Source organism: Thunnus albacares, chromosome 17 (genome assembly GCF_914725855.1).
Source record: "Thunnus albacares chromosome 17, fThuAlb1.1, whole genome shotgun sequence".
In the NCBI taxonomy this organism is placed as follows: Eukaryota; Metazoa; Chordata; class Actinopteri; order Scombriformes; family Scombridae; genus Thunnus; species Thunnus albacares.
The window spans coordinates 28,757,647-28,900,357 of NC_058122.1; the positions used below are offsets into that span (position 1 = coordinate 28,757,647).

The 142,711-nt window shown below is 38.6% G+C and overlaps 5 protein-coding genes and 2 long non-coding RNA genes across 20 annotated transcripts; 5 read left to right on the top strand and 2 right to left on the bottom strand.

Annotated features, from left to right (window-relative positions):
* Nucleotides 1-3,505: 3,505 nt before the first annotated feature.
* si:ch73-366l1.5 (FILIA-N KH-like domain-containing protein) lies at nucleotides 3,506-35,743 on the bottom strand. 5 transcript variants are annotated; one of them, XR_006398358.1, is made up of 5 exons: nucleotides 35,337-35,740; nucleotides 18,242-18,827; nucleotides 13,481-13,580; nucleotides 10,745-10,829; nucleotides 6,635-7,355 (listed from the first exon to the last, which is right to left on the bottom strand). XR_006398358.1 is itself a non-coding variant. In XM_044330323.1 (5 exons), exons 1-4 carry the CDS (start codon nucleotides 35,610-35,612, stop codon nucleotides 8,156-8,158), a joined length of 1,002 nt encoding a protein of 333 aa, XP_044186258.1. In that variant the 5' UTR covers nucleotides 35,613-35,740; the 3' UTR covers nucleotides 6,635-7,355; nucleotides 8,142-8,155. The 5 variants fall into 5 exon arrangements, 4 of the variants coding, with proteins under 4 accessions (XP_044186257.1, XP_044186256.1, XP_044186258.1 ...); XM_044330323.1 differs by lacking the exon at nucleotides 10,745-10,829 and adding an exon at nucleotides 8,142-8,195; XM_044330322.1 differs by lacking the exons at nucleotides 6,635-7,355; nucleotides 10,745-10,829 and adding an exon at nucleotides 3,506-4,138 and having other exon boundaries at nucleotides 18,251-18,827; nucleotides 35,337-35,743.
* A 1,851-nt stretch (nucleotides 35,744-37,594) lies between these two features.
* Nucleotides 37,595-49,224, bottom strand: jmjd6 (jumonji domain containing 6, arginine demethylase and lysine hydroxylase). The gene is made up of 6 exons (XM_044330320.1): nucleotides 48,812-49,224; nucleotides 46,601-46,989; nucleotides 43,911-44,197; nucleotides 42,421-42,556; nucleotides 40,841-40,976; nucleotides 37,595-39,455 (listed from the first exon to the last, which is right to left on the bottom strand). Exons 1-6 carry the CDS (start codon nucleotides 48,938-48,940, stop codon nucleotides 39,324-39,326), a joined length of 1,209 nt encoding a protein of 402 aa, XP_044186255.1. The 5' UTR covers nucleotides 48,941-49,224; the 3' UTR covers nucleotides 37,595-39,323.
* Nucleotides 48,260-53,556, top strand: mettl23 (methyltransferase like 23). 2 transcript variants are annotated; one of them, XM_044330326.1, is made up of 5 exons: nucleotides 48,260-48,282; nucleotides 50,665-50,769; nucleotides 50,851-51,088; nucleotides 51,762-51,846; nucleotides 53,216-53,556. In XM_044330326.1, the coding sequence occupies exons 2-5, from the start codon at nucleotides 50,686-50,688 to the stop codon at nucleotides 53,382-53,384; spliced, it is 576 nt and encodes a 191-aa protein (XP_044186261.1). In that variant the 5' UTR covers nucleotides 48,260-48,282; nucleotides 50,665-50,685; the 3' UTR covers nucleotides 53,385-53,556. The 2 variants fall into 2 exon arrangements, with proteins under 2 accessions (XP_044186261.1, XP_044186260.1); XM_044330325.1 differs by lacking the exon at nucleotides 48,260-48,282 and adding an exon at nucleotides 49,387-49,670.
* Nucleotides 53,557-54,879: 1,323 nt separating this feature from the next.
* On the top strand, nucleotides 54,880-72,729 carry LOC122967287 (NACHT, LRR and PYD domains-containing protein 14-like). 9 transcript variants are annotated; one of them, XM_044331843.1, is made up of 14 exons: nucleotides 54,882-55,276; nucleotides 58,351-58,465; nucleotides 59,005-59,144; nucleotides 59,286-59,318; nucleotides 59,433-59,712; nucleotides 60,370-60,447; nucleotides 61,268-63,107; nucleotides 65,965-66,141; nucleotides 66,988-67,161; nucleotides 68,441-68,614; nucleotides 70,239-70,412; nucleotides 71,111-71,284; nucleotides 71,959-72,132; nucleotides 72,612-72,729. In XM_044331843.1, the coding sequence occupies exons 5-14, from the start codon at nucleotides 59,442-59,444 to the stop codon at nucleotides 72,655-72,657; spliced, it is 3,282 nt and encodes a 1,093-aa protein (XP_044187778.1). In that variant the 5' UTR covers nucleotides 54,882-55,276; nucleotides 58,351-58,465; nucleotides 59,005-59,144; nucleotides 59,286-59,318; nucleotides 59,433-59,441; the 3' UTR covers nucleotides 72,658-72,729. The 9 variants fall into 9 exon arrangements, with proteins under 9 accessions (XP_044187783.1, XP_044187778.1, XP_044187780.1 ...); XM_044331840.1 differs by lacking the exon at nucleotides 59,286-59,318 and having other exon boundaries at nucleotides 54,883-55,276; XM_044331842.1 differs by having other exon boundaries at nucleotides 54,883-55,276; nucleotides 58,356-58,465; nucleotides 59,005-59,712.
* Nucleotides 72,730-75,780: 3,051 nt separating this feature from the next.
* LOC122967289 lies at nucleotides 75,781-78,997 on the top strand. The gene is made up of 4 exons (XR_006398577.1): nucleotides 75,781-76,068; nucleotides 77,290-78,245; nucleotides 78,580-78,583; nucleotides 78,845-78,997. It is a non-coding gene; the product is annotated as an uncharacterized LOC122967289 (long non-coding RNA).
* A 31,700-nt stretch (nucleotides 78,998-110,697) lies between these two features.
* LOC122967305 lies at nucleotides 110,698-113,620 on the top strand. Its single transcript, XR_006398583.1, has 3 exons — nucleotides 110,698-110,750; nucleotides 112,542-112,615; nucleotides 113,219-113,620. It is a non-coding gene; the product is annotated as an uncharacterized LOC122967305 (long non-coding RNA).
* A 2,717-nt stretch (nucleotides 113,621-116,337) lies between these two features.
* On the top strand, nucleotides 116,338-132,270 carry casc3 (casc3 exon junction complex subunit). Its single transcript, XM_044332000.1, has 12 exons — nucleotides 116,338-116,552; nucleotides 120,466-120,490; nucleotides 120,587-120,642; nucleotides 121,121-121,360; nucleotides 121,658-121,806; nucleotides 122,857-123,030; nucleotides 124,343-125,343; nucleotides 127,432-127,605; nucleotides 129,261-129,359; nucleotides 129,445-129,611; nucleotides 130,740-130,943; nucleotides 131,135-132,270. Exons 1-12 carry the CDS (start codon nucleotides 116,367-116,369, stop codon nucleotides 131,384-131,386), a joined length of 2,727 nt encoding a protein of 908 aa, XP_044187935.1. The 5' UTR covers nucleotides 116,338-116,366; the 3' UTR covers nucleotides 131,387-132,270.
* Nucleotides 132,271-142,711: the final 10,441 nt, after the last annotated feature.

The window sequence follows — 142,711 nt, forward strand, 5'->3', positions numbered from 1 at the left end:
GAACTTAGGTCAAGTGAGGAATAAATACAAGTAATTTCTGATCAATATTTTACACATCTTTATCATTATTATTATTAAAACAGACAACTGTCAAAAATAAAAGATTTATCTGCTGATTCCTGTATTATTAAACCCAAAATATCTGACCGCCTTTTAGGTTAACAATTATTAAATATATAAAACATTCAGTATTTCTCCACCAGACACACGATGGAACAATTAACTGAATAAAACATGAAAAATCCAAATGATTTAAAGATTTCAGAGACGTTATGCTTTGATTTGACCACAAGATGGCGCCAAAATGGCAAAAAAACTACAGAAAGGTGATAACAGATGAAATAGATGGCAGCAATTATCATGCAAGATGAATTTTAATTGTAATGACTTTGATCTAGGACTAATGATTCAAAGGGTTTAAATTTGACCCAGTTTGGGTCGATACAGCACTGACACAATACTGGTTTAATGTTGTTTTGAGACAGTTTTAGTTACTTTTACCCAAACTAAAGCTTGTTATAATCTACTCTTTTTACTGACATGTCACACTTTTATTATTATTATATTTGATTGTTAATAACTTGTGCATCTTTTGAATGTCATATGCAAATAATTTTGTACAAGAAATAAGACTTGACAGATTTTAGTTAGTTTGTTGTGTGTAACTGATTCCCAATGTTGTGTTGGTGCAACTGTATTTTGACCCAAAACGGGTAGAAATTTATTATTTACTTTCCCAATTAATCAATTCTTCATGTGGCTCATAAAACTGAGTCCATGTTACTTCTCAAAATACCTTGTTTTGTCTAAAACTCAAGGATAATCTTTTTATTATCATAAAACAGTGTGAAAACCTGAATATATTCACATTATATTCCACATTACATTCATCAATATATTCATCGCTTGCTCTAATGATGATTCAATTAACAGAATCATGGTCAATTAATGTTATGACATCAACTAATTGACTAATTGCAAAACTCATGACATTCCCATCAGCCTCTGCTGTGTTTCGTGCTAATTAGCAAATGTTAGCATGCTAAACTAAGACGCTGCTGAATATGGTAAATATTACCTTCTAACATGAGCATTTTAGCAGCAATAATACTTACTGTGTAATTTACAGATTTATTATATTTGGTGGAAGAAAACACAAACTCTCATTTTCTTCTTTCTTTTAAAGCTGCAGTTAAAATGTAAATGAACAGCATCACAACCTGTTTTGTTTTTGTAAATATATTTATTGTCATTAAAAAAAAAAGTAATTACACAACTTATTTGAAATAAAACTTATAATAAATAAACAAAATTTCAGTTTGCCTACATAAAAATCACACCAAAGCAGTCATTAAACAGCAGCTACCAGAGAACATGTGATCCAAAATAAAATAAACTGTTAGAAAACACTATGTTACCCAGAATGCAGTGCTATACAACACAGCTCTATACAAACCGTTATCCTTCAAGAGGTTTTCCTAAAATGATTCTCAAAAACAGAAAATATGTCAGAGTACATTTAGAGAATAACATTTAGAATATATATATATATATATATATATATATATATATATATATATATATATATATATATATATATATATATATATATATTTAAAAAGATCCTAATATTTCAAGAACAAAGTTGTAATATTTTGGTGGAAAAAAAATCATAAAACTTCGAAAAATGTTGCTTTATTTCAAGGATAAAGTCGGAACACTTTTAGAGTATAAGTTCTAAAATTTCAACTAAAAAGTAACTAATAATTTGAGTCGTAATATTTCTAAAATAAATTTGTAACATTTCAAGAAAAAAGTAATATTTCGAGAACAAAGTCATAATATTGCAAGTTTAGTCATAATATTTTGAGAAAAGCCCTGCAATATTTAGAAAATAAAGCTGTTCTATTTATAGAGAGTTGTATTATTTTGAGAATGAAGTTGAAATATTTTAGGGAAAAAAGTGGTAATATTTTGAAAACAAAATCATAAAAGTGCAACTTTTCCATAAACAAGTTTAAATGTTTTGTGAGCAAAGTCGTAATATATTTTGAAGATCAAGTTTTTATATTTTTTAAAAAGTTGTAATACTGCGAGTGTAAAGTTGGAATATTTTGAGAGTAAAATTTCATAATATTGAGGAAAAAAAGGAAAATTTTACCTTAATTCTAAAATTTTACATCAATTTTACATTTACTTTAAATCTCATTGGCCCTGATACTGTCTGATATTGTAAAAACCATTAAGTCCACATGTGTGAAAAGAGTTGATGTTATTTCTTATTTCAGCTCATATAAACTTTGCATCATGTTGTGTTTACTGCGTCTGTAAAAGCAAACTTCACTTCATCACTTACAGGACGAATCAGCTGTAAAACAGAATCCATGTTGTTCCGGTGATTTTTAAATATGAAGTAGAATCAGAGAAAGAAGATCTGAACAGTTCGAGATAATGATGTTGAGTCATTTTTCTTTACGGTGTGAAAATGTAACATCAGAGTGAAGATTGTACATGAAATCTGGAGACAACTGAGCTCTTTTTTTGTTTTGTTTTTGTTGATCTGAGAGAAGAAAGAAATCCAGAGAACCAGAAGGCACAAAGATAAATCTAATCAAACCATCTCACATCAGTTTGTAATCAACATTATATTAGTAGAATCTTGATAAAAACATTGATGTTCATAATTTAGCAATTTTTTTGACTGAAATGCTGTCATGTTGATTTACAACTCTGACACATCATCAGCTTTTAAGTTGATATGTTAGCAAACAGTTGCTTATTTCCAAATCCAGCAGTTACGGAGCAACATTATCATTCATGTGGAGTCATGTTTCTGTCCACCTGGTGAATGTAAGTCCAATATTCACTCTCTTTTATTTCTGTTTTTACTCTCTACCAACTCCTGAGGGAAATATCTGGCTCTTTAGCTGCTAAATGCTCCACTATGTTCACCAGCTAGTCTACAGCTAACTGTGTCTGTTTGTCGTTTGGTGCTGAGCAGGAAGTGTACAGCGGCTTTTTACAGCTTTTTCTCTGAATATAGCTGCCTAATGTGGCCCAAAACGACGCTATGAGAGCGCTGAGAGTGAACCAAAACAGTAAAATTGCAGCCGGACAGATAAACAATGAGCTGAAACTTGAGAAAAATTAAAGCAAATAAACTCAAGGAATTTCCAAAAAGTTCCTTAATAAGTCCACCAAAAGTAAAAGTGGGAAAAATATAACTGAAGTGTTGCTAAAAGACTCCAAACTGACTCACAAAGTTTGGTGAAAAGTTTGTAGGTGGTGGTGGGTATCGCTGTTTTAGGATTCATCTGCAGAGTTTTATGAAAATAAAAACTTTGGTCCAAAAGTTCAACAGTTTGGGACACGACTCAGGCTGCAGCTAACGATTATTCTCATTGTCAATTTTCGTTTGCAATGTTTTTTTCTACCTTGCTGACGAGCTGATGTCGGCTCATCGCACATGCCCATAAACAGCCGTCCATTGTGTTGCCTCGGTTACTAAGGTGGTTACTAAGGTGTTTCCATGTTGTCAACTCTCATATTTCAGATCTGATTCAGCTCCAGGAAGCTTCCTGACGCTGAATATGTGAAGAATATGTGTTCTTTAACTGTATTTTCATGTATAAGCTCAGTATGTGTGGAGATACATCTTTTGTGATGCTGAACCAAAGATAAAGATCTTTAAGGTCCTTAAAATCATCACTCGACTTCTTGACTGATCATCTGTGAATGCTCAGTTCAGGGTCAAACTTTAGACAACTTTTCACTTGTGTATAAAAATGAGTCAATAACATAACTGTCAGTGAAGGTAGACGAGCACAGACTAGACAGGAAGTGATGTCAGGATATTGGCCCTCTGGAGTCGGTTAGAAAAAGCAGCGAGCTGTGATCTAAAGTCACTCCACCAGGACAGAAAATAAAACCATTTAAACTAGAACAAGTTGCAGCTTTAAAGAATACATTTTACATTCAAGTTTTGCGAGTCTGTGTTGCCGTGGTAACTGTCTCAGAGGTGTCTCAAAGGGAGTAGAGCTTCAGCTGCTCCTCCATGTCGCCCTCTGTCACCTCCCCGAGCGCCTCCTGGTTCTCCCTCAGCAGCAGGAAGATGGCCGCTAGCTGCTCCTGTTGCACCCTGGGAAGTCAACACACACACACACACACACACACACACACTTCCATGACCTCCTCTGCTGCTGACATGTAGAAACGCAGCGTGTGACATGATACGTGGATGTGCTCCGAACACGGCGGCAGAAATAACCTCAGACAGCTGCGTTCTGTTACGTCACATGACTCTGACAGAACATCAGCTTCCTAATCATCATTATTTGCAGAAACTCAAGACATTGATGTAAGTTGAACCTTTTGTGAGGAGCTCAGAGAAACACTGGAACATTTATTTTAGCCTTTTGCTGCACACAAAACAACTGAGGAGTAAACTGTCATGTTTTATTGCTGATCATATCCACCTTCACTTACAGAACTACAGTGGATTCCCTGAATATGACAAGAATATCTGGTCTCAGTTTTATTTAATTCATTTGTTTGTTATTTTATTGTTATTTTAAGCAAAAGCCAAACTTTTCAGGGCTGACTGTTCATTTTATTACCGCCTTCAGTCCCCCTGGAGTCTCTGTAGACACCCGTTATAAACACAAGGTGATGTTTACCAATCACCTACCAATCTCAAACAACAGGTCCTGGATCAGGTGACACAGTAATCAGTGTCTTCTTCTTCTTTCTGTTGCAGACACTTGAAATCAACCTTTTTCACATTTTAGACATGTTATTATCCGTACTTAACCCTTTCATGCATAGCGGGCACTACAGCAGACAGCTATTCAAAAGCCGTTTTCTTATATATGCATGGGGTTTTAATGATATAGTTGCACATCAGCCAACACAGTGGATTCTAGTGTGTCATCCCATATACTGCCATCCATTGGCCAGCCTTTGTAAGTACAACAAATTTCTCAAAACCAAGATGGCCGCCTGCCAGCTGGAAATGCTCAGCAGCTCAGGAACATCTTGCCAATCCTTCTATAGTAATAGACCCTTGCAGGTAAATAACATTTTGTAACGTCAAGTAACAACTAGGGAGTGATACAATTGTTAAAATTTCCAAGTATTGATTTTATGTTGGGAGAAAATGACAATTAATCATCTGTCCACTAAGTTGGACAAACTCCTTGAAAAAATGCGTGTTCATGCCTAAAGAGGAATAAAAACACTGACTGAGGTTATCATAATTCATGCATGACAGGGTTAATAACATGAATCATAACAGCGATGTTCCTGCTGGCGATGCAACAATACAACTTCTTCAGTCCTGTTACCGATATCTGAGCTTCGGGTATCAGCTGATACCAATTATTGATTAGATACCAGTGTTTAATTAATAAACTATATGCCTGACTGTGTGGAAGAGGCTGGGGTCATTCTTTTATGTGTGAGGCTCAATCAGGCTTGACTAAAACATTGCTTTTCTAACTTTGGAAAGCAAAATGTAACAAATAAATACATAGATATAAATGTACTGAATTGTTATTTATTAAGTCAGAATGATATCTGATCTCAGCATCGATGTATCTCTAGTTCCTGCTGTGAAAAGTCAGAATATCTGTTGTGAGAAAGGTCAACAGTCTGTGAAAGGAATTTAAACAGTGTGTATTACTTTTAGCCTGATTTTAGTATTATTATCTGTCTTTTACATTTTATCTGTTACCTGGTTTTGTTTACAACCTTTTATGCTGATTTTTTTGGCTGGATCTACTTTGTAAAAGAGTGGATAAAACATCTCAGGTCACTTACTTCAACCCCATCGCCAGACAGACAGAGCCTTGATATTATTGCGAGTGGTTTTTTTTTTTTGCAAAATGCATTAAATTCTGTTTTTGTCCTGCAGAAGTTTCATGTTAAAAGCTGTGTTTGTGTGTGCTGCAGATCAGAAAACAGGGATGCTTCTTACTGAAATATATTATAATATATATATTATAGATATATATTTATAAAACAATAATAGAGTTCTCTGCAGTTAAAGTCATTTTTGAGAATTCACCCTGCAGACTAAAAATGTTGCATGATGACCCTGTTCATGCAATAACATCATTTATTCCAATTTATACTCTCTTAAACTTGAAATATATATTAAATATTCACTTTCTCCTGCTTGTATCTGGTTTCTCAGAACTTATAAATATATTTATAGTTGAAGAAATTCACCTTAAAAGGACCAGTGTGTGGGATTTAGTGGCATCTAGTGGCGAGGATGTAGATTGCAGCCAACTGAATACCCCCCCCCCCCCCAAATCATCTTCTCCTAAACCACTTTTTTAACTTATTAATTACTGTATTTGTTCATTTTTCTTCCATTTCTATTTAATCTGGTTAATTATTCATTCCTCATCCATCTTGAGTCTTAAAGTTTCAAACTATGTGTTGCTGTTTTTCTACATGGTCACTTGACGGCACTGTTGCCTTGTTTGAGAATTACTCTTGAATTGTGCAATAAAGTTTTGAAGGAAAAAGATGATTAGATGCTGAGCTGTATTACAGGCATTACATTTACTTGAAGAAGAAGAAAAAACAAAAACAATATGAAGACAAAAAAACGAGGATGAAACAAATCCCAGATTTAACAAACGTCACTTTTAATAATCCAGAATTTATAAAAGCCTCCAAAACTCTCAACTCTGGAACAAATAAAATTAAACATACGTACGGTTTCACACATTTATTGCATGTCAAACATTTAAACCAAACTCAGAAGAACTCAAACCCCAAAACAGGACTGAAAACCGAAGCCTGTCATCACTGGAAGACGAGTGGATTCACTTCTGTGGGTTTTAAATTAGCTTTAGCAGACACAAAGGCTGATAGTTTGATGTTAGGTTGCTGTTTTAAGTGTTTGAGACTTGCAGGCTACATTTAACACAACGCTGAACTTCATTTGGGTTTAGATCACAGTTTAATAAATGTCACACAATCCTTCTTTTCTGTTAACGAAGCTCACTTCCTTTTCTACACCTGAAGTTTCTCCCTTTGCTTCAAAACACTTCAAAAAAACAGACTGTAAAAAACACAGATTCCTGAAGGCACTTTGGTGTAAAGACGTTTGCTATATTCACAAGCAGCTGTGGCCTGAAAGCTCTGTCACCCCCTCCCACAAACTAAAAATATATGAAATGATGTAAAAATTAAATTTCCTTCATGAACCAAACTGAGCCGATCTTTATCACAGGTGGATTAACTCCTCAGTGTTCGTCGTCTTTAAACGTCAGCTGTAAGAAAATCAAAGAGGATAAAAGAAGCTGAGGGGTGTGAAGTGTGACGTGGATCATTCAGGTGCTCTGAAAGAAAAAGAGAAGAAGAGAAAAAAACAGTCAGCTTTCTTAGAAACAGAGAATGAACAGTTGTTTTTATTTGATTTAAGTACAACAACACAACTGTAACTGTACTGCAGAGCAGAGTGAGTGATGTTAGTCTTTGCAGGGTTTTAATTAACATTTTTAAAACCACAAAAAATCTAATTTTAAAGGACAGATTCACTGTAATCATTCCTCCTGTTCATACTGACCATTAGAAGATCCCTTCATAATGACCTTACAATGGAAATCCACAGTCCTCCTTCTGTGCAAAAATGTATTTTGTAATGTATTGTAAATGTATAGATATCTTTCAACGTTACAGTCTTTTTAGTGTCAAAGTCCCTCTTTTTGTTACTATACTTCCACCTGCAGCTCAACAGGGAAACACTGTCCGAGGAAACACAAAGAGGGAATTTGATGCTAAAAAGACTGTAAATGTGTCAGATATCCACTTGATATGACTAACTCAGACTGATGAAGCTGAATAGAAGCTTCACACAGACTTTTAAATGACTGTGTGGACACACTGTGGATTTTGTCCTCCATCACTTCCATTGAAAGCACATTTGAAGGATCTTTTAATCTCCAGTATGAACAGTAGGAATGATTACAGCGAGGAAAACCTCTTTCACTGGAAAAGTCGTGAACTCGTCCTTTAACACCTGACAGCTGATCATCACTGACTGTTTAACTTAACAAACCTCCTGAAAACAAACTTGCTGGTGTTTTCCTTTAAGAAAGGATCAGGTCTTGAGTGACAGCACTCACCGTAGGCTGTGATGTTAGCGGGCAGCATGCAGGGTTAGCAGGTGAGCAGCACAGCTGGACAGAAGGTGACAGATGTGATGAAAGACTGGAATCAATAAAAAAACACCGACAGAAGCGAACGCTCGGCCCTCAGTGACAGAAAACCTCCACCAGAACAAAGCAGCAGCAGACGGAGGCTGAACTATGTGGAAGTGTGGCTTTATTTTTTACATCTCTCTCACTTTTATACCAATTTCCTGGAAATTTTCTGAGTAATTCTACAATTACAAAACAGTGCAATTTGGTACAAATTATAGGAAAAACAGAAAAAAAAGAGTTGGTTTAGTTGGAAGATGGTACAATTTTCTTACTAGAGATTATTTGTTTGTTTATAAAGCAAAATCAATAATATATAAATCTGAAAAAAAAAATTAGACTCCTAATTTTTTAACTGACAGAAAATACGTAGTTTTCAGTGTGTACTTCAAACCTCGAATCTATTTTAGACTCACAATTTAAGCACAAAAAAAACCCCGAAACACTTTACAATATAATGTAATCCAGCTTCATCAGACACTTTTCAGCATTATAACTTTATAAATAATGTTTAGACTTTTCTCTCTGTTAAGTACGTTTACTACGTAGCAAAGACAAAACTGCTGCATACTTTTATATAAGCAGGTATAATTACAAACTAAATGAACTAAATTGATAATAGTAAACATGAACTTTATCAGAAGCTTCAAAAATTTTATTTCTTGTAGGACTTTTGTATTTTGTATTTTTGTAATTCTACATCACCACCCACATAAAGAATGTATTTTCTTATTATTGACTAATTTTCTTATTATTGACTGATTCATTTCCTTCCTTATTTTGACCAGTGAGTGTTTTGATTCGCTGGCAGCAGCGCTGAGAAGGAGAAAGTCTTCTTTGTGTTTCCTATAAAAAGCCTGCTGGAAGGTCCCTATAGGATCTTTTGTATTTCCTGTATGGACATCTTCTCCTCTCTAAGCACACATGACCCACATTAGGCGGCGTCTCCGGGCCTCTTTTGTCTCTTCTTGAATGTATACTGGTTTCTAACTGGGAGGCTTCAGCTCTGGGATTGAGCTAACAGGACGGAGGACACGGCGGTTCGGTGACGGAGGTGAATAATAAGAGGACGAGCACCATCTGTACGACACAGATGCACCATGTGACCCCGGACTGAACAACCAAACAGGGATCCAGTTAAAACCATGAATGGATCCATGTGGGATGATTTAAGGAGGAGGTGGTGGTGGGGTGGGGGTGGGGGGGTCAGTGCGGGCGTTATCAGCAGGGACAGACTGATTATTATTTATTTATCAACATTTATCAACAGATATTAAACTTACAATGATGTATGAAGGTTTACCAGCCAATGATCCTCATAAAAATACAAATATTTCTTATTTTTTTGTTTTATAACACTGGATGGACGTCTGTGTTGATCTGAACATCAACAACATTGTTCAGTAATAATGACAGACTGGTTCTCCTCCTGTCATTTAAATCCCCTTCCAGAGCTCCATCCTTGTATTTTTAAGTGGATCTCTGAGTTTTTTTCCTTCTTCTACAAAAAGGTTTTTACTAATCTGACAGATGGAAACATGCTAACAGCAACACGTCGGCCTGTCTGAACCAATATGACGACAGAAACATCAGATAGCTGCTGCTGTTCTCTTTCAGACACATTTTACACCTGATTTGTTCACATTTAGTCACAACAGTCTCCGTTAAAAGTCCTGCGAATCAGCTGTTAGCAGCTCCTCCTCCAGACACTGATCACTGTGATACTTCAACATGTTCAGGTCCTGCAGCCTCTTCTCTCTCTGGTTTTTCTAAGTGGATTTATGGAGGTTTATTCTTGATGGACATCAGAGATAATGATATCCTCAGGAAGGAGGAGGATGCCTTTTGACTCTTCTTCACTTAACGCAGTATCTTTGCTACACTTTCAACTCTCCGGCGCCCCCCTCGGGGAGGCTTTTAACCTGCTGAATGTCCATCTACAGCAGAGCAGCGGGGTTAAAAGTTCACTCAGAGTACCTCCCTCTGTGATGTTTATTCTGACTGAATGTGGTTTACGTGTCTTATTTCAGGGAGGAGGATCTCTTTATGCAGTTTCTGTTATCAGATTAGAGGCTTGTAGTTTCTAAGCCAAACGGTTGAACTATTTAAAAACTCTGAGCTGTGAGTTGTCTTTCTGCCAACATCTGAGCTACTGATAAAGAACTTCATCACAGTTTAATAGAAGATTATCTGTAAAGTTTCGGCTCACTGAGCCTTGACCTCCAGACTCTTCTTCACCTGACAGGTGTTACAAAACTAAAATCAAATATCTGCTATATGCTTCAATTCCAAGTGTTTCATTTCCTCCAAAACAAATTTGACAATGAAAATGACTTGAATAAAATTATTCACAGACGGTTGTGAGGAATATATATCAACAGTTATGTGAAAATTTAACACGTATATTAACATTGTAAATAAATAATAAGTCTATCCGTACTGACAGGTGAGGAGTCGGGTTGATTCAGGAAGAGGACTGAAGGACTGGGGGGGGAGGGGGGGGTTATTCAATATAAACAGCACCTTACCATCTCCCTCCTAACACACTGTGTGTGTGTGTGAGAGTGTGCTGAGGTTGATTATAGAGAAGTAAAATCGGATGTAAGCTCTATCCTGAAAAGATAAAGGTGGAGGCGATGAGAGACGAAACACGCAGACAGATCCATGACTTCCACAAACATTTGTCAGAACACAACGTTCACATCTCTGGAATCAGGAGACGGAAGGATGAATTAAAGTTTTCAGGGTAGATGTAGAGTCCTGAGACTCAGCTGAAGCTAGTTAGCAGCAAGATGTCGCCCTTCTTCTGACAGAAAGTAACTACATACATTTACTCAGGTAAAATTTTGAGGTACTTGTACTTTACTTGAGTATTTCCATGTGATGCTACTTTCTACATTTCAGAGGGAAATATTGTACTTTCTACTCCACTACATTTATTTGACAGCTTTAGTTACTTTTCAGATGAAGATTTGACACAATGGATAATATAACAAGCTTTTAAAATACAACACATTGTTAAAGATGAAACCAGTGGTTTCCAACCTTTTTGTCTTTTGACGTCTTACAAAAAGCAGTGTGTAGTCGGGGTCACATTTCACATAACTGATCCAATATTTCAGCAAAAATCAAAGATTAGAGAAAAAGTCCAAAAACTGAAAACAGATTTGTGTATCAGAACTTTGTTTTTTCTTCTTTCCTCTCCCATTAATCATCTCACGACCCCTCAGATTTATCTGCTGACCCTTTGGAGGGGCCCGACCCCTAGGTTGGGAACCACTGGACTAAACTAGCTAACTGTATATAAAGTAGTGTAAACTAGCTCCACCTCCAGCAGCTACAACAGTAACATGCTGCTCTAACACTGATGCTTCACTATTAATAATCTAATGATGTCATATATAATAATATATCAGTCAGAGGGACCAAACCACTACTTTTACTGCAATACTTTAACTACATCAAGCTCATAATACTTATGTACTTTTACTGCAATACTTTAACTACATCAAGCTCATAATACTTATGTACTTTTACTGCAATACTTTAACTACATCAAGCTCATAATACTTATGTACTTTTACTGCAATACTTTAACTACATCAAGCTCATAATACTTATGTACTTTTACTGCAATACTTTAACTACATCAAGCTCATAATACTTATGTACTTTTACTGCAATACTTTAACTACTGGAGTACTTTTACATGACTGTATTGGTACTTCTACTACAGTAAAGGATCTGAGTTCTTCTTCCATCATTATCCACAGAAAAATTCCACAAACTTTGCCTTGAAACCAAACTTCAGCAGTTAGAAGTGGATCATACTGTATAAACTCGACTGAAAGGAAAGAATCAGACTGTCGGGTCGAGCATCATTCACATGAGGACAGAGTTTATAGAAACAAAGAGGGGAGATGGAATGAAGAACTGGACGGGGTTCAGCTTGGTACTCTGCTGGAGAAATATTTAATCATCTGTGGTGTTATTTGGCCCTGAGTCACTTTCCCTCCTCTGCTTCTCCTTAAAATCTCAACATAAAAACAATAAAGCAGTGTTGCCAGGCCACGGAAACATTTTCACAGTTTTGCTGCGTCCAATCAGGAGGCTGCAGACGTCCACTCCCCACGCTCACAAAAAAACAAAAAAAAGGGACCAAAACTGTAAAAATGTGTTTTTTTTGTATTTTTCCTCAAGTCTCTCCACTAAAAAAAAGACAACTTTGTCCACCTTGAGAGCTCACTGAGAGACAGAGAGCATACATAACAGTCATTACATAAGAACCCTCTATTCTCTAGTAGTGCAGCCCTCAGGATGTGTTGACGAGAGACGTGAATGGAGCTGACGGAGCTCTCTACGTAAATACACAGATGTAAAAACCTGATTTTTGATTAAAAAAAAAAATGGCATTTTACTCATTAAATCAAGGCTCAGAAAGGAAGCGTTTCCTCCAGTCTGTAATCACACTCCTCAATATTAGTGAACATGGAAACTCGGGGCTCTCCTGGATAACGTCACCATCATATATGTTTAAGTTCTGACAACCAGTTTCAATGATCTCAACTGAAGATCCCTTCATGATGCACTCACAATGGAAGTGATGGAGGACAAAATCCACAGTCCTCCTTCTGTGCAAAAAATGTATTTCAAAGTTTATCTGAAGCTAATATGAAGCTTCAGCGTCCAAATGAGTCAAATCAAGTAGATATATTTCAACGTTACAGTCTTTTTAGTGCCAAAGTTCCTCTTTTTGTTACTATACTTCCACCTGCAGCTCAACAGGGAAACACTGTCCGAGGAAACACAAAGAGGGAATTTGATGCTAAAAAGACTGTAAATGTGTCAGATATCCACTTGATATGACTAACTCAGACTGATGAAGCTGAATAGAAGCTTCACACAGACTTTTAAATGACTGTGTGGACACACTGTGTATTTTGGCCTCCATCACTTCCATTGAAAGCACATTTGAAGGATCTTTTAATATCCAGTATGAACAGGAGGAACGATTACAGACACCTGACTGCTGGTTTAACACACTGGAAACACTGGGAACTCGTCCTTTTATCAGAAACATCTCTTCAGTTGCTTATCATTGCTAAAGAGCATCAATGAGATAGTTTGGCTTTTCATTTCATGCAGGAGTGAAACAAATCAACAGCACAAAAAGGCAGACAGCAAGAACTGTGGAGTGTTTGTTGTTAGCGTGCAAAGAGCATGTAATAAAAAGGTCATGCCACAGTATCCTGAGTTCAACTGACCTCTGCTCCTCCTCGATCTCCTCCTTGGTCATCAGCGTCTCAAACTTGCTCTGTTTCATTCCAGCGGTGAACTTCACTTTATCTTCAGCTGCAGCCTCATCTGACACACAGGAGATACACACACACAGAGAGACGACACGTTAGCGACGGTCCACACGGCTCAATCATTCACAACATACACGCTAACATCACCGTCATGGTCCTGCAGTCCATCATTTGTTCCCAGTTCAGTTAAAGTATAATAATAAGCTGAAATTCAATCCAATTCTTGCTTATTTTTATTCAATTCCACACCAAATCACAACGTAAGACAAATTAAAAATCAGAAAACTTATCACCATTACTTAACTTTGCAAAAAAATGTACTTTGTTGTGTTGGAAAGATGAGACTTCTCCAACTTTTAATTTATTTCTTGATCAAATATAATATAGTTTTCTTCCCCTGGAGAAGTCACCATTGGAAAAAAATATTGTGGACAAACTTATATATGTATATGATTTTTGGTCAATTTTTATCTCATATTTGGAAAACACACAATACAAAAAGGGTGAATGTTTTGGTATTTATTATTATCATCATCATCATCATCATCATCAATAATAATAATAATAATAATAATAATAATAATAATAATAAATAAATAAATAAATTTCAAAAAATAAAATTATGATTAACAACAACAACAATAATAATAATAATTTTATTTGTATGGCACATTTCATACAAGAAATGCAGCTAAAAGTGCTTTACAACAAAAATGACATGACGAGGACATAAAAGAACATAAAAGCATGTAAAAGAACATGAATGTAATCAAACATTGATGTACTATAGGATGGATTAATTGGCTCCTTGTTTATAACTTAAGTGCTGTTTTTGTTTGTTTGTTTGTTTGTTTGTGGCCTGCGTTGGTGTGTGAATGATGAAATATGTGGGCTGCATTGCTCACAGTATCTACAGTTTAATTAAATGGAAAATAATAAATATATATATATATATATATATATATATATATATATATATATATATATATATTGCATATAAGTAATAGCATAATCCCGAATGTCAGATTAGTTTAAGTGTTAATTTTTATACAAAATAAGGAAATCTCCCACACAGTTAAAGTCAGAATTTGCATTACTAACAGCATTTTATATTAACATGGTGTAAACTAGCAAAATCTGTATTTTAGTCTCACAGATTTTTTTTTGTAGAATATTATTTACTTTGATGTTTCCTAAGTGTTACTATACTCGGTGTATGTTAAACTCTGTATAATCCCGTCTGTAGTTGACAGTGACAGTTCAACATGTATATAGATGCTGTGTGTATGTATGTTGTCCATAGATAAACTCAACGTAATCTCAGACTGTGGAACAACATCTCCTCCCCGTCAGATCTGCTCCTCCAACAACACTCCTCAGTTCAGCTCAAAACTTAACTCTTCTTCTCTGGTGTTTGAATCCTCCTGAGCTGTGAGCCTTGTTGTTTCCTGTATGTGTGGTTTTAGCTACGTGCTCTGGTCTGTGCAGCACTTCAGTCAACGTGGGTTGTTTTTAAATGTGCTTTATAAATAAATTTGTCTTGATAGATATGTAAAACTTTTTACCTTGTACGAAATAGCCTTATGTTTATGTCTGCTTGTCTCTGTTAGCCTGCTGTGCTGGTTTTAGCTGTATGTCTTCTGTACTTGGCCAATAAAGCTAAAATTTCTCTCACTGTTGCACAAACACGACAAACACCGACCAGCCAGTGAAGTTTAAAACATCCACACACACCAGTCTCACCAGTTTGCTAAAAGTGTTTCCATACTTGGTGTATGCTAACACTAATTCAGTCAAACTTGACCTGGTTTATGCTAAAGTGTTAGCATGCTGCGTAGCTTGATGTCTGCTAAAGGAAGTGTTACAGAAGGTAAAACTCATTATTTTCCATCAATAAACTTGATGAAAACTAAAAGCAAAATGAGTTAAACATGCTAAATGTGCTAACATACGATATACAATTGATTGATGTATTTATTGTTCAATAGGTGCACAATATGACCAAGGATGTGATCTAAAAAGGGTGAAAGAGCATTTTTCATTTTATCTAAAGTTTAAAGCATTATTTACTTCCACTTAACTGGATTAGTGGATTAACATTTAATCTTAATTTGGTGTATGCTAAACATGCTATAAGTATTAGCATATCCTTTAATGCTGGAGACCAGTTTAATAAGAACACATGTATGATTTTAGACTTTATCATCACTTAATATGTAACTTGGCCAAATGGCTGATATGACAAATAAGTGGTGTATTGATTAGACAATGAACACTTTACGTGTGCACACACACACACACACACACACACACACACACACACACACACCTGTTGCTACACCTGCTGTGTCACAGGTTGGACGGACATAAAGCAGATTGTCAGTCAGGCTGTTGTTCAGGGCAGCCAAGTGCTTTACTGACTGTTCCAGATTAAGTACTGTATCATCCCTCTAAAGCAGATGGCTGCTCCACCTCTATACACGCCAACCGATCCACTGATACAGCACACACACACACACACACACACACACACACACACACACACACACACACACACACACACACACACACACACACACACACACACACTAGTGTCCTGTCACTGGTGGACGCACAGAAAACAGCTTGCAAACAACTGGTGCAGACTGCTCATCATGTTGAGGTGTAACTCAGTTTATTCATAGCGATGCATGTCATGCTGACATGTTTAACATACAGTTTATGTTTCAGTGTATGTTTCAGATATAAATAAGATGCTGCCTGTCAGACGGCATCCCAGCAGACGGAGAACAGTTTGCCTGAGCTCTAGTTAATCTTATGGATGGAGGATTTTCTGCTCATCAGATTTATTATTACACTGTAAATGTATTGATTAGATTTTTTTTTCATTTTATTCATTTATTTGACCTTTATTTAATCCAGGAAACCTCACTGAGATTAAAAAAAAAAAATCTCTTTTGCCAGCGTGTCCTGGCCAAGACAGGCAGCAACAGATAGATCTGTCACAACCTCTCTTTACTCAATATAACATAATAAAAGAGAAAATAAAAAATATAACCTTTAAACTAGATCAGGACTGAGAAACAGCAGCAATATGAAGCATTAAAAACCTCCTAGAAAGCATCTTGACACCAGCAGATAGATGATGATGCACAGAGCTTTAAAGAGAAACCAGTGGCTGTAATTTTAACTCATCCATGTTCTGTCATGTAATTCAATAAAAACGTGTGTGTGTGTGTGTGTGTGTGTGTGTGTGTGTGTGTGTGTGTGTGTGTGTGTGTGTGTGTGTGTGTGTGTAGACTGTATACAGTATGCAGCCTAACAGCTCTGCTCTATTATCTTTCTCTGGAAATGACTTATCTGTCGTGCACAGCTGCCACAAGAAGCTGTTTTTTTCTATTCAGAGATTAGATTGAGTGTAAAACAAAGGAAACCCTCCTCGAACATAAATCCATCTGGATAAAACCACACAAGACGACAGAAACAGACAGACTGCAGCTCGTATGAACTGAGCTCGTCCTCAGAACAGTAAGCACCACTGACTGACAAACAAACCAAACAAACAAACAAACAAACAAAAACTGTGTTTAATGTGAATGTGGACTCTCAGATGTCAGCTTGAAACATGCAGTAAATCATGATGAAGACGTCTACTAATCACATATGTTACAGTTTATATTCAAATTGTGCAATAAACACATACAAACAGCTGTGTCTATATCTACATGTATATACTGTACATAAAACACTGTATGTACCTAAAGGAACTTATTATCTGTATATTTTGCATGACTGTTACTGTGTAGTTTACAGTGACAGTTTGACCTGAATACATGTTGTATGTATGTTGTTGTCAATATATCAACTAGGGCTGTGTGATACGACGATAGAAAAACGTATATCGTTTCATTTTATGTTTTTATGTCATGGTGTCGCAAATCACACTCTTTACGGCGTTATCTTTCGTCATTTGACGACGCTTCGCGTTCTGTGAGGCAAAGGACGAAGGCAAGACGACATAAACAAACATGGAGGAGTCCAACGAGGAGCTCGTACCTAAGAAAGGAGGCTACTTCTGTCGTATGGACGTGGTTTGGGTATGAAAAGTCTGACATGGACCAGAAAACTGTATTTTGCAAATTATGCCGCAGATCGGTCCCCTCATCAAACTCAAACACCTCTAACCTCTTTTACCATGTCAAAGAGTACGGGGAGAGTCTACAGATGAAAGTACAGCAGAGCGTTGAAAGAAAGCCCCAGACTGAGACATTGCAAGAAGCTTTTGCCCGCGGCACATCGTATAGCAAAGATTCACGGTCAGCAGGAGGATTCGTGTCAAATATAATAAGAAACAGGTCTTTCCATGTGCTCATTTTATATAAAATATTTTTCATTGAATTTACAGAAAATGTGCTGTATCGTGATATGTTAGTCATATCGCCCTAATATCAATCATTTATTGCTAATTAATGATAATATTGTCTGAATTCCTCTTAAATTATTTAGAATCATTTTAATCAATTCAATTTTATTAATTTTTTTCCACCATGTGTCTGTATAAAGCAGCTTTATGTTTATATGTCAACTTATCTGCTGGTTTTTATTTATTGATATTTATTTTATTTTATTTTATTTATCGAGAGCCAGTCCAGTTCCTCGTGTGTCTGAACGGACTCGGCCGATAAAGTTGATCAGACAGTGAAGTATAAAACTCACCGGTCTCACCATTGTTCAGGACGGTCTCTGGTTCGGGTTCTGGTCCAGGCTCGGGTGATGCCTCAGAAACAGGTTCAGGGGTCGGCAGGTCGTCTTCTGTGGATCCCGGGATCAGCTCAGGTATGGACTCCTGCGCAGGTTCTGAAACTTGTTCTGGTTCAGCCACAGGTACCGGTTCAGACTCAGTCACGGGTTCTGGCTCAGGCACTGCAACAGCTTCTGGTACTGATACTGGTTCTGGGACAGGTTCTGGTACTGATACTGGCTCTGGGACAGATTCTGGTTCCGCTACTGGCTCTGGGACAGGTTCTGGTACTGGCTCTGGGACAGGTTCTGGTACTGATACTGGCTCTGGGACAGGTTCTGGTTCCGATACTGGCTCTGGGACAGGCTCTGGTGCTGCAGCTACTTCTTGTACTTTAACTGGTTCTGGAATAAGTTCTTGTGGGACAGGTTCTGGTTCTGAAACAGGTTCTAGTGCTGCAGGTGGTTCTGGTACAGTCTGTGGTACGGTTACTGGCTCTGGGACTGGTTCAGGTGCTGACACTGGTTCTGGGACTGGTTCTGGTGCTGGTTCTGGGACAGCCTAGGAAGACAAAAGGTTTAAAAACAATTAACTTTCAGAGTAAAAAGCAGAAACTTAAACAAACTGTTTTGATCAGCTGGTTGTTAAAACATTGATGCGGCTGCAGAGTTTAAAACCAGCTGGTCCAGAGATAGAAACCGTCCTTTGAAACTAACAGAAACTGTTTCAGGTTTTATCTTTTAGTTGAAATGATGAAACGGGATCCAAGGAGGCTGGTTTGAGAGACAGATCGTGTTTCTGTCCACCTGGTGAATGTGAGTCCAATATTCACTCTCTTTTATTTCTGTTTTTACTCTCTACCAACTCCTGAGGAAAATATCTGGCTCTTTAGCTGCTAAATGCTCCACTATGTTCACCAGCTAGTCTGCAGCTAACTGTGTCTGTTTGCTGTTTGGTGCTGAGCAGGTAGTGTTCAGCGGCTTTTTACAGCTGCCTGCTGCGGCCCAAAACAACGCTATGAGAGCGCTGAGAGTGAACCAAAACAGTAGTTTCAAATGTGCTGATAAACTTCTTTATAACCTTAATGTCATGATTATATATCTATATATATACTTTTTTTATTATCAATTGATCTGTTGATTATTTTCTTGATAAATTGATAAATCGATCCAGAAAATGTCAGAAAATGGTGAAAAATGTCAATCAATGTTTCCTAAAACCCAACATGACGTCTTCAAATGTCTTGTTTTGTCCATAAAGATATTCAGTTTACTGTCGTAGAAACTAAAGAAACCAGAAAATATTCACATTTAAGAAGCTGGACAAAGAAAATGTTGACTTTTTTTTTTTTTTTTAAAGAACTCAAAACAATTAAATGCTTAAAATAGTTGGTGATTAATTAAATAGTTGGCAACTAATTGATTAATTGTTGCAGCTCTAGTCTAAACCCCAACATATTCAGTTTCCTGTCATGTATATCAATCATGTTTGTATGTTTGAGATGAAACATTTCCACTAAAACAATTAATCAAACAACTGATTGATCAAATCAGTTTCCTATGAATTTTCTGTTTATAAATTAATTGACTAATTAGTGCAGCTCTTATTTGAATCCACCCCGAGAATTGATTATCAAAATAATTGGAGATTAAATTAATAGTTGGCAACTAATCACTGTAGCTGTAATAAGAAGGATAATATCTGTACGTAGCTGCTGTACTGAGTGCTGACCTCTGACCTCTGACCGGCTGTCTGACCGCTGTCACTTGCAGCTCCTCGTTGAGGAGCAGCCGCCGCCTGCTGCTGACACTCAGACAAATAAAACCCTCTTCAGAGCACCAACCTGTCCTCCCTGACACCTGACAGCTCGCACACACACACATATATACGTATATATATATATATATCCATCTTTTCAATGACCGACCTCTCTGCTGGCTTGTACAGACGCACCTGTCTGTGTCTTTTGTGAAGTGCTGAGGCTGCAGTGATCGACATCTGAGCAGCAGATCTGGTTTCTCCCAACAACCTCTGTGCTTTTACAACAGCCGAACACGGGACGATCCACTGATTCAGGCAGCGCTTATAACTGATTTATTCACCAATGAGGTGTTAAAGGACAGGTTCCCAGTGTTTCCAGTGTGTTAAACCAGCAGTCAGGTGTCTGTAATCATTCCTCCTGTTCATACTTGATATTGAAAGATGCTTCAAATGTGCTTTCAATGCATTTAAAAGTCTGTGTGAAGCTTCTATTCAGCTTCAGCAGTCTGAGTTAGTCATATCAAGTGGATATCTGACACATTTACATTTGTGTCTTTTTAGCATCAAATTCCCTCTTTGTGTTTCCGCGGATAGTGTTTCCCTGTTGAGCTGCAGGTGGAAGTATAGTAACAAAAAGAGGGACTTTGGCACTAAAAAGACTGTAACATTGAAAGATATCTACTTGATTTGACTCATTTGGACGCTGAAGCTTCATATTAGCTTCAGATAAACTTTGAAATACATTTTTGCACAGAAGGAGGACTGTGGATTTTGTCCTCCATCACTTCCATTGTAAGGTCATTATGAAGGGATCTTCTAATGGTCAGTATGAACAGGAGGAATGATTACAGCAAGAAAAACAGCTTTAATGTTCATTTAGACAGCTGACTGTTGTTTTAAGACACACCCATCCTATAAGTTAGCCTCTAGCTCCCAGTAGCTTACAGCTAGCTTCTAGCTCTTGAACCGTAAATCAGCTAAAGGTAATTACAGGATGGATTGGTGATTAGCTTGTTAGCTGACAAGACACAACATGTAAATTAGGCTGCGGTTGTTTGAAGCTAGGAACTAGCAGTTTACTCACACTTCTAGTGTTTGTGCTGAGCCCAGCTAAATATATTCTCAGGAAACAAGTATATTTTACTGAGTCCCGGCATGGTCAAAGAGAGAGAGAGAGAAAAAAAAATAAAATAAAATATATATACATATATATATATACACATATATATATATATGTATATATATATATATATATATATACACATATATACACATATATATATATGTATATATATATATATATACACATATATATATATATATATATATATATATATATATATATATATATATATATACACACACACACACACACACATATATATATATATACATATACATTATATATATATATATATATATATATATATATATATATATATATATATATATATATATATATATATATATATACATACACACACACATATATATATATATATATATGTGTGTGTGTTGAGGCTACGTTTTACTATATCGAGCACTATTGCATGCACATGAGATACAGTTCGTTACTACATTTTGATTCATTCGTGGGCACCACATACAGCTGGTACATAGCGCGATAAGTGTTGTGCATTTCCTTCCACACAGTGGTAGGAAATGCTGGTTAAGAGGTACCGTAGTTGCTTGTTGATAGCCTACTTCAACATAGACTTATTTATGGTGAAGAAATTGATGCCAAGTTAAAGTTGATTTTATAGTTTATTCCATAATTGTCAGTGTACAGTTTGTGCACTTTTACCTCACTGCATCCGGACATAAGAATATGTGGGTACGCAAAACATGCCTCGCATAATAAGGCCTGTGATGTTACAGAATGTACCATGATGTAACCCCATAAAGCCAATTAGCTGTTAATAAGGCTCTACTATAGCGAACATATGGTGATCGATATCCTAATAAACTAACCAGTGTTTTATCAATTGAGATGCAATGATCGTGACTGAATCGTCGATACGTTCGTCTCTCTTTATGTACATTTATCTCGTGCACACGAACTAACCAAAAACGTGGGAACTAATTGTATCTCGTGTGCACGCAACAGCATTTTGAGCTCTCGATGTAGTAAAACGTGGGCTTGATATATTTTCTTTTTCTCTCTATGAGCACTCCCCAAAATATCACTTTGTTGAGCTGAAACATCTTATCTAAGACTTATCTAACAGCAGAAAAGTGAAGAAAGAATAGAAGTGTTTTCAGAGAAGAGGCCGATACAGAAATGAACGTCCTGTCTGATCCGATCAGTCAAAACCAGCCTCGACCCGACAGACGCTGCGACTCATGAGTCACCGTGTTGACAACTGGTGGCATCATGGAAGGTCAGACAGTGAAATGCTCCAGGCCTGAATGTATTAAGCTACTCCTGCTGGCCCATCTGCTGCCTGCCTGGCCTCTAAAATCCCACAGCAGCCCTCCGCCACACCCTCAAACTGGAATGGCATCCATTTATCCGGAAACACTGGTCCCTTCCTCTGCCTCTGAATTCCTGAGCTATGAAACACCAAAATAATCTCCACGCCAAAGACCTGACTTGGTGAAACAAAGTGTTCAGGGTCGCAACACTAAACACGTGGGTCGTTAAATCATTTTATGAGTCAGCAGGATGATAAACCGTATTCTTAGCTGAAACCAAGGCCCAGCTTTTACTGCTGGCCTAAACTGGTCAAATATGTCAGTTGGATGATTAAGTCCTACATGATATCATCATGTGCAACGTTATTCTCTCAGGCACTTTTACATCCACACAAACACTTTATTTCTGCTTTGAGGAGTGAGTCAACCGAGCAGCAACCTGAGAGGATCAACTACAGAACATTTTAAATAAGGACACGTCAGAGTCTCAACAACCACTAACATCAAAAAGTTCAGTGAACATTATTAAAATCCAGTTGTCCAGTAAGAGGAAGGTATGGAAGCAAGTTATGCCAGAGAAAGTTAGGAATGACTAAAAATGTAAATACTTATGGTAAATCAAGTAAAACAAGATTATAAAATACTAAATCAGGATTATGAGTTATTAAAGCAAGATTGATATATAAAGTCAAGATCATGATATACTAAATCAAGATTATAAAATACTACATCAAGATTATTAAAAAGAGATTAAAAAGTCAAGATCATGATATATTTGAAACAAGATGTACTACACTACAAGAAATACTAAATTGATGTTATAAAATATTTAATCCAGATTACAAGACACTAAAGTCAAGATCATGATACTAAATCAGAAAACAACTGTATTTCCCAAGATGTCAAACTGAATCGAACAAAAACTAAGTGAATCACTGTCATTTTAAAAGGACAGTGAGTTTTTGTCTCTCTGGAGTCATTCAAGCCTCCACAACCCCTGAAAGCATTTCCTGACAAAGACATCCCGATCTGTAACATAACACTGAGCGCTTCACTCGTAAAAAGCCGTTTTAGCTCTTTAACAGGGCACAGAGGAAGGGCATTAGATCACTCGGCATGTGTCGGAGTTTAGTGAGCGACCTGAGCAAACAGAAGAGAGGAAGAGCTCCAGCTGGACTGCAGATTGTGTTTTTAAGAAGTGATGGTGAAGAGGCCACGTGAGCTCAGAGCATTTCTCCCACATTACCTCAGAACATCAAGGTTTATTCTACAGAAACTGTAAGAAGTTTTTAGGACTTTTAGTTTTTGATCAGATTATCATTATCATCTAATTTAAAGCTGCAATGATTAGTTGATTAATCGATTAGTTGCCAACTATTAAATTAACAAACTTTTTTGATAATGGTAAATGGACTGTACTTGTATAGCACCTTTCTAGGCTTCCAACCACTTTCATACACTGAATGGGTACAGGGGCTACCATTACAAGGCCCCAACCTGCTCATCAGAGCCATCAGGAGCAATTGGGGGTTAATTATCTTGCCCATCAGCATGTGGACTGGGGGAGCCGGGAATCGAACCGCCAATCTTCCGATTAGTGGACGACCCGCTCTACCTCCTGAGCCACAGCTGCCCCATAAACAATTCATTGTTTTGAGTAATTGAGTAATTGAGTAATTTGGCTGGACCAGCCACAAACCAGCTCCATAACTCTGAATGAGTGATGAAGTTACCCCATTGGTCGGCCCTGTGTTGCAGTTTCCCTATTGGCCGTTGCTCTTTCAAACTGAATCAGCGTGAACAGTTTCGATTACATCCTCATGGGCCCTGAAATAAGTTTTAAAAACACACATTTACCATCAGAAACGTCTCACACAGAGACTCTGACACCAACCTGCACATACAAAGAGGCGCGACTGATCCGTTCTACCAACCAGCATGGCAGCTAGCAGCTACTTAGCATTGCTAGCATCGTTAGCGTAGCCGTGCCCTGCTGTGTGTAGTCCACAGACTGTATAAAAATGTGTTTATGGTGTTTGTGTGCTCTGAAAGACGTCACAGTGCGAAAGTTTTTACGCTCGTCTGAGGTGTAAGAGTTGGTGTATCGATCAAAGCAAAATACAAAATCGTTTGTTTTCCACCGTTTGACTGCCACCCTTTTAATGACGTCATCTCGCTGTGTCTTCTACTGCAGCGGTTTAACGGCGCTGACTGGAGGATTAGTTTATCTGCTGATATTCACACAACAGCAGTGGATGGAAACAAACATTCACTTCATTTTCTTTTGATCATTTTCTGGAAATTCTGTTAAAATCTGAGCTACATAAAAAAAAACAAAAACAACAACTTCTCATTTATTGTTGGTGGTGAAATTACAACTGGCTACTTTAAGCAGCTGTTGCTAGCGAGCTCATTAACATAACCTCTGTAGCCAAGTATCCATCCAAACGTACAGCCAAAGTTAACTGAATTTTCAGAAACTGCTGTTGTGTGAAACTATCGTCCAGGACCACCTCCCACATGCTGGATGCTCCAGTCCTCCACGGGGATTTTTCTGCTTTAAAATCTAACTTTAGAAAAAAAAAAAAACGAGTTAGCTAATATATTCTAACTCTCTGCCTTAAAGCAGGAAGTGACCTAGTTAGCTGGAGATGCTAATATTAGCAGCCTACACTAGAACAAATAGACACACAGTTCAAACAATTCCTTTCACTTTTTCTCTTGTGCTTTTGGAAAGACATTTAAACATCTTTTATCTCTTACTATAGCTCCATGTAAACCACTTTAACATATATAGATAGTGGGTCTCCATATTTCAGAAGAGAACAGAGCAGATAATTAATCCATATGTTTTGTTTTTAAGTTGTAATCTTGGGGTTATGTTGAAGTTCTTCATGTCTATAAACATCACTTCATTCAGGGTTTTTCCCACGAATGAGACACTAAAGATATTTTGCTGAGGAATAATACCAGTGGTTTACTGGTCACTTTCCCATGCTGCAGTATACAGGGATCTCATCTGGACTGGAATAGACTGCTGTTGTGCCCTGTTTCTCCGTCCAAACACTGACTCATTGTTCCCTCTGCTCTCTGCCTTATCTGCACTCCAGCTCTCTGACGCCGCCTCCATTTATGAAAGAGACAAGCAGACACTTCCACTGTTGTCTGTTCTGTGCAGGAGAGACGTCTGACGTGCAGAGCAGCAGCCACAAGGTGGAAAGTGTCGACTTCAAAGTCAGTCAGACTCAGTGAGGCCTCACAGCACAAATACTGTTTATAATTAAACACCAGAGATTTGTTAAGAAACAATATTTCCAATTTCACTGTCTGATTCCTGAAATCAACAAGCAGTCAAAACTACGTCAGTGAAGTTCAAGCAAGACTTTGTACATCGCAGCAGATTCAAGACTGAGTCAGAAATAATAAGAAATCGTCCATTTCATTTGAGGAAAAACTAAATGTTCTTGCACACTGTTGTGAGTGATGTAGTCTGATATCTTTCCACACATTTGTGCATTAAATTACGCAAATAAAATGAAGATGCTAAGTTGTTACATGACAAAGACACACTGTGGAAACCAATGAGTACTTGCTCCTGCAAATGACAGAGCAGTGATGGATTACTGAAGAATTTAGCACCTCTGTGAGGAACTGACAGCAGTGGAAGAAGCACTCAGATCCAGCAATGTAAAAATACTCCATTACAAGTAAAAGTCCTGCATGAAAAATACCACTGAAGGCATGCAAGTTTTTTTTAAATCGCACATTTCAAAAACAAGGCAAGTGCTTTACATAAAACATAAAAAAAGAAATATTATAAAAGGACATTTAAGTACAATTAAAATACCCAAAGATCTAGTGATACTAAGACTGGAACTGTGCAACTGTTTGTGTTTAAGTGGATGTCACTGAAGACCTTAACAAGAGCAGTCTCAGTACTGTGGTGAGGAAATCCTGACTGGAAGACATCAAAATAGTTGTTTAGTGCCAAGAAGTAGAAAAACAGCTTTTTCAGTGATTTTACTTCGCCTTTAACTGTTTGGACTTTTTCTCTAATCTTTGAATTTTTGCTGAAATATTGGATCATTTGAACATTTATTGAAATGAAAGCATGTGAGAAGTTTAGAGGGAAAAATCACTATTTGGTGGAGCTGTTAACAACTCATAGACATGTGAAATGTGACCCCGACTACACACTGCTTTTTGTAAGACGTCAAAAGCCAAAAAGGTTGGAAACCACTGGTTTCATCTTTAACAATGTGTTGTATTTTAAAAGCTTGTTATATTATCCATTGTGTCAAATCTTCATCTGAAAAGTAACTAAAGCTGTCAAATAAATGTAGTGGAGTAGAAAGTACAATATTTCCCTCTGAAATGTAGAAAGTAGCATCACATGGAAATACTCAAGTAAAGTACAAGTACCTCAAATTGTACTTAAGTACAGTACTTGGATAAATGTACTTAGTTACTTTCTACCACTGGGAACTGACAGCTCTTCTTGCCTGCTTGCTCGTCCCTCAAATACGTGAAGTAAAACCGAAAGCTTGAACCTCCAACAACGCCTCTGTCCTTTACTGGTTTAACTCTTCTTTTGTAAATATCAGTGGATATCACAAAATATCAGACCTGTATCCACAAATATCTTTATCAGCATTGTCGCAACACGAGCCAACACCAGCCCATCGCTTAAAGAGCAACCTCACAGCAGCTGATCGTCGGGTGCAAGAGACTGAACTGGTTTTATCAATGTTGCGGAGCGAGCAACAAAAGAGTTAAGAGTTTTTGGAGACTGTTGACTGCTACAGGTCTGAGATGTTTGGTATCGATCTTTTACACAGGTGTAATCAATAATTAATTCAATCTAGATTAATCAGTCACTGGGCTTCTCCTGCTATGACAAGTCAAAATGTCTGCTGTGAAAAAGGTCCATTGTTACACTTTTTTTTTGCTGAATTTTCCCAGTGAAATGTTCTGGTAACTGTTGAATTCTTCCAGGAAGCTGCTGAGTGAAGAGTGGTTCGATGCGGTTTCTTGGTCAGCCATGTTTTTTACTTAAAGTATTAATTTACCAAGAATTCATGGCAATTTAGTCCAACTTAAGATAGTCAAGAACTAGACGTCTATCTGAAGATCTAAGTGGTCAAAGTCTTTCTGCGATCAGCCAGAATTTCACAATTGAAATTACAAAGTTAACGTGTTTCTGTAGAAATTATGTATTTCTGTATAATGTGAATTTTACACAAACAGTCCAGACAAAAAACAGATTTTCTGGGGAAAGTTAAAGTTCGCAGCTTGATGCAAATCAAAGCAGTTTGGCAATCACAAAATATCAGAGACTTCTTTTTGCCTTTCAGGTCGTCTGTTAAACACTTTGTTACTCGCTGGTTGTTAATAAACAGCTGTGAAGCCTTTAAGAGGAAAAAGTGAGTTTGAATGCTCTTCCTCTCAGTATCCTGACTCACTGCAGCACTGCAGCACGGCCAAAAAAGACCAAAAAATGCCAGGATTTCAGGGTGTGGTGGTGGTGATGAGGGTGCCAACTTCTCTGAAATCACCACAGAGGAGGAATTAACTGTGATGCTGTGATATGAAGCTGTTGTTTTCTGCTGGGTTTGATGTCCGGCCAAAGTCTGAGCTCTGGGAAGCAGAGGTGTAGGAGGGTGGAGGAGCCGAGCCGGGCCGGGGGGGAAATACCAGGAGAGGTATGTCAGACGGCAGTCGGTCCAATGAGAAAACAGCTCAGCCGAGTCGATGACAAACTACCGTTCAGTCGGATTCAGTCCAACTGAGTCTGTTTGTATCTGAGCTGGAAGATATGTGAAGGCACTAAAACTAATGTGGGAAGAATGACGCGTAACACATTCTGGTGACTCTATAAATAACTGAAATTATGACAAAACATTTGGGAATCAAAACAAATGTTTGGGGGTAGCATAAAAAAAATAGAGAGAAAGTGAAGAAACTGTGGGGCACTGTAACATTTATTTATTTATTAGTGTATTTTTTAATTTAATGAAATTTTGTGACATGACAAATAAATGTTGGAGGCGCTAAAATATGAAATGGAAATGATGACAGATGAGGGACTATTTAAAGTTTAAAATCTTGACAAATACATTTTGGGGACACTATAAAAATATTTGGGAATTATGATGAATGAATGTAGGGGGAAGTATATAAAACTGGACATTTTACTTTGACTGATACATTCTGTACCAAACAGGAAATGTTGTAGAGCTGCAACAATAAGTAAATTAATCAATCGACAGAAAAATATTCTGCAACTTTTTCGATAATCGGTTAATCGTTTCGGGTTGTTTTTAAGAGGAAAAAAAGTCCAAACTCTCTGATTGCAGCTTCCTAAATGTGAATATTTTCTGTTTTATTTTATGTCTCTATGACAGTAAACTGAAAATCTTTGCGTTGTCATATTATTTGAGGATGTCATCTCGGGCTTTGGGAAACACATATTCTGACATTTTATATAACAAACGACTAGAAACAGTCATAAACCAAGCGACAACCTCCGGGGCTGTAAAATGAAGCCAAAAACTGCAGTTCCTTGAATGGCCATTTGAGGCTCCACAACGAGTCAATCCCCATAGACCCCCATGTTAAAATGCCCAACTTTACAGCAGAAATAAACATGTTTACAGCCTGGTACAAAAAACGGTTTTGGTCTCTGTAGCTAATTTCCCCTTTCATGACAACTGTACGGGGGTGAATTTTTTTATAACTCACCCGTTTAAGTTTTATTAAGCCGTAAAGTTCTGCATAATGAAGGACATGGCTGCTTTGAGTGACAGGTCCGCCAGCCGCTAGGTGGCTTGTTTCAGCCATTCAGCCCGCCTCTTTGCCCATTTTTGATTGGCTGGGAGTTAGGCAAAGTCACGCACTGCCAAGATGGCGACGGCCGGAGCGGCTCGCTTTGAGCTTCAAAACCGCTCTGCAGAAACCAACGGGTGACGTCACGGTAACTACGTCCATATTTTTATACAGTCTATGGTCATAAACACTGCTGCTGTGTACATCTTCACATTTTGGAGGTGTGGGGGATTACTCTGCTGCTTTGGGCCCCAGAAACTCTTGATCCGGCTCTGTGATAATATGACGCATGAATGATATGATGTAGAAACATACAGACATGATGTGTCCGAACTGACTCCACCTCTGGACGGGACAGAAACAGCTGGCTCTAATGGGATCTTTCCTCTTCAAACCTGCATGATGTGTGCACACTCACATTTCCATATATGGAGTGCTGCATCGCCGTGAGCAACATGGTTGGTAATTTTCAAAGAATGAGGAGGGAGAACAAAAGTCAAACACAAGAGAGGAAAGCTCAGTATACAACATATTTTACCTTTTATTCATGCAGATGTTAAAGCCAGAATCTCTCATTTTCATATTTTAAACTAACACAGCACATCTCTAATCATCATCATCATCATCACATCTATTACGCAACAGTTTAACTTAAATCTGAGTTTGAAAAGCTGTTTTATCTCCTGCTCCATTTTTAGGCAGCAGGGTGGATGTAACTCTAGAAGAAGGAACAGGACAACATGCTAAGAACATAAATGTCAGAGAGCCAGATTCGGCTCTGACAGCAGTGATACATGGAGCGGCTGCAGGGTCATAAATCTGGACACACATGAACCACAGCCAGGTACTGAGCAGAGAAACATGAAGACACCACAGGGAGGGAAAACTTCATGTTTAGAGTTTGGAGAACATGATCATTTCTCACCGGATTATTCCAGTGGAGTTAAAGTCCAAAACAGAAGCCGTTTCTTAAGCATTGGCTTGTTATAATGATAATGGTCAGGTTTCCATCTAAATGTAGCTCAAATTTTAACCAAATTTCCAGCAAATCAGCAAAAGAAAATGTGACTAAAACTACCGCTGTGTGTGAATATCAGCAGATAAACTAATCCTCCAGTTGGTGCCGTTAAACCGTTGCAGAAGAAGAAGAAACAACGAGATCATTAAAAGAGCGACAGTCAAAGCTCAAACGATGGAAAACATGATGGAAATATGACGTTTCTGTTAGTTTCATGTATTGATGTGAGGAAGGTTACAGTCTCCTCATCATCGCTGCACACAGATCTGATGTTTTCAAGTCACATGGTTCATGTACGTCATCATTTATTCACTCAGTCTGTTTACATTTGCTTTTTATCCACACAACTAATTTTACACCTCAGACAACAAGAAACTCTTATTTTTTTATTTGTGGCGTTTCCTCTCAAAAGTAGAAAAGTAGAAAAGTAGAAAAATATGTCCTCCAGATGTTGGAACCTGGCTGCAGCCACATGAGCATCAGTGAGATCCAGCACATATTAGAAACATCTCCATAAACATCTCCCCAGTGTGATGCAGAAATGGAGAATTTATGGCAGAGCTGTTGTATTGGATTGTTTTAGATCACCACAACTTGACCGTGACAGCTTTTGAGAGACAAGTTGCTCTGGTTGAAGAAGTAAAACGGTTTCTTTAGAAATGTTGACATCCATCCACAACTTTTTTTATTCTCTTTTTCAATTTGCACATAAAAAACTGAGTGGAAACACTGGAAAATTAAAAAAAAAAGTCAAAATATCGCAAAAAAACTTGAGGTGTGAAAGTTGACGTATGGAGAATTTAGCAAACGATGTCATACAGGAAGCAGGTGACTTAAACGTTCCTGAAGCTTCCGTCCCACCGGAGAGACGGAACATGGTGGCAGACGTTTTTCACTTTCAGCTTTCCTCTTCTTCTTCATCCTGTTCAGTACGCGTCTGTATAACCGACACAGAGCCGTTATCAAAACGCTTCCAACAGCAGGAAGCTGTGATGTCAGCCGTTTGTCCTTCACCAGGATGTGATGTCATGTTTCCATCATTTCAGCTCTGACTGTCGCTCTGTTCAGTACATCTTCTTCTGTTTCTGCTTTACTGCAGTCGACAGGAGAATCAGCACCAACATTCATTTGTAATTAAAAAAAAAAAAATCGATTTTCTGAAATTTCAGTTAAAATTTGTGCTACATGTGGACGGAAACCTGACAAGTGAAAACTGTGAGTTTAAGGTTGAGTGGACGGAAGAATACAGGCTAATTTTGCGGGATTTTGAAGTAAATATTAAACCAACATTATCTGCAGTAAAACAGTGTCGGGAACGCAAAACGTCACTATGACACCAAACATGGCTGTTTCAAACAAAACTATCCCAAAAACACAAAGAACCACAAGTCTGAACCACTTGAAGTCGTGATATCAAACATTATCAACGATGAATACAGTGAAAAACTCACTAATGAACATTTACAGTATCTCCACCTGCCATCACACCTTCTTATGCTCAAGTTTAAGGACTCGGTTACACAAGGTGTCACGTCTGCATCCTTACTGGACTTTAGATGTGGTGGAAATTTAGTAAGTGGATCCTTAAGACTCATATTGTACAGGTGTACCTAATAAAGTGACATCTCCAACAGAGAGAACTGTAAAACTAACCATGATGCTGCGAACAGCTGAGCAGTAAACAGCGTTATCAGAGCAGAGAGAGGAGGGCGGGACGCAAAGCTGCTCAGTAACAAGATTCATGTCTGTGATACTTCTACAGGAGAAAGAAACAGTAAAGTGTTGGTTTATATTTGGCTCAGAGCAGCATGTCAGGTTGTCATACATACGTTATGTTGTCAATTTGCCAAAACGATGCTGCCATCACGTCTGTTGTGATATAATATTTACTCCTTCAGGAGGGTTAATAGAGTAGTGAAGGGAGTTATTTCACACGTCTATATTATCTGTTAAGTAAAAGTGAATTGGCTCACAGTCGATCTGTGATTCAGAGCTCTCAGATCAACATGAATCTGGTTGAAGGTACAAGTCTGTGGACATAAAAATGATTCTCAAATGCACCTTGTGTCAGTTTAGAGTTCTGTATTCACATGTTTCTTTAAATAACGACAAATAAATGACAGTCAAGGGGTTTATGTTCTGACCGTCAGTTTCAATTATTTCAATTTTGTTTCTGAGAAATCACATTTTCTCTGTCTTTTTGTCACATGGCTATAAACACTACAATACCCATGAGCCTCGGCCAACGCCGTTATGGAGAAGAAGCCAGTCAATTTGAAACACTTCGTCGCTGCAGTCGCCGTCGGCCCTCTGTGCCGTAGACCTCTGTTGTTGTTCCAGAAACTATGAAAAACACGTCAGTGAGTCACATGTTCCTTCATCATGAAGAGTTTGGTCACATTAGTTTGTTTAGAAATGGCTCCGAAGACTAATAATAGTTTTAATCCTGTTTTCACTCTCTGGAGAGTAGTTTGTTGCTACATCACAACCTTTGAGAAATTTATAATGTAAAGTCCAGAGGATGTGATCTGTAGCACAACAAGCTAGCAAATCTGTAAACAGAACCACGTTCCTGCACATGCTCAGTAGCGTCTGCCTTACACAGAACTACTCTCTGGAGACTGAAAACATGATGCTGTTATTAGTCTTTGGAGCCGTTTCTAAAGAAACTAATGTAACCAAACTCTTCATAATGAAGGAACACGTCACCCAGTTTCTGGACAACAACGGAGGAATCAGATATATCAGCTTTGATACACACACAATACTCGTTAGTGGATCAGTTCATTGTTGGTTTGGATCCAAACATGAGATTTGTTGACAAGAAGAGAAATACAGAAAACTGCCGGACTGATCCTTTAAATTATCAAAGAGACCTTTGTGTTTCTGTGTTGAGGAAAATCATTGAAAGAAAACTTTGAAATGTGACTTTACAGAAGGAAACAAAACAGCTTTTCACAGCTCTCCGACCCAACACAGTGTTGAAGGATCAGTCTGTACAGCCTGAATCAGCAGGATGTAATAACAGAGCGAACCTCCCAGTTGTCAAACAATATCACATGAAGCGGTGTGAAGGCGTCACCTCCACCGCCACCTCTCCCTGCAGCACCAGAGTCCATTTCAGCCATGTGACACCATGAACGCCGACATAGGTGTAAATATAGGGTTCATGTTTGGCACCAAATATAGACGGTGGGTCTGTTGCATGTTACAGCAGCGGTGGGCACATTCCTCAGGCTTTTTAAAGGCCTCGGCTCAACATGGAAGAAGGTCAAAAAGATGGAACAAATGAGAGGTCAACATGTTGCGTGACCTGTGGGGGATAACTATGTCCGACAGCGGAGTTTCTGTCCTGCTGTCCTGATTTGCATGCGACTTTATGGCTGCTGTAACGTCAGCTGGCATTCAAATGCTCCAGCAGGATGATTTCACTCCACAGTCCCCAAAACTGTCCCACATTTCCATATAGAGACGCCACCATGTGCACAAGCAAAACAACACTCAGGAGGAAGAGATGGCAGATATACACCTCAACCAAAGTGAAACTATATGTGAGATAAAAGAGCAAAGATTAACTAGAAATAGCAGGAAATGTCCTTTACCGTCTAATCTGGTAAATTCAATTAACGAGCGGGGAGGATAGAGAAGCAGCAGCAGGCCTGACTGTCAGGAGGGCAGAGGAGCACGACTGTAAGCTGATAACAGAGTGACCCAGCAGCTCTAATGATCGATCAGACTGGATCAACAGCAGCACGGCTCCAATTCCTCCAAATCTAGCATCAGCGTCCCACAGTTAGGGAGCAAAACTCCCAAATCTACCGCAGATCAATTAATATTAAAGTCAGACTCATGTATGATTTGTTAAGGTTGATATGATATCGATAATTGAGCATTTAATTAAAAAATCTCATCATGTTTTATAAGCAATTACTCGTTTTGTTAAACTGATGTTAGCATTTGTAACTAACTTAATGATCATCTCCTGAGACAAGATATTTATTAACGATTATTTGCATTATCTTATCCGCACTTTGCGGTTCTTTTCTCAATTAATCGATTAGTTGTTTGGTCTGAAATGGAGAAAAACGTCAATCACTGTTTCCCAAAACCCAAGGTGACGTCTTCAAATGTCGTCAAACACCTTCAACAACTCAAAGATCTTCAGTTTACTGTCATAGAGACTAAAGAAACCAGGAAATATTCACATTTTAGAAGCTGGAATCAGAGAATTTGGGTATTTTTTTCTTTAAAAAAAATGACTCAAAATGATTAATCGATTATCAAAATAGTTGCCAATTCATTTAATAGTTGGCAACTAATCAATTAATCGACTAATCATTGCAGCTCTTCTTTAAACTCATTAAGCAGAAGTAATGTCTGATGATGATTGACAACATAACTCATAGGTCATCATATCTAGGGGCTGTAACTAATGACTATTTTCATTATTGATTAATGTTTGGATCACTTTTTGTATTGATTATTTAGATAATAGTGAAAATGTCCACCAGACTTCAATCATGACAACACCTGGCACATCTTTCTGTTGTCTATAGTTTGTGAAAAGATTGATTGGTCAGATTAACAGGATAATTATCACTAATTGGTTTAACTAACTGCTTTAAGGCTTTTTTAAATTAGAAAACGCTAATATTTGCTGGTTAAAGCACACGTGAGGATTGAGTTGTTTTTTGCCCTTTTTTAATGTCATTGTTAGTTCAATAATTCAATATATTTAATTTTTTGAGTGCTATTCAGACGAAATAAGGAATTTAAATTAATTTGTAATACAAAAACTCCCTTTGTTCTACATTTATATTTATAAAAATCCTAGTTTTATGTCGTTTTACTATATATTTTTTTAAATTTCTTAACATTTCCTTGTGTATGAATCTTATTTTAGTTAAAAAAATTAGAGATCCCTAATAAAAATTTGTTATTTGGCAAAATACACACTGAAAAGCTTTGGTGATGTATGATGGGTATCCATGACATTATTGGATATTTTATAAACCAATCAATTCATTCATTAAAAAAAAAAACAATTTTACCTTAACTTCTGCATCCTGGATCGTCTCAGCGGCTCCGATGTCCTCCACAGCCGGAGCAGGTGGCTCGGAGCGCGGGGAGGCTTCAGGCTCGTGTCGGAGCGGTTCTCCCAGAGCTCTGGACGGAGGGACGTCATCTCCGTATCCCACTTTGGGCTTCTTGTTCCCGGCCGAGGAGGAGGAGGCGCCGGGCTTCTTGTTGAGGAGCGACGAGGCGAAATAAATGGCAACGACCGTGAAGAGGATGGCGGGAAGGATGACGGTTGGGTCCAGATCCATGATGGAGGACAGTTAATAAGTCTTAATAAAGTTATTTATCAGGAGTTCAGTGTGTGAGGACAGTGTGTGTCTATCAGCCTGCAGTCATACACACACTGAGCCGCGTCCTGCCTCTCAATACAACATAACGGCCACACACCACCGGAAACAACTGCCGCTGAACATCCGGTCTGCTTCCACAATAGAGCAGTTGTATAGAGCATACAAAATAAAATACCTGTAGTGTTTGTGAGCTGTCAGAATAAACAAACAACAAAACACATATGTAAACATATGTATTTACAAAAATTATATATATATATATATATATATATATATATATACAATTTTTGTAAATACATATGTTTACATATGTATATATATATATATATATAAATACATATGTAAACATAAATACATATGTTTACATATGTGTGTGTGTGTGTGTGTGTATATATATATACATATATATATATACATATATATATATATATATATATATATATATATATATATATATATATATATATATATATATATATATATATATATATATCTATATATATATATATATATAGATAGATATAGATATATAGATATATATAGATATAATTTTTTGGGTGCACAAGAACAGGCACTCAGTACAAGATCAATGGAGGCGGGGATCTACCACACCAGACAGGACCCCAGGTGCAGGCTGTGCAAAGATGCTCCTGAGACAGTTCAGCTCATAATAACAGGGTGTAAGATGCAGGCAGGAACAGCGTAAATGGAACGCCATAACCAAGTGGCTGGCATAGTGTACAGGAACATCTGCACTGAGTATGGGCTGGAAGTCCCAAGGTCACAATGGAAGACACCTCCTAAGGTGGTTGAGAATGACAAACTGGTGATGGCTAACCAATGGGAACAGAAGAAGGCAGCGGTGATAGACGTAGCGATCCCAAGCGACAGCAACATCAAGAAGAAGGAACACGAGAAGATCGAAAAATACCAAGAGCTGAAAGAGGAGCTAGAAAAGATGTGGGGAGTGAAGGCAACAGTGGTGCCAGTGGTAATGGGAGCACTGGGGGCTGTGACCCACAAACTGGGAGAGTGGCTCCAGCAGATTCCAGGTACAACATCTGAGGTCTCTGTCCAGAAGAGCGCAGTCCTAGGAACAGCTAAGATACTGCACAGAACCCTCAAACTCCCAGAGTAGAAACATACACCCCCCCCCCCACCCCCCCACCCCCCCATGGGAGGGAGGAGGGTGAGAGGGAGATTTTTTGGGTGCTATTCAGTCAAAATAAGGAATTTAAATTCTTCCATTTTTTTCCTGTTAAAGGGTTTTTTAGGGAGTTTTTCCTTATTCAAATTGAAGGTCTAAGGACAGAGGATGTATTGTTGTATAGATTGTATAGATGAGACAAATATAGGATCTGTGATTTTGGGCTATACAAATAAAAAAATACTTGACCAGTTGCCAGTATTTATATGATGTATTTTTTGTTTTATTCATCTTGAATGTTTCTTTTTTTAAAATCATTTATCTGTTTTTCTAACTCTTCACTTTGGTTCTTGTGTTGCTGTGATGTGTGAGGATCAATAGTCTTGTAGTCACATATTTCTGATTGTCTCATTGTTGCAACTTAAAACATCATGCTGATATAGTCGTTTATAATTATGAGTTATATTAACTTGACATACCATCCATTTCAACTTAGTAAATCATATTTTTTTTACAATAAAACAGATTTACATAAGCAAAACTCCACTGTGAAAATTTAAATACAAATCATACTGCAAATTATGATCAAAACTTTGAGATATTGTGTCTTATTTGAGACATATTACGGAAATTATATATTGTTAAATGTCTAATTTGTTATCTGTTTTTGTGTAAGAAGACTGTGTTGTTTTATATAAAAACAGGGTAGTGTTTGTGAACAATCATATCTTTATTTTAGTAAAAACAACCTTCAATAAGTTTTAAAAGAAAGCAGAATGATCAGACAAACACGTTTTCAGTCATAGAAAAGATTTTATTCACCAACAAAATGAACTTTTATCACATCAGGCTCTGTCTGAGTGTCCCGTCTCAGCACGTGAACAGACTCCTCTCCTCATTCTCGTTTCATCATCAACATTTGAGCTGGAGACACAGATTCAGCATCAGCATCCGTCCGTCCTGCACGCTAACAACTACTACAGTCCAGAGGAGGGAGGAGACGCTCTGAGACAGAAAGGCAGATGGAAGGCACCGTGTGACCGACCTCAGACCCACATACAGTAGTGCCTTCACATTAGTTTAAGAACCGATTTAAAAACACCGAACACGGTCAGTCACACTGACACGCCTCGCAGGCCGACAACGCTCACATATCATCATCATCATCATCATCATCATCACTTCTTAGAGGCACTTTAGCAACAGATGAACACCAGCTGCACAGATTCTGCAATTAATGTACTCGGTTTCAGAGAAGCTGCAGGAAGCTTTAACTCTCGGGTTTAAATGTATATATGTGATTATCCCTGAAGGAAAACGGAAAAGATTCATTATTTTATTTCTTTTAGCAGTGACGCTAAATGTTTGATGCTTTTCCTTGATCTCAAATTTAAGTTATTAGAATAAATCTTTTGGATTTGGACTTTTGTTCAGACAAAACAAAGAATCTGATTACAGAAAAACATACTGAAAGAAAAAGGTTTGGGACTGTTGTAGAGCTGCAACGATTAGTCGATTAGTTACCAACTATTACATTAATTGATTAATTGTTTTCAATCTTTTTTTAAGAAAAAATAAATTCTCTGATTCAGCTTCTATAATGTGAATATTTTCTGGTTTCTTTAGTCTCTGACAGTAAACTGAACATCTTTGGACATTTGATGACATCATGTTGGACTTTGGGAAACACTGATCCACATGTTTGATATGTGGACATTTTATGGACTAATCGATTAATCGAGAAAGCAAATCGACAGATTAATTGATGAGAAAAGTAACCGTTAGTTGCAGCTCTGGTAAAATCTTAAGGGCAAAATGTCAAAGGGGAATAAATGGCACAGAGAAAACAAAGAAGCTTGGACAGATGTTGTGACTGACATGTTCCCAGCTGTTGTTTTGTGGGTGAATTTTTTTTGCGCTGACAGTTTCTGATCTGACCGAGTGTTGATCAGCTGTTAGCGCCAGTTTACCACCGTAAAACTAGAGGCCCATGTGTTAGTTTAATATTGTTAAAGTTTAGGTGTCTGTTAGTGCTGGTGATCCTGTCCAGAACCCGAAGACCTGCACTGCTGCGGTGGCCTTTGTGTTTAGGATTCATGTTTTCACACCTTTTCTGATGGCTGAATGTGTCAACAAATATCATTCTTACAGTTAAAAGATCCCCAGATTTCCTCACAACTTCACACCAGAAAGCAGCACAAGAGAGTTTTAAAGCCCAACAACAAGTTCTTGGAGTCGCCCTCAAACCCCGGACCAGTCCGTCATCTTCATGTTCCCCTCCGTCTCCTCTCACTACAGAAGCTACACAGACAAACACATATTGATTGGTGTTGAAAAGCACAGTGGTGGCGGGTCTCCAGCAAATCCTCCTTGATCTCTCTGCCGTGTTATCTCTACAGACAGACAGGGGGGTTTACCTACACTAGCCTAGCAGCAGCTGGGAGTCGCAGGTGTGTTTGTGAGAGGAGGAGTCACCGCTGGGGGGGGGGTTGGGTGGGCGGGGCCGGACGGAAAGCTTGGGGTCACCGTGATGAGCTCCTCTCCTTGCTGACGCAGTCGTCCTGGCTCCGGGTGTCTCCGTTGGCCGTCATGCCGCAGGTGCGTCTCTTCTTCCTGCGGTGAGACATGGCGTCGCCCTCGGAGCCTGACTCAGCCTGCAGGGAACACAACAACAACAACAACAACAACAACCACATGGTTACAGTGGATTACGTTACAGACATGAACATATCCGTCACATGTTAACACCTGCTGGCAGCGCTAACTCCTTGACTGACTGTCCCTGGTGACAGGTGTGATCCTGAGCGTGCGGATTTATATAAGCAGGGATTGTAACAGAGTTCACACTCAGCAGAACTTTATATCCAACACACTGCAGGAAGGAAACGACTTCTCTGGTTGAGCATAAAAAATACAAAACTTGAGGCAGTCACACAATGATCTGCTTCCTGTCTATTACAAAATAAAGGCGACATGCCAAAAAAATAAGCTTAAAGCTGCAATAAATGATGTTTAGTTTCCATCAGAAACAAGATGTGAACATAAAGGTCTTTGCACACCAAGTCCGTTTTTTTCATCCGACGTCACATTGTGTCAATCACGTTTACGCACCGACTCCGAAAGTTTCATCCGTCATTAAAGTTTTCGGAGCAGGTTCGATTTTCTGCGTTTTTTTTTTTGCATCCGTCAAAAGCCTTTACAGAGTTGTTTGACCACTCAGAGCCACCGTACACGCAAACAACACAGCCTGGAAACACTGATACTATCAGCTGATCACAGGACGACTAGTGACCATGATCTTGTCTGTATGTTGCAGCGTTTTGAGGCTGTCTGAATATTTATGTGTGTGTGTGTGTGTCATGTTGTTCTTTTTACTGTGTGGTTCTTAGAGGACCACAGAATCATCCTCGCTGCTTGACAACTCCATTTTGCCTCGTATTGCGAATTTTCACAACGAATATAATAATAAAAAAACACATCTGACTCAGTGTGCGAGGTTTCTGTGCGTCACGATTTTTGTCGGACTTAGTGTGCAAAGACCTTAACATTGATATATCATCAGCTGTTAAATCAATATGATTAGTGATTAGTAGATTAATCGTTTTGAGAAACTTTATGAAAAAAAAGTCCAAATTCTCTGATTCCAGTACCTTAAATATTTTCTGGTTTCTTTAGTCAAACAACTAATCAATTATTAAAGAAACAATCACGAGTTCGTCCCAAATTGTATCCAGTGTACGGTTTTTTTTTTCGGGGCAGTTGCATCGTTAACGTTTATGCTTGTGCACTAACACAGTGTCATATCTTCTGCTGGACTTGCTATCAGCAGATAATCAATATTAAAGGAGTCCGATCGGGATCAGTAAACTCCACTGCTCTCATGTGATTATCATGTCTGCTTGTGAACGTTTGGTATCAAGTATCAAGACCTCAGTATGCCTGAATCTGAGTGTTACTGTGTGTGTGTGTGTGTGTGTGTGTGTGTGTGTGTGTGTGTGTGTGTGTGTGTGTGTGTGTGTGTGTGTGTGTCAGCACATACATCAGAGGAGTCAGACGAGCTGGAGGATGACGATGATGAAGAGTCACTGGAGCTGTCGGATGCGATGCCCGTTGATTCCTGCAGGTCCACTTTGTCTGCCAGAGCTGCCAGATCAGGTCTCTCCTGCTTCAAAATACTGACAAACAAACAAAATGAACGTTCAACACAGTATTTATTCATCTGGTCCCTTTTTGTCTTACATTATGTGAATTAAACGGCGTCGCCAACAAGAAGCTTTAACATTTATTCACTTATTTTTCTAGAATGAATAATTATAAATGTTAGCTTGTCAAGAATAGTTGGAGGAAACGCTGAATGTTGTTGCAGTTGATTATTATTATTATTATTATTATTATTATTATTATTATTATTATTATTATTATATCCAAACTGACGGTCACAAGTTAAACAGACAGTTTACACAATATTTATCCACAAACTGAACATATTGTGTGAACACAGTGACAAAGCAGGTTAATTAGTTGAATATGGGCCACTTTCCAATGGAGAATAACTGTATATAATCCAGATGTATTACAGCTGCGCTGCCAACTTAGAGGCTACTGTCTGTTTCCAACATTATAAGAAACATTACAAGGTCAATGCTTCTCGCTGAGCACAGTTTAAATTATGTAAATGGTTACTGAGGATAATAAACACAGATATATATTGATTCATGTAAATTTGATAAGACTTTTAGGAGCCAGCTGCCGTCGCTACGAGCGACCAGCTGAGAGTCACCAGTTAACACGGTTAACCTCGTTAAACCGAAACACCAGATGCCCTCCGTCCGTCCGCCGAACAGCCGACAGATACCACTTCCTGGAGAAGACTTTTGTTTTGTGGCTGCGTCATTGTATACAGAGTAGTGCCGTAACCAACGATTATTTTCATTATCAATTAATCTGTTGATTATTTTCTCAATTAATCGATTAGTCTTTTGATCTAAAATATGTTGATCACTGTTTTCCAAAGCTCAAGACGGCATCCTCAAATGTCTGTCCTGACCAACAGTCCACAACCCAAAAGGTTTTCAGTTAACAGTCGTATTCACTATGAACACAGTAATATTTCAGTTAGAGTGGACTAAAAGTTCACATTTAAGAAACTGGAACCAGAGAATTTTAACATTTTTTCTTGAGAAATGACTCAAAGCGATTAACATACAGAGTGATGCAGGGTGTCAGTACGACATGTTAACTTAAATATATAACCGTGATGGAAACAGAGGACGGCGTGAAGCAGAGGGACCGTTTCCTGCTCCGACTCTCAGCTCAGGTTTTGAATGTTAGTAAAGTCGGTTAAATTACTTTAGAAGCAGACGCTGGTCCTCAACCGTCCAGTGTGATCGACTCTTCGTCTGACAGTGCTATCAGCAGCCAATCAGGAGAGACGCTCCGTGCTGCACTTGGATTTTATAACTGAAGTAATATGCACACTTACTGTTTGGAAATCTGATGTTTTCACATCACAAATGATGAACAGCAGCATCGAAACATCAGTAATAATGTTGAGTATTTATAAGAAATATATGTACAGAGAGGAAACATGAAACTCAAGCCCAAATGTTGAATTCTTACCGATACCACTTCCTGGAGAGCTTGGGCCGGCCTCGGACGGTTTTGTGCCACACGATGGGGAAGTTGGTGGTGCTGGCAAAGTTCTGAGTGACGGCGATTGTCGTGTCCAAGTTGAGGACCACGTGCCACCATCCGCCTGCGGACACACAGCTAGTTACCATTAACATCAGAGATGATTAAAAAAGAAACGCTGCTGCTGCTGCGCATTAACAGTCCTCTCAACAAGACTGTTAAACTGATTAGTCTGTCAGTCCACCACAAACGGTGAATTCCAACACAGAACAAACTCAGTATCAGATCGGCTGAGTCTGCGCCTTATTTTGAAAAGCTTTAAAAACTCACCTGTACAGGCATTTGTATAATATTTCTATATGTTTTATCTCTCTGTTTCACTCCTTGGATTCCCTGGTTTTATTGCATTTTCTGTGTACGTTTTAAAAATCTTTGTTTAATTTCTCTGTGTTCATCCTCTTTACACCTATTTTTTTTTTTTTATGGTATTATATTCTGTGAAGCACCTTGTAATTCTTGTTTTGAAAGGCACTATGAAAATAATATATAAATATATTATGTGGCACCTATCATATCTATGTTACTTTTGACTAAAAAAATACTTTTTGTGCAAAAACAGAAAGTCAAATTTACTGGCTTTGTCTTTTCTATACAAACATCTGTAAAACTCACTAATTAACATGAACCTTGTTTGTTTAATCTGAACAGAAACACAAATATGAAAACCTCAGTTTGTGGTTTTAAGGGGACTTAAGTGCTGAAAGTATTTCTTGACAAAGCTCAGTTTCCATCTGTCCATCAGTACATCCTCACTGTGACAACACGACTTCTTAAACTGACTATTACGGCTGTTTACATCCATGCCAGACTTCTAAAACTGTATTTTCTATTTCTTAATGAAGCAAAAGGTGTAATAACTGTTCCTCTAACTGTATTTCTTTAGAGTGTTTTTTTTTTTTTTTTTTTACAGAGTCAGTCAGTCAGTCAGGTGAAGTCTAAATCCTGCAGCTGAGGGTTTAATCCAGCTTCATCACCATCAGCTCTGTTGGCATTACATGAATCCAGGTCACATCTGTTTCACTGCGTGTTGATACACAGAGCTGTTTGTGTCTAAATACACTCGTCCGTGCTGTGAGTCTGTGGACGCACCAAAGAAACTAAAGTGCAAAAACGCAGTTTCTACTGCGTTTTAAACGTCATTTATTAATTGTGTGTGTGGGTCTAATCTGCAGGATCTACCTGGTTCCTCAGATGTGGTGGAAACACAAACAGGATGCATAACAGAGACTTTCAGTCCCAAATTTAGTTCCTGAGATTAGTTCCTCTGATTCCAAAGTACCTGGTGATTCTGGTCTAAACAAGGCTAAAGGCTGAGAATCTGATTGGTTTATAAAACTTCTTTTCTAGAGAAGAGCAGAAGTTATTCAGCTTTCTCGCCATGAAGATGAAGATTTAGAAAATGATGTTGCTTCACTGACCAGGAACAAACACGGTCTCCCCAGGTCTCTGGAGGATCTCTAGTGGTCTGAACTCGGGAGACCAGTTGGGCTGCTGGGTGCGGGGATAAACCACATTGAACCAGGTGATAGCCTCGTCCTGCTGGTTGCCTCCGTCCTCTCTGGTCACCTTGATCAGCTCGCGGGGGGTGTTGGTGGGGAACAGGCACCACCTCTTGTGGCCCTGAACCAGGGCGTTCCAGGCGCTGGTGCCCAGCGGATCGATGTGGATGCCGGTGCCCGAGCGGGCCGGGCCCATCACAAACCACCTGAGGAGGAGACGGGGTGAGAGGATAAACCAGGTGTTCCAGATGTGTGGACAGTTAACATGTCCGTCAGCTTCTGGCGCTTCCTTCCTTTCCCTTTCTGACAAGAAGCGGATTACGTTAAAACAAAACAACCTCACACCAGTTTTAGGCTGCTGGTTCTACACTGCTAGCGGTGTAGAACCATCAGGGCTGCAACTAACAATTTTCATTATCAATTAATCCGTCAATTATTTTCTCCATTAACAGATGTGGTGTTTGGTCGATAAAATGTCAAAAAATGGTGAAAAATGTGGATCAGCGTTTCCCAAAGCCCAAGATGACATCATCAAATGTCGTATTGTCTTCAATTCCATTTTATTTATAGAGTGCCGTATCATAACAAAAGTTATCTCAGGGCACTTTTCACATAGAGCAGGTCTAGACTGTATTCAGATATTCAGTTAACTGTCATAGAGATTAAAGAAACCAGAAAATATTCACATTTAGGAAGCTGGAATCAGTGAATTTGGACTTTTCTTTCATAAAAAATGACTCAAAATAGCTGGAGATTAATTTCATAGTTGGCAACTTAATTGATTAATTGTTTCAGCTCTATAGTACAATGTTAGTGGATTAATCTAATAATGAATTTAAATGTAATATATTAAAAATATCAATTGTTTTTTCATGCAAACACAAACATTTGATAGTTCAAAGTTGTGAGAATTCGATGGGTTTTTTGTGTTAAATTATAGTGAATTGAATATTTTTGGACTGTTTGTTGGACAAAACAAGAAATTTGATGATGTCACAGTGCTCTGGGCTGCTGTGATGTTTTATTGAGTGAACAGTCGGGGGGGGGGGGGGAATCTCACGATTCAATTCTGATTCTTTGGTGGATTTGAATCAGAATCGATTGTTGATTCAAAACCAATTTTTGATTGCATGAATAAAAAAGGAGGCACAATTTTCACTCTTTTACTCCAGAAACATGACTGGCAGGTAAGATAAACGGTCTGGATGAAGGTCACTGTCAGCAGCTTTTTTTGATCTTAAAAAGTTAACTGCATTAATTTAATAGTATCTTACAGTCTTCTGCCTGTATGAGAATATTGAAATTAAAGTGTAATTTACTGACTGACATCACTGGTTAAATGTCTTTTGTAAAAACAGAATTTGGTGTGTTTGCTCTGCAGTAATGGGAGGTTGTTATTAACGTCATGTCTCCAGGGGTGGAGAGCAGCTCCGGGGAAAGACATCGCTGTCCGACGCGCTGAGCGGCTGCAGGGTTTCTGAGGTGAAACAGACTGACTGCTGCAGTGAGTGTAGGTCAAACTGTCTCGTTTGTTACTGCTGGAGTTTGTGGCTCCGCTCTGCTAACATTAGTCTCTCTTTGATGGTGCAGAAAGGATTCACAATATACGTCATGTTCATTTTGCAAAGGTGATGTTTTTAGTCATTAAATCAAAGAAAGTGCCCAAACACTAAAACGTTTTAGAAGATAACTCCAGTGTGTGTGCTGCAGATTGTCCTCACAGTTCAGTTCTGCCTTCTTTGTTCCATTAACATCAAATTATTAATTAACATTTAGAAAAACACACCCCCACTACTAAACAGTTTAATGAAGAAAATATTTTGCAAATGAGTCGATAATCGTTAGTTGCAGCCTAGTAAAGCTCAACGTGATCCATCAATCAATCAGCAGGTGAGCTGAATCAGACAGATCTTGATGCACAGGTTCAGATAACTGGGCAAATAATCTCCCATCCTCTGTTCAGCCAGTTTGAGCCTCTGAGCACTAGGTGGTGCTATAGAGTCACTCTGGCAACTAAAAGTGTATTTAAGAAGTCCTTCATCCCAAGTGCCTTCAGTATTCTAACTCTGCAATCTGTTTTTGATGTCTCATGTGACCATGTCTCTGTGCTTTTTATACTGACTGCTTCATTGTCTCTATCTTGTAAGAATCGTGTGTCGTGCGTCTTTATGTTTTGGGGAGCTGAAGATGATTTTCCACCCTGGTGGACAAGATATATTTTATTCTATTCTACAGATTAATAATAAAAAGAATAAGATACAGCCCGACTCCACTCAGACACTTCTACCAGTTGTGTTGTTGGTTAGCTGAAGAGTTAAAGGGAAAATTCACTGCTGTGAATATGATGACTTCTTAAAAACTACGTCACCTATGTAGCAGAAAAAGGCTGTAGGGTCCCCATACTGCTCTTAAGGAGGAATCCTACAACAACCAGAATGCATTGTGCATGTCCAGTTCAATCATCTACTGATTGGATGGCTGTCTGCAGGTCGTCTCTGAAGAAGACAGGCAACTTGTAGATTTGCCAGTAAATGAGCGGGGAGCTATGGGTGCATTGTAATGATACAATGCTGGTTGAAAATCTGCAAAGTTTTAAACAAAGGTCACACCTGTACGGCGGTCTGCGCTTCTCCCCTGCAAACTGGAACAGGTCGTCTCTGAAGAAGACAGGCACCTGGTAGTCCTCCAGCAGCTTCCGGCGCTTGGCGTGTTCACCGTAGCTGCTGTCAAAGATGTAGAGCGGGCTGTCATCCCTGGTTGCTTCCAGGTACTCCACGTAGTACTTCATCTTCATTTTCACTGAGTATCCGTCATTGTCCTCCCCACACTTGAATTTCTGGTTGCGGTACTTGCGTTTGAGGCGCTCAAGAGTCCATTTTTCTCGGGCGGGCCAGGTCTCCTGGCAGTTCAGCAGGACAACAGGCTTGTAGGGCCGCTCGAAGCGCTGGATGAACTCTTCAGGACTGACATGAAGGGCGTCCACACGCTCAACATTGTCCTGAAACAGCAAACGTCAGTGCAGAGATACACAGAGTGAGTATTGGTCTACAGCATTTCCAGAATCCTCACAGACTCATCTGTCCTGGATAACAACATATTTCATCCATTGCATTATTATCAGGGCTGCAACTGATGATTATTTTCATTATAAATTTATCTGCTGATTCTTTTCTTGAATAGCTGATTAATCATTTGTCTGGGAATTTTCATTAAATAGTGAAAAACGCCCGTTAATAGTTTCTCACAGCTCAAGCAGATGTATTAAAATGTCTTGTCTTTGTCTAACCAACATTTTTCAGTCATATGACAAAGAAAAACAGCAAATCTTCACAGTACAGGAGCTGAAATTAATGAATATTTGCTTTAAAGACTATTAGACCTGCAACAATTAGCTGATTAATCAATTAGTTGCCAACTATTGAATTAAACACCAACTATTTTATTGATTGATGAATCGTTTTGAGCAATTTCTTAAGAAAACATCCAATTTCTCTGATTCCAGCTTCTTAAATGTGAATATTTTCTGGTTTCTTTAGTCTCTATGACAGCAAACTGAACATCTTTGGATTGTGGACAAAACAAGACATTTGAGGACGTCGTCTTTGGGAAACACTGATCCAGATTTTCCGACATTTTACAGATCAAATAATCTACTAATCAAATAAACAACTAATCAATTGATCCTGAAAATAATGGACAGATTAATTGATAATGAAAATAATGGTTAGTTACAGCCCTAAAAATGACAGAAAATGGTCAACTGATTATCATAATGGTTGCAAATTCATTTCTTGTCAATCGACCAATCGTTGAAGCTCTAATTATTAACATTATTTTGTTATTACTATTGTTTATTTAACAGGGACAATTCACAATACATTTAAAGCACCAGATATATCTTAAAGCTAACTCTCCTCTGTAGTGCCTGGACAGAGGCCACTGATGATATGAAAAAATACTTTCATTTAACTTCCTATTAACCAGTGGTGGAAGAAGTATTCAGATCCTTTACGTAAATAAAAGTATCAATAAAGCAATGTAAAAGTACTCAATTGCAAGAAAAAGTTCCTCATGAAAAACACATAAGTATTATGAGCTTGATGTAGTTAAAGTATTGCAGTAAAAGTAGAGGTTTGGTCCCTCTGACTGATTGATATATATATATATATATATATATATATATATATATATATATATATGACATCATTAGATTATTAATACTACTTCACCGACATCTGAGATGTGACCCCGACTACACACTGCTTTTTGTAAGCCGTCAAAAGCCAAAAAGGTTGGAAATCACTGGTTTGATCTTAACAATGTGTTGTATTTTAAAAGCTTGTTATATTATCCATTGTGTCAAATCTTCATCTGAAAAGTAACTAAAGCTGTCAAATAAATGTAGTGAATATTTCCCTCTGAAATGTAGTGGAGTGGAAGTATAAAGTAGCATCACATGGAAATACTCAAGTACAAATACCTCAAAATTGTACTTTGATGCAGTACTTGAGTACATGTACTTAGTTACTTCTTACTCCACCACTACTACTTATTAATCATTGAGTGAAAGTGTTTCCATCTACAATCTTTGTTCAGATTGACATTAATCTGAATACTGTTGAGGCACCAGAGCTATCAGAATAAAGTATATGAAACACTACATAACAAAACTTTTTCAGTGTCAACATATGTTAGCTGAAAGTCTAAATGGGCATAACGTGACCAGCAGCTCGTCAGGTTTCTGTGCCTACGTGACAAACTGCACTCCTGCGGCGGCTAGCTGCTGTTAGCTTAGCTCTGAATGCTACAGTGACAGTTACCTTTACGGTGTGATGCGACAGGTCGAAAGTCTCATGATAATCGTGCTTTATCCAGTCTAATGAATCCTTTAGCTCGGGCCTGGCGCTCCGTTTCGCCTCTTTAATCCTCTTCTTACTCTTATGGTTCATTCCTCCTGAGTGTTATCGCGGCTCAGCTAGCTATGGAGCTAACCCGACACTAGTGCAGAAACACATACGACGCTACTAGCCTGCACTGATTGTCGGCTAGCTGACACTCTCGCCGTAATTGTGTGACAAGACAACAAAACCACAAGTCGGGTGCTATTTAAATCACGTCTCCAGGTCTTTACCAACAAATGTCAGGACGCTTTTACACCTGCCTGGTCGAAATACTTTAATAAACAGTTACCAACAACAGAAGCTAGTTTGCTAGCTGGCAGGCGACACAATGCTTTTGCAACTCAACAGCGCCCGCCCCTGCTTGCCTATATAGAAAGCTCATTGGCCACAGCAACCGCGAAAGCAAAACAACGATTGGTTAAAATGTTGAATAAGCCTTCCCGCCAGTCATACTGCGTGGATTTGATTGGCTGTGGTTGTGTATCCTTCTTGTGTTTTGGTGGACGCGAAAATAGCATGGGAAAGGATAAAGGCAAAAGCGTGGTTGATAATGATACGATGAAAACATAAATTTGTCAGTTAAAATGGTTTAATATGATTTTCTAATGAGAAGACGGGGAGTGAGAACATTAGCTGGAGATGTATTAGTTTAATTAAGGGGGCATTAACATGCACGATGGACCACAGCGGAGGCGAAACATCTAACGTTAGCTTAGCTTACAAAGTTTTCACGTTTGGAGAAAACAAGAAAAACACACTTTCTGTCTCCATACCTGAGGTCAGTTTGAGTATTTATATAAGTACATTATTATACTGGATGCACAGCAGTTTGTAGTATACCTTTGCGTGGAGCTGATATCAACTTACGATATGCTGTCATGGTACTAAAGTGCTATTAAAATATGTATATTTAAGTTAATCATGGGTATTAAAAGGGTATATTCGTTATAGAACAGAACACGCGAGACTTTCAACGATACGTTAAAGTCCTTTCTTCAATCCGGCATACATCCAGTACACAAAGATGTATTCATTAAAAATGTTTGGTTGAATTTGTTTAGTTAATTTCATTTCGGCTTTATTGTCAGACTCAAAATCAATTAGAAAAACATACAACACAAACAAGGTAGACTACATACATTAGAATAAAAAGAAAAACATTGCCGCTTCTTACAAAAGACAGTTATACCAGTGTTTCCACAGGGGTGACTGGTATCGTACAACACTAAAACTAGGATTTGACAGCAGCATGATGACCCACAGATACATTCATACATCAGATTTCAACAGAGCCTGGAAAGTGTCGAGTCCTGCATCATTAAACAAGTCGCTTGCACTGCACGACCTCGTTTTTTAAAAGGAATATCGTTACAGGCAACCTGAAACTCATGCATGCTCGCCTTTTTAATCTTTGCCCACAAGGAGGCAGTATAGAGAGGAGAGCAACATGCTCTGAAGAGATTTATCCTAATATAGTCTGAGCACAAGTTAGTTTGAGCATAATACAGCACTGCCTATGCATGGATTAGTGCTGCGACCAATGATTATTTTCATTATCACATAATCTGTTGATTATCCCTGATTAATCAATTAATTGTTTGGTCCGGAAAACACTGAAAATGTCTTTCACTGGTTCCCAAAGCTAAAGATGATGTTCTCAAATGTCTTATTTTGTCCACAACCCAAAGATATTCAGTTAAATAGTTGGCGATCAATTTAATAGTTGACAACTAATGCATCATTTCACTGTAAACTGTGACCGTCCCTCTCAGGTTCTGGATTCACAGTACGGCATGTACGTGTGGCCATGTGCAGTGGTGCTGGCTCAGTATCTGTGGACACAACGAGAGGAGCTGAGAGACAGGACAGTGCTGGAGGTGAGACGGATCTGAACTGACATCTTTAAAAAGAAGGAGCTTGAGCTTTAACAACACGATGGACGTTATTTCTCTCCACAGCTTGGTGCAGGTGTGAGTCTACCAGGTGTGGTGGCAGCCAGGTGTGGTGCAAAGTTGATCCTGTCCGACGATGCGAAGAAGCCGCTTTGTCTGGAGAACTGCAGGCGCAGCTGTGAAGCCAACGGTGTCACTGATGTGCTCGTGGTGGGTCTCACCTGGGGGGAAGTCTCACCTGATCTCGTCCTGCTTCCAAAACTGGACATCATCCTGGGATCAGATGTTTTCTACGAGCCAGGAGGTTGGTTCCAGAGCAGAAACAACATGTACATACATTATTATTGATTAATCTGCCAATTATTCTCTCGATTTGTCTATAAAATGTCAGAATATACCTGTTTTACTTTCTTAAAGTTAAAAGAGACGTCTTCAAATGTAAAAAATCCAAACATATGTAGTTTTCTATCATGTGTGACACAGAAAAGCTGCAAAGTCTCACATATGAGAAGCTGCAACAACTGACTATTTGGCATTTCTGTTCAAAAAATGATTAAAGCAATTATTTGATTATCAGAGTAGTTACTAATTAATTTTTGTTGGAGTTTTAATGACCTGAGGAGGAGTTTACATCCTAGAATTATACACAAACTACTCATGATGGGTCTGATTCTGATGTTTTTTAGTGTTAATATCTTTAATTCAGACTGTTTTAAGCAAAAAAAATATTATTAAATTACACATATCGTAATTTTTTCAAGCAAAAATGCTAAACACTCTCTGGCTCCAGCTTCTCTAATGTGATTATTTTCTGCTTTTCTCTGTTTTGAGTTCTGGTTTTGGACTGTTGGTTGGAACTATTTCTGACATTTTATAAACAAAAAGTTTGATGGAGAAAATAATCAGCCGTGTTCAGCTGTCCACATACTTTTGACAATACAGTGTAAAATTTAAATTCATCTCTTGATCTGTTACAGAGTTTGAAGATGTCCTCGTGACTGTTGCTTTTCTTCTAAGAAAAAACCCGACAGCCCAGTTTTGGACAACATACCAGGAAAGAAGGTATATCTGTGGGATTGTGGGAAATGGTGTCATCTGGGGGCGTCAGTAGTCTAGTTTTCGGTAGCTTTGCCAGCTTGTGTATTTGTACCATAGAAGAAGTTTAACGATGAAGAAAATAAATAGAAAATGAGTGAAACTCTCTGCAGCAAAGTGAAACATGCATTAAAGGACGGGTTCACAATTTTTCAAAGTGTCTTAAAACAGCAGTCAGCCGTCAAATGAACATTGAAACCTGTTTTTCTTGCTGTAATTGTCGTGGAAATTGTCTGAAAACACTAAACACTCATGAAATAATACACAAAACACTGGTGGGTTGAAGATTAAAAATTACTATTGTACAATAAGGAGACAGAACACACAAATATTTGCATCAGCTTGTCTCACCAAACAAAGGAAAGGAATGGAATGGAAAAAACAAAGGAAGGAACAGAGAAATGATTTATAATTAGTCAACGTATCAGCTTATATGATTACAACCAATGGCACACAGTCACAGGATATATATTTATATGCACACTTATGTTACATAAGAGTCACATTTCCCCTTGAGCTGTTGACTTGTTTTGCTTATTCTAGATTGCAGAGTATGACCTTATTTGGCGTGAAACGGGATGGGAAAGGCCAGTGGGGCCTCTTAACACTAACAAAAGAACATTCCTATCCGGAGGCAGACACAGAGAGACCCAAGGACAATGTATTTGTATGTTAAAATGATAAGATAATCATCTGATCGTCTCATCACCTCAACATAATCATTCCTCCTGTTCATACTGACCATTAGAAGATCCCTTCATAATGACCTTACAATGGAAGTGATGGAAAAATGTATTTAAAAGTTTATCTGAAGCTAATATGAAGCTTCAGCGTCCAAATGAGTCAAATCAAGTAGATATCTTTCAACGTTACAGTCTTTTTAATGCCAAAGTTCCTCTTTTTGTTACTATACTTCCACCTGCAGCTCAACAGGGAAACACTGTCCGAGGAAACACAAAGAGGGAAATTTATGTAAATGTGTCAGATATCCACTTGATATGACTAACTCAGACTGCTGAAGCTGAATAGAAGCTTCACACAGACTTGCACAACATGACTCTTCAAGTGAAAAACAAACTGAAACCTTTTACGATAAAAAAAACTTACAATAGCAGTTGAACTTTTTTTGAGATTCACTTTAATTGATGGCAGTTGGATACTAATGACAGTTAAACAAGCGTTTGAATGTCATTGGTTGATTCTGAACCAGTTATAAAAGGGTGTTCACACTTATGCAGCCAGGTTACTGCAAGTTTTTTGAATCTTTTCTGCTTTGTGAGAAAAAAATCTGGTTTCTGCTTTAACTCTCATATCTGTCGTCCTCTTTGTGTTTCAGTGCTGACTGGTCGATTGAAGCTTTGCTCCACAGATGGAAACTGAACTGTGTCGAAGTCAAACTGGAGAGTTTTAACGCCGATAAATCTCAGCTGGCTGGATCGACTCTACCAGGCAGGCACATCATCCAGATGATGATAATCACACTGAAGACAGAAGACGGACAGTAAAAGACAGATTTGTGGGGGTTTTTATCGTCTCACTTCCCTGCACATGTTGCCTGTCATCATTATTCATTGTCGTTGCCTCACAGCTGGGTAACAATAAACATGGAGGAGAGCAACAACAGCGACGGGGGTCAATGGAGAGATGAGGAAGTTTCACATTTGTTGGACATTTATGGAGAAGCTTCTATTCAAGCCAAACTGTAGGAACTTATCGTAACCGGATGCTAGCAGCCATGTCATCCACGTTAATGATCTAACGTTGTTGTTGTTGTTGTTTTTGTACACATGTGGCTCATATTTCAGTTAAATCCGTGCATTTGTGGCAGTTTAGGACCTCAGTGTTGTTCACATTGGAGCTGACTAAAACATCTGAACTGGGCATTAAGGCTCACTGTGTGTACCCTGTTCATGGCAGAAGGTAGTAAAAGTTATGTTGCAGAGAGAAAAGACATTAAAGACATTTATGGTTACAAAGAAGATGTCAATTTTTTTTATTAAAAAGTGTTGAAAATCAGTCTTTGAAAATGTTTTATTTATTTTTATGGCATTTTTCTAGTCACAAAGTGACTAGAAAGACAAGCAACACATATAGAGACACAATATTTATTATTGTAATTTATTCTTTTGTATTTTCCTAAATCATGTTGTATTTAACTTAGTTTTTTTTGTTCATTTTTAAGTTGTCTGTTGTATCATATACACCTGTTTTATTTCTAGAATGCTGTTTTATTTTGTATGTGTGTAAATTATAAGTAAAGCTAAGCAACAGTCCACAGACTGACGCTGACCAGGATGGAAGAAATACTCCTTCAGTAAAAGTACCAATACAGCAATATAAAAACACTCCAGAAAAGTCCTGCATGAAAAACCCTCCTACAGTAAAAGTATATAAGTATTATAAGCTTGATTTAGTCACGGTGGGTCATGAGGGGTCGTGAGATGATTAATGGGAGAGGAAAGAAGAAAAAAAAGTTCTGATTCACAAATCTGTTTTCAGTTTTTGGGCTTTTTCTCTAATCTAATCACAACTGAATGAAGCTCCCTTCAATAAGGTCTATTATACAGCGGCAGGCTGTGGGACGAACTTCACTCTCTGGCAGAAACAGGAACCATGGTAGATCATTTATATACGTATAATAAATCTTTGTATACAGTCAGTGGTCGGGAACGGCAACGGTTGCCATCATCCACCAGCTGTTGCAGGATGAGAGAAGGAGATCTTCCAGAAGGCTGATTGTTTTTGTTTTATTTCGTTTTAAATATTTTTATTATCCATAATACAAAAAGACATTTCTTGGACAAGTGGAGATGAGCCATTTTTCAGTCATGCGATCGAAAAAAATCGATTTTTAAAGACCACTTGTTATGCAGCAATTCAAAAAGAATTTCCTCATCTTTACTGTTCACATTTTTTAAATCTTATGATAAGATATTAAGATGTTAAGATATTTAGTTGTGCGCAAAAGATAAAGAAAAATACAATTTTTTGGGACTTTAGGGGCTCTGTATAATAATAACTTGTTCCCACAAGATAATTATGTTGTGCGCACAAATTAATAACTTCTTCCCTCAAGATAATAACTTGTTTGCACAAGATAAAAAAAATACAATCTTTTGGGACTTTAGGGGCTCCGTAGTTATCTCCAACAAACTTCTGTTAGGATGTTCGTAAAGTGGCCACGCCTGTAGGCTGAAACCGAAGCAGCAGGGTTAAACTGGTATGAAAGTAATACGGGATGAAAGTAACGCGGCGATTTCCCCCCGAGCCCATACATGTTTAACATGTTTAACTGCATCTGCACATACAGCACACGACACTTACTACAACCTCGAGAAATCGTGTGGATATGTCATACTTCCGCTGAGTTTTACCTGAAAAGCTGTTTTCGACCACGGTAAGTAATTTCACTCAAACGGTTTTTGTTTTTGTTTTTTTAGACGAGTTGTGTTTATTGTTTCATGTCATGATCATTTGACGGATTATTTAGTACTTCAACACACCCTGAACTAATACTAACTCTACTTTGATCAAACCACTGCACCTACAGTACAGGACAAGGATGAGGAATGTCTTACGAGTCTTTTGTCTGCACTGGTGCGAGGCATGTTATATCTGTCACAAATCAGACAATGAATAAAACAAGAGAATTTATTTTAGTAATACAGCATATTAAATGTGTTATTTTTACACGGTTGACTGTACACTAGCTTGTGAGCTGTTATCTCTAACACACCTCTGTTAGGATGTTTAGAAGTGGCAACTACAAGGCCTTGAGGCTGAAGCCAACATAGTACCTTACAGTGCAATGCCACTAACAGCTGCTAGATGCTGGCTCCAAAAAACAGAAGGTCTTCCTCCCCAAAAAAGTCCTGAGCTCCCCCGGAAGCAACAAAATTTTGAGTTTGTGGGGGTCTTGGAAAAAACAAGCATTAAGTATAAATAAGCATTAGTGGCCGGTGCAACTTTATCATCTGACAATAATGCACTTAACATGATTGATGGACATGTTCAGGGTGTGTTTATGTATCATGGCTCACATGCTTCTGTTCTCTGCATAATTATTGTGAGTGGATTAATAATAATGATGATGATGATGATAATAATAACTTTATTTGTATAGCACCTTTCATACAAGAAATGCAGATAAAAGTGCCTCACAACAAAATAAATTACATGCACCAAGTGCTTTAAATGAAAAGGACATAAAAGCATGTAAAAAAAACATTGATGTAACACAACATAAAAAATACAGTGAAACTAAAATAGATAGAATGCATACTGAATAATAATCAAAGAATTAAGTATGATAAGAACAAATTAAAGCATAGAATATGTAGAATGTATAAAATAAATATACATTTTATCACACACACTTATACACGCATGTGCTCACATGCTCACGCACACATACACACAGATGGGGGAGCAAACAGGAAGGCAGGAAGGAAGTAAAGATGAAAGTGTTCGGTCTGTTCAAACTCCATTTTAAAGTCAACAGAGCAGAAGGAGGAAAACAGCAAGTCTGAGGCAGGGTGAGTGTTAATATTAGCACTGCAAATAAGGATTACTGTAATTATTGATTAATCTACTGATTTTTCTTTTTTGGATTAATTGTTTAGTTGATTAAACTAAGAAGAAAAATATGAAATCACCATGTTGATGTCCTTAAACATTGTTTGCTGTTTTTCATTTCCTGGTGTCTGCATCCTCACAGCAATGTAACATGGCACCATGGCTGTTGCAGCAATTAAAAGCTTGGCTTTTAACTTAATGTTCATATTTTGTTTGCCTGTTGCTTATAGCCTTCTTGTTTTTGTGTGACAAAAGCTATCATGACGTTATCCAGCTAAATTGATGGATTTGCTCACACACTCCTCAAACATATGCCACTTATGAAATCAAGAATAATGCTTTTCATGAAAGATGGCAGATAGTTGTTACAATGATGCTTTTTCTCATATTAATTATCATCTAAATATTTCTGTGGAGTTCTTCTCGGTAGCAGTGTTATGTATGTTAAATGTGTGTGTAAACAAAGCCAACAAGATAAATGGCTAACAACATAATCTAGCTTTGAGACACAGGCCTCAGGTCCTGTGATTCTTCATAGTTGTAGAAATGATCGGAAGATGAATGCAGTATATTGGAGAATGCATAGGGGCACTTTGACTACAGTTGTCCTCTCCACTTCACTCATTGATTTGATAACATTAGAGAAAATCATTTAACAGAAATTGCAATTGCATGCAAGCATAAAGAGATCCTCAAGTTTAAATAAACAATGAGTGGTTATTATTAAAGATGGCCCTGAATCAGTCATCAAATCGATTTCTGTACTTTTAGCTTTTTAACATACAAATATGTGATCTGGGTCCAAACACTTCCTCTGGATGAAATAACAAAATGTAACCATAATTTTTCTTGCAAGTATAGCCAGATAACCACCTGTTGAAAGGCACCAGAATAAAGGAAATTACATCTACTCTGTTAAAAATTATCTGAGGGAGGAACCCCAGACCCACATTTTCAATGCCTCCTACATCCATGTGCGCCACACTGATTCATTAAAATAAAGGTCACAATTAAGAACGACATATATGTTTATCTGATATCTGTTTGATGGATTTAAACCAGAATCAAAGTTTATCTTTATCATGGCTAGAAAACACACACGGTCATAGTTAAATTAATGTAAACTAATAAGAAGCTACTAAGTTGAGAGGTAGGACTGGTTTATTATATTGTGTGTGTGTCTCCAGTGTTTCTGGTTTACCTCTCAGACTCCTTAGAGGAAGAGAACAGACCAGAATTTCTAATTTCCAGCTGTCTGTCTATGAAGAGTGACCAGTCAAAAGGTGATCCTCCAGCCTTCAGTAATGAACTTGGACCCTAAGACACAAAGTAAAAGGCTGTTTTTACTGTAAACTTATGAAGATGATTCAGTGTTGAAATGTAATTAAAAAAAAACACCACTGACTGACAACCCACACTCTACTACAACCATCTCCATCAGTTATTAGTGAGAATCTGAAGATCTTCTGCATCACATTTATCCATCTAAATATAAAGTGGCAGCTGATGTGTTTAGCAAAGCTGTGCAGTTCATAAAAATGTCTGTAAATGATACAGTCAAACTACATGCATGCATCAGACTTTACAAACAAACAAGAGATAAATGTTCAGGATTTGTGTCATAATCATTCACAGTGTTTACACATTTAGAAGTTCAAATCTCTGTTCTCACATTTGTTTTCAGTTATAGATACAAAAAGAACCACAGACCCCATATTCATAGTGTGTACTTTGGTTTTTCTGTTGTTTGGTATTTAAACACTTGTTTGTGAAAATGCTGTAAAAGTACGATATCACTTGAAAAGATGAAGGCCTCAAGGTGGGTTCAGCATTAGCAGTTAGAAACAAAAGGCCCAGTTCTGACACAAACACCTAAACTGTGTTTCTTATTTGCAGAACAGAAAATGCTTCAAAAGGTGTTGAGATCTGAAAACTCTTCATGCAGTCATCAAAATCATAGACTGAACATGGCATGTCTATATTCCCTTAGATCAGGACCTCCACCAATGAGGTAATGTTTTGACCCGTTTGTTTCTACATTTGTTGGTTTGTCTGTCTGTCTGTCTGTCTGACCCTAACCCCCACCCTTCAAGGGACCCCAACAGCGCATTATGTGAATTGTGGAAAGGCCAGCTTTGATGCTTAGGGAGCATAGGGCCTATTAGGATGGGGAAAAAACATTCATAAGGAAACATAGGGCTGACCCCGACTGAACCTGCTGATTTATTTATCTTCTCTGGTGTCACAGAGAGCTCAAAGAGAAATACTATCAGCATCATTAGTCAGGACTAGAATGTGATATATCATAAGTAGAGACAGACAGGAAGGATGACACAGGATGAAAAAGCCTGATATTACAGGAGGATAGTCACTGTGTTTCACTTGTTTCACATTTTATTGGGGAACTGCTGGGCTTACATATCACTTATATGATCACTTCCTTGACAGTTTTGCGTTCAGCAGTTAACAGTAGTTTAACTTTTAATTAATGACAAAAACACATATGTAGCCAACTATTAAAATCCTGTGGTTTGTCTTTTGTTTTCACAGAACAAAAAAAACACACATAAGTGCACTTTGAAACAAGACCCTCATTTTCACGCACTCTCGGTTGACAACTTTCACACCAGCGTTAATGAACCATTCAAAACATGTAAAGACACCAGAAATCACTGAACAACAACAAACAGGTGAGTTGTGAAAGCAGAGGTCTAACTCGACTTTGTTGACTGTTGTTTAAGATTGAACTTTTATTCTCAACATTTAAGCCAGAAAAATGTAAATTTTAACATGTACATTTTCATGACAACTGAGAAAACTCGATCTGATAGAAAGCTCCAGAACCGCTACTGAGTAGACTTGTGGTAAGATGTTTTCACTGAAGATCCTCTTGTTATTACAGTAGAAACACAGAATGAGTTCCTACTGGCAGACAGAAACACAACTGTTCTTTAATCAGTGTTCTCTGATTTTACCAGAGAGCCAAGATGACGGAGATGGACCTCCTTAACGTTCTGGAAGATTTAACAGATGATGAATTTAAGAAGTTCAAGTGGTCCCTGAAGTATGAAAAGTTAGGCAACATCTCGCCCATCAAAGAGAGCCAGCTGTCAGAGACAAAGAGGCAGGACGTGGTGGATCTGATGGTGCATAAATATGAATTTGCTGGAGCTGTGGAGGTGATCAAGAGCATTTTAAAGAAGATCAGCAGGAATGATCTGGTGAGGGATTTGCCAAACATCGGCTCAGGAGCAGAAGGTCAGTCATAGGAAGAGAAAAACATAACATGACTTCCAGACAGTAGATCTGTGAGGAAAAACAGCCTATTTCTTTATATTTTTCATAATTTTAGATACAGTACACACAGTAAGTATTTGGACAGTTACACATACTCATTTTTGTTCCTCAGGCTCTGTGCTTCAGCACATTCAATTAAAAATAAAATAACTGATATTACATTAAAGTCTCACCCTTAATTTGAGTAGGTTTATTAAGTAATGGAACAGATACACATGAAGTCAGACTAAATGATCATATAACAATGCTGACATAAGTATGTGAACCGATGTCCACGGTAAATCTGGCGCTATCTCCTCCGCTGATCAACAGACACTATTGGTTGGTATTGGTTGAACTAGGCTGGTTTCATACCGTGGGTAATTTGGGGAGTTGTCATTTGATCATTGAAATTTTGTGGGTCTTACTGTGGAAAACATGAATGAACTCTTGTCAGGAGGGAAGTGACGTCCTTCTGACAGGTGGTCCTACAAAGTAACCATTATTGGTTACTGTAATGGGGTTTGGGGATAGGAGAAACCTTATTTCCCCAGGTAGATTTCTCCTGGGGAATGTTGATTTCTCTGCCATAGTCATTTGTTTACAGTAATTATATGCATACCCTTCTTCCACCAACAGACCTCCATCATCGAGACCCCGATTATTCTGCAGGTCCCCGGGCTCCAGAGGCTGCAGAACTCGGGCATGTCCACAGAGGTGCTGTGTCTTCTGTGTTCAGTTAACTGTACAGTTCCTCAATAATTATTTTGTTAAGGATTGTTTCATGTTTTAAGTTTGTTCGACATTATCTCCACACTGTTTAAGTTAATTAGTTTCACAAAGTCGTTTTTCGCGTCTTTCAGTCTCATCTGGCAAGACCCGGTGTGCATTTACGTGGAAGAGTTATTGGTCAACTGAACACTCACTGGGTTGTCGTTGGTCTTTGTTTATAGATGAATGTGGGTTGTAGGTGGAAGTAGACAAGGCAGCATTACTGAGGTGGCGCATCACTTGTAAACTTGCATGTAATACTGTAATGTATATAGTATGTAGGCTAAGCGCTTTTGTCAAGAAATCTGTCTGAGAGCCTATAGAAATGATTATTTCATCCTTGTATGTATAGTCCAACTAAAACTGAAACTAACAAAAAAGTATCTCCTAGATGTCTAAAGTTGGTTTCCACCACTTAACTTACTGTTTATTGAATTCAGACACAATCATGAGGTGAGTAAAAGTTCTTACTAAGACACACAAAGCATAACAGAACAAAAAGTCAGGACTAACAAACGTTTTCTATCAATAATACTGATAAAATAAGAAAGGCATGCTTCGAGAATAAGGTCAGTGTAGAGGAGAAATCTGATCACTGAGTTGTTGCATGTACACACAGATTTACAATAACTAGGTTACTACTGTGCGTGTTAACACGTTCCCCGATTACCAATGTAACCTAGTTTCTCTGAGTAACCTGGTTATATAAGCACATGTAAACACACTGATAGATGTTTAAATCTACATTGTTCCTCTCTTTCAGCAGATAGTGGTCTGCAGGAGGTTTTAGATATATATAAGTTAAGTCTGAGGAGGAGATGTCAGCATGTGACTGAAGGAACTGATGAAGCAGGAAGTGAAACCCTCCTCAACAGGATCTACACTGAGCTCTACATCACAGAGGGAAAGAGTAAAGAGGTTAACACCCAACATGAGGTGAGACAGCTTGAGACAGCTTCCAAGACGCTCCATGACACTCCAATCAAGTGCCACAACATCTTTAAAGCCTTACCTGACCAACAGAAATACATCAGAGTTGTTCTGACGAACGGCGTCGCTGGCGTAGGAAAAACCTTCTCAGCTCAAAAGTTCACTCTGGACTGGGCAGAGGGCTCAGAAAACCAAGATGTCAGTCTGGTGATTCTGTTTTCGTTCAGGGAGCTGAACTTTATCAAAGATGAGAAGTACAGTCTTCTCATGCTGATCCATGAATTCCATCCAACATTACAGAAGGTCACAGCAGAACACCTTTCTGACTGTAAAGTTTTGTTCATCTTTGATGGCCTCGATGAAAGCAGATTTTCACTGGATTTCAAGAACAGGAAGGTCGTGTCTGATGTCACACAGATGTCATCAGTCAATGTGCTGTTGAGAAGCCTCATCGAGGGGAATCTGTTTCCACTAGCTCTTGTCTGGATAACTTCCCGACCTGCAGCAGCCAATCAGATCCCTCCTACATGTGTTGACAGGGTAACAGAAGTACGAGGCTTCACTGATGACCAGAAGGAGGAGTACTTCAGGAGGAGATTCGGTGATGAAGAGCTGTCCAGCAGAATCATCTCACACATCAAGACATCCAGGAGCCTCCACATCATGTGTCACATCCCAGTCTTCTGCTGGATCACTGCTACAGGTCTGGAACACATGTTGACTACAGATCAGAGAGGAGAGCTGCCCAAGACCCTGACTGACCTGTACACACTCTTCCTGCTAGTTCAGACAAAAAGGAAGAGGCACAAGTATGATGAGGGACATGAGACAAGTCCACAGGTTAAGCCAAAGCGGAAGAAGCACCAGTATGATGAGGGACATGAGACGAGTCCACAGGAGCTGACAGAGGCTGACAGGGAAGTCCTTCTGAAGTTGGGGAGGCTGGCGTTTGAACAACTGGAGAAAGGAAACATCATGTTCTACCAAAAAGACCTGGAGCAGTGTGGTCTTGATATCACAGAGGCCTGGGTGTATTCAGGATTTTGTACACAGATCTTCAAAAGAGAGTGTGTGATCTTCCAGAAAACAGTCTACTGCTTTGTTCATCTGAGCATTCAGGAGTTTCTGGCTGCAGTCTACATGTACCACTGTTACACCAGCAGCAACACAGAGGTACTGGAAGACTTCCTGGGGAAAAAACACAGTTACTCATCTCTGGATGACTTCCTTATGGGAGCCATGGAGAAATCTCTCAAAAGTAAAAATGGCCACCTGGACCTGTTTGTTCGCTTCCTCCATGGCCTCTCTCTAGAGTCCAACCAGAGTCTCTTAGGAGGCCTGCTGGGTCAGACAGAAAAAAGTCCAGAAATCATCCAGAGAGTCATCAACAACCTGAAGGAGATGAACACTCGTGATATCTCTCCTGACAGAATCATTAACATCTTCCACTGTCTGATGGAGATGAACGACTGCTCAGTACATCAGGAGATTCAAGAGTTCCTGGAGTCAGCGAACAGATCAGAGAGGGAACTCTCTGAGATCCACTGCTCAGCTCTGGCCTACATGCTGCAGATGTCAGAGGAGGTTCTGGATGAGTTGGACCTGGAGAGGTACAACACATCACTGGAGGGACGTCGGAGACTGATCCCAGCTGTGAGGAACTGCAGAAAGGCTCAGTAAGTCCATATGTGATAAGCATTTTAAATCAGTGTAGATTAGTAGTTTAGTTCTTCCAATATGAATAATAAAATTCTTATTGTTGTTAAAATAGTGCTCTCCCTGTTTATAGCCGAAATGTCAGTTATATTTAGCCACAGATGTTCTTGAGCTGATTCAAATGCTGAGAGTGCAAATAATGTTGATTTTTCAGTTGGTTGTGTTTATAGCTGTTAAGTTATTCAACACATTTATTCTATTTGTTTCTAGTAATTATTGGATTCTACAGTTTTTTTCTTCTGTTTATATTCCTTTGGGTGACGATGCGTCATTCAAATCTGGTAAAACAAATGAAGGAAGTTGACTGGGGTTTTGTTACAGCAGCATTTTATCATAACATACAGTGCTGCTTGAAAGTTTGTGAACCCTTTAGAATTTGCTGTATATCTCCATAAATATGACCTAAAACGTGATCAGATTTCCATTCAAGTCCAAAAACTAGATAAAGAGACATCAGTTAAACAAATGAGATTAAAAAAAATCAAACTTTTTGGCTTGAATGAGAAGCGTTATGTTTGGCGATGAGCAAACACTGCATTCCAACATAAAAACCTTAACCCATCTGTGAAATATGGTGGTGGTATTATTAAGGTTTGGGCCTGCTTTGCTGCCTCTGGACCAGGGGCCTGTTTTAGAAAGCAGGTTCAACAAACTCTGAGTCTAACCCTTAGCTCTGAGTTGATGAACCCCAAGATGGGAAACTCAGAGTTTTCGGATTCATAACAGCTCATCAGAGTCAGTTCAATCAACTCTGAGTATGTTCACTCTGAGTTAATCGTGTGCGTGATGAATGAAAAAAGCCATCATCAATGGAGCTGCGATACTATGAGTCACCATGGCAACAAGCAAATAAAAAACAGAGCCTACATTTTAATCCAGTGGACGTAGAGATATGAATGCATGTGTGTGTGGACCCTGAACATTTATCTTTAAAAAAAAGAGCAGGAAAAGTGTCAATAAGTTAACACAATAAAGTTTTATTGAGTGTTGTCTATTATTTCATCATTTACCAGATGTACATTTCCTTAATAATGATAAAGTGGAATCTGACTGTGTATCAGGCTGTAGCGCTACATTACATTTTAAATATATTTTTATGGACTTATGGATGTGAACCTGACAGCAGGTAGCTAGCAATGAGAGATGATCTTTCTCAACTGTAACTGTTCACTCAGTTGAACTGAAAATATCCTGGAGTCAAGTTGAAAAAAGCGGACAGTAAAAATATTTTTCTGTTCAAGGTGGCCTCCTTTCATCCTCAAGATTAAAGCAAAACAAAGATTAAAAGTCTGCAAGTATGAGAGAGAGTGATGAGAGTTATTGTTTCATTGAAACACAGTGAGATACGATTAACTGAGTGGAGTGCTCTGGTAGCCTACTGGTTAAGATGCATGCCATATAATTTATAACATAACCAAGAAAACCCATTCAGCCCCCTGAATCGGGCTGAATGAAGCTGGTATGCTCTCATCTCTGCCTGGGAGGCAGACCCAGCTCTAGGTTTTGCAACCTGAGTGGAAGTGATGAACGACTTGTCCAAGTTGTCCTCCCCTGATATGAGGAATCCCAAGGTGTCCTCATCATTGTCTTTGTAGTTCAACTCCAACATGTCTTCCAAAGGTAGCAGCAGCGTGGCTAGGTCCACCTGTGAGCCCCAGCTAGTGATAGTGCTGGTGCGTGGCCCGGCATCCATGTCTGTCCCCACCATCTCCCCGTCATCAACTTGCATGTTGCTGACAGACAAGTAAGGCTTGTTATTATTCTAGCCATCTTCAAAGACTCTTGATGGTGAAGCAGGCACAGTGCCTGCATGAAGCAGGGGCTTCGATGTCCAGCCGGGTAAGTTCCAGCCCGAGGCAGCATGAGCAGTCCTGGGGCCGGATGCATAAACAATGCACATGCACAAAAAAAAAATGCATACGCCATTTCCTGCACATAAACTGGTATATACAAACACAGAATGTGCAGTGAGAATGTGCGCACCTCACACATTCTTCAGACTATGTGTACACATGGCAAAGTCGAGGCCCGGAGTCTCTGTCTCCTTTGGTGTGAGGGAGGGTAACATCCATCTTCACTAGCAGGCACGCTAATAGAGAAGAATGGCAAAATAGCTGGCGTGTTAATCCTGTGGGAGCCGAGCGTCTCGCCAACCCACTTGGTATGCGAGTGTGAACGCTTGGTGAATCACCCAAGCTACTGCAGTGGGTAGTCAAGACCATTGAAGACCTGGCCATAGTATGGCTAGGTAAAAGAGCACTCCAGTGTTTGGTGAAAGCTGGAGAGTCAAAGTGTATTGAGGTAGCTAGCGCCTGGCGCTGGAATGTTTAGCCGAGATAGCTCTGGTCTGTGGACAGTTAAGAGGTGTTTGAATGACGCCTGCGTCGTAGTTTAAGCTATTTAAAGGTAGGTGGAACCACCTGACATGGATGTTGCAATCACCAGCCAATCAGGTTTGGTATAGTGAGATAAATGCTTCTGAGGAATACCCAGGGGGTGTATCACATTGTGAGACATCAAAACAAGACTATGAATGAGAACCGCAATGTTTGTGGTTTGAATTCAGTGGTGGACTTTTGTTACATGTCATTCCCTGTCTCTCTTTATACTTGTTTCTGGTTATGTCTTAACTGTTGCTTTCCATTAAAGGAATAAAGTGGCTCAGAATTTTTTTTTCAGCTGAACCACTGATGTGACAGCAAATGTTAATCAAAATGGGGAATGTCAAACTGTCTCATCATCAAATAAAATATTTACATTGAAGTAAATATAAAATGTTCTTCATGATAATATGTTGTAATATGTGTGTCATGACAGACTTTCTCACTGTGGACTCTCAGCGACTCACTGTGAAGTTGTGGCCTCAGCTCTGAAGTCCAAGCCTTCCCTTCTGAGAGATCTGGATCTGAGCTACAATGGATACCTAGATGATTCAGCAGTGAAGCTGGTGTGTGCTGGACTGGAGAGTAGAAACTGTATACTGGAGACTCTGAGGTAAATACTCCGGCTGTAATTTTGGTAATGTTTTTTCTATATATTCAGTTCAAATCCTTCACTTAAGTTTCAAATGTTTAGTTCATACATTTTCGAGATTTGCCCGAGCACAAATCTGTAGAATTAAATTTTTTTTCATGAATTCAAATTCCAGTCTTGTTCTGTGTAAAACTGATTTCCAAGGTTTAAACTGAGGCTTCAGCAGTCTGAGTTACCCATATCAAGTTAGTATCTTTTGTGTCTCTTCAGTGTTTCTTTGCTGAGCTGCAGTGAAGGGATCGTAACTCAAAGAGGGAATTTTGTACTAAATAGTCTGTAACTTTGAGTCAGACCAATCAAGTGGGTGTCTAGCAGACTGTCAAAGCCTAATATTAGCTTCTGCTGAACTAGTAAACTAATTTCCACAGTGTAGCAGTGTTTGGAAGAGACCACTTCACAGTCAGCATGGACAATAAGAATAATTACTTCCACCAATAACATTTAATTACACATACCTATTAAACTACCCAATACAGGAGGAGGGAGGTCATGTAATAAACAATGAACAGGTTTTTAGTCCAAAATGTCTGATTTCATATTGATCCTCTAATTACAGACTTGACTGAGTTCAGCAGTATTTTATTAATCCATGTTGACATGAATAGATGTCTGAATGTTGTAGTGACATTTGGATGATGTTAGTACAAGGCTGACATTATGATGATCCACAATAACACAATGACAAAGTCCCTCTACTCATTTTAGAGAAAAGGTCATCGATGAGTACAAAGTAATGTTGAACTACACATTTAAAAACTGAACACATCTGATTTGATGAAACCACTACATCATTTATTCTTTATTCAGATTGTGTTGCTGCAGAATTTCAGAGATCAGCTGTGCTTCTCTGGCCTCAGCTCTGAAGTCCAACCCCTCCCATCTAAGAGAGCTGCATCTGAGTGACAACTTCCTGTATGATCCAGGAGTGACACTGCTGTGTGATTTTCTGGAGAGTCCAAATTGTAGACTGGAGACTCTGGGGTCAGTTCACTGACTGTCTGTTACCGTTGTTGAACTTAATGTTTAAAAACTGAACCTAATTTATGTACATACAAAACTTAACATCCATGAAGTGAATTTTCTTTTTTCCATATTTTCGTTTCTTACTGAACAAAGTTTAATCTCTAATAAAAGGGTGACTGATTCTTAAAGGAAATGTAGAAAATGTCCACTGTTAATTGTTAAAATAAATTCATGTTTAGAATTTTTGGTAAAGAGTCACATCTGTATACAGAAGATCCTCTCAAGTATTATCTATAACATTTAAATATTTCTTTATTATATTCTTTAATGTGTTTTAATTAATAATGTCTGATCATTGATATTGATCCTTCAGAACACACACAAACACACACATACACAGAGAAAGAGAGAGATCAATGCGGGTGTTTAAGTATTTTTTATGAATCAGTGTTGACATGAATAAGTGTCTGAATGTTGTGGTGACATTTGGATGATGTCTGTAGAAGGCTGACATTATGATGATCCACAATAACACAATAACAGTCACTGTACTCTTTTTAGGGAAAAGCTCATTAATGAGGACATAGTAATGTTGAACTACACATTTAAAACCTGAACACATCTGATTGGATTTTTACCTACACAACAACAAACAAGAAAAATGGTTTCCACAGGTAGATTTCTCCTGTAAAACTCTGATTTCTCTGTCATGTATTGGCTTTTTACATGTGAGCATGTGCAGGTAAAGGACTGCAGGCAGAGAAAATAATAGCAGTGCAGCTGGATGAAAGCAGAGATCATTGCACAAAGTGATGTGTCCTCATATTTAAAATAAATCCATCTAAAGTCCAACTGAAACTGATACTAACACATAGCAGCCTGTAGAAGTCTAAATAAGTTGGTTTCCTGCACTGAACATTTAAATATTTGTTAAATTCAGACACTTTGACGTTTTGAGGAAGAGTTCTACTCTGTCTGTCCTCCTCTCACTGTGCTGTGAATCTGCTCTGATACAAACACTCATACCAAAACCATAAAACAAAGTCAGAAAGCAGAAATTTCTTTCACTAATACAGTTCAAATCCGTGAGCCACACTTCCAGAGTAAGGTCGGCTTTAGTAGAGAAATCTGATAACAGACCTGCTGCATTTACACAAAGATTTACAGTAAACGGGTTACTACAGCGAATGTAAACACTGATTGATGAGGACATAGTAATGTTGAACTACACATGTAAAACCTCGACACATTTGATTAGATTATAAATTGATTTTTATCTACATCATTCATTCTTCAGATTGTGTTACTGCAGATTGACAGAGAGCAGCTGTGCTTCTCTGGTCTCAGCTCTTAAGTCCAACCCCTCCCATCTGAGAGAGCTGGATTTGAGTAAAAATGACCTTCAGGATTCAGGAGTGAAGCTGCTGTGTGATTTCCTGGAGAATCCGCTCTGTAGACTGGAGACTCTGAGGTCTGACCATTTTTTACTTCTGTGCTGAAGTTATATGATGTGAAAGTTGCAGTGACACTAACCTACAGACATAAAGTTGATATTATGCTGATCCACACTGAGTATCTTAATGGTAAAGTCTATTTTCTTCCTCAGTGGTTTAGTCCATAGCTGCACATTTAAAATCTTCATAGAACCAGAAACATTCTACATTGGATAATTCACTCTGAAACTCTTAAACTCTTGTTTTTTACATTAAATTTCACCTTCACATTTAAACCAACAAACTCAATCAGACAGCACCAAATATAATATTGTGTATTTACTTGTTCCAACACTTTTATGAAGTTATGCAGTGTTTATACTGACTGAAATATTAAACCATAAGATGCCTGATCTTTTTTATGGTGACACCATTCTATTAAATGTAAATATTGTAGATATATTGAACACCCTTTTCCTCCTATTTTCCTAAAATCCATCCTGATATATTTGGTATCTTTTGTAAACGTTGGGATCTTGAGCAGAACCTGAAATAAATTTCTGTGGGTTCTTTTTACTTGTGTTTTGCTGCACAACATGAGTTTGTATAGATAGAGTCACTGGTGGAGCTGCAGAGTTTAAGAGGTTAAGTCTTTACGTCTTTATTGAAGTAGCAAATAGTAGTACTAATGAGAGCTCCTTTTCACTGTTTGTATTTGACAGTTTTTAGTCAATTTTCTAAACCTCTACATTCTAAACCTTCTTCAACTCTGAGCAGATTATGAAACATTGAATAATTTCAAGCATAAACCTTGTCCCTTAAAGTGACATCATTTATTCTTTATTCAGATTGTGTGACTGCAGGTTGTCAGAGATCAGCTGTGCTTCTCTGGCCTCAGCTCTGAAGTCCAACCCCTCCCATCTGAGACAGCTGGATGTAAGTGAAAACAATCTGCAGGATTCAGATGTGAAGCTGCTGTCTGATCTTAGGGAGAGTCCACACTGTAGACTGGAGACTCTGAGGTCAGTGCACTCACTGTCTGTTATTATTGTTGATCTTTGTTTAACAAGTGAACCTTATTTATGTACACACATAATTTGCATCCATGAAGTTAATTTATTTCTTCATACTTGAACTTTTTACTGAACAATGTTTAATCTGTTTATAAAAAATTACTTATTCTTAAAGAAACTGTAGAAAATGTCTGCTGTAAATTCATATTTATATTTTTTGGTGAAGAGTCACATCTGTATACAGAAGATCCCCTCAGCTAACATCTGAAAGAGAAATATTTCTGTATTATATCCCTTAATGTGTTTTAATGAAAAATGTCTGATCATTGATATTGATCCTTCAACACACACACACACACACACACACACACACACACACACACACACACAGGGGGATAGAGAAAGATCAATGCAAGTGTTTAAAGTAATTTTTATGAATCAGTGTTGATATGAATAGGTGTCTGAATGTTGTGGTGACATTTTAATGATGTATGTAGAAGGCTGACATTATACTGATCCACAGTATCACAATGATAAAGTCACTTCACTCATTTTAGTGAAAAATTGATTAGGACATAGTAATTTTGAACCTGAACACATCTGATTATTATAAATGGATTTTTATCTACATCTTTTATTGTTTATTCAGATTGAGTGACTGCAGTTCGTCAGAGATCAGTTGTGCTTCTCTGGTCTCAGCTCTGAAGTCCAACCCCTCCCATCTGAGAGAGCTGCGACTGAGTCACAACAAGCTGCAGGATTCAGACGTGAAGCAGCTGTGTGATTTTCTGGAGAGTCAACACTGTAGATTGGAGTATCTGAAGTCAGTTCACTGTCTGTCTGTTGCTATTGTTGATCTTACTTTTAACAATGAAACCTAATTTATGTATACACATAACTTACATCCATGAAGTTACTTTTCTTTTTTCCATATTTTCATTCTTTTACTATGCAAAGTGTAGTCTGTAGGTATAAAAGAGGACTGATTCATTAAAAAAACTGTAGAAAATATCCACTGTTAGTCATTAAATAAATAAATGTTTATAATTTTTGGTAAAGAGTCACATGTGTATATGAAGATCCTCTCAACTAATATCTGTTTTAAATTGATCAAGTTTACTTTTTGAAGGAGAAATATCTTGTGTATTATATTTTTAAAGTGTTTTAATAAATAATATCTGTTCATTGATATTGATCCTTCAGAACACACACACACACACACACACACACACACACACACACACACAGAGGGACACAGATAGATCAATGCAAGTGTTTAAAGTATTGTTTATGAATCAATGTTGATATGAATATGTGTCTGAATGTTGTGGTGATATTTGGATGTTATCTGTAGAAGGCTGACATTATGATCGTCCACAATAACACAATGACAAAGTTACTCTACTCATTGTAGCGAAAATTGATTATGACATAATAATGTTGAACTACACATTTAAAATCTGAACATACCTGGTTGGATTATGAATGGATTTTTATCTACCTCATTTATTCTTTATTCAGATTGTGGGACTGCAGTTTGTCGGAAATAAGCTGTGCTTCTGTGGTCTCCGCTCTGAAGTCCAACCCCTCCCATCTGAGACTGCTGGATCTAAGTAACAACAAGCTGCAAGATTCAGACGTGAAGCAACTGTGTGATTTTCTGGAGAGTCCACACTGTAGACTGGAGAGTCTGAAGTCAGTTCACTGACTGTTTCTATTGTTGATTTTAATGTTAACAATTGAACCTAATTTATGTGCACACATAACTTACTTCCCTGAAGTTAATTTCTTTTCTTCCATATTTTCATTTTTTTACTGTACAAAGTTTAGTGTGTAGTTGTAAAAGATGATTGATTTTTTTAAAATAAAAAACAGTAGAAATTGGCCGCTGTTATTTGTTAAAGTAAAGAAATATTTATAATTTTTGTTTAAGAGTCACATCTGTATAGAGACGATCCTCTCAACTAATATCTCTTTTAAATTGATTAACTTTACTTGCTGAAGGAGAAATATTTCTTTAATATATTCTCTAATGTGTTTTAATGAATAATATCTGATCATTGATATTGCCCCTTCGGAAAACACACACACATAGGGACACAGAGAGATCAATGCAGATGTTTAAAGTAATTTTTATAAATTAGTGTTGACATGAATATCTGTCTGAATGTTGTGGTGACATTTGGATAATATCTGTAGAAGGCTGACAATATGATGATCCACAATGATACAATGATGAAGTCACTACTCATTTTAGATAAAAGCTCATTGATTAGGACATAATAATGTTGAAGTACACATTTGAAATCTGAACACATCTGATTTGACTATAAAAGGATTTTAATCTACATCATTAATTCTTTATTCAGATTGAGTGAATGCAGTTTGTCAGAGATCAGCTGCGCTTCTCTGGCCTCAGCTCTGAAGTCCAACCCCTCCCGTATGAGAGAGCTGAACTTAAGTAACAACAACCTGCAGGGTTCAGGATTGAAGCTGCTGTGTGATTTTCTGGAGAGTCCACACTGTAGACTGGAGGCTTTGAGGTCAGTTCACTGACTGTCTGTTACTATTGTTAATCTTAATGTTTAACAACTGAGCCTAATTTATGTACATAGATAACTAACATCAATGAAATTCATTTTCTTTTTTCTATATTTTCATTTTTTACTGTACAAAGTTTAATCTGTAGTTACAAAAGATGATTCTTAAAAAAAACTGCAGAAAATGAATGTTCAGAATTTTTGTTAAAGAGTCATATATGTATACAGAAGATCCTCTCTAATATCTGTTTTAAATTGATCAAGTTTACCTGCAGAAGGAGAAATATTCCTTTATCATATTGATCCTTCAGAACACACACACACATATCCGATCATGGTCCCTTTTGGGGACATTACATAGAACCTGAAACCTGAACACATTTGATTGGATTATAAATGGAGTTTTATTTTCATAATTTATGCTTTATTCAGATTGAGGCACTGCAGTTTGTCAGAGATCAGCTGTGCTTCTCTGGTCTCAGCTCTGAAGTCCAACCCCTCACATCTGCGAGAGCTGTGGCTGAGTGACAACAAGCTGCAGCATTCAGACATGAAGCTGCTGTGTGATTTTCTGGAGAGTCCACACTGTAGACTGGAGATTCTGAGGTCAGTTCACTAACTGTCAGTTCCTATTGTTGATCTTAATGTTTAACAACTGAACCAAATATGTACATACATAACTTAGACCCATGAAATTAATTTCTTTTTATCCATATTTTATTTTTTTTACTGTACAGTTCAGTCTGTAGTTATAAAAGATGACTAATTCTTAAAGAAAATGTAGAAAATGTTCACTGTTAATTGTTAAAGTAAATTAATGTTTAGAATCTTTGGTAAAGAGTCACATCTGTATACAGAAGATCCTCTCAATTAATGTCTGTTTTAAATCAATAAAGTTTACTTTATGGCGAAATATTCCTTAATTATATAGTTTATTGTGTTTTAATGAATAATGTCTGATCATTGACATTGATCCTTCAGAACACACACACAAACACACAGAGGGACACAGAGACATCAACTCGAATGTTTAAAGTGTTTTATGAATCAGTGTTGACATGAATGGTTGTCTGAATGTTGTGGTGACATTTGGATGATATCTGTAGAAGGCTGACATTATGATAATCCACAATAACACAATGACAGTCACTCTACTCAATTTAGGGAAAAGCTCATTAATGAGGACATAGTAATGTTGAACTGCACATTTAAAACCTGAACACATCTGATTGGATTTTAAATGGATTTTTATCTACACAACGACAAACAAGAAAAGTGTTTTCCACAGGTAGATTTCTCCTGGAGATCTCTGATTTATCTGTCATGTATTGGCTTTTTACATGTGAGCATGTGCAGGTAAAAGACCACAGACAGAGAAAGTAACAGCGGTGCAGATTTTAGAGAAAAGCTCATTGATTAGGACATAGTAATGTTGAACTATACATTTAAACCCTGAACACATCTAATTGGATTGTAAATTGATTTTATTTAAATAATTTATTCTTTATTCAGATTGTTGGGCTGCAGTTTGTCAGAGATCAGCTGTGCTTCTCTGTACTCAGCTCTGAAGTCCAACCCCTCCCATCTGAGAGAGCTGAATCTGAGTAACAACAAGCTTCAGGATTCAGGAGTGAAGTTGTTGTGTGATTTTCTGAAGAGTCCACACTGTAGACTGGAGTATCTGAGGTCAGACACCATTTTTTTCTTCTGTGCTGAGATTAACAAGATGTGGTGATACTAAACTGCAGACTTAAAGCTGATATTATGCTGATCCACACTGTTATTAGAAAAGTCTATATTCTTCTTTAGTGGTTTATTCCATTGACTGTCAGAGTAATGTTGAGCTGCACATTTAAAACTTTAATATAACAAGAAAAATCCTACACTGGATAATTCACTCTGAACCTCTATAACACTGTTTTTTGTCTTGTATATTTGATAGTTATTAACCTGTATCCTGTTGGGTTCAGGTCTTTGGAGTTTCTAAATTTCAGGGCTGGACAAAAAATGGATTTCCTGATTATTATTTGAAGGATCAGTAATCGGTTCTTGAAATCCAGAGATCAATCTTTGCATTGTGCCTTTACTCAGTAAACATGTGTACTGTGTTGTGTGTATGCAGTGGTTACTTGCTGTAAATGGTTCAGTTGGAGCAGGATGATGTGTAAAATGTTTACTTTGTTTAATTTTCCCACCAACTAATAAACTCATGACAACACTGGTGTTACCAGTTACACCGGACATTTTACAAATTAAGATATTCATCAATGACACTCATCCATTGAGCACTTACTTTGATCTTTAACATTAGATTTTTAGTTTAGTTATTCCCCTTATTTAAGAGTTAGTGATGGCAGGCTTCAGGCTGCTGCCAGCGAGTTGTCCTCCATGTACAGCTGGGCTGCGGTGCACACAGACAGGGATGAGCCAGAGGACGACTGCTGCTTAGAACTGGAGCAACTTGCCTGCCATTCGGAGGGAGACATACCGAGAGCAGGCTGAGCAGGCAGAGAGTGGGAGAGTTGTTGCTGAAAACAAGCACAGAGACCCGGGGAGACATGAGAGCAGCTGCTTGCTAACAGATAGCGTTATGTTTGTTTACAGCAGCAGGACAGAGAACAGACATCCCACTCTGCTACTTTTTGCTGCAACTCTGCTGCTGCTGCTGCAGACACTCCTGGAGCAGACACTGCCAGTTTATAATTATGGCGTCTGTCGTCCAACTAAGTATTGATAACACACTTGATACTTTACGAATTGGAGTTTTTTATTTGAAAAATGTGGGCACTGATACACGTTTAAAAAAAGGGGGGTTGTTTCCATAGAAAAAGCAAAGCTATGGTATGGGCAGTGTACAAGTAATGTAATATGTCCCAACACCATGTAACACCGGTAACACTGACTACCGCAGCAAACATAGTCTCTACATACTGGGGAGCTAACACCAGCCAGCAGCTTTCTGCAGGTATCAGACTGACACAAATACTTATGTTGACATGAGCAGACTTTCAGTTTCTGCTGTCTGTGCTCAAACTGATAAAGTTGAAACAGCAGGTAGTGACAGTCCATGTGTTGTTTCATGGCATAGCATTGATTTTTTTTTTTTTTTAAATGTGCATAATGATGAAGCCCTTGCAAGTGATCAGTGGTGGGTAGAGTACTGAAAATCTATACTCAAGTAAACGTACAATTATTCCCATAAAAAATGACTCAAGTAAAATTGAGAATTAACATTTGAGAAACTTACTTAAGTTAAAGTAAATAAAGTACCTGGTTAATAAATTATTCAAAGCACAAGTTACTTTCCATTTTAATATTTTTAGGGTGTACAGGCCAGTGCAAAATAATGAAAAAGCAGCACTTGTTGAAAAACCATTTTGTTAATGATGTAGAGCAGGTAGGTCAATCAAACAAATAAGGATAACCAAACAATTGAAATATAAACAACTTGACCACAGTCTACACTCAATCCCCACATTTAGAGCAAAGTAGAAGTGTAGAAGTACAGTTTAAAAAAAGGAACATGAAAAATACTTGTTCCTTTAAAAATAAAGAAAAAAAATGTAATATTAATTGGAGCTCTTTTTTCACTGTTTGTATTTGACAGTTTCAACCTGCATCCTGTTGGGTTCAGCTGTTTGGAGTTTCCATTTTCTAAACTTCTACATTCAAAACTTTTTTCAGCTCTGAACAGATTATGGATCATTGAATGATTTCAAGCATGAACTTTATCTTCTAAAGTGACACAGTTTATTCTTTATTCAGATTGAGGTCCTGCAGTTTGTCAGAGATCAACTGTGCTTCTCTGGCCTCAGCTCTGAAGTGCAACCCCTCCCATCTGAGAGACCTGGATCTGAGAGACAACAATCTGCGGGATTCAGACATGAAGCTGCTGTCGAATCTTAAGAAGAGTCCACACTGTAGACTGGAGTATCTGAGGTCAGTAGAGCGTTCGAGCCAGTCTGTTCTGGTTTCAGCAGTATTGTATTAAACACTGTTAGAATCAAAGCAAAGATCCAGTATTTCCTGGTGAACCTCCAACCTTCTCAGTGGCTGCTTTCCCCAGTGAAGCTGTGAGAGGATACCAATCAGATCAGCCAGAAGCTTTTTGTGATCATGTGTTTGAGTAGATGTGACGATGATGTTGTGTTGATGTCTGCAGGAAATAAAATTGGATTACAGCTGACAGCTTTACTAGAGACAGTGGCCCTCATCATCAGTCATACCATCAAATCTAATTTGATAGTGTTTGTTCTCTCATTTCAACACTAAAGAATTGATCAGTTTATCTTTGTCTCTTTGTCAGATAACAGTCTGACTGAAGCCTGCAAATCACTACGAACCATCATTATTTTAGTTTAGTAACCAACAGCAGGTGCTTACCTGAGAGCTCTGACTGATTGTCATGTGATGATTAAACAGCAGGAAAGATCTTCAAATCCCACAGAGACTCTGTAGCTTTTAAACTTTTATAACATTTAGCTCTCACCAAATCCACCCACAACTTCTTCCTCACCATTGACGGTACCACTGTGCTTACCTCCCCCCACATCCACAATCTTGGCATTATCTTTGAACAAACCCTCTCCTTTGATCAACATGTCAAGCACATCACCCAAACAGCCTTATTCCACCTCAAAAACATCGCCCATCCCCGTCCATCTCTCTCCTTCTCAGCCGCAGAAACTCTTAATCCATGCATTCATCACTTCCAGACTGGACTGTTGCAATAGCATCCTCTATGGTACATCCTCCAAAATCCTCAATAAACTCCAATATATTCAGAATTCTGCTGCATGTCTACTTACCCACACCTGTACTGGCGACCACATCACACCAGTCCTACAAAACCTCTATTGGCTCCCTGTCCCCTCAGCACTTTATTTCCTCTGTGTACTTCAGTGAAATCTAAACAGACTTGATACCAAAAGTCTGTGCAGGTCTGTGAGCTTGGAGCTCGGTGTGTTCACTCCAAATTGTTACATGAGAGCTGAAAGGAAACTGGCTACGCTGCACAGCTGTTCCACTTCTGGTCTGAACAGGACTGAAGTCTTTGCTGCTCTTTATACTGGATGTGCTGTATCACTAACTGACAGCTGATGAAGTAAGTCTCACTAAACACTGATTTATGACTACTGTTGTTTCTTCTTCTCTCATCAGCTGGAAGTGATGATCTCTGTTAGAGTGTGAGTGAACATCCAAGGAGTGAGTGTTGAGAGAGGATCAGCTGTATCCTGATGATCCATCTGGAGTCCAGATCTGGATTTGTCATCTTCACTTAAGTCTTTTAACTGACTACAACCTGAACAGTTAAATCTGGATTTTGTTGAAGTCAGCACTTTACAAATTTGTTGTACATGAGCTTCTTGATGCAGAAAAGATAAAAAAAGGGTGTTATAAGTCAGACTCTGACCCTATTTTATCAAGCATCTCAGAATCACACTGAGAGTTAATGAGTACTAAAACTAATTTATGAAGCAGAAGAGAATTTACTCTGACTTTCAGCAGGAAAAGGAGTACTCCTGGGAGAGAGTAACATATCACTGTTTTACCACAGTCAGAGCAGCAATGTAGAGATAATGATGATGTGTTGAAGTTTTCTCACAGTCTCGACTGAAAATATTAAACAGTGGTAATTTGGTGTATTATGCTTATAGGCAGGTAACCAGACAGGTAACTTACCAAGGTTATGTAACAAAACCATGATGGCAAAATTCATTATAAGATGATATTTACAAACCGTAAAGAAAGTCTGAGAGATAAATGTAGCCTATATTTTAATTAAGATAACAGGTAATTTCACTCAGCTGCGTGAAATGATCTTGGTTCAGCCACATGGTTTCATAGCCTGTAATAGTGCTGCATCTTGCACATATTGAACAGACACATGTTGCAAACCCTCTCCATGAACATCTTCTCTTCCATTGTCCAATTCCTCTTTCACTACACCCCAAGTTAACTTCTGTTCTCTACATGAAGGTAAATACACTTTAACAATATAACCATGTATTTTTAACGTGTTTCACTGCAATAAATACTCTTGAGAACAAGAAACATTAAAGAGGGAAATCAGCAAGCTTGGAGTGGAAGAAATTAGTCTGAAAATGTGTTAGGGTGTTGTGGAAATTTTCTCTCGAGAAAGAAGGCACATGGAGACATAAAGAAAGCATTAAACATTGTTACTTGTTGAAGCAGTTGTAAACACTGTACAATCCATCACATCATCAGTAACAATTATACAAATGTCCAAACACAAACAAAAATACAATCATCTTGTATTTTTGGAGAGAAAGCATGTTGTTCAGCTGGCCCTTTCCCTAAAGCCAGCCCTTTCTCTAAAGATTGTGAACTCAAACTAGACAGCTTTATACGTCTCCAGAAGCAAAGCTAAAAACAGTCTGGTCCCTAAATGGACACTTCCACAAACCATTACACCTTCTTACAAACAAGTATGGTCTCTAAAACAGTAGGCTTAAAACAAAGATATCTCTAGCTAACCCCAGAGGTCAGCAAGCAACCCTCAGATAGAAACAGGTTCAAGAGTTCAACTAGCCTAGGAGTAGGATTTCTTCACCAACATGTGTCCCCAAAATGACGATGACATTACATCACATTCAGTTGATAACAAACATTGACTCCTTAGTTTGAAAACATTTGTAACATATATACAAAAGATTTATAAAATGATAACCTACTATTCAATTTTCTTTCACAGGTGTCTATTCCATTATTTGAAAAAAACTGGGCTGATCAAAAGAATTTAGTGTTAATTTTCAATATGCAAGAGTGTTTGTAGCTTTGCATCTATGACACACTGTGTCCTTGTTTTGTTTCATTTACTTAAATAAAGATTAAACATGACAATCAACTTAAGTCTTTGTTGTTATTTGATAACCATTAATAAATAAGACAAGTAGTATAGGGGAAAGTAAAAATTGAATTTGGGCAAGCAGATTTGTGACCCACTTACCTGACTTGGCAAGTGAAAAAAAAACCATTAATGTTGAGCCCTGAAAGTTTAAACAATTAATACCACACTAAACATGTCATGTTAACAGTAATAATCATGCATTCAAAAATGTACTTGGGTAAAAGTGAAGAAGTATCAGCAAAATGTACCTAAACATCTAGTCAAAGTGAAGCTCATCTTAGCTGCTTAATATACTGCTGGATAGTTTAATCTATCATAACATATCATATATTCTCTGTTGATCTTGTATTTTGTGTATAAAATCTTAATCTGTAAAGTAACCAGTAACAAACTGTCAGGAAAATGTAGTAGAATGGCAAGTACACTGTTTATACCTGAAATAGAAGGAACTGAATCCCTCCTAGTAGAAGTGGAGTAGAAGTATACAGTTGCACATTGTATAAAGTTGTATACAGTCGTACATTGACAATGATTTTTTGTTTTTCAAGTATTTTGTGGCCCTTTCATAAGTAATTTTGTGGTTTAATGAGTTAAAATAGTAACACAATTTTATATGTTTCATATCTAAACATCATAATACATCTATTGCTGTTTGGGGCTCATTTTAGTTGGAGGGCCCCAGCAGTTGCCTACCTTGCCTAATGGTAAAGTCCACCCCTGGGGAGGGATGAAGCTGACCAGCTGAGGTCCTCAGTCATCACAGCTCTCAGCAGCAGAAATTTTAAAAAATCTTCCTCCAACAGCTAAGAGGAGCAGAGAAGAGAAAACAGACTGAAACTGGACTTTTTTTCTTCATTGAGGATCCAGTCTGGAGATGATATATCTCAGTAGAGGGAACAGTTTCTCTCTGTTCAGATGTGGAAAGTTAAGGATCAAACGTGATTCAGCTGGGTTTAACTACTGAGGTCACAGCTGCAGTGGTCAAGGTTTCCCTCTTCCCTCTCCACCCCTTTCACTCCTGAAGCCAGTATTCCACAAGGTGCAGTCCTCAGTCCACTCCTTTTTCTCCTCTACATTTTTGATATGTTGAGTTGAATCAAAATGGGACAAATAAAACATGAATTTGCAGGCCGGGTGTAAAATAAATTGTAAACACATGCATGTTCTTATCTGATCTGACCCGGGCTGAAAAACTGTGACTGAAACACACCGAAACAGTAGAAACTATATCATCCATCAACATGTTTTAAGCAGCAGCAACACCTGCTGGACAAAACACTCACCTACGGTCAGTGCAAGAGGAAATACACACACTTCAAGTTTCACCACAGTGTAGAAATACTTCTTTCACAGTACTTGATGTTACAGCTGAGTTACAGTACTGCAGTGTGTGACTGTGGAGCAAAGAGGGAAGCAACGGGAACAGAAAAAGAAGTCAAACTAAATCAGGATTTAGATGTTTTTCTTCTATTTTAAATGAAATGTATGATCAGTGAAGTTTAATTTGATTTCACTTGAATTATTTTTAATTTCATTAAATCAAAAGAGGAAATCACCACATTCCCCTCACACCCTGGAAATAACCTGTTCCACACTCTCTCCTCTGTACATCAAAACCACCACACACAGAAACAGTTTCTTCCCCCTCACCATCACACTGATGATCACTGTGGCACTGTGCAATAGCCGTGGATCACTGTAACACCCACTGCATATGCAAATATTTATTTTAGTCTTAAATACAAAATGTGCAATAACATGTATACATTTCATGCATGGCTGTTTGTTTCCTGTTTACAGTTCACAGAAACAGTTTTACCTGTATATAATCATTTTTTGTGTATATTTCTGAAGATTGTTGTGTTGTTAATTGTGTAAGTACAAGTTCTCATCACCACCTCTGACTCTCAGCGGTGGCCTTCAAATGAAATTAAATTATTTTTATTTAGTGTAGTCCAGTTTGTCTTGTTTTGAGTATTTGCTTCTAGCTTCCTACCTCTTCTGTACAGATTATTTACTTGAAATTAATGTGTAGCTGAGTGAATGCTGGTACAGGTGTGTTTTTGTAACATATATGTGAATGGCTTTGTGTACATATCAAATCTTTATATATTTTATAATGTATTTTATAATGTGCAAACAAATAAAGGAATAAAGTAAAACCCCAATCAATGTAAAGCAAGGGGACAGGAGCAGAAATAGACATTATATCCTTTATCTGTCAAATATTTAGACTGTCAGGGCTTCATATCTGAACAGAGGAGAATCTTCATGTCACACTTGTTACCAAAAGTTTTATGTTATTTTACCTCACAATGCTGACATGAATTACATAATGTTCATATTGTGTCCATCTGTAATATTTGGTTACTGAATGTTTTCTGTCTCTTTGGCTGATAAAAGGTGTCATCAACAATCTGAATTCTTAGTTCAAGATCAGACTAATAAAATCAAAATCTTTACAATCAAACAAAAAAATGAAGAGTTTCTATAAAACATCATGTTGTTGATCCAACATCTGAGCCAGTCAGCTCTTTGATCAGGCGACAGTCGGTGGAGAGCAGCCGTGGTGACCGGCTCTAAAAACTGCGGCTGCCTCGAACTTGTGCGGTTATTGTTGCCTGCGCATGCATGACGTCAGGACTCAGGATATTTGGAGGGTATTCAGGGTATGGATGGGTGTCCACAGGGCGTGAGGGTCATAATCAGCATGTGTGAAGGTACTCACGATATAGGGAGGTAATCAGGGTTCTAGGGTTTACTCAGGGTATGGTGGTCAGTGTTTGGGGTATGGCAGGGTACTTGAGGTACTTGAGATACTCTGTATGGGGAGATCCTCATGGTATGGGGGCAAGGGGTACTCAGGATAACTGGAGAGTATTCAGGGTACGGGGGGCGACCCTAAAGAACAAGTGGGATGACACATAACCCTCAGCTGTGCTTGATTTAAAGTCCTGTGCTCCCTTGTACCTTTAGTGTTTTCAGTTCTATGATCTTTTATTTTACTTGTTGTGTAAAGTGTGTTGGAGCCCTGATCCTCCTGGAGTCAGATACTGCTGCAGGAGCTGGTTATAAACTCTTAAAGTTTTGATTTCCAACTCATATATTACCTGAAGAATCTTAAAAATTATAAAAACATAAAAAAATCTTTAAATAATGTTATGTATATGAATTTGTAACTTCTTCAAACTGTTGTTGTGTAACTGCATAACAAGCAATTAGAGGAGATTAACATCTTCACCTAGTAGGAAACACGTCCATATTTGGTACAATGTTTGGTGTGCCATCTCCTAAAAGTTGCTATTGTCACCACTCAGCTGTTGGGTAACTTCCTGAGAGGACAGATGCTGCGATGAATCAAAGACAGCAAAGTCCAACTTTACTTTTAACGTTATCAAATGAAGAGAAATGTCTTCCCCGGCTGTGATTTGCCACTGCAGCCCTCAGCCGCAGTGACGTCATGTTGTGTTTTTCCAAAAGTTAACTCTTGCTCAACTTTCCAGCCACACTCTGGTGTGGCGCCGCTGTGGCCTAAACGCCTGCAGCCAAAACACACCGCTCCCATTCAAATGAATGGGAGGACTAGCATTTTCGCCGCACCACCTGATTTGGTCTGAATACGGCCTAATACTCTGTTGGTCCCAACAAGACCCCTCCTGCTGTTCAGTTTCATTCTTCTATTTGACCTCTTTGATTTTATAACACACACCCTCCTTCCCTTCCTGGAGGAACAGGTATGGTAATTGAGAGTTGTCAGAGAGTGAGTAGAGGCATAACATTAAGGAGGCATATAATATGACAACTTCAAATGTTTATGTTCTTTATTGATATTAAAAAAGTGAATTATTTATGTTTTTCATGTCATTCGTGTTTTTTTCTTCTTATTGGAAAGCCTTTGTGCCCTAAAAATGTTGTTGCTTTTTTGTTGTTATTGCTGTTGTTGTTTGTTTGTTTGTTTTTTGTCACATTTGGTATCATTTAACCATCTTGTTATTATTTTTGTTTTTTGTGAAATGTTTTGTCTAATTGTGCTTATATTGTATTATTGTCATTGAGAACCCTCTTGAAAAGAGATGGTACATCTCAAGGAGTTATTATTAATAAAGAATTTCCCACTAACACAAGTTTGTAACTTCCTCAAACTGATGTTGTGTAACTGCCTGTCAGTCAGAGGAGATAAACATTTTCATCTAATAGGAAACATGTTGAAATCTCATAAAAGTTGTTATTGTCACCACTCAGCTGTTGGGTAATGTCAGGACAGATGCTGCGATGGAGATAAGCATGCAAAGTTTATTATTATAGCACCTTTCACAAACACCAGTCACAAAGTTCTTCACAGTCAAAGAAATAAAATAAAATAAAATAAAGTGAAATAAAAATAAAATAAGATAAAATCAGAATAAATAAAAGACAAAGACACCAGAGAAAATATACAAGGAGAGCAGATAAAATGGACAAATTAAGATAAAATATCACATACTACCCAAATGCCTGTCTGAACAAATGGGTTTTTAGCTGCTTTTTAAAGGAGTCTACATTATCCAAGGACCTTAAGCTTGTTGGAAGAGTGTTCCAAAGCTTAGGGGCTGCTGACTAGAAGGCTTGATCCCCCCGGATCTTAAAATGTGTTCGCGGTACACTTAGAAAGCCCTGGGTGGAGGATCTAAGATCTCGACTTGCGGTGTAGGGGTGCAGAAGGTCACTAATGTACTGTGTAGCCTGGCCATGTAGGGCTCTATAAGTGAGCACCAAAATTTTAAAATGAATTCTAAAATTTACTGGAAGCCAGTGCAATGAGATTAAAATAGGAGTTGTAGCCTAGCAGCAGCATTTTGGACAGTTTGTAAGCATTGTATGGAAGATTTATTAAGACAGGTGAAAAGAGAGTTACAGTAGTCCAAACGTGATGATATAAAAGCATGTATTAACATCTCCATTTCATTTCTTGATACCACAGACCAGAGTTTGGCTATGTTTCTCAGGTGAAAGAAACATGATTTAGTTAGCATCTTGACATGCGCTTCAAAACTCATGGATTGGTCGAAATTACACCAAGATTGCGCAGGCAAGACCGGGAAGATGAAGATAAGGCACCAAGGTTCTGCCTGATTGCTGACTGAAGATTGCCAGAATTTGTAACTTCTTCAAACTGTTGTTATGTAACTGCATAACAAGCAATTAGAGGAGATTAACATCTTCACCTAGTAGGAAACACGTCCATATTCGGTACAATGTTTGGTGTGCCATCTCCTAAAAGTTGCTATTGTCACCACTCAGCTGTTGGGTAACTTCCTGAGAGGACAGATGCTGCGATGAATCAAAGACAGCAAAGTCCAACTTTACTTTTAACGTTATCAAATGAAGAGAAATGTCTTCCCCGGCTGTGATTTGCCACTGCAGCCCTCAGCCGCAGTGACGTCATGTTGTGTTTTTCCAAAAGTTAACTCTTGCTCAACTTTCCAGCCACACTCTGGTGTGGCGCCGCTGTGGCCTAAACGCCTGCAGCCAAAACACACCGCTCCCATTCAAATGAATGGGAGGACTAACATTTTCGCCGCACCACCTGATTTGGTCTGAATACGGCCTAATACTCTGTTGGTCCCAACAAGACCCCTCCTGCTGTTCAGTTTCATTCTTCTATTTGACCTCTTTGATTTTATAACACACACCCTCCTTCCCTTCCTGGAGGAACAGGTATGGTAATTGAGAGTTGTCAGAGAGTGAGTAGAGGCATAACATTAAGGAGGCATATAATATGACAACTTCAAATGTTTATGTTCTTTATTGATATTAAAAAAGTGAATTATTTATGTTTTTCATGTCATTCGTGTTTTTTTCTTCTTATCGGAAAGCCTTTGTGCCCTAAAAATGTTGTGACACTGAAGGCCAAATCTAAGCCTGGTTACATTTCATTTCACCAGTTTTGGATTATGCTGATGTTGTATATCAGGCTGCATCCAAAACCCATCTTCTTCCTCTCAATATAGTTTATAATAGAGTTTGCAGATTTGTTCTTGGCTGTCCTTTCACAACTCATCATTGTACGATGTATGAAACTATGAAACTGTATGGAAAGCTCCCTCTGACCCGAATAATCTGCCTGTAAATATTCGATCCATATCATCCTTCCACTTGTCAAAAATGCCTTGTCTTCTTATCATAGGATCAGTTGTACATGTCCATAATAACATATCTATAATTATGTTTTATCACTTTATTGCTTGATGCTGTCACTGTCATTAATACTTTTCTATAATCCATGAATGAATGATCAATTTTCATGCTAGGCTTGGAGTATGAGCTCCTCATTTTGTATGTCTTATTAATTGATATTTATTGTTTGTGACGTCATGTTGTGTTTTTCCAAAAGTTAACTCTTGCTCAACTTTCCAGCCACACTCTGGTGTGGCGCCGCTGTGGCCTAAATGCCTGCAGCCAAAACACACCGCTCCCATTCAAATGAATGGGAGGACTAGCATTTTCGCCGCACCACCTGATTTGGTCTGAATACGGCCTAATACTCTGTTGGTCCCAACAAGACCCCTCCTGCTGTTCAGTTTCATTCTTCTATTTGACCTCTTTGATTTTATAACACACACCCTCCTTCCCTTCCTGGAGGAACAGGTATGGTAATTGAGAGTTGTCAGAGAGTGAGTAGAGGCATAACATTAAGGAGGCATATAATATGACAACTTCAAATGTTTATGTTCTTTATTGATATTAAAAAAGTGAATTATTTATGTTTTTCATGTCATTCGTGTTTTTTTCTTCTTATCGGAAAGCCTTTGTGCCCTAAAAATGTTGTGACACTGAAGGCCAAATCTAAGCCTGGTTACATTTCATTTCACCAGTTTTGGATTATGCTGATGTTGTATATCAGGCTGCATCCAAAACCCATCTTCTTCCTCTCAATATAGTTTATAATAGAGTTTGCAGATTTGTTCTTGGCTGTCCTTTCACAACTCGTCATTGTACGATGTATGAAACTATGAAACTGTATGGAAAGCTCCCTCTGACCCGAATAATCTTCCTGTAAATATTCGATCCATATCATCCTTCCACTTGTCAAAAATGCCTTGTCTTCTTATCATAGGATCATTTGTACATGTCCATAATAACATATCTATAATTATGTTTTATCACTTTATTGCTTGATGCTGTCACTGTCATTAATACTTTTTAATACTAATTCTATAATCCATGAATGAATGATCAATTTTCATGCTAGGCTTGGAGTATGAGCTCCTGATTTTGTATGTCTTATTAATTGATATTTATTGTTTTTTGTTGTTATTGCTGTTGTTGTTTGTTTGTTTGTTTTTTGTCACATTTGGTATCATTTAACCATCTTGTTATTATTTTTGTTTTTTGTGAAATGTTTTGTCTAATTGTGCTTATATTGTATTATTGTCATTGAGAACCCTCTTGAAAAGAGATGGTACATCTCAAGGAGTTATTATTAATAAAGAATTTCCAACTAACACGAGTTTGTAACTTCCTCAAACTGATGTTGTGTAACTGCCTGTCAGTCAGAGGAGATAAACATTTTCACCTAATAGGAAACATGTTGAAATCTCATAAAAGTTGTTATTGTCACCACTCAGCTGTTGGGTAATGTCAGGACAGATGCTGCGATGGAGATAAGCACGCAAAGTTTATTAATATAGCACCTTTCACAAACACCAGTTACAAAGTTCTTCACAGTCAAAGAAATAAAATAAAATAAAATAAAGTGAAATAAAAATAAAATAAGATAAAATCAGAATAAATAAAAAACAAAGACACCAGAGAAAATATACAAGGAGAGCAGATAAAATGGACAAATTAAGATAAAATATCACATACTACCCAAATGCCTGTCTGAACAAATGGGTTTTTAGCTGCTTTTTAAAGGAGTCTACATTATCCAAGGACCTTAAGCTTGTTGGGAGAGTGTTCCAAAGCTTAGGGGCTGCTGACTAGAAGGCTTGATCCCCCCGGATCTTAAAATGTGTACGCGGTACACTTAGAAAGCCCTGGGTGGAGGATCTAAGATCTCGACTTGCGGTGTAGGGGTGCAGAAGGTCACTAATGTACTGTGTAGCCTGGCCATGTAGGGCTCTATAAGTGAGCACCAAAATTTTAAAATGAATTCTAAAATTTACTGGAAGCCAGTGCAATGAGATTAAAATAGGAGTTGTAGCCTAGCAGCAGCATTTTGGACAGTTTGTAAGCATTGTATGGAAGATTTATTAAGACAGATGAAAAGAGAGTTACAGTAGTCCAAACGTGATGATATAAAAGCATGTATTAACATCTCCATTTCATTTCTTGATACCACAGACCAGAGTTTGGCTATGTTTCTCAGGTGAAAGAAACATGATTTAGTTAGCATCTTGACATGCGCTTCAAAACTCATGGATTGGTCGAAATTACACCAAGATTGCGCAGGCAAGACCGGGAAGATGAAGATAAGGCACCAAGGTTCTGCCTGATTGCTGACTGAAGATTGCCAGAATTTGTAACTTCTTCAAACTGTTGTTATGTAACTGCATAACAAGCAATTAGAGGAGATTAACATCTTCACCTAGTAGGAAACACGTCCATATTCGGTACAATGTTTGGTGTGCCATCTCCTAAAAGTTGCTATTGTCACCACTCAGCTGTTGGGTAACTTCCTGAGAGGACAGATGCTGCGATGAATCAAAGACAGCAAAGTCCAACTTTACTTTTAACGTTAACAAATGAAGAGAAATGTCTTCCCCAGCTGTGATTTGCCACTGCAGCCCTCAGCCGCAGTGACGTCATGTTGTGTTTTTCCAAAAGTTAACTCTTGCTCAACTTTCCAGCCACACTCTGGTGTGGCGCCGCTGTGGCCTAAACACCTGCAGCCAAAACACACCGCTCCCATTCAAATGAATGGGAGGACTAGCATTTTCGCCGCACCACCTGATTTGGTCTGAATACGGCCTAATACTCTGTTGGTCCCAACAAGACCCCTCCTGCTGTTCAGTTTCATTCTTCTATTTGACCTCTTTGATTTTATAACACACACCCTCCTTCCCTTCCTGGAGGAACAGGTATGGTAATTGAGAGTTGTCAGAGAGTGAGTAGAGGCATAACATTAAGGAGGCATATAATATGACAACTTCAAATGTTTATGTTCTTTATTGATATTAAAAAAGTGAATTATTTATGTTTTTCATGTCATTTGTGTTTTTTTCTTCTTATCGGAAAGCCTTTGTGCCCTAAAAATGTTGTGACACTGAAGGCCAAATCTAAGCCTGGTTACATTTCATTTCACCAGTTTTGGATTATGCTGATGTTGTATATCAGGCTGCATCCAAAACCCATCTTCTTCCTCTCAATATAGTTTATAATAGAGTTTGCAGATTTGTTCTTGGCTGTCCTTTCACAACTCATCATTGTACGATGTATGAAACTATGAAACTGTATGGAAAGCTCCCTCTGACCCGAATAATCTGCCTGTAAATATTCGATCCATATCATCCTTCCACTTGTCAAAAATGCCTTGTCTTCTTATCATAGGATTAGTTGTACATGTCCATAATAACATATCTATAATTATGTTTTATCACTTTATTGCTTGATGCTGTCACTGTCATTAATACTTTTCTATAATCCATGAATGAATGATCAATTTTCATGCTAGGCTTGGAGTATGAGCTCCTGATTTTGTATGTCTTATTAATTGATATTTATTGTTTTTTGTTGTTATTGCTGTTGTTGTTTGTTTGTTTGTTTTTTGTCACATTTGGTATCATTTAACCATCTTGTTATTATTTTTGTTTTTTGTGAAATGTTTTGTCTAATTGTGCTTATATTGTATTATTGTCATTGAGAACCCTCTTGAAAAGAGATGGTACATCTCAAGGAGTTATTATTAATAAAGAATTTCCAACTAACACGAGTTTGTAACTTCCTCAAACTGATGTTGTGTAACTGCCTGTCAGTCAGAGGAGATAAACATTTTCACCTAATAGGAAACATGTTGAAATCTCATAAAAGTTGTTATTGTCACCACTCAGCTGTTGGGTAATGTCAGGACAGATGCTGCGATGGAGATAAGCACGCAAAGTTTATTAATATAGCACCTTTCACAAACACCAGTTACAAAGTTCTTCACAGTCAAAGAAATAAAATAAAATAAAATAAAGTGAAATAAAAATAAAATAAGATAAAATCAGAATAAATAAAAAACAAAGACACCAGAGAAAATATACAAGGAGAGCAGATAAAATGGACAAATTAAGATAAAATATCACATACTACCCAAATGCCTGTCTGAACAAATGGGTTTTTAGCTGCTTTTTAAAGGAGTCTACATTATCCAAGGACCTTAAGCTTGTTGGGAGAGTGTTCCAAAGCTTAGGGGCTGCTGACTAGAAGGCTTGATCCCCCCGGATCTTAAAATGTGTACGCGGTACACTTAGAAAGCCCTGGGTGGAGGATCTAAGATCTCGACTTGCGGTGTAGGGGTGCAGAAGGTCACTAATGTACTGTGTAGCCTGGCCATGTAGGGCTCTATAAGTGAGCACCAAAATTTTAAAATGAATTCTAAAATTTACTGGAAGCCAGTGCAATGAGATTAAAATAGGAGTTGTAGCCTAGCAGCAGCATTTTGGACAGTTTGTAAGCATTGTATGGAAGATTTATTAAGACAGATGAAAAGAGAGTTACAGTAGTCCAAACGTGATGATATAAAAGCATGTATTAACATCTCCATTTCATTTCTTGATACCACAGACCAGAGTTTGGCTATGTTTCTCAGGTGAAAGAAACATGATTTAGTTAGCATCTTGACATGCGCTTCAAAACTCATGGATTGGTCGAAATTACACCAAGATTGCGCAGGCAAGACCGGGAAGATGAAGATAAGGCACCAAGGTTCTGCCTGATTGCTGACTGAAGATTGCCAGAATTTGTAACTTCTTCAAACTGTTGTTATGTAACTGCATAACAAGCAATTAGAGGAGATTAACATCTTCACCTAGTAGGAAACACGTCCATATTCGGTACAATGTTTGGTGTGCCATCTCCTAAAAGTTGCTATTGTCACCACTCAGCTGTTGGGTAACTTCCTGAGAGGACAGATGCTGCGATGAATCAAAGACAGCAAAGTCCAACTTTACTTTTAACGTTAACAAATGAAGAGAAATGTCTTCCCCAGCTGTGATTTGCCACTGCAGCCCTCAGCCGCAGTGACGTCATGTTGTGTTTTTCCAAAAGTTAACTCTTGCTCAACTTTCCAGCCACACTCTGGTGTGGCGCCGCTGTGGCCTAAACACCTGCAGCCAAAACACACCGCTCCCATTCAAATGAATGGGAGGACTAGCATTTTCGCCGCACCACCTGATTTGGTCTGAATACGGCCTAATACTCTGTTGGTCCCAACAAGACCCCTCCTGCTGTTCAGTTTCATTCTTCTATTTGACCTCTTTGATTTTATAACACACACCCTCCTTCCCTTCCTGGAGGAACAGGTATGGTAATTGAGAGTTGTCAGAGAGTGAGTAGAGGCATAACATTAAGGAGGCATATAATATGACAACTTCAAATGTTTATGTTCTTTATTGATATTAAAAAAGTGAATTATTTATGTTTTTCATGTCATTTGTGTTTTTTTCTTCTTATCGGAAAGCCTTTGTGCCCTAAAAATGTTGTGACACTGAAGGCCAAATCTAAGCCTGGTTACATTTCATTTCACCAGTTTTGGATTATGCTGATGTTGTATATCAGGCTGCATCCAAAACCCATCTTCTTCCTCTCAATATAGTTTATAATAGAGTTTGCAGATTTGTTCTTGGCTGTCCTTTCACAACTCATCATTGTACGATGTATGAAACTATGAAACTGTATGGAAAGCTCCCTCTGACCCGAATAATCTGCCTGTAAATATTCGATCCATATCATCCTTCCACTTGTCAAAAATGCCTTGTCTTCTTATCATAGGATTAGTTGTACATGTCCATAATAACATATCTATAATTATGTTTTATCACTTTATTGCTTGATGCTGTCACTGTCATTAATACTTTTCTATAATCCATGAATGAATGATCAATTTTCATGCTAGGCTTGGAGTATGAGCTCCTGATTTTGTATGTCTTATTAATTGATATTTATTGTTTTTTGTTGTTATTGCTGTTGTTGTTTGTTCGTTTGTTTTTTGTCACATTTGGTATCATTTAACCATCTTGTTATTATTTTTGTTTTTTGTGAAATGTTTTGTCTAATTGTGCTTATATTGTATTATTGTCATTGAGAACCCTCTTGAAAAGAGATGGTACATCTCAAGGAGTTATTATTAATAAAGAATTTCCCACTAACACAAGTTTGTAACTTCCTCAAACTGATGTTGTGTAACTGCCTGTCAGTCAGAGGAGATAAACATTTTCACCTAATAGGAAACATGTTGAAATCTCATAAAAGTTGTTATTGTCACCACTCAGCTGTTGGGTAATGTCAGGACAGATGCTGCGATGGAGATAAGCACGCAAAGTTTATTATATAGCACCTTTCACAAACACCAGTTACAAAGTTCTTCACAGTCAAAGAAATAAAATAAAATAAAATAAAGTGAAATAAAAATAAAATAAGATAAAATCAGAATAAATAAAAAACAAAGACACCAGAGAAAATATACAAGGAGAGCAGATAAAATGGACAAATTAAGATAAAATATCACATACTACCCAAATGCCTGTCTGAACAAATGGGTTTTTAGCTGCTTTTTAAAGGAGTCTACATTATCCAAGGACCTTAAGCTTGTTGGAAGAGTGTTCCAAAGCTTAGGGGCTGCTGACTAGAAGGCTTGATCCCCCCGGATCTTAAAATGTGTTCGCGGTACACTTAGAAAGCCCTGGGTGGAGGATCTAAGATCTCGACTTGCGGTGTAGGGGTGCAGAAGGTCACTAATGTACTGTGTAGCCTGGCCATGTAGGGCTCTATAAGTGAGCACCAAAATTTTAAAATGAATTCTAAAATTTACTGGAAGCCAGTGCAATGAGATTAAAATAGGAGTTGTAGCCTAGCAGCAGCATTTTGGACAGTTTGTAAGCATTGTATGGAAGATTTATTAAGACAGGTGAAAAGAGAGTTACAGTAGTCCAAACGTGATGATATAAAAGCATGTATTAACATCTCCATTTCATTTCTTGATACCACAGACCAGAGTTTGGCTATGTTTCTCAGGTGAAAGAAACATGATTTAGTTAGCATCTTGACATGCGCTTCAAAACTCATGGATTGGTCGAAATTACACCAAGATTGCGCAGGCAAGACCGGGAAGATGAAGATAAGGCACCAAGGTTCTGCCTGATTGCTGACTGAAGATTGCCAGAATTTGTAACTTCTTCAAACTGTTGTTATGTAACTGCATAACAAGCAATTAGAGGAGATTAACATCTTCACCTAGTAGGAAACACGTCCATATTCGGTACAATGTTTGGTGTGCCATCTCCTAAAAGTTGCTATTGTCACCACTCAGCTGTTGGGTAACTTCCTGAGAGGACAGATGCTGCGATGAATCAAAGACAGCAAAGTCCAACTTTACTTTTAACGTTATCAAATGAAGAGAAATGTCTTCCCCGGCTGTGATTTGCCACTGCAGCCCTCAGCCGCAGTGATGTCATGTTGTGTTTTTCCAAAAGTTAACTCTTGCTCAACTTTCCAGCCACACTCTGGTGTGGCGCCGCTGTGGCCTAAACGCCTGCAGCCAAAACACACCGCTCCCATTCAAATGAATGGGAGGACTAGCATTTTCGCCGCACCACCTGATTTGGTCTGAATACGGCCTAATACTCTGTTGGTCCCAACAAGACCCCTCCTGCTGTTCAGTTTCATTCTTCTATTTGACCTCTTTGATTTTATAACACACACCCTCCTTCCCTTCCTGGAGGAACAGGTATGGTAATTGAGAGTTGTCAGAGAGTGAGTAGAGGCATAACATTAAGGAGGCATATAATATGACAACTTCAAATGTTTATGTTCTTTATTGATATTAAAAAAGTGAATTATTTATGTTTTTCATGTCATTTGTGTTTTTTTCTTCTTATCGGAAAGCCTTTGTGCCCTAAAAATGTTGTGACACTGAAGGCCAAATCTAAGCCTGGTTACATTTCATTTCACCAGTTTTGGATTATGCTGATGTTGTATATCAGGCTGCATCCAAAACCCATCTTCTTCCTCTCAATATAGTTTATAATAGAGTTTGCAGATTTGTTCTTGGCTGTCCTTTCACAACTCATCATTGTACGATGTATGAAACTATGAAACTGTATGGAAAGCTCCCTCTGACCCGAATAATCTGCCTGTAAATATTCGATCCATATCATCCTTCCACTTGTCAAAAATGCCTTATCTTCTTATCATAGGATTAGTTGTACATGTCCATAATAACATATCTATAATTATGTTTTATCACTTTATTGCTTGATGCTGTCACTGTCATTAATACTTTTCTATAATCCATGAATGAATGATCAATTTTCATGCTAGGCTTGGAGTATGAGCTCCTGATTTTGTATGTCTTATTAATTGATATTTATTGTTTTTTGTTGTTATTGCTGTTGTTTGTTCGTTTGTTTTTTGTCACATTTGGTATCATTTAACCATCTTGTTATTATTTTTGTTTTTTGTGAAATGTTTTGTCTAATTGTGCTTATATTGTATTATTGTCATTGAGAACCCTCTTGAAAAGAGATGGTACATCTCAAGGAGTTATTATTAATAAAGAATTTCCCACTAACACAAGTTTGTAACTTCCTCAAACTGATGTTGTGTAACTGCCTGTCAGTCAGAGGAGATAAACATTTTCACCTAATAGGAAATATGTTGAAATCTCATAAAAGTTGTTATTGTCACCACTCAGCTGTTGGGTAATGTCAGGACAGATGCTGCGATGGAGATAAGCATGCAAAGTTAATTATTATAGCACCTTTCACAAACACCAGTCACAAAGTTCTTCACAGTCAAAGAAATAAAATAAAATAAAATAAAGTGAAATAAAAATAAAATAAGATAAAATCAGAATAAATAAAAGACAAAGACACCAGAGAAAATATACAAGGAGAGCAGATAAAATGGACAAATTAAGATAAAATATCACATACTACCCAAATGCCTGTCTGAACAAATGGGTTTTTAGCTGCTTTTTAAAGGAGTCTACATTATCCAAGGACCTTAAGCTTGTTGGAAGAGTGTTCCAAAGCTTAGGGGCTGCTGACTAGAAGGCTTGATCCCCCCGGATCTTAAAATGTGTTCGCGGTACACTTAGAAAGCCCTGGGTGGAGGATCTAAGATCTCGACTTGCGGTGTAGGGGTGCAGAAGGTCACTAATGTACTGTGTAGCCTGGCCATGTAGGGCTCTATAAGTGAGCACCAAAATTTTAAAATGAATTCTAAAATTTACTGGAAGCCAGTGCAATGAGATTAAAATAGGAGTTGTAGCCTAGCAGCAGCATTTTGGACAGTTTGTAAGCATTGTATGGAAGATTTATTAAGACAGGTGAAAAGAGAGTTACAGTAGTCCAAACGTGATGATATAAAAGCATGTATTAACATCTCCATTTCATTTCTTGATACCACAGACCAGAGTTTGGCTATGTTTCTCAGGTGAAAGAAACATGATTTAGTTAGCATTTTGACATGCGCTTCAAAACTCATGGATTGGTCGAAATTACACCAATATTGCGCAGGCAAGACCGGGAAGATGAAGATAAGGCACCAAGGTTCTGCCTGATTGCTGACTGAAGATTGCCAGAGCCAAAGATCAGGACTTCAGTTATGTCTGCATTTAACTGCAGAAAATGGTTTGCCATCCAATTCCTAATTGCGTTTAAACAGTTGTTAAGTACAGAGAGTTTGTGAAGCTCATTAGGTTTAAATGAAAAGTACAACCGGATGTCATCGGCGTACATATGGTAGGAGATGTCCTTGAAACTGCTGATGATTTGTCTCAGTGGCAGCATGTATATGGAGAATAGAATGGGTCCCAAGACTGATCCCTGGGGGACACCACATGACAAAGCTACAGTGTCCAACTCAGATTCACCTACAGAGACTGACAAAGATCTATCTGTGAGATATGAGGAGAACCACTCCAGTGCAGTCCAAGAAATGCCTACCAGGTGACTTGTGGAGATAACATCTGTGTGTACGTAGTGTTTAAAGATATGTTGGTTTCATATAGCTGACACATGTGTAACAGGTCGGACTCATCATATGACAGCCAAATATTCTTGATTTATTCCATGATTTATGTCCACTACCAAACAGGAAGGACAGCAAGTTTGTACTTAACTAAAAGAGATGCATGAATGTACTAATACATTTCTTTGACGCTTTGCAGACTGACACCTGGGCCTATGGCATGACTCGGAACTTTAATTTAAATGTCATATTAATGATATTGTGAAGAAAATAGGTTGTAGGTTCCAAATCTTCCTATTTCACTCAATGGCCTATGTGCCCAAAAACGTTTGTGACACTGAAGGTGAAATGGCCTTGCCCATAAAATGACCAAATTCCAAGCCTGGTTACAACTCATCTTATCAATTGGATTATGCTGATGTTGTATATCAGGCTGATCCAAAACGTATCTTCTGCCTCTCAGTGTAGTTTACAATAGAATATGTAGATTTGTTCTTGGCTGTACTTTCACAAGTCATTATTGTACAATGTATAAAACTCTTAATTGACATCTTCTCTGGCTGTTATTGCTATTATTATTATTATTACTAGTCATATCTCTATTATAATTATTGTTGTTATTGTTATTATTGTTGTTACTATGCGTTTCTGTGTCTCTCTCTCCCCTCTCCTCCTCTCTCCTTCTTTCTCTCTCAACCCAACCAGTCAAGGCAGATGCCACCCATATAGAGCCCGGTTCTGCTTAAGGTCTTTTCCAATTGAAGGGGAGTCGCCAAGTGCTGCTCATGAGAATATTGTTGGGTCTCTGTAAATTAAAGAGTACCGTCTAGACCTGCTCCATGTGAAAAGTGCCCTGAGATAACTTTTTGTTATGATTTGGCGCTATATAAATAAAGTTGAATTGAATTTAATTGATTGGCCCTCTCCCATCTTAAGAAGACAGTGACAATGGCTGCAGTTTATTTGTAAATGTATACATTTCAATCACCCTATTTCAGTTTAAGGTACCTTTCTCCTCTAATTATCAATTTACGCACTCTATACAACTCTTTTATGTTCCCACAGTCTCTGTAATAATAATATCTATAATCTACCTGTAAATATTCAATTCATATCATCCTTCCACTTGTTTTACAACTTTATTACTTAATGCTTTTAATAATTTTCTATAATCTATGAATGAATGATCCATTTTCATGCTCTGCTTGGAGTATGATCTCCAGATTTTGTATGTCTTATTATTTGATATTTATTGTTTTGTTTGTTGTTTGTCACATTTGGTGCTTATATTGTATTATTGTCATTGAGGACCCTCTTGAAAACGAGATGGTACATCTGAAGGGGTTATTCCTAATAAAGAATTACTAACATGAGTTTGTACTGATGTTGTGTAATTGCCTGACAATTAGAGGAGAGCAACATGTTCACCTAATAGGCAACACGTTTATATTTAGTAGAAAGTTTAGAGCGTGTCTCCAAAAAGTTATAATTGTCGCCGCTCAGCTGTTGGGTAACTTGCCAATAGGACAGATGCTGCAATGGAGCTATCTCAGTCTCTCTCCTCTGCTCTGCTGTTACATCTATCAGCAGGGCTCAACGAGAGGAGTCACATCCACTTGCTGCATGACGCACATTTCTTTCACGGAGTTGGGAGTGTTCCTGAGAGATAAAGCTGAGCTACGTGACACACGTGAAGTGCTCCCAAGGGACTGTCCATAACCTGTTGTTCGCTTTCCACTTTTATTATAAAAATAATTAAAAGAGGCAGAAAAGCAGCAGGACATGAGTCACGATTTCAAGCAGGGCAGTGACAATGTATTATAATGATCAAACAGATGATCAAATTAACTCTCTCTCATGGAGCTGCAGCATCATGTATGGGTATAAGTAGAGGTGTAATTGCAGAAGTAGTGGTCCGCTGGTGACTCTACTGCCATCAGACACCACAGGTACTGCTTCTTCTTCTCTGTCTGTTTATCTGACTGACATATTAAACTAATACAAATCCAGCTTTCATATTTCAAAAAACAGAACTATAAGAATTTTAGACAAAACTACTTATAAAGAACCAACAAACTGTTTATTAAATTAAAGGCTCTAAAATGATTTGGTCGACTTTAAAACTGTTGGCATCATGTGTAGAGCTACGTGTCAGGATGTTGACTCTTCTTCTTGTGTTTCAGGTTTTGGCATCAGGATGACTTCTCGAGTTTTGTCCGCCTTCTTCTTCATCACTTTGGTTTCATCTATCACTGCTGATCCCACCGGCCTCAAACTGCGAATCACCAACAGAGCTCTGGATGTTTGTAAGATCTGCACACAGATTAAACACTGATCATCCGTCAGAAACATTTAAACTCTTATAGACTAAATATCTGCAAAGTGTCTTTACCTGCCTTCTAATGAACAGAAACTGATCAGCTCAAAACATTTACTCAAATATGATAATTCTGCAGTCAAAACAGTCTAAACTCTTTAAAACTGATCAAACCTTTAACTCTTCATCAGAACACGTCATCCTCTTCTTCTTCTTCTCTTTCTTCTTCTTCTTCTTCTTGCGTTTGAAATGGATCCAAATGTAATGTTTGAATGTAAAATATTATTAACTCTGAAACTGACAGTATTTAAAAAACAAATCCATTATGAAATTTAATATATACTTAAAACACATAATAGAATAATATTTTATTAATCAGAACTGTGAAATGTTTGATTATTATTTTTCAAGTTTATTGGACCTAATGTTAATTGTTTTGACTTTATCTGTTCAGAAGTGTAAAATAGTTTCCTCCATAAAAATGAGCAATACAGAGCATCAATTCAGCAGCATGAATTATTTCAAATATCTTGTTATGTCATGCTGGTATTTTTTCTGTCAGAGCAGATTAATTAAGGAAATGTTTCAGGAACAACAAACAGCTAGAAATCCGCCTTTGTTCCAACAGTATGTTACTACTATATATCATTAAAACGCTGATAAAACAACAGAAATAAAAACCAAACAGCTGCTTGATCAATAAAAACAGACTCAGCAGTTTATCTTGATGTGAACAGACGACAGAAAGTATAAACATTCTCCAAAATGTCAGCAGCATTAAATCAATAATTACAAAACTTCAGAGAATCATCAACTCCACTGTTAGCAAAATGACCACATGTTCACTGAAAACACATTATTTGTATTAGTATAGAAATATTAGTAGTATTTGTAGTGTGTTTTCAGTGAAGTATTAGTAGCATTTGTACTGTGTTTTCAGTAAAGTATTAGTAATATTTGTACTGTGTTTTCAGTGTAGTATTAGTAGTATTGGCAGTGTGTTTTCAGATAAGTATTAGTAGTATTTGTACTGTATTTTAGGAAAGTATTAGGAGTATTTGTACTGGTGTTTTCAGTGAAGTGTTAGTAGTATTTGTAGTGTGTTTTCAGTGAAGTATTAGCAGCATTTGTACTGTATTTTAGTAAAGTGTTAGTAGTATTTGTACTGCGTTTTCAGTGAAGTATTAGTAGTATTTGTACTGTGTTCTTGCAGTGAAGGATCTTGGTCTGGAGTATATGCAGACTCTGGTTAATCACCGTTTTCCAGACTTCGATATTCCACGGCACATATTTAAGGCGACCATCAAAGGGTAAAATATCATCAATTAATATTATTTTATTATCATTTTTATTTGTTTCTTTATTTTCTCCTTCTTAAAAATGTATTTCAATTTTATTCTTGTATTTATCTTATTTGTATCGCTTTTGTCATTCAGTCATTTATTTTCTTTTTAAATTTTCTTTTTTGTTTTAAATTTGTATTATTATTTTATTTGTTTTTTTTTTTTATAATTTAGATTTTCACTCTTAAAAATTGTTTCCTGTCTGTCCCTGAATCAAGACTCCCATACAAAGACATGATTACTGAATGTAAATACATTTAAGGATGCTGCTGAAACAAAGTGACCATAAACAATATTGAAAATGTGTTTGACTTCATACAAGGATTAAAACTTTCTGTCCCACAAATTACTGTCATTTATTTTCCTTTATAACCTCCTCCTCTCCTGGTTTCCCCTCCCTGTTTCCTCTCCTTGTTTCCTTTCAGGTTCAAATTCACTTATCTGTCAGTGAATCCGGCTCAAACAGCTGTTAGTTTCCAGCCGGACTCTGGTCTCCAGTTTGAAATCAGGAACATGGGCTTCTCCGGGGAGATTGTTCGATCACTCTACATGTATATCTTCTGGAGATACCGTCAGTACGTAGAAAATTTGATGCCTCAACTACAGCACAGTTATGATCAGTGTTTTTAATGTAACAATGGGTTTGATGAGTCTTTGCAATGTGGTCATTTCACATCTCTTGTAAACACACAAAGCAACAAAATTGCAATAATTTATTTATATTTTTATTTAATTTATTATTTTTAACCGATGGATGCAGCAACATAGAGTGGAAAGCATGCTCAAAGATGGGGTGATTTTTAACATTTATAGAGATATCACCATTAATCGTGCAAGTGTTGAAGTAGTATTCAATCATGTTAGCACTCTTCTTTGCTGGTACAAGGGTGTTTAGGATATTGCTCCAGCATCTTCTCTCATTGTAGTTTTAGTGCCAGTAAGATTGCAGGGATGATTCACATTTATGCCCCTTCAAAAACATGATTTCTCTTGCCTCTAGGCCAGCATCAGAGAGTTTGTGTACAGTGGTGCTTTGCAAGCAGTGGTTGGTGTAGATTGTCTCAGTTCCGGCTGCTTTATAGATCCATCTGTTGCATACCTAACATTAGGAAAAAGAAAAAAAATGTTCCCATCATGTTGCAGTTACATTATAACCACATATGTATCAACCATCGACAGGTATTATGCTCACTTTCCCCTATAGCTGTTGTCACTTGCCAGCCATATCATTTTTGTTACAGTTAAGAGTAACCACGCTACGCTGTAACAAAAAAAGTTGCATCATTAACTTACCATAGATTAACAGTGTAGTTTGTCCGCTTTGGATGGAGATAAAAGGCATTGTGCATTCATTGAATGGAACTTAGCAAAAATTCAAGCAGGAAGGAAGTTTCCCTCTCTGTAGCTGTCCGTTGTCATTCCAGAGCAATTGTTGTGAATGGCACACATGTTACTCATGTAAGCTCATGGCGGACTCTGAGCATGATCTTTTCCTGGATGATCCAGACCCCGAGATCAACCTATTGCCAGAGACTGCATTTACTTCTGTGGGCGGTCAGTGCAGGAGCGCTCGTCTGGCACTACAAGAAGACTCCTTTACACATGAGTCAGATCTCCTCTCTTCTCAGCTCCAAGACTGCTGCATTACTCCAGCCACGGGTCTCCCCCTTTCCCAGCATTGTGAGCTTGCAGAGGAAGCAATTCAGCCACGATCCGGCTGAGCATTCACCTCCAGCTCTAGCTGGCCCAACTTCCTTACCTCGCTTTTCTATTCATGCCCCTCCTGCTACTTCAGGCCACTCCAACGTAGGCTCCTCCTAACCACTTCACAGTTTCTTGCCAACTCTGTCCAATCCATCAATGCTCATTTGCTATCCCTGGAAAACACCTCAGCCGCTGCCTCTTCTTTCGTTGCAACTCAGGCAGCTATGCTGCAGCCAGCCTCCTCACTCAGCTTGCCCTCCACATCCTCCCAGTCCGAAGCCGTCCAACACGCACTGGCCTCAGCCATCCCAGCCCCGGCTCTAGGTAGGGAGCATATTTCCCTCCCCTGAGTGCAATAAAGCCATCGCCACAGGCACTAATATCCTAATGTCCGCTGATCTCCAGCTGGACAGAGACCTATCCATCGGGCAGTTTCTTGTAGCTTTCGGTGACATTATCTGCTCAGTCTTCCCCGAGAGGAGACAGGATTTTGACTCATACATGTTGCTAATTGGTGATCTCCATCTAAATTACGGAAAGAATATCTTCTATCTGTATCACAAAGCACTCTCAAGGAAAGCCGTGCTGTACATCACACAATCTAACATTTGCTTGAAATGAATGCCATTAAATTAATAAAACTAGCAGGTCAAGGCACTTGGCTCTCCAAAGCAGATATTTTTGACACTTTTAAAATTGTCCCCATTCATCCCTCTCAGTGGCATCTCTTCAGCATCAGGCGGGAGAAAAAATACTATTTTGTAGCGCACCTGACATTCAGGTGCAGGAGCAGCCCATGTATATTTAACCTAGTCTCCGAGGCTCTCTGCTGGATCTTGTTAAACAGAGTCAAAGTTCCCTCCGTTCTTCACCTGCTGGACGATTTTCTCTTGATCTATCCCCCACATGACAACTCAGGTTCATCCCTGTCCAAAGTGAAGCACTGTTTCCAGGCTCTTGGCATCCCCCTGTCAGAGAAAAAAACTCTCTGCCTGGATACGCGCCTCGAGTTTCTCTGCATCACACTAGATAGCATAGACATGAAAGCATCCCTTCCTCTCAATAAACTGCTATGCATATATGAGATCACTAAGTCCTCCTGTGCTGCTGCGACCATCACAAAGCGACAGCTGCTCTCCCTCCTTGGCCATCTGAACTTCACCATGCGCATCATCCCTCGGGGCGCTCGTTTATCTCCTGCTTAATGGACTGGGCTTCCTCCATGCCCAACTTGCATGATCTCATCTAGATGAAGGGTGCAGCTCTGACCTGAGTTTCTGGTCTCACTTGCTTGATCACTGGAATGGCATCACTTCTTCTACGAAGAGCTAGCGCATTCCTCCGACTCCCTGAAGTTCTTCATGGATGCCATTTGCTACTGCATGGACGTTTGCCATTTCAAACCTACATTCGTGGGCTGGTGTCTGGGATTCAGTTCAACATTAGATGCTACGATCATTCTTTTCCTAGTTTATTTTCCAATCCAGCCATAAAAACCGACCATAGACAGACAGACTTTCTCTCTCTTGCATAGGATGCTTTACTCCTTCCATTGATACTTTGCTCGAAGCTGCATTTTAAGTGGCAAATTTACAACTCCCTCTGAGTCCTTTGATCCCAATAGAGACATTTCCTTCTCTGATCTAGCTTTCCATCCTAGTCACTTCAGTTTACGCCTTAAGCATTCAAAACATGGAGGTGCCTGCTCCGTCTTCGCTGCTCGCACTGATTCCACTTTCTGCCTTTTCAAGTCTATGATAAAATACCCCCATATCAGACTCAGCTCTAGCTCTCTCTCTCAATTATTTCTCATCCCAGGTAATCTTCCCCTATCCAAATTCTGGTTTAACCATCATTTAAGGCAAGTCCTCATAAAAAGTGAATTATCCCCTCAGCTTTATTCGGGGCATTCTTTTAGGATAGGCATGGCTACTTCAGCCACCAACCAAGGCATTTCGTCCACCTCCCTGCAAAAAATGGGTCCTCCTCTGCCTACACATCCTAGATTCTCCCTGACCAACATCAACACAGTTCTTGCAAATCAAAGCCCTTTGTAGACGGAGCTCTTGCACCCATGCTTTGTGGTTGTTTTAAATGTCTTGGTGGTCATTTTACGTCTCTCTGTGATAATTTGAAATGTCTTTATGGTTGTTGTATGTCTCAATGTAGTCGTTTTAAGTCTCTGAGATTATTTAACGTCTCTTTGTTGTTGTTTTAAGTCTCTTTGTAGTTGTTTAAAAACTTTTTGGTCGTTTTAAATGTCTGTGGTTATTTTAAGTCCCTGTAATCATTTCACATCTCTCTGTGGTCATTTTATGTTTCTTTGTGGTCATTTTAAGTCGCTTTGTGGTCACTTCATGTCTTTGCAATGTGGTTTTGAATTTATTCATGTTGCAGACTCAGCACAAGATCCGTTACCCTCAGTGGAACAGGTGTGAACATGAAGATTGGAGTGAAACTGAACAGAAACCCACAAGGACGTCTGAATGTCCAGATATCAACCTGTGAAGTCAAAGCTGATCACATCATCACAACGCACCACGGCATACTGGGGTAACACATGATTAAGATGTGGTCTGGATTAAGACCTAGTTTGAGTTGGTGTTCGATGGAGTCGCTGCTCTGTTTAGGTTATAATGACTCAGTGTTGTCATTGGTCAGGGACTCCTCAGGTAGAGCAGCAGGTAGGGATGTGACCCTATCAAATGTCATTATGATCATCATCAAACGTTCATGAAATACTATTTAAGCTGAGCTGTAACACGTTGCAACTCTGCATCACAAACTGGCTCAGTGTGATGGGTCATAGGTACAAATGTAATGTTGACATATAAATAAAAAGAGCAGTTAAGATAAGTATTTATAGTGTGCTTCAGTATTTAAGTACATGTGACACATGCTAACATGCTGCTAGCATGACTGAAAATCTCCTTCTGCCTTTAAATCATCAGCTGGTTGATCAGCTGTCTTTGATGTTAGCATGTGATGACCCTGATGATTCTGTTTGTTTGTTTCTAGGGGGTTTTGGGACTTACTCAAACCACTTTACCAATGGTTCTTCAACAGCAAGGTTTGTTCCACCTTCAGTCTTTAACAGAAAACCAAACCAGGTCTGGATGAATCCCAAACCTGCTCAACCAGGTGACAGGTGTGCTGTTCAGACTGTAAAAACAAAAAACACATGAGAGATTAGACATTAGTAAAGAGGTCTTCAGGAGACGTGGAAGAAACTTTTTCTTCTTCTGTGTTCTGGAACAAGAGTTGAAGGTCAGTTCTGAGTCACCTGACTCACCTGAGCATCTGAATGAGCTAACATGCTAACATTTATAATATTTAATAATATTTTATCTTATTCTGTTGTATTTATTCTTGTTTTGCTGTTTTACTGTAAATTTTATGATTCTTTGCTTTTATGTTTAATCATGTTATGTTGCATGATAGAAATCAAGTTTATTATTATTACTATGCCAACATGCTCACAGTGATAAGCACAGCAGGTATAATGTTTACCATGTTCACCATTTTGGTTTAGCGTGTTAGCATGCTAACATTTGCTAATTAAACACAAAGTACAGCTTAGGCTGATGGGAAAGTCAATATCTTTGCAGGTATTGTCATAAACTAAAGTACTGGACAAATTTTGACCTGCTGGTGGCGCTAGAGGGAAAGTCAGAGGATCACCAAAGTCAGTAGGATTCATCCTCTGGGGAACATCAAAGTTTGTAGAAAGTTTCAGTCGAGCTGATAGATGATGAGACATTTCAGTCTGAACCAAAGTCATGGTTTGGACACTACAATCTTAAACAGAAAGGGCTGATAGTTCACCCTGAGATGGCAGCGAACATAAAATTGATGAACTAAGTTAACATCAAAAATTCCAGTAGTACCTGCATAACAGCCCTGTCTGTTTGTCTCTCTGTCTCTTTGTCTGTCCTTAGTTTTGTCCTGCTGTTCAGGAGTACGCTGTGCCTAAAATCAATGCCATGTTGGAGAGCATCATCATGACAAAAAAGCTGCATGAAAGCTACAACCTCGACTACCACCTGAGCAGCGACATCACAGTGACCCCTTCATGCCTCGACGTGCCCTTCAAGGTGAGACACAAACATATAAAACATTAAATGTCACACACTGATCCTAAACATGAACAAAACAAAACTCCTTACTCTGAAATTCATTAGGTCTCCAAAGACTCTGTCAACTCTTTACATGAAAACAATATATTTTTTTGAATTTCACGTTGACATAAAAAACAACAACAAATAGACGGGAAGTGAGGGAGTGACTGAACACACAATGAATGAGACACCTGAGGTTTGTGTTTATTCAGATGATTAACCTGGTGTGTTGTTAACGTCAATGTATTAGATTTAAAAGCAGAGAATTCCTCTGGACGTGTTTACAATCTGTAATAAAATGATTTGTGTGTTTCAGGGTGTATTTTTCAGGCAGGGGGAGACTGTTGACCTCAGCTCTATAAAGAGTCGTATGGATCCAGTTTTCAGTGAAAGTTACCGGATGGCTTATGTGGGCTTCTCTGAGTTCTTCTTCAACAGCATTGCGATGTCACTCCAGAAGACCGGACCTTTTAAGTTAACAATTCCAAAGGTGAGAACTGCTGAGAACCACCTGACAACCTTCACACGCCATCACAAACCAGCATCTCATATGATTCTTCACAGACCAACAGGAGCCCTGAAAGTGTGGTTACCATGGTAACAGACAAATACATTGGGCCCAATTTTAACGATCTAAGTGCACTATTTAAAGCGCATGGCGCAAGTGCATTTAGGGTGCTGCACTCTTCTGTGGCCCTAGACCACCAGTTTAAGATCCTGTTCATTAATTTGTTGCAAATTTATTTTCGTGTGTTTTTTGAAAAGGTTTATTTTTTTAATTACAGCTTTGTTTTTTTTTTTGTTCTTTTTTTTTAATCGTGTTCAGTCATGGAGTAACAGGTAAAATCAGTGGGGTTTTAATTGTTGAAAGTATGGAAACCTGATTGTTGAAAATGTTAAAGAATATGTGTTAAAAAAAAAAATTTAAATTTAATTTTAATAATGTAAAAAATCATCATACACAGTTGTCAGGACTTGATCAGCTCTCCAAGGTGCTGATCCTGCTGCTGCGCCTCAACCTGACGGGTCCGTTTAAATACGGCATTATTGTGATTAGCTAATTCTGATAAATAATAACTAACCATTATAACATGAATTTTTAAAAATATGTTAATGTACACAATAATAATCTTTAACATTGTCATCCTTTTATTTGTAAGCTGTTGCATGTCTGTGTGCTGCTGCGTGTCTATGTGTGTAACAAGCAGAGTGTATGTTGTGCACCCGCCTATGTAGCTGCATATCTCTGTCTTGATAATGTGCCCTTAAAATAACAGTGAGACGCTGCACCATTGACTTCAGACAAGGTCTTTGTTGGTCAATCTGCCTCAAGATATCAATGTGCCAACAATGCACCCGACCACACCTCATCTTAAGGCCAACATGCCCATGGGCGCTCAGATGGGCGCAAGTGTATTTGCTATTTAAACAACATGGGTGCTGGATGGGAAAATGAAATTAAATTAGCAAAGACACTTGTGTTGTATATCTTATTTACAACACTGAGTGTAGTCCTTCAGTGCTTCATCCTCTGAACACCACAGGATGGCGACTGTAACACACAAACTGCAAGAAGTACAGTACCCCTCTGAACTTTAAACTTTAAATCAATCATCTCACATCCTCTTCGCTGTTCAGTTCAGGCTGCAGCCCACAGTACACATGGCCTATCTGTCATGCCCTCCACTTCTGCCTTCTCCTAGTGTGTGTGTGTGTGTGTTTGTGGGTGTGTCTCTCTCTCCCCCTTGTCTATGCCCAAATTACAGGAGTGGAGACAGGTATGTGGGAGTCAGGCGATCAGCTGCCATCCATCAGGAGTTCTCCTTAAATATTGGGTTCAACCTCCTACTCACCGCCAGACTCTATTTCTCACAGTCAGTCGCGCTTCAAGCCTCCTAACTTTACGTCGGTTCAGTTTCGACAGCATCACTAATCTCTGTTTCTGTGTTCCTATAGTTTTTGCCTTTGCCTGCCTGCAGCCCTTGTCTCCTGCCTTCCTGCCTCACCTGCACAGCCCATCCCTCTGCCTGGCTCCCTGCTCCATTCCCTCTGCCCAGCCTCACACCCAGCCCAAGCCCCAGGTTCCCGGCTACCAGCCCAGACCTTGGCTCAAACCCCCCAGCTACCACTTTGCAAATAAAATCCTCTTTCAACACCGCTCGCTGCCTCTTGCCTCGGTGTCCTGCTCTTGAGTTCGCTAGCCTAGCCTTAACACTATCATTTGTTAAAATCTTGATATTGATTTGGGGACCATCACATAGGTGGATAGCTACCTAGTCGTGTTGTTAAACATTCTGTCAATTTATATTTACTGTTTGTCAACTGTACCCAGTATTAATAACTTTGAATCTTGCTAGCATAGTGTTAGCTTTCTGGCTCATAGCTGAGCCAAAGGCCTCTATGATTAGAAATATTAGAAGATTAGAAATATCTCCCTTTGCTGAGTCGTATCTAAGGTTCTTCCTATTTACTGGAGTGGTGAACAATGTTTCCATTGCATAAGAACCTTATGGTATGGTAATGATTGTTCCAGGTATTGGTCAAACCCTCAGGTGTTACCAGAGAAACTGAGTTATGGCTTGTGAAAAACGCATGAAAATATGAATTAATGGTCTTAATTTTTTTTTTTTTTTGGCAAGTGACCATGGTATAAGTGGGATAATTCCCTTCAAGGTGTCCATAATCTGGAATTAATGAACTCAACAAGCCTATAGTTTGAGATAAAATAATTTTATTTTTGTTAAATGATCCCGAAAAATAAAAAATAAAATAAAAAACGTGAATGCTGCTCTTCCTCTCATCATTTCAACAGCTAAACTCCCTTAAAGAACATGCTCTGGCTGCTGTGGGACTCTCTACGGTAAGATATACAAATGGTAGAAACAGTAGAATAGTGAATTGTTCATGTTTTAAATTTCTTTGTGCTAATTTTGAATCTCTTTGTGCTTGTTTTACATCTCTTTGTGCTCGTTTTAAAGGTCCAGTTTGAAGAATTTAGTGGCATCTAGCAGAATGGACTTAGCAGAAATGTAATATAATATTAATAAGGTTTTTTTAATTGGTGTATCCCATGGAAATAAGAATCATAGTGTTTTTGTCTCCTTACAATGAGCCCTTTATATCTACATAGGAAGCGGGTCCTCTTCCACAGAGTCCACCATGTTGCACTGCCATGTTTCTACAGTAGCCCACAATGGTCAAACCAAACACTGGCTTAGAGAAGGACTTTCGCATTTTTCACAAGTTTCACGGCTACTGTAGGTTCTCCTACACACTTGGAAGGGGAGGGTGAGGGGATGGCTATTCATTTGGTTGCAATCTGCAACCACACCGATAGATGCCACTAAAACCTACACACTATTCCTTTAAATCTCTTTGTGCTCGTTTAAATCTCTTTATGGTATTTTTGAGTATCCTTGTAGTTAGTTTACAAATCTTTGTAGTTGTTTTGTGTGTCTTTGAAATTGTTTTGAGTCTTTTTATAGAAGAAACTGCAAAGAAAAAAATCAGGAATTATTTACTGTTATTTACAGTTATAAACCGAGCCGCAGAGCAGAACACAACAGCTGGAAGCAGCTCACACAGTTCAGTGTCCAGGCTGCTGCTTGGGTTGTTTTGTGTATTTCATTATGACAGTATACTGTATACTGCTGGTTGAATCTTCTGTTGTGCTGGTTTCCTGCTGCTGATGCTGTTTCTTTAACTGTAGGGTCGTATCAAAGTGAAGCTCGTTGAGGCGCCCACAGTCAGGATCAGTAGAAATGGAGTCTCTGTCACTGTGAATGCCGGAGTCAAATCTTTAGCAATACCAGCTAACAAGGATCCAACCGTTCCTGTGGTAAACACACAACACACACACACACACACACACAAATACAACCAGACTGAACAATTCATCGCTGCAGTGTTTTTAACGTCCATCTCACAGAACAGATACTTTGGTTTTAACGTTGTCTATGATGACAGATGAACACTTTAAGTTTTCAAACTAGTGATTTCCTAAATCAAGTTGTACAGTTAAAACTTAAAGAATAATTATCTGGTAAACACATCCATAAGTCACATCGGGAAGTGACTGCGGCATCACGAGCTGTAATATAACCTCCAACATTACGGTTTTCTTTGTCAAAATATAAAATACAGTGAACCCTTTAACAAGGTTTGCTTTACTTCTGTCTGAGTACCTGCTGAAATATGTGTGTTTTAGAATTAGTGGTATTCATGTAGTTTACAGTAAGATTATGCTAAGCTAACAGCTAACATTATTAGTTTAGTAATTTGAGGTTTGTTGTGTTTTCTCTGTGAAATATGATGTGTCAGCTCAGATATCGATTGTATTCCATATTTACATCCTTTACTCTTCAATTTAAATGGCTCAGATATTAGCATGCTAATGTTAGCTTCAGCTAGCTTAGCAACAGTTCCACCTGCAGTTTGCAGCTGTAAATATTATCAACTCATCTCTATGAAACTAGTTTTATTTCACTTAGTGAACACTGACGTTACAACGAGACTAACTGATCACAGACAGATATCACCATCCACAGAACTACGCTGCTAGTGCTAACACAGCTAAAACACTGCAGCTTCCTCCCTTTTTCATCCGTCTGGAGCCGACTGTGAAACTATTTCTTTTCTCTTTCTCTTTTCTTCTTCTTCTGATCACACTGTGCATCTCCTGCATGGATGTATAATAAAAGCTGAATAGGGCGCCACTACTCAGCCTTGCAACCAATTTTTCCCAGTGGTCACTCGCGGTATTGCAGCGAAAAGTCCCAGAGCCCAAAAAGCATTTTTCCCCATAGACCACCATTGCAAAAGATAAGTCTGTAAAACTATGGACAGGACACTTCGAACTGCAAGCAACACCACTTATGACTCTTTCTATTATTGTGAATGTGAATAGTGAATATTCAGTGGGCCGCACAACACAGAAGAAACCCGGTATGCGCCAGCTGAGCCAAACCTATAGGACTGAATGGGTGCCATTTTTAGTCCATTATCCAGCTCTTATAATACATCCATGATTTCCTGCAGAACTGCCAGGTGGATATCAAGGTCGACATCAAAGGAAACCGTCTGATCCTTCGTTCTACAGACCCTGTCGAGTAAGAACAAAACACACACTCACATACAGATCAACCTTTATTAGTATTTTTAATAATGAAAATAAATGATAATAAATAATCATAGTAAAGGCTATTTCTAATGTAACACAAAGTGCTGAACATAAATGCAAAGAATCAAAGCATTTACAATAAAACATGTGAAGGTACATCAGACATTCTGAGCTGAAGTACCCATTCACCACTCGTCATGTTCAACATGTGTATATTTTTAATGATTTTAAGGTGGATGTTAAGGAACATGACAAAAAGAAAAGACTTTTTCATGAAATTAAATCGTTACCTTTAACGTCACATTTGCATTCCTATAGTACTAATACTATAGTACTAATACTAATAATACTAATTGGGATGGCTGAAGCTGGATCTTTCAAGTTGGGCTGCAACTAAGGATTATTTTATTGACTGATTCATCTGTTTATTATTTTCTCAATCAATTGATTGATTATATAATCCATAAAATGTCAGAAAATGGTGAAAAATGTCTACCACTGTTTCCCAAAGCCCAAGATGACAGCCCCTTGTTTTGTCCACAACCCAAAAATATTCAGTTTACTGTCACAGAGGACTAAAGTAACCAGAAAATATTCACATTCAAGAAGCTGAAATAAGAAAATTTGGACTGTTTTTCTTTAAAAAATGACTCAAACCGATTAAACGATTATCAAAATAATTTGTGATTAATTTAATAGTTGGCAACACAGTGTTAATAATTGACTAATCGTTGAAGCTCTACTTTCAACTGTTTGCAAACTTTTTCTTTTTCAGATGTAAAGTCAAACCTAAAACATTCACAGGAGGACTTGTGGTAAGAAAACGTTCTTGTAATATTATTATTATTATTATTATTATTATTATTAATAATAATAATAATAATAATAATAATAATAATAATAATAATAATAATAATAATAACAATAGCTGTTTCTGTGCAGGCGCCGTTGGTTAACTTCGGCATAAACAAATATATTACAGACACCTTGAAGCGTAAGCACTTAACTACACACTTCACTGTTATTCTTATTATATATATATATATGTATATGTATATGTATATATATATATGTATATATACAGTACAGACCAAAAGTTTGGACACACCTTCTCATTCAATGAGTTTCCTTTCTTTTCATGACTATTGACATTGTAGATTCACACTGAAGGCATCAAAACTATGAATTAACACATGTGGAAATATGTACTTAACAAAAAAGTGTAAAACAACTGAAAATACGCCTTATATTCTAGTTTCTTCAAAGTAGCCACCTTTTGCTCTGATTACTGCTTTGCACACACTCTGCATTCTCTTGATGAGCTTCAAGAGGTAGTCACCTGAAATGGTTTTCACTTCACAGGTGTGCCCTGTCAGGTTTAATAAGTGGGATTTCTTGCCTTATAAATGGGGTTGGGACCATCAGTTGTGTTGTGCAGAAGTCAGGTGGATACACAGCTGATAGTCCTACTGAATAGACTGTTAGAATTTGTATTATGGCAAGAAAAAAGCAGCTAAGTAAAGAAAAACGAGTGGCCATCATTACTTTAAGAACTGAAGGTCAGTCAGTCCGAAAAATTGGGAAAACTTTGAAAGTGTCCCCAAGTGCAGTCGCAAAAACCATCAAGCGCTACAAAGAAACTGGCTCACATGAGGACCGCCCCAAGAAAGGAAGACCAAGAGTCACCTCTGCTGCGGAGGATAAGTTCATCCAAGTCACCAGCCTCAGACATCGCAGGTTAACAGCAGCTCAGATTAGAGACCAGGTCAATGCCACACAGAGTTCTAGCAGCAGACACATCTCTAGAACAACTGTTAAGAGGAGACTGTGTGAATCAGGCCTTCATGGTAGAATAGCTGCTAGGAAACCACTGCTAAGGACAGGCAACAAGCAGAAGAGACTTGTTTGGGCTAAAGAACACAAGGAATGGACATTAAACCAGTGGAAATCTGTGCTTTGGTCTGATGAGTCCAAATTTGAGATCTTTGGTTCCAACCACCGTGTCTTTGTGTGACGCAGAAAAGGTGAACGGATGGACTCTACATGCCTGGTTCCCACCGTGAAGCATGGAGGAGGAGGTGTGATGGTGTGGGGGTGCTTTGCTGGTGACACTGTTGGGGATTTATTCCAAATTGAAGGCATACTGAACCAGCATGGCTACCACAGCATCTTGCAGCGGCATGCTATTCCATCCGGTTTGCGTTTAGTTGGACCATCATTTATTTTTCAACAGGACAATGACCCCAAACACACCTCCAGGCTGTGAAAGGGCTATTTGACCAAGAAGGAGAGTGATGGGGTGCTGCGCCAGATGACCTGGCCTCCACAGTCACCAGACCTGAACCCAATCGAGATGGTTTGGGGTGAGCTGGACCACAGAGTGAAGGCAAAAGGGCCAACAAGTGCTAAGCATCTCTGGGAACTCCTTCAAGACTGTTGGAAGATCATTTCAGGTGACCACCTCTTGAAGCTCATCAAGAGAATGCCAAGAGTGTGCGAAGCAGTAATCAAAGCAAAAGGTGGCTACTTTGAAGAAACTAGAATATAAGACATATTTTCAGTTGTTTCACACTTTTTTGTTAAGTATATAATTCCACATGTGTTAATTCATAGTTTTGATGCCTTCAGTGTGAATCTACAATTTTCATAGTCATGAAAATAAAGAAAACTCTTTGAATGAGAAGGTGTGTCCAAACTTTTGGTCTGTACTGTATATATATATATATATACACACATATATATATATATTTAATGTGTGTGTGTGTATGTGTGTGTGTGTGTTCAGGCTTGATTGAAGGGCTTTTGATCCCTCTGCCTAAAGGAGTCCACTACACTGAGGAGAAGATCAACTATCATGACGTGAGTTTGCTCCTCATTATATCACAGACCACATTATAGTAGACCTGCCAACCCTGGACGAATATTTTGAGCACCAATTCGGTTACTTAGATGCAACAGACGTGAATAACTGCTGTTCACACAATGAATTATTGTCCATAATTTGCATACATACATATTAAAGTACATCATTTGCATACATACAGCAGTCAAACAGACAAACACTGATATGAAAATTCTTGATACCAATAACGGATTGTTTACAAAAATATCTGCAGATGCCAGTACTGTTAGTTGGTTATTTCTGCTATACATTAATCTACCACTACTGCTGCTTTTATAGTTTTTATTGTTTACACATCCACAATAATCAAACTTTAAGCCAATTTGATTTCTGAAAATATGATTTTCAGCTAATGAAAAAAGTAAAATAAAAATAAAAGATGATGACAACGTAGCTGTAAGACCCTAAACTGCCTAAACAGACTATTTTGTGGCTATAGTGAAATAAATATTTTAAACTGGTTAATACAACTGTTCTCATTATAGGTAGGCTATTACATAATGGTATGATGACCTAATAACAACAGAAACCTGTCACTACATGTGTTGTTGTGGTTGCAGGGCTTCGTGGTGATTGGAGGGAACCTGAACTTCACTCCAGCTGGGAGGAGGAAGGTGCTGAAAGGAATCGGCAGAGTTTAACATGAGCTACTTTCTGTATCTTACAAACTTTGCTGTTTTCAGTCAGTCACACCAAATCTCATATGATTAATGTTAAATTTAACAAATCACATTTAAAGACAGAAACAGCAGGTTGGTGATGATCCTGTTTGCTTTCACTTTCTCTCTCATGTAATCGCTGATTTTAGATTTGACGCTTGTGCAGTTGTGATACTTCTGTACCTGCATTAGTACTGTTACAACAAGGTAAAAGTACTATTACTAGTGTCACATCCCGCTGCAGCTTTTTACTCTTACAACTTGTTATTCTGATTCTTTCTCTACAATAAAACGCTTCAGCATCACTGACTCATGTTTTTATTTAGAACAGAACTTTTGGAGTTTTTCAGGTACTAAATAGTGGAATCTTTTACACACTTAAATCAAATGTTGGAGGGTAAATGTACAGATCAGATCTCATTCTTCATCATTATCCTCTTCATCAGGGTAAAAGTCACTCCAAGGAAACTCCTTCACCTGAAAGACAGGCGGTGTTTTCATCAAAGTACGGAAGCCCTGAAAGTCAAGTGAGAAAAAAATATTTCTGGAGGTCCAGTTTCTAAGTCTGATGACTGATTATGACTTAAGAACAGGTGAAAAAAAGGTTTTGCCAGGATAATCTTTCTATGTTTTTGTTGAATCTTCTGTTGTGCTGGTTTCCTGCTGCTGATGCTGTTTCTTTACATATATTCTGTACATATATTGTGTGTTAGCACAATATACAACATTAGTAACGTTTTATAACTTGCTAACACACAATATACTCACCTTGTGTTTAGAGTGTATGGAGAAATAAAAACACACCTGAAAGAAAACATGAATGCTTTCAGTCCTATTTGGAACATGGAGTAATAGTGTAAATATGCCCTCCTGTGGCTGAAATGAGTATTACAACTACAAACACTAAGGAAAAAAAGAAAAACCTTCTATTTCCACAGATGAAAAAAAAAAGATCCTGGCAAAACTCTCTTTTTCACTTATTTTCACAGATAAAAAAACAACTTTTTTTTTCAGCTGTTCTTAAGTCATAAACACAGGGGAGAAAGGAATTTAGATCAGACTTAGAAATTGGATTTCCAGAAATATTTTTTTTCTCAACCAACTTTACTGCGACTTTATTAAGCTCCTAATAAAGTCACAGTGAAGTCATTTCAGTGTACGGTGGTCCATTTAGATTTTTAAATAAATAAATAAATACAGAAATAACCTAAATAAAAGTTGATATATGGAAATGTAGAAAAAAAATCAAGATTCAAGATTAATTTATTACCATTTTGCAACACAAGATTGTATAACAAAATGTAGTTTGTAGTCCTTAAATGCTACTCACAAAAACTGAAATTATATATGAAATGAATGAATGAATGAAATTTGTATTATTGTGTCATGCATACAACTGTACGCCCAGCCAACATGGGCTTACAAGACACCATGAATTCCAACAAGCCAGGACCAGAGAACAACGTATATATAGTAAAAAGAAAATCTTTCACCTTCAGATCTAGAGTTCATCATTAAATAGTTCAGACATTCTGAATTACAGTTGGAAGCTTATTACTGAAGAGTCTAAGTAAACACTGATTAAACAATCTGTCTTGCCTTCTTTTCCAAGCTTTTGAGATAAAGTTAGCAAACTTAAATACGTCAAAATTAAACAGCCATTCCAGTTTTTGCTCATCTGAACACCAAAATATTTCAGGGTGGGTTTAGTCGAGCAATGTCATGAAACAGTAACTCTCTTAAGTCATCGGAATTTGTACAGTACAATAGAAAATGGGACTCACTTTCCACTTGGCCAGAGGAAGAATACCAGCTCTCAACTGCGCAACCAAAGGTCTTTGGATTCTAGATAAACGAGATGTTACATATAATTCAGGGCCAAAATTCTGTTTGATATGAATATATGTTCTTAATTTTGGCTTTAACAGAACTTTTCAAACCATTTTTCTTCAAATTTCAGTAGAGGCTTGTTTTTAATAGAGTTAACATTACAGCACAGGTTATTCCTATAGATATACAGCATATCCACCTCCTTGAAGATTGAGTGAAGCTCTTCTGCCCATGGAGAACTATGTAATTTACTCCACATAAATACTTTCTTATTTATTCTGTCCTCTGCCATTTTGCCATTTCACATTTTCGTTGTATAGACCCTGGTACTCAGCCCATGTCTCCCTGAGCTGCTGGAATTGGAGCAAATCCACGAACCCCCAAAAAACATTGTATAGCTCTACTCTGTATAGAGTCTATAGTTTTAGATTCTTTTAAAACCCCACACCCCTGCAGCATAATTCAATACGGGGGAGACACATGCATCACAGAGTTTGGTATATGTACAATAACCAAGATCATTACATACTTTCAATTTGTTAATAACTGATCCCAAAGCTCTCCCAGCTGAGTCACCATTGTTGTCCCATATAAATGGATTAATAAATAATAAGTCATAAAAAATAAAACTATTTTATATATTGTAGTGCAGAGGATGAATTGAGGAATCTCACAGCCTGAGGAAAGAAGCTGCTCTGTAGTCTGGAGGTCTGAGAGCAAATACTTCTGCCAGACAGCAGCAGGGTGAACAGGCTGTGGTTGGGGTGAGTTTTGTCTTTTAGTATCCTTTGGGCTCCATGAAGGCTCCTCATTTCACCAATATCACTGATGCTTGAGATGGGTACCGATGATGTTCTGGGTGGTTTTAATCACCCACTGCAGAGCCTTCCTTCCACATCCCATGCCAACTTGTAATGTTTCCAGTCAGGATGCTTTCTATCGCTCCTCTGTAAAAGTTAACAAGAACCTTAGAGAGGAATTTGCCTTTTTTAGTTTCCCTAAAAAGTAGTCATTTCTGAGCGGATTTACTTTTTCCATTAATAAAATGTATTTATTTTTAATTTATTTATACTTATGTCATTTTTCATCCTCCATACTCCAAATGGCGGTAGTGTGCAACAATAAGATGCCTGATGACGCGCTTTGACCTCAGTGAAGAAGAACTGGACTACCCACAATTCCTTGCCTCCTTCCGTTTTCCAATCATTCGAGTCGTAAGATGGCGGACCGGCGGCGAAGGAGGAGGCGCGTGTCCCAGGACAGCGAGGACGACGACGAGTCCGGTTCGGGCTCGGACAGCGGGAGGTCGGGCTCCCCGGCGACGAAGAGCCGAGGGAGAGAGCCCGACCCGGTGGAAGCTGTAGCGGGCCGGGTGGAGGCGAAAAAAGACGTGGAGTCCGAGTGTGTGAGTAGCTAACTACCGGGAAGCTAACGGTTAGCTCGCCGAGCTGACGGCTGCGTCTCCCGGCGGGGAGCTGTGGCAAATAACCCTTCCAGAAGAACTTTTGTCGGCGGTTCAAGTTCTCGCTTTTGCCCCATGTTATCACCGGGAAATCACCGATAAATAATTTAACTGTAGAGCAACTTGACTCTCCACGTAAACAACTTAATGTTTCATCCTTAGCCGGCGTTAGCTTCAAGGAAACTAACGTTACATTAGTGAAGTTTTTCAACCGTTTGGTAATTTCTGCCAAACAAGTTCTTCATCACATATATATTTAATATGTTATGGTAAATTAAGTGTTTTTAACGCCGTTAATCCCACTAGTTAACCTGATTTTGTCTCATTATGTGGATCCTAGACGAAAAGGCGCCAGTGGGAAGGCATTTACTCGGGCAGCAGATGTGTCCATAACACCGGCTCGGGCTCCTCTGAAACTTTCTGATTTTGTTACCAAAGGTTAAAAGCTGTTGACTGCATACCGGCCAGTTTGTCAGGTAGCCAGGCAGACATAGTTCCCGCACCGGTATGTATGAGGTGTGAGGAGGCGGTTATGAAAGTGGATTTTTTTTGGGTTTAACCTCTCAGCTAGGCCCCGCTAGTGCTGCGGCTCCGTGTAGTCCGGCTGCCACGGTGCTGCACACGTCAACACCGCAGATACATCACCGGGTTACTGTCGGTACAACACACTCTGTGGCCCGGTTACACTCGTCTTCTGTGTGACACTGAGTGAGTTTACATGCACACTAGTGTCCTGGTTTGATCATATTCTGGTTTTGATCATATTCTTGGCATGGAACAAGAGAAACCTGTTTATTCATCTCCCTGTTTACATGAGTCTAACAGGGTCTAACGGGATCCAGGTTTCTGTCATCTCTGTGCGGTTGTGTCTTGATTCCTCATGATCTCAGCTTCTAATTTCGCTACTAACTAAGACGGCTCAGAAACCAAACTAGTATCCTGGTGTTGATCATATTCTGGAAGTGGTGTTTACATTAAACATGAGAATCTCCGTCGTTTATATCCCTGTTTACTAGGGATGCACAATATTGGATTTTTTGCTGATATCCAATATGCTGATATTTTCCAACTCCTTTTGGTGATTGCTGATATAGATATATGCAAATATTTTTTCCACCCTGTTGAGGAGGCTATTATGCATGTAAGCATAGATTGTACTAAATGTGATCAAGAAGGACAATATATGAAGGAAGAACTTTAGAAGACAAGAGCTCAGCATTAAAACTTTAATGAACCTGCCAAGTGGGAGCAGCAGCAGAGTTTTCTTTGAGTTTATTAGACAGACAGGATTAATGTGTAGGATTTAATCTCTGGTCCACGCTCTGCAGAAGAAGGTGGCGGTAATGCACCTAATACGCTGGTTGACAACTTTGGTTATAAACTAAAAATAATAAGTTTTTTCAAACAGAGTGGTACATCCTGTCCGCTGAGGTGTTTCCTATCTGTGCAGCCGAACACAGCAGCTCCTCTGTGGACTGTTTCACCCTGACGGTCCCGGTGTTTCCTCCGCAGGCTCCGCGTCACGTCACTCAGCTGTCCGACAGATCAGCTGCTTCTTCCTGCTTTAACCTGAATAACAAACCGGGGCTCAGTGCTCTGCTTGGATCCACAGGGAGACACACAGCCAGCTAGCCTCCGCTAACCCCGGCTTGTTATTCAGGTTAAAGTGGGAAGAAGGAGCGGGTCTGTCAGGCAGCTGAGTCAAGCGGAGCCCGTAGAGGAAGCACCGGGACCGTCGGGGTGAAACAACCCGCAGAGGGAAGCACATTGGTCTGTCATATCGGCAGAAATGTTCATTGTTGATATTCAGTTTTAAAGCCTTTATTTCTCACTATCTCTCTCCTCTACCAACAAATGATCAGAAACCGTGATCAGGTGTTTACATACCACAGTATCCTGGTTTCTGTTGGAGTAGCATGTCCAGGTTTCTTAAAATCAGGAGATGTTTACATGTGCGACGCAGTACAGGGATACTAGTGCCCATGTAAACGCATCCACTGCATTCTAGAGAGTTAGTTGTATGGAAGAATCTATCCCAGTTCTTCAGAACAGACTGGGTCAGAACCAGTTCACTACTCAGAGGCAAACCATGCTCATGTTTTACTGGAGCAATAAACCAAAGCCTGCCTGGGACAGTGAAAATACAACTATAAAGGGCATTTTGAGATTCCAAACACCTGTACTGTGGGAACATGTGTGATGCTTAACAAGGAGGACACCGATACAAAAACTGACAATAGCAGCTAAAAAAAAGCTACAACATGAAGCTGATCCTTTCTTAAAGCAGCAGTCAGGTGTCTGTAATCATTCCTCCTGTTCATACTGGATATTAAAAGATCCTTCAAATGTGCTTTCAATGGAAGTGATGGAGGATAAAACCCACAGTGTGTCCACACAGTCATTTAAAAGTTGATGTGAAGCTTCTATTCAGCTTCATCAGTCTGAGTTAGTCATATCAAGTGGATATCTGACACATTAACAGTCTTTTTAGCATCAAATTCCCTCTTTGTGTTTCCTCGGACAGTGTTTCCCTGTTGAGCTGCAGGTGGAAGTATAGTAACAAAAAGAGGAACTTTGGCACTAAAAAGACTGTAACGTTGAAAGATATCTACTTGATTTGACTCATGTAGATTTTAGTTTATGGACTCTGTGTTCTTCATCCTGTTCTTGGCTTTATGAACATGTCAGCTGCTACAGAGTGGATGTTATTGTGATTTGATGGACGTAGTTCTGCTTTTGCTTCTTCTACACTCATTCAAACCGACACAGAGACGTTGGTTAAACTTGAGTCGGGGGGGGGTCTATCTGTATGGGTCGACCCTTAAGGTTAGTTGTCACGTGAACGGGTTCCTCGGCGCAGATTTCCATTCAGGAATCTGATTGGATGTGTTGTGAGCTGCGCGAGTATGACGTAAAAGCTTACCACAAATAAACTCAACTCCACACATGGTTTAACATAAATGCTGTTCCTCTCAGTCGGTCCTTTGATTGAAGCTGATTGTAGAGAATTACTTGTGGCAGTAATGTTTCATAAATAGATAAATAAATAAATGGATGATTTCCTGGAGCAGCTCTACATTCCTCAGACTACAAACATCCACGGTTTTGTTGTTTCAGGTTCAGATGAGACATGAAATCGGATCCACGAAGGTCGTTTTGAGCGACAGATGTATGAAGTTTATCAGATACGTCCAAACTGGACTTCCTGGATGTGTTTTTCATCGTCTCACCGGCACCTGAAGCAAAAACACAAAAACAGCCTCTTGTGCCGTTTTGGGTCTGAACGCTCGATTAGAAACGAGAGAGAGACGAGGTTTTTGTTTGATTTGCGGAGAAATGAACAATCAGTACGATCAATATGTACTCGTCTTCCTCCAGATTCACCTCGAGGGAATGACGGACGTAGCGAATCATTTATTTGAAGCTGCAACGATAAGTCGATTAATCAATTGACAGAAGATTAATCTGCAACGATTTTGATAATTGAATAATTATTTAAGCAAAAATGGAGAAAAATATCTTGTTCCAGCTTCCAAAATGTTATTTATTTTTGTTTGTTTGTTTGTTTTCATTCTTTTATGATAATAAACTGATTGTCTTTGGAGCTTTAGTCGAACAAAACAAAACAAGACATTTTTAAGTATCTTTGGTCTCATTTTTCACATTTTTCTGATATTTTGACCAGATGAACATCAGAACATAAACAGTAGATTAATCACTAATGAAAATAATAGTTAATTGCAGCCATTGTGTTGTTTGTCTTGTTCTCTGTTTTCTGAGATGTTCGTCCTTCCTGGTGATACTTTCACAGTTCGGTGGCTGAGTTGTTGACTGTTTCTCTCTCATGTCTTTGCAGGAGAGTGAGGATGGAGTAGGAGAAGGTAAAGACATGAGAATATTCTATATCATATGATGTTCAGCTGTTGCGTTATCTCTGTAAAGCCTCTGACACTCAGATGATCTTTGTTTCCATCCAGCGGTCCTCTCTGACTACGACAGTGCAGATCCGGAGGAAAACGGCTCCCACTCGGAGGTAAAAACACACCTCAGACCGCCGTCCGTCAGCTACTAATCAATTAGTCGCCAACTGTTTTGATCATCTATTAATTGTTTTGAATCATATTTATGTGAATATTTTCTGGTGTCTTTAGTCCTCTTAAGACAGTAAACTGGTTATTTTTGGGTTGTGGAAAAAACATTTTCATTAATTTTTTACATTTTCTGACAAACGACTAATCGATTAATCTATGAAATAACAGATTAATCAATAATGAAAATAGTTTAGTTGCAGCTTGACGTAGTAAATGGAAACCTTTTAATAGGAAGATTTAAATAAACAGTTTCACAATCATTCATGTCTGACTAATTTAGGGAAGGCTTTTATTGTGAAGCATCTACAGGAAATGCAAAGTTTTTGTGACTGTTTTTGAATAAAAATTTGTTTTATATTTTTAGCGTGAATGTTTTCCTTGATCTGCTTCTAACAAGCTAAACTTCCTGTTTCCCTTCAGGGAGTGGAGGAGGAAGAGGAGGCAGAGCAGTACAGCGACGAAGAGGCTCCGGCAGCAGCCAGCGAGCCTAAACCCTCTGCCGCCGAGGTCCCAACGCAGGGGGAGGAAGAGAGGCATGAGGAGGCAGAGGAGGAGGAGGAGGAGGCAGAGGGGGAGGGAGGAGGAGGAGGCGGTAAAGAGGAGAGCAAGGTGGAGGAGAAAGGAAACCTAGCCGGAGAGAGACAGAGCGGTGACGGACAGGTGAGACACTCTGAACCTCTCAATTTATCACAATAATAATAATAGTGATGTAAATACTGACTAGAGCTTCAACATTATTAATTAATATGCAGCTGAAAATAGTCCCCAGAACATGCACAGTTTCCCCCAGTTTCAGTAATGTTTGTTTCAATTTGTGAAACAAAATGAAAAAAATCAGATTAAATTTGATGTCGCACCACAAGCGGAACACAAAACACATACAGGACAAACAAACATTCAGCCGGACAGCAAAAACATTATTACAAAGAAATATTTTCGTACTCCGTCTACCTGCAGGAGTCAACAGATGATCCCGAGACGAAGGCGGGAGGAAAACCGGGCCAGAAGCTCGACGACGACGAGGACAGAAAGAACCCGGCCTACATCCCCAGGAAGGGTCTGTTCTTCGAGCACGACGTCAGAGGACACACGCAGGAGGAGGAGAGGTACGGATCGGCAGCGAAGGCGGCGGTTTGATATCAACGTCACTTCCTGTCACTGTTGGGGAGAAAAATCCTGTTTTGTTTGATGCGTTTCTGCTTGAGGAATATCAGGAGTCTAGAGGTGTAACGGGGTTACGGATCAGTACGTTTTCAGTACCACAGAATAAAAAGAAAGGTAATAATATTTAGGTCCTTTTATTTTGAAAAAAATAAAACAATGGCTCATCGGCCAAAACTATTACTGGCACAGTTTACCGTATTTTCTCTAATATTAGCCGGGGCCTTTATTCACCTCAACTGCAGAGAGCAGCAGGCCTTTATTAGAAGCAGGCTAATATTAGAGAGACGCCTTTATTCCTAATTCCCTGTTTGATGAGTATATTTGCTCATATTTTAGTACGAAGCCTCCCTGTTCTCTGATCTGCTTCCGTTTGTTCTGTTAAATTTTTGTTACTGCATTATGCGATTAATAAAATTAAAAGCCTTCATTTCCTGACTTTTATTGTGAAACATTACACAAACATTTCAATATAACTTGTGTGAAGTATGACCGGTCAAGTACGGGAGGGGAAGTATTACCAGTGTCAGTTAAAAACTAAACAACAGCCAGTTAACAGCACAGTCAAATATCAAATATCCATCAGCTGTCTCTCTAACGTTAGCTCCAAGCTAACTTTCTTCCTCTCACCTCCAGCTAGCCGTGCTCTCCTCTTATCTCACGCTTCTGTTTTTTCCAGTATCTGATTCCTTCGCATATCGCAAAACTCTCTCTTTGAATTTGGAGAACCGGCTTTTAATTGAATACCAGCCACTATTAGAGAAAATACGGTAGATGTGCAGCAGTGAAAAAGGAAAACAACCTTTCTGCTTCGTGCGAGGAGTCGGGACACCTGCTGACAGCTGGTTTATTCTGATTTACGATCAATCAGAACCGGTTCTTATTACATGCTGTCCGACCACGTCAGGAATCAAATTTGTTTATTTGTAGTTTGTTCCGAACGGCTTCACACTTGTTAGTAGAAGCCCTTTAAACTGTGTCACGTCTCCTCTCAGACCTAAAGGTCGAAACAGGAAGCTGTGGAAGGACGAGGGTCGCTGGGAGCACGACAGGTTCAGGGAGGAGGAGCAGGCGCCGAAGAGCCGCGAGGAGCTCATCGCCATCTACGGTTATGACATCCGCAACGGCGGTGGCTCTGGAGAGCGACCGTACAGGCAGCGCAGGCCCCGGTGAGTGCCTCCTTCACTCTCTCGTAATATACACATATCTATAAATTTATACTCTTACATGAACCGTCACCTCCCTCTCAAAATCTTAATCACCTTATACCAGATTTCCAAAATTCATTTCATGATTGAGTCAAACTGTGGACGCAGCATCCCTCCACACTTCATTCAGTATTTTTCTAGTTGAAGTACAATAACGATCAGAAGTTTGGACACAGCGTCCCGTTAGTGCGTCCAAATGTTTTATTTAAAAAAAAAAAATTATTTGCACTCATAAGACACATAAAATCCAGATAATAAAATTTAAAAAAGATGTGAGGGACAGATCAAGAACATATATAACGGACCTCCCCTCCACATTAAAATGTCTAAAAACAACTAGACCTGTGTTATATATGTTGTTGAGTTGTGTACTTACATTATCCCAAATGTTTCCAACAAGTTTCAAACTCAGAGAAATCTGTAATTTAATCAAAGTAACGGACCGTTTCATTTGGTCGCCTGTCGATGGCGTCATACCTCCTCTACCAAAGAGTAAACACGCACCAGATGCATACGGCGGCGCTGTGTTTGTCCGCTACAATGGCGTCTACCAAAGAGTAACTTACACACATACAAGATAATACATCGGTGTTGTGGTTGTTCCACACAAACTGTTATAAATGGACTTTTATTCAGTTTTAAGCCACATTTTCATGATAAATTTAGGTGGTTTTTAACTATATCTTTTAGCCGGAAGAAGGATTTTAGTCATTGGACGTCTGGATCTTAAGTTATCAGAGAAATAAACTGGACAAACGTTAGCAGCAGCTGGGCTAACAGCCCCTCCAGGAAGTCCGGTGGTCACCAAACATCGTCGGAGAAATATTGATTTTTTTTAGGTGAAACAGCTTCATTCAGTGTTTTTACCTGTAATCTCCGGGTCTGTTTGTTCTGGAGAGGAGGAGACCTCTGCAGGTAAAAACATCCTGAATGATGAACACTGGAGTAATCCTATCCCGCTGAAGCTGGTTAACAACGAAGACAACAACTTCCATGATCCCTTGCTACTTCACACCGTCATCACACTCCGTCTTTTGTTATTGTTTTGATTGAGACCCCTAGCGGCTGAAATTACATATTGTGCGTTTAAGGAGGGAAAAACAAACAACAAAACAGGAATAAAAAATCTAAACTAATATAATTTAGAAAATTACAGCAAAAAATAATTGACAACAAGAAGCAAAATGAACAGAATAATGAACCAATCAGTAGACGACAGATGAAACACAGATAAGCAGAGTGTCTGATGTCTGAGTGTTTGTGTGTCCTGCAGACAGAGTGTGTCTCCCAGCAGAGACAAACGCTGGCGAGAAGGAGGAGGAGAGCGAGCGGTTCGCTCCTGGCAGAGCAGCGGAGGAGGTCCGAACCGAGGAGGAGCTCCGCCTTCATCCATCCATCCCTCCTCTTCCTCCCCTTCCTCTCTCCCTCTCTCCTCCGCTCAGCGTAGCAGCAACTCTTCCAGACCGCCTCCCTCCCGCAGCAGACCATCCCACCAGAATCAAATGCACCTCCCGCCTCAGTCCCAGTACAGGAATAACGAATCGAACGCACCCCAGATGCATCCCAGAGACCGACAGGGCTCCAAAGCTCAGTCGGAGCCCGCAGGAGACAGAGGCGTGGTCAGCAGAGGAGGGCGTGGCGGCGGGGGGAGGGGAGGTCCCTCCGTGGTCATCGAGGACATTACGGTCAGCCAAGGTGGCGTTGGGGATGAGGATCGGGGCTTAAGCGCTGTAACGGCGTCGTCAACGTCACATACGAGTAGTTATCAGTCTGCGTTGCCGAGACGACAGCAGCAGGAGCAACGAGGGAGCGCCGACAGATCTGCATCTGGATTGGCCGCCTCCACCTCTGACCCCGCCCTACAGTCGTCGTCAGCAGCAGCAGCAGCGACCAATCGGGAAGCTTCTCCTCCCACCGAGCGGCCAGTGGAGCGTAAATCATACTCGCTGGCTCGCAGGACTCGCTCTCGGCCCGCGGACCTGGGCAGCAAACAGCCGTCCATGGAGGAGTCTGCAGCCGGAGGGAACGCCTCCTCCCCCGGCAGCGCGGGAGGGAAAAGCTGGACGGGAGGAGGCAACGGGCCGAGCCAGGCGGGAGGAGGAGGCGGCGGAGGAGGCGGCGGAGGAGGAGGTGGCGGCGGAGGAGGAGGAGGAGGCGGCGGGGGAGGAGGAGGAGGAGCACTGACAGAGCTCGACCAGGACGTGGCTCGGCTCAGTCTGGCCGGACAGAACTGGAGCCAGAGCCCGACCTCGTACATCCGCTCCGAGATGAGAGGTGAGTCTCCGCTCTCAGGTGTCCGGTGTCACTTTTGTATTTTTATAATTATTTCTATAAATTATAATACTAAAATCAATCCAGTGTGAGGCACCAGGTAATTTTCCCCTTTTCTCCCTGTTTCTCAAAAAAACACAATACCCATGAACCTCTGCAGCTGTGGAGAAGAAACCAGTCAGTTGTGTGAATCTTCTTTTAATTCAGGAAGTAAACATGATGACACAGTTTCTAATTAGAATATTAACTTCAGATTAGTGCTGCAGTCTGCTGGTCGACTGGTCGATTAGTTGGTCGATATGCTCTCGTCCGACTAAATCCTCATTGGTCGAATAATCTCCGTGTTATTTTCATAAGGAGAAAAGTGCTACATCAACAGCTTTCCAGGATTAATCCATTATTTCCTGCGGCGGGAGGGACAGACTAACAAATTACCGTGTATTCAAAACACCCCCGTTGTTTTTACAACTTTGAACTCGCCCAACCTAACGGAGACTGCTGGGTCTAACTGTACTCAACGTTTACTGAACGGTTACTGAACGTTTACCGAGTCTTTCTCCATAATGACACAACGTGAACCCCCGCCAGCCCAAAAAAAAAATATTTTTTAATATTCGACAGCGTTTGGGAGTCTCTGAGCAGCGCTGTTCCGGTACGTGAGTCAACCTCTGTGTCGTTGCCGGGGAAACCACTGGTCGCGCGGCTCCGTTAAGGGGTATGTTTGCGTAGCGAGCGGGAAAGAGCGAGGGACAGAGACGTGACGGTGGATGCGAGCGGAGCAGAGGAAAAGGTTAGTAGTAAGTTGTCAGTCTGGCAGTAAATGTACAGCACAGACTACAGTGTGTCAGTTAATAAATGCGAAAAAGACACGTCTGTTGTTTCCCCAAATGCTGGAAAGTGAAGGAGGTTAGCTCCAAAGTTAGCAACGATGGGTTAGCATAACCTGAAGATGCTAAACAGAGAAATACAGAACAGAGAAATGTGTGGCTGCCGAGTTTACTGTGCACTCTGTCCCGTTACATTCCCCCCCAGCACTTCAGATTGTACAATCAGTTTTTTCACCAGCGTGATCTGAAGCCTCCGTCTGCCGTTAGCAACACATGGACAAAATTTTAAGATCAGCGATTGGATGTTTTTGGCTGAAATGCACTTTGGGAGTTGTAGTTAGTTTCTACTCCACAGTTTTCGTGTCCAGTCTCGTTTTGACACGACTGATGAAACAAATCGCTTGTGTTTCCACTTGAAGCTTTTCTGTTATTAAGACGTCGCTTTGAGCTATGAGACATTATAACAGACATATTTCACTGTTTTCTGACGTTACATTGACAAAACGATAAATCAGGAAAATAATCAGCAGATGGATGGATAATGATGATAATCGTTACTATCAGCCCTAAAGCAAAGCTCAGTGTTTCAGGCTGCGGTGAGCTTCTAACTCCTCACTGCCTCTTGGATCTGCTGAGTTCAGGTTAAGAGATTTCGCTGTTCTGGTTCGTCAGCTTTAGTGTTGAGTCTGCTGACAGCGTCTCAGCTCTTAAACCCGGTTATATAGACTCGCCTTCTCGTCTGACAATAAGCCTTTTATGTTTACATAACAGCTCCGTTGTGTTTAGGGCTGCAACCAACAGTTCCTTTCATATCAGTTAATCTGCCACTTATTTCCCAGAATAATCGCTTTGCTTATAAAATGTCAGAAAATAGTGAAACTGTAGTGATCCTGCGATAAGTGACGTCTTCAAATGTCTTGTTTTTCCTGACCAACTGCCAAAACCCCCCAAAATATATATGTTTGACAAAGAAAAGCATTAAATCACAACGTTTGAGAAGCTGCAACAAGATCATTTCTGACATTTTTGCTCATAAAAATGATTATTCGATTATCAAAATAGTTTGTGATTTAATCTTCTGTCAGCGGACTAATTGTTGCAGCTCCAGTTGTGTTACGGTCAGATTCTCTTTTTATTTATTTTACCTTTATAGATGATTCTGTACCTGTCTTATATGCTGTTTTTTTACTTGTATGACTGTATTTTATGCACTTTTACACTTGAAAGTTATGTAAAGTGAACCCGACATCTCTGTCACCCGCAGGCCTCCCGAACCCCATGCACATCCCCGGCGGCCCGCCTCAGTTCTCCAGCATGGAGGAGATGGGCGTCGGCTCCAACCGGGCCAAACGTTACTCTTCACAACGTCAGAGAGCCGTACCCGAGCCGGCGCCGCCCATGCACCTGGGAGTGATGGAGGGACACTACTACGAACCCAGTAAGATCACACAGTGTGACATCAGACAGAGACGTGAATGAAACATGTTAAATACGTCTGAACAGGTCATTTAAAGTCTCACCAACAGTTTTTATGTAGAAATATGTGAAAGAAACAAGAAAAGTCTCAAACTTGTTTCAGTCAGTGTTGTTCTTCCTCCTGCTCACCAGCAGAGGTCAGTAAAAGTCAGAGAACGTCTCAGGTGTTTAGAGCTGAAATGATTCATCACTTAAATGCAGGACTCTTTCTCTGTTTCGTATCACTATAAACTGAATATCTTAACAAAACTAAACATTGAAAAATGTTAATTTGAGCCCCTTTCAGCTCCAGAGCAGCTGTATGTGTGAACGCAACCGTCTGAATCAGTCGGACCAGACGTTGAACGGTCTTTACCTGCCTGATCGGGCCCTCGTGTGAATGCAGCAGGTCGTCCTCCAGAGCGTGTTGATGGCGTTTCTATCATGTGGCCGCTGCTGGATAAACGCAGCAGGCCAGTAAAGCTGTGAGAGGACTTCCTGTCATTTCTCATAGAATAAAAGCAGTTTTATTTCTGATGAAAAGCTTTAAAACGTTGAATCACAACGGCTGTGTACTTTTTGCGTCATGTCCTGCCTCCTGCACGCTCTGCCCGCCAGGACCAGTATCCTGTAGGTTTATTCCTGTTCAGAGTGGTGTGTTAACATACTGGGAGTCGGAGACCAGTTAACTGTAGTCGTAATAAACACCTCAACACAGAAAATCTGCACTATTATACACTTAATGTACACTGATAACAATAACGTCTATATCTATTTATGATCAATATAATACGAGAAGTGATCATTTTATTACAAAAATTACAGTATTTATTTTAAGATTGACAAGTTTATTTTTCTAAAACAACACCGATGTTTACAGCTTTCACTACGTCCACAATTAATAATATATTTATTTATTGTGAACTTATTTGGAACAACGAGGTTCTTAATATGTAAACTAATATCAGCAGTGGTAGAAGAAGTACTCAGATCCTTTACTGCAGTAAAAGTACTAATACAGCAAAGTAAAAATACTCCATTACAAGTAAAAGTCCTGCATGAAAAAACCTGCTACAGTAAAAGTACATAAGTATTATGAGCTTGATGTAGTTAAAGTATTGCAGTAAAAGTACATAAGTATTATGAGCTTGATGTAGTTAAAGTATTGCAGTAAAAGTACATAAGTATTATGAGCTTGATGTAGTTAAAGTATTGCAGTAAAAGTACATAAGTATTATGAGCTTGATGTAGTTAAAGTATTGCAGTAAAAGTACATAAGTATTATGAGCTTGATGTAGTTAAAGTATTGCAGTAAAAGTAGTGGTTTGGTCCCTCTGACTGATATATTATTATATATGACATCATTAGATTATTAATAGTGAAGCATCAGTGTTAGAGCAGCATGTTACTGTTGTAGCTGCTGGAGGTGGAGCTAGTTTACACTACTTTATATACAGTTAGCTAGTTTAGTCCAGTGGTTCCCAACCTAGGGGTCGGGCCCCTCCAAAGGGTCAGCAGATAAATCTGAGGGGTCGTGAGATGATTAATGGGAGGGAAGAAGTTCCCTCCGTCTTTCCTTCCCTTCCTGCTGCCTCCTCTTTTTGATCACTGATTGATCGGTTTGTCTCTGTCTCACAGTGTCGTATCAGGGACCAATCTACGCCCACGGGGATGGCCCCGCCCCCATCCCGCCGCAGGGCATGCTGGTCCAGCCGGAGATGCACATCCCTCACCCTGGTCAGTGGAGTTTATGTTCTTCTGTTGTTTCAGGATGTTTTATAAATGTTTACATGTGAGAATCATCTCTGTGCCTCGTTTCCAGGCCTCCATCCCCACCAATCAGGCGGCCCGATCGCCAACCCCGCCATCTATGGAGGCCCGCCGGTGTCTCTGTCGCCAGGGCAACCGCAGCAACTGCTGCCTCCGCCTTTCTACCCTCCGCCAGGGGTCATGACCTTCCCTTACCCAGCCATGTACCCAACCCCGCAGGTACACGCTCACCTGTAAACATGAACATGTTTTCTCTGTAAATATCCAGTTTATTGAGTTTAGTCGTGTTTATCCATCACCTGGTACAAATGCCAAACATCTGGTCCTTTTAATATTATGACGACACAATAAACTGGAACCAAATTTCCAGAAAATCATGAAAGGAAATTCGTACTATTATCTCTGCTGGTGTGAATATTAGAGATTAAACCAAACATATTAAACCAATCAGCTGCTGAATCGTCCACAGAGACGCTTCAAACCAGCTGCAGCTGCTGAAAAGTGTAAAAAGGTTTTAGAAAGTATCAAAAGTCTGAAATTTAATTCACAAAGGTCTTAAATATTTCTTCATAGACACTAATGTTTGTTCTAAAATATTATTTAATGTAATTTTAGCAAAAACTGTCTGGAAAATTCCCAAAAAACCTTAAATGAATGAGTTATTGTTTAATTGGTTAATCGATATATCCATTCATTGATTAATGAGTCATTAGTTATATTATTAGTAATGATTGTTTATACTGGCAGGACGTGATGTGAAATACATTTAAATAAACTGACATTTATTTCACATCTGCTAAATATCATCACTGATGGTTTTTATTAATGTCTTTCATACTTTTAACATAAAACAGGTGTTAAATTCTTCTCTATGTGGTAATAAAAATGTCTCTAATATAAATATTAAATACTTCTGGACTCTAATAATCCTTTAAAAATCAGCCAGTCTGTGAAGGAAAGTATCTTTTTGAAAGCAAACGTGACTGCTGTTATTAGTTAGTGTGAATATCAGCAGATAAACTGATCCTCCAGTCGCTGCCGTTAAACTGCTGCAGAAGAAGAAGAAACAACAAGATGACGTCATTAAAAGCTCAAACGATGGAAAACATGATGGAAATATGACGTTTCTGTTAGTTTCATGTGTTGATGTGAGGAAGGTTACAGTCTCCTCATCATCGGGCCTCATTTATAACGAACCAACGCCACTTTTTAAGCAAACTTTAGGATTTATAACAAAGCAAACTCCACAGTAGCTTCGACTCTGAAGGCAGAAGGAGGAAATGAGAGAAACGTTTATTTATTAAGTCTGTTTACATTTGATTCCCCCCCCCCCCCCCTCTGTCTCAGGGTCAGGCCCAGGTGACGTACGGAGGCGTGACCTACTACGACACGATGCAGCAGCAGGCTCAGCCCAAGCCGTCGCCCCCCCCGCCGCACATCCCAGCCCGTCACCGTCAAGCCCCCCCCTCCGGAGGTGCCCTTCGCCTCAGAGTGACCCCTCACCCCTCCCAGCCACCCAGTCCCAGCCACTCTCCGGGTCCAAGACTACAGGTGAGCACCTGTAACATCCTGAATGATGGACTGGAGTAATCCAACGAAGACAACAACTCCCATGATCCCTTGCTGCTTCACACCGTCATCACACTCCATCTGTTGTTATTGTTTTGATTGTGACTCATATTCACTTCATTGATGTTTTTTAAGTCATCTCACATTTCTGAACCGTGTCACGTTGTTTGCAGGAGCGGGGTGGGAGGGTCGGTGAGGAGCTGCGGTCCCCAACAGCAACCACCAACGTCAACGAGGGAGGGAAGGACGGACGAGCGGACGGAGGGGAGGATGGACAGATTAGAGAGGAGTGGAGGACGAGGCAGGTGACCCGCAGCAGCAGCATCGCCGCCGCTGGAAGACGACTCGTTCCCCTTTTTTTTTTTTTTGTTTTTCTTCTTTTCAACCCCTGCAGCAGCTTCGGCGGGTCAGCTGCGTCGGACTGAATCCCCCCCCCCCCCCCCCTCTCGCCCGCCCGCTCGCCGGACTGACGAGTTCAAACCCTTTAGAGCCACTTTGAAGCATTTAACGTCACGAGAGTCGGATGTTGGGCTTCACAGTTTTCTACTGAGCTGCGATGTGTCGAAATGAAACGTTGAGAAAAGGTTTTATTATTATTTTTGTTTTTGTTTGACTTGTTGGAGTCAACAGGCGATAGTTTCTCTGTGGAACGAACTGACACTCTTGTTATTTTATCCGTTTACTTCAAACTGTACGTCAGCTTTCTTTATTTCTGTCTCATAGGAAACTTTTCATTTCCAGCATCCATCCTAGTTACTCTGTTAACACAGAACGTTCAAACAGAATCAAATAAAAATCGTATCTGCGGTTGGAAGATGTTTGTAAGAATCGGTTGTGTAAATAGTTTGACTGCAGCTCTTCGTGTCATGTTTCCTTTTTTTTTTATTCGTGGCTGACGCGGCGCTTCCTGTAAAACCTCCTCGTTACCGTCTCGTTTACCCGCCAATCACAGCTGACAGGAGCTCCGTTCGGTTCTTACACCTGCTGATCTCTGCCTGCTTCTCTGTTGTTGTTGTTGTTGTTGTTGTTTATTTTTTAGTCTCTTTTGACGCCATCTTTGATCAGCTCTGTGTTTCTTTACTGTAACAGATGTTTAAATGGGATTCAGAATAATATATTGCTGCATGTTCTGGGCTCATTTTCAATCTCTTTAAATAGAAAGAAGAGATGATGCATTGCACCAAGGGCTTTTTCTTGTTTGTGGTTTTTTTGTTTTGTTTGTTTTTTTTTCTTTGTTTTTGATTAATGGATTCATTGTTTAGTCTATAAAACACAGGAAAGCAGTTAAAAATGGCCTGTTACAATTTCCCATAATGATCCATTATCAATTAATCTGTCAGTTACTTCATTCATTAGTCGTTTGATCTGTAAAATTTAAAAAAAAATGTGTGTTTTGTCCCAACTAGAGCTGCAACGATTCATCGATTAGTTGCCAACTATTAAATGAATCAACTATTTTAATAATAAATTCATCGTTTTGAGGTTTTTTTGTTTTGTTTAAAGAAAAAAAAAACGTCCAAATTCTGATTCAGCTTCTTAAATGTGAATATTTTCTGTTTTTTTTAGTCTTTGACAGTAAACTGAACGTCTTTGAGTTGTGGACAAAACGAGACATTTGAAGACGTCGTCTTGGACTTTGATCCACATTTTTTTTTACCATTTTCTGACATTTTATGGACCAAACAAACTAATAGATTAACCGACAAAATAATCAGCAGATTAATCAATAATGAAAATAATTATTTGCAGCAGAAAAAGGTGAAAAAAGTTCAAGACGACGTCTTCAAATGTCACAACTCAAATATCTTCAGTTTACTGTCATAAAGACTAAAAAAAAACAGAAAATATTCACATTTAAGAAGCTGAATCAGAATTTGGACTTTTTGTTTCTTACATAATGATTCAAAAAAATCAAAATACTTTGTGATTGATTAGAGGGAAGTCACAGCTCTGAAGTTACAGACACAAAAATATTCAGTGAAGCATCATAGAAGACAAAAGAAAATTCTCACTAATTAAATATAAAACAGCAAAAATTTCTTAGTTATCAGGTGGAGAAATCCGACCAAACTCTACAGTTTTAACAAAGTTTAAGAAAATCACAAAACTTCACATTTTATGAGTGAATTGAGCTGTTGTATCTTTACATTCAGTCTCTATTGAACTATTTTTCCTCCTAATTTAACTTTCAGAAATTCAGAAATGGCCTTAAAAGAACCCACCATGTGTAACTGTAGAGTATGACATCATCATAAAAACTCCCAGAAATATTACAAGCAGGGTTTTTAAAGTCGAGGTTATGAGACGTTTAAATAACCTGAGGAAGCTGCGGAGGAGGTAACAGGAATTATGGGAAACGTGGTTCGAGACGGGAGGTCTGACGGTTAATGTCGATGTTTGTTTTTCCTGTAACAGTATATTAATACTTTTCCTTCCTGTTGAGGAGCAGAAAAGTCAAATTAACACAAAAGAGACACAAAGAGTTGCACAAAAGTCCCGTCTGAGAGAAGCTGCTGCTGCTGCTGCTGCTGCCGCCGGGTGGAGGCGTTTTATTGTTGCTGTACATATATATAAAAATCTAAATGTGTATATAGAAGCTTGAAGAGAGAAAATAGAGCAGTAAACATATTCTAATAATACTACTAGTGCAGAACAGTCGGCTTCTGATTACAAACGCATCGGCAGGGACCTCGAATGTTAACGATGGATGGATTTAATTTAGAGAGAAGAAGAAGAAGAAGCTTTGTGGCTTTAGCTTTTGGTTTGTTTTTGTTTTTTTTTTGAAATGTCACTGTTTAATTTTAATACTTTTTTTATTATTATTAGTAAACGCAGGAGTGAAATGACGACTCGCTGCTCTTTTGGTTTTTGTGTTAAACACCCTTAAAGACACACTGAGACAAAGAAGAAAAAAACCACTTTATGAAAAATGATTATTAACTGTTTAACATTTGTTTGTCCTGCAAAAAAAACAACAAAACAAATAAAAAAAAAAAATCTTCAACTCACAAAACAAAACAATATATTTTCAGAGTTGAAGGTAAGAAGAAGCATCTCTTTACTCGACATTCCTCCTCTTCCTCACCGAGCTGCTGCACGCGCTCTGATGTCACATGACAAACCGAATCCTACACGTTTGTTTTTGTTTCTGTCGTTTAAAAGTCGATCCAGATGATTTAAAGATGATTTATAACTTCTATAACATCCAGAAAACAAGTAAACACGGAAGAAAAAAATACTCACGGAAAGTCAAAATTATTAAATGAGTTTTAATTTGTTTCATTCAATTTTTTAAATAAAGTTTTGTGTGTCAGCTGTTTGACTAAACATCCAGATGAAAAGGTTTGTTTCTCTTTATTTGTGGTGTGAAAGTTTTCAAATTTACAAACTGTTGATTAATTGTCTGAGTGATTAATGGATATAACTGTTGCAGCTTGTTGAATCTACAGATATTTTTGATATAATTCAGAATAATTAAAGTAATTAAAATGTTTGTTTCTTTACAGGAAACATTTGATTCAACCTGCTGCAGAATAACTATAATGGACTAATTTAGACTTTCTGTGAGTCTTTTTTTTATATATTTTCATGTTATTTTCTTCTCCTGGAGGAAACTGTTGAGTTTACTAAAAGAGTCGCTCTGTAAACTCGAGTTTTAACGGTTTTATTCTGCAGGTTTGATGTTGAACAATAATAATAATAATAATAATAATAATAATAATAATAATAATAATAACCGCCAGTATTCTGCAAGAACTTCCAAACAGCTGCCTGAACACCAGATTTCTCCGTCAAGTTTCTACAAAGTCTTGAGGGTTTTTTTTTTTTTTTTTTTTTTTTTTTTCACGTACGACCAGATGAAAGCGTGACGATGGCGGTGTGTTGGAGGACGGACGGACGGCGGCGGCGGCGCCTTCAACACACTTCCTGCTCAGAGATTCATTTCAGCTCGTTTGTGAATCAATCAGTTGATTTGTTGTTTAGATTTTCATTGGTAGAAAGTTTATTAAAAAATGTTCCTTTAATTAGTTTGTTTCTAACTTTCTTCTTCGTTAAAACGCCGGTTCGATGACATATCTGTTAACTGTTTGACCTTTGACCTGAGCTGACCAGACTGTGTTCACTGTGAGGGCAGTGCTCGTTTGTTTGTTACGATGATGATGATGATGATGATGATGACGACTGCATCCATGGTTTTGTTTCTGTTCGTATGTGGAGAACGTTGTCGTCCACACAGAGGATCAATAAAGAATATGATGATGATGATGATGATGATGATGATGATGACAGTTTGTTTCGTCTCAAGACAAAGTTCAGTTTGAAGAACCGAAGGTTTAAGATTCAGAAACAAACGAGAGACGAGAAATCACAAAGATAAAAACATGTTATTGATCACAGCAGCAAATATTCAACAGGAAGAGAAGAAATAGAAAATATGAAAGAAAATGTAGAGTGAAGGAAGTAGAGGATGAAAAGATGAAGATGAGAATAAAAGGAAAAAAATGAAAACTGGCATGAAGGAGTAAATGTATGAAAATAAAGGATGAAGGGGAGAGAAATGAATGACAAGAAAGAAAGGAAGGATGGATGGAGGAGGAAAAGGATGAAAGGAACGGATGGAAACAAGTAAAATTATGGAGGAAGAAAAATAAAGGACAGGTGAAAAGATGAAAAACACAAGGAGAGAAAGAAGGAATAAAGTAAAAAGAAAAAGTTTAACAGGATGAAGGAAAAATAAAGATGGAAAAAGAATAAACTAGAAAAAGATGAAAAGAAACTGAAGGCAGGATGAAGGAAATGAAAAAGGGATGAAAGTAGAAATAAAAGATAAGATGGAGGAGTAAACGGAAAGACGGCGGGATGAAGGAGAAACTAAGAAAACGATGTGGAGGAAAGAAAAGGAAGATTTATTACATAACATTATAACATTAATGATACAGATTCATCTGTCTAATAATCAGAATATATTAGAATATTTTAAATGATAAATTATTATAAAAGCACTAAAGACATTAAAACAGGAAACACTTTATTATATACTGCATATAAAAGGCAAATAACACTATATATGTTTATACACAAGTTTTTTATGTGCAAAATCAATAATCTGCAGAATATTTGAATCTACATCACAGATCAGGTGATAAATGTTTCTTTACTTTGATTTAAATAACATTTAAACGCTGTAAAAGGCTGCAGAGATACTGAAGAGACTGAAGAAGAGTTTAAAGGGACAGTTCACATATTTTGAAGTGAGGTTGTTTGAGGTTCGTCAGTGTTTCACAGCAAAATGTGTTTTAACCACCTAAAAATATCAGTCAGTTTAAGTGTTTGTTATATTTAGAATATTTTCACCATCAGACTTTCCTTCACACTGTGTTTTCTCAACCATGAACTTCCTGTATTCCTGCACACTTAATGAACTCAACCTTTTATTTGCCTTTTACTGTTATCAGCTTATTTACTTCCTGTTTTATCTTTTTATCTCATGATTTTACCTCCTTTTATCCTCTTACGTCTTTTCATCACTGTAGTTTTTTATTGTTTATTGTATTTATTTATATTTACCTCTTTCTGTAAAGCACTTTGAGCTGAAATGATTATGAAAGGTGCTCTATAAATAAAGTTTATTATTATTATTATTATCATTATTATGGAAACCTACGTCATACAACCTCCCTTCAAAATAAAACACAGTTTCCATCTGACAGACTGAAAACTGAGCCGACCTGGACCAGGTAAGTCTGACTGCAGGGACACGTTTCCATGGTAACCAAGGTCAAACTTTATTTAAAACAACAGAAGATTAAAAACCACATTTACTGAACTGAGCCTGGTTTATGAGATAAATTAGATTATTATAACATTCTGCCTTCACATCGTTTTATACAAACAATAATAAACTTTATTTCTACAGCAGAGTCGTACATTAAGTGCTTCACATAAAAACAAAGAGTCATAACATTTACAATAAAACAAGGATTAAATTAAATAAAAAAAGAAATTTCATCCTCATCTCTTAGATATTTGTGAATAAATAAAGTTTTGTGGGTTTGAATGAGTATCTGGTGATGACATCACTGCAGGGTCCGACAGTTAAAGGCGTAAATGAAGCAGAAATGAGCGGTATGGCCCTTTAACAGCTGAGCCTCTCTCTTTGTGTTGAGCAGCTGCTGCTGAATATTCATGAGGAGGAGAAACTCTGCGCTCTGATTGGCTGTAAGGCCCTGTCAATCAGGCTGTTTACGTAAGACCCCCCCTCCTCCCCCCCCAGGTTATAAATATTCATATTAACGGTCAGAGAGACGAGCAGGTGTGTGCAGAATAAATAAAACTTAATGAGTGTGTTTTGGTTTAAAAAAGGAACAAAAGCATGAAGGAGGAAAAAGAGGTGAAACGGGATGAAGGAGGAAGGAAACAAGGACGGAGGAGGTAGAGAGAAGGAAAGGAAAGAAGGGAAAAGAGAGAAAGGAGGTAGAGAGAGGAGTAGAAGAAGGGTGAGACAAAGAAAAGAAGTAACAAATGAGGAAAACTGAAGGAAATGAGGGAATGACGGAAAAAGTGAAAGGAGATGAAAATATAAAAGTTAAGAAGGATGAAAGTGGGAAAAAAGAAAGGAAAGAGGAATGAAAGGAGGTCGGACAAAGGGAGGGAGAAACGATGGATGGGAAAACTAAGGGAAGGAAGAAAAGAAAATGAAAGACAAGAAAAATGTACAAAGGAAAAGAAAAAAGGAAACAAGGGACAGGATGAAAAGAGGTGTGTTAGGAAGGAAGGAAAGGATGAGAATGGAAAGAAAGAAAGGAAGGAAGTGGAGGAAAAAATGGGAGAGAAGAAGTGAAATGTAGGACAGAAGAAACGAGGGAATGACAAAGTGTAAAAGGAGGTGAAGGTATAAACGAAGAGTTAGGAAGGAAAGAATGACAGCGGGGAGAAAGAAAGAAGGAGAGAAAGGTGGTAGGAAGAGAGGAAAGAAAGGAAGGAAGAGGCTCAGACGAGGCGACTGACAGAAGTAACAAACTCAGACTTCGACACAAATGAAATAACAGACTGATAAACTAACTTCAAACAGGAAGTGGACGACGTCGTTAACCTCTACCATGAAGCATAAAACACATGCTGCACAGTCGACCCTGTTACAGTCGGACAGAGAAACACATGAGGGAACGACAGAAACGTTAAAAGGAGATGAAGAGTTTGAGAGAAGAGGATGAAAGTGTGAAGAGAGAAAGAAAGAAGATGAAAAAAGGAAAAAGAAGTATCTGCTGACCCTTTGGAGGGGCCCGACCCCTAGGTTGGGAACCACTGGACTAAACTAGCTAACTGTATATAAAGTAGTGTAAACTAGCTCCACCTCCAGCAGCTACAACAGTAACATGCTGCTCTAACACTGATGCTTCACTATTAATAATCTAATGATGTCATATATAATAATATATCAGTCAGAGGGACCAAACCACTACTTTTACTGCAATACTTTAACTACATCAAGCTCATAATACTTATGTACTTTTACTGCAATACTTTAACTACATCAAGCTCATAATACTTATGTACTTTTACTGCAATACTTTAACTACATCAGGCTCATAATACTTATGTACTTTTACTGCAATACTTTAACTACATCAAGCTCATAATACTTATGTACTTTTACTGCAATACTTTAACTACATCAAGCTCATAATACTTATGTACTTTTACTGCAGTAAAGGATCTGAATATTTCTTCCATCACTTGTGCAGCAAAACCAAAAATAGAAGCTAAAAGAGGCTAAATGGAGATTTTTTTTTCTTTTCGTGCTGTAACGTTTGCGTGACATGTAGCGCGGCGATGTCACTTCCTGTCTGTGCTTCCAGTTGAACACACGACTGTTACTGTGTGTTTCTGAGTCATGTGTCCGTCCGTCCGTCCGTCTGTCTGTCGCGGAGCCGGCAGAGCGAGCCACTGAGCGTGTGCAGAAGGGAGCTCCCATTCTGTCAGCCTGGTGATGTCACACACACATTAGACCACAGGCCTGTTACACGCGTGTTCATCGATGCGTCGGACATGAACATACTGTTTGAGCCCAGACACACACACACACACACACACACACACACACACACACACACACACAGTGTTATGTAACATGGGGTGTCTTGTTGTCTTTTTTCTTTTCTTGTGATTTAAAGTTAGAATCTGTAAGATTTTCTTCATTCAGTATATTTAGATCCAGTAACTACCTGTCAATAAACCATATTGGCCCGAATACAAGGTGATATTTTATCTTTAAAAAGTGGGAGAGTCTTATAAATACACGTCACCTTTCCTCTGGATCTGCCGGATGAAAGCGGCTGTTGAACAGAAGTCATGCTGCTGTTTCAGAGTCGAGGAGGAAGGTCGGAGGTTTTTGGTCAGAATGTTTCCACAGTGCAACGGCCTGAAATTATAGACATGAAAACATGACACATATTCCACCCAAAGCCGTCAGTTCACACAGAAAGACACTGAAACTCTGCATCAAACTGATCACCAGAGTATTGATCACAGTCTTCATTAAACAGACTTAAAACACACAGGAGCTGTTTCAGTGTAAAATCATCCACCTCCTTCATGAAATCCAGCACGCTGAATCATCTCTGAAGCTAACAGCTAACAGGTTTCCTTCTGAGGATGAAGAACGTTTTCCATCCTTTATATCTGTGATGTTGATCTTCTAATAAACTCTTTCTGCACACGTCTCACCCATGATGATACCCGGAAACATCTATATGGCTGCGATATTCAGCTGTCCACATACTTTTGGCCATGTAATGTCTGTTATAGATCTGCTGCGGTGATACTTTACAGTGAACGGTCTGTGCTACAGTGTTATTGGCAGATCTGAGTGTCTGTTTCCTCGTCTCTGTATTCAGTCGGGTGATGGAGGAGGTGTCAGCTTACCGCAACATATTGCAAACTGCTCCTGCAGGAGTCAGCCATGCATACAGGAGGAGGAGGAGGAGGATGAAGGTATGATGAGTAGAGTCAATGTGTGTGTGTGTGTGTGTGTGTGTGTGTGTACAGGTATTCCTCATGTTGTGGGGACTCGCCTCCCTTATGGGGCCAAAAAGCAAAAGTCCTTTTAATGTACATCATTCATTTCAGGGTGAAGACTTGGTTTAAAGTTAACGTTAGTTTAGGGTTATATTAAGGTTAGTTTAAGGTTATATTAAAGGTTAGTTTAGAGTTATGTTAAGGTTAGTTTAAGGTTATATTAAAGGTTAGTTTAAGGTTATATTAAAGGTTAGTTTAGAGTTATGTTAAGGTTAGTTTAAGGTTATATTAAAGGTTAGTTTAGAGTTATGTTAAGGTTAGTTTAAGGTTATATTAAAGGTTAGTTTAAGGTTATATTAAAGGTTAGTTTAAGGTTATATTAAAGGTTAGTTTAGAGTTATGTTAAGGTTAGTTTAAGGTTATATTAAAGGTTAGTTTAAGGTTATATTAAAGGTTAGTTTAGGGTTATATTAAGGTTAGTTTAAGGTTATATTAAGGTTAGTTTAGAGTTATGTTAAGGTTAGTTTAAGGTTATATTAAAGGTTAGTTTAGGGTTATGTTAAGGTTAGTTTAGAGTTATGTTAAGGTTAGTTTAAGGTTATATTAAAGGTTAGTTTAGGGTTATGTTAAGGTTAGTTTAGAGTTATGTTAAGGTTAGTTTAAGGTTATATTAAAGGTTAGTTTAGGGTTATGTTAAGGTTAGTTTAGAGTTATGTTAAGGTTAGTTTAAGGTTATATTAAAGGTTAGTTTAGAGTTATGTTAAGGTTAGTTTAAGGTTATATTAAGGTTAGTTTAAGGTTATATTAAAGGTTAGTTTAGGGTTATATTAAAGGTTAGTTTAGGGTTATGTTAAAGGTTTAGGGTTATATTAAAGGTTAGTTTAGGGTTATGTTAAGGTTAGTTTAAGGTTATATTAAAGGTTAGTTTAGGGTTATATTAAGGTTAGTTTAAGGTTATATTAAAGGTTAGTTTAGGGTTATATTAAGGTTAGTTTAAGGTTATATTAAAGGTTAGTTTAGGGTTATATTAAGGTTAGTTTAAGGTTATATTAAAGGTTAGTTTAGGGTTATATTAAGGTTAGTTTAGGGTTATGTTATGATTAGGATAAGTATCCAGGAAATGAATGTAAGTCAATGTACTGTCCTCTGAAGTGATGGAAACACGACTGTGTGTGTGTGTGTGTGTGTGTGTGTGTGTGTGTGTGTGTGTGTGTGTGTGTGTATCAAGTTACAGTTTGCGGCCCAGCTGATTGCTGCCGTTATGAAACTGTGACATGATCAAGTTACAAAACACACACACACACACACACACTCATAATGACCATACACACACATCAATAAAGGGTCATGTGACCCTATTGGGAATCAGTAGTCAACAGATGTACACATGTCGATGCTGACACACGAACACACACACTTTACTTCTACGCTCGTTAGGACCCTCACTGATCCAGTTCTCTGGTCTCTAACAGTAACTGAGACCTCAAACAGCTGATTGAAAAGTGAAAAATGGACAAAATGTCCATAAATGTCCTCACATTCATTAAAGTCTCCCTCTGCTCAAAAACATGTTTTTCTTCTTGTTTCTTCAGCTGGATGTTTGTTCTTCTTCTCTGTGCAGAGTGACGTATGTGCAGCGTTATCATTCATCTGCTGAAGGAGGAAAGTTTCTCTGAGCTCATTAAACATCAGATTTTAAGGGGCGTGGCCTACGAGCAGGATGTGTGACATCACAAACAGTTTGAAGGCCAAACGTGGTCCAATATTCAACTTACACAAGTGTGATGAGGAAACTTGAAGCCTCCAGAGCACAAACACTGAGACTGAACTTCACAGTGAAGGAGGAGACGTCTGGTGTCCAGCAGGAAAACTTATGAAGTGAAATATTTTTGCATATTTATCGATTCTGGAATTTTTAATGAGGGAGAAGGAGGAGTTAATGAGATCATTTAACTTTGTTTTGTGGGAAAAAAACATATCAGACACAAATTATTATTCAAAGTAGAGTATTTTTATACATCTTAAAACATCTGTAGAGGTTTAAACTTTAAAAACATTACTCTGTGAGACGGCTGGATTCGTGAGATCACGACATCTCATCAGGCTTCAGGTTATGGTGGTTCGGACCAATCAGCATCCAATAAGATTCTCTCGAATCCAGCTGCCTCACAAGGTAAGACGGTGATAGACAGATGGTTCATCCAATCACCTGTCAAGTATTTTTTTGAAAGTGCCGCCCTTTTCCCAAACAGTTTCCAAAGGCGACTTCTCAGACGGTTCTGTGTAACAAACCATCTGCTGCTAATAAAAAAAACATGTTCTCACTTTGCAGGTTTTAAGGCCTCAAGACTCAGTGACCTGTTATCGATCTTTCTAAAAATAACCGTGTACTGATTGGCTGTATGCCCGAGACCTGAGGGTCGCCTGATAACACACTGACCACCTCCAGGTCAGTATGGATCAGTGGTCACATGATCAGCTCTTCCACATTTCATGTGGAAACACCTGCTGACTCGGCAGCAGACTGTGAGGAGGTCGTTCTCTGGAAAACTGAGAGCTGGAACTTTCTTTGATTTTATTTAACCGACGTGTCTTCAATGATCTGAACTGGCCAAAATGTTTTAATTTAAAAATTATTTTTCATTCATTCGTTCATTTTATTCCCCGACGTTTTATAATAAAAGATGATTGTCGTTTGTGAAAAAGCACTTTGTAACAGTAATAGTGGCAAC

What these genes read in the sequence shown, in the direction of transcription:
- si:ch73-366l1.5 (XM_044330321.1), bottom strand. Translation starts at nt 35,612, where the DNA reads ATGGATCTGGACCCAACCGTCATCCTTCCCGCCATCCTCTTCACGGTC. An exon ending in CCTGAACAATGGTGAGACCG is followed by an intron (nt 13,581 to 18,241) that starts GTGAGTTTTATA and finishes CCTGTGTGTCAG; the next exon opens with ATGAGGCTGCAGCTGAAGAT. An exon ending in GAGATCGAGGAGGAGCAGAG is followed by an intron (nt 4,139 to 13,480) that starts GTCAGTTGAACT and finishes TTGACTTCCCAG; the next exon opens with GGTGCAACAGGAGCAGCTAG.
- jmjd6 (XM_044330320.1), bottom strand. Translation starts at nt 48,940, where the DNA reads ATGAACCATAAGAGTAAGAAGAGGATTAAAGAGGCGAAACGGAGCGCC. An exon ending in GGAGACCGTGTTTGTTCCTG is followed by an intron (nt 42,557 to 43,910) that starts GTCAGTGAAGCA and finishes GTGTGTCCGCAG; the next exon opens with GCGGATGGTGGCACGTGGTC. An exon ending in CTCTCCAGGAAGTGGTATCG is followed by an intron (nt 40,977 to 42,420) that starts GTAAGAATTCAA and finishes TTTGTTTGTCAG; the next exon opens with TATTTTGAAGCAGGAGAGAC.
- mettl23 (XM_044330325.1), top strand. Translation starts at nt 49,569, where the DNA reads ATGGACCACAGCGGAGGCGAAACATCTAACGTTAGCTTAGCTTACAAA. An exon ending in GAGACAGGACAGTGCTGGAG is followed by an intron (nt 50,770 to 50,850) that starts GTGAGACGGATC and finishes TTCTCTCCACAG; the next exon opens with CTTGGTGCAGGTGTGAGTCT. An exon ending in ACAACATACCAGGAAAGAAG is followed by an intron (nt 51,847 to 53,215) that starts GTATATCTGTGG and finishes TTTGTGTTTCAG; the next exon opens with TGCTGACTGGTCGATTGAAG.
- LOC122967287 (XM_044331843.1), top strand. Translation starts at nt 59,442, where the DNA reads ATGACGGAGATGGACCTCCTTAACGTTCTGGAAGATTTAACAGATGAT. An exon ending in ACTCGGGCATGTCCACAGAG is followed by an intron (nt 60,448 to 61,267) that starts GTGCTGTGTCTT and finishes CTCTTTCAGCAG; the next exon opens with ATAGTGGTCTGCAGGAGGTT. An exon ending in TGTAGACTGGAGGCTTTGAG is followed by an intron (nt 72,133 to 72,611) that starts GTCAGTTCACTG and finishes CTCTGGTCTCAG; the next exon opens with CTCTGAAGTCCAACCCCTCA.
- casc3 (XM_044332000.1), top strand. Translation starts at nt 116,367, where the DNA reads ATGGCGGACCGGCGGCGAAGGAGGAGGCGCGTGTCCCAGGACAGCGAG. An exon ending in TGAGGATGGAGTAGGAGAAG is followed by an intron (nt 120,491 to 120,586) that starts GTAAAGACATGA and finishes GTTTCCATCCAG; the next exon opens with CGGTCCTCTCTGACTACGAC. An exon ending in GGGACACTACTACGAACCCA is followed by an intron (nt 127,606 to 129,260) that starts GTAAGATCACAC and finishes TCTGTCTCACAG; the next exon opens with TGTCGTATCAGGGACCAATC.